General features: G+C 36.6%; 1 protein-coding gene and 1 non-coding gene across 4 annotated transcripts; both read left to right on the forward strand.

Moving 5' to 3' along the window:
• Positions 1-430: 430 nt before the first annotated feature.
• Positions 431-96,429, forward strand: ZNRF2 (zinc and ring finger 2). 3 transcript variants are annotated; one of them, XM_045564230.1, is made up of 5 exons: positions 431-1,613; positions 57,397-57,492; positions 84,929-85,034; positions 91,336-91,415; positions 94,488-94,570. In XM_045564230.1, exons 1-4 carry the CDS (start codon positions 1,154-1,156, stop codon positions 91,391-91,393), a joined length of 720 nt encoding a protein of 239 aa, XP_045420186.1. In that variant the 5' UTR covers positions 431-1,153; the 3' UTR covers positions 91,394-91,415; positions 94,488-94,570. The 3 variants fall into 3 exon arrangements, with proteins under 3 accessions (XP_045420186.1, XP_045420185.1, XP_045420184.1); XM_045564229.1 differs by having other exon boundaries at positions 94,469-94,556; XM_045564228.1 differs by lacking the exon at positions 91,336-91,415 and having other exon boundaries at positions 94,469-96,429.
• Positions 90,655-90,793, forward strand: LOC123647885. The gene has a single exon (XR_006738414.1). It is a non-coding gene; the product is annotated as a small Cajal body-specific RNA 21 (non-coding RNA).
• Positions 96,430-136,401: the final 39,972 nt, after the last annotated feature.

Here is a 136,401-nt window from a genome sequence, read left to right on the forward strand (position 1 = left end):
GTAACACCAACGAGGAGGGGAACACCCACTGACACCAAATGGCTCTGGACACCTCCCCACCAGGAAAAGCAAAAGGGGACACACGCTCTTCTCCAGCGTCTGCTAGCCACGTGCGGGAGGAGGGGCCGCCTTCTGGTTGGCGCCCCGAGGGGCTCCGTCCCTCCAATCGGCGTAGGCCCCGCCATGGGGGCGGGGGCACGCTCCGGGGAAGGGGGCGGGGCCGTCGACCTGTCCATCACTGAGTCCGCGGGTGGCAGCACCTACCACCCCGCCGTACCTTGGCGAGGCGGGGCCCAGGCCGGCAGGCCGCGGCCGGAGGAGGCGGGGCCAGGTCCGCGCGAGCCAATCCGCCGGGCGGCGCGAGGGGGCGGGGGCGGGGTCGCCGCGCGCGACCCAAACACACAGGCCCAGGCGCACCCTGGAGCCGTGCTGCTCCGCGGCCTTCCGGTGCGAGGGCCGGGGAACCTCCTCTTCTCGTAGGCACCCCCTCCTCCGTCGCCCAGATTCCCCTGCCCCTCCCTCACAGGGACAGCGAGGCGACGGTTGCCGGGAAGCGCGCGCCGCCCCTCCCTCCCCTTGTCCGTCCTCCCCTCACGCGCCACCCGTTTTTCCTCTTTCTCCGTTAATAACAGCTGGGTGGCTGGGGGCGGGGGGAAGGTGGCCCCAGCGGAGTCTGGGCGGGCGCCTCCCACTCACCCGCGAGCCGCCGTGGGAGCTAGAGGATGGCGGCGGTAGCGGCGGCCGCCCGGGAGGAGGCGGTGCCGAGGCCCCGGGCGCAGAGCGCCGCGGCGGAGAGCGGCAGCGGCCCGTCGTCGGGCACCAGAACCGAAACCAGCGGCAGCCGCACAGCCACCTGAGCCGCCCCTTGCCGCCGGAGCCAGCGAGCCGCGCCCGCGGCTGGGCCCTCTTTCCTCTCCGCCTCTCCTCGTCTCTCGCGCCCCCGTCAGGCCGCCGGCCTTTCCCGCCGCCCCCGAGAAGAAGAGCGCGCCGGGCGCCGACCGCCCCTCGGGGCGCCTGGCGGCGGCCCTGGACGTACGGGGGCCTTTCTGGGCCGGCCGCGGCGCCTCGACCCTGCCCTTTCGCTCCTGCGCTCGCTCCCGCCCTCCCCGCGCTCGGAGCGCTGCGCGCGGGCCCGGCCCGGGGCAGGGCGGACATGGGCGCCAAGCAGAGCGGCCCGGCCGCTGCTAACGGCCGCACCCGCGCGTATTCGGGCTCCGATCTACCTTCCAGCAGCAGCGGAGGGGCCAACGGGACCGCAGGCGGCGGTGGCGGGGCTCGGGCCGCGGCCGCTGGGAGGTTTCCGGCTCAGGTGCCGGGCGCGCACCAGCCCAGCGCCTCCGGCGGCGCCGCGGCGGCCTCGGCGGCCCCGGCGGCCCCGCGCAGCCGCTCCCTCGGCGGGGCCGTGGGGAGCGTGGCGTCCGGTGCCCGCGCCGCGCAGTCCTCCTTCAACATCCCTAACAGCAGCAGCGGCCCGTACGGCTCGCAGGACTCGGTGCACAGCAGTCCCGAGGACGGCGGCGGCAGCAGGGACCGGCCGGCGGGCGGGGGCCCCAGCGGGCCGCGCCTGGTGATCGGCTCCTTACCAGCTCACCTCTCGCCGCACATGTTTGGAGGTACGGTCCCCTCCCCGCGCGCCGGGCCCTCTCGCCTGCCTCCCGTGGTGGCACGTGGGCCGCGGCCGCCGCTTATTTTTACCCTCTCTCCTTTTCTCCTTCAGCTGGGGCGCCGGGGGGTTGCCGCCCGGCCCGCGCCGGGTCCCACTCCTGGGAGGAAAATCTGCACTAAACCCCTGCGGTGCCGCCACGGCTTAGACGTAGAGTTTTTGTTTTTAAACACTGTGAGCACCTTCAGCTCAGTAGCAGCTCCCCGGTATAGAAAGACCCGTTTTTTTCCAATGAGGTGACTGGAGCAAATGTTGTTTTAAAACAAATCGACGAAACAGCCCTTGTGGTGTGGCTTTTAGTAGCAGGAAGTCAGGAGGAGACCCGTTGCTAAATGTAGTTCTCTCTGGGAACTCGAGTGGTGAGAGCAATTGTTAAAGGCCAAAAGTCCAAGGGTCTCAGATGAACATTTGAATATTTGAAAAAGGAGGGCGTTATCATCTCCTTTGCACTTACGTTTAATATAGAGGTGTCATCTGGTAAGTCTGTGTCCGTAGTCCCACTTACTACGTACACTTTAATTGGATGAATGCGTTAATGAAAAGTGTGTTTTTAACTCCAGTAAACTATTTTAGATCATAGTTAATGTGAGACGTTAATTTGAACATGGCGTTTAAAAAAATTGAAAACATTTTCTCGAGAGAAACTAACAGTTATTACAGTTCTGCCTACAAGGTGCACTAATTGGCTAGATTCTTTTGAAGAGCAGTGTTGACCAGAGTTCAGGAAAAGTCACTTGTAAAAAAGGGAAATTTTTTATAACAAAATGGTCTGCTTTTATGTAGAAACAGGAAGGGTGTGCTTGTTCTGAGGAAAGTGAATTCTGCCTCTCCAATTAAGTTTTACGCTGATCTCCTTTATTGCAAAACAGTTAATAGTAAATGAATCAAGACCACCTTCCCCCCTTTAGGAAAAGAAACAAAAGTGTAGAAGGTAAACATTCTCATATCATTGCATTATGTATCTGATATTGGAAAAATTGACAGTTGAACACAGATGTGCAGTGAAAACATCCCCTCCATTTTTGTGCCCCCTTTACTCGTATATTGATAAATGTAAGAATTTTGAGTAGGGATTTGGTAAAGTGGAATATTTGGTAGTGTAATTTGTTTTGTTCAGTGTTATCAGCATTCATGCTAGCAAAAATTAAAAATAGGAATGTCATGTTTATGTTTTCCCGTTTTTTAAAATAATCCTTTGCACATTCAGGTGTAACAGTTCTTGACTTTTAATGAGCTACCTTATTTTAAAGTAATCTTTGCTACGTGAGTAAAAATATTCTTGCTTCCTAAAATTGGGCCATCTTTTAAAAATCATTTGTTTTGAGAAAAAGAACTATTGGTGTCCTTACTATGATTTAATCACAACTAACACATAAAGGTGCTGTAGTCACCACATCCAGGAATTTAAAAAAGGCAGTTTCTTGAGAATTGGAGATTAGAGCGAGAATAAAGGGTCAACTGGGTTTTAAAAATACCTTTTTAAAGTGAATATTTGAAAAATATGTTTTGATAACTGCTAAATGCAAATTTAGCAAAGTTTGCTAAAGAAGGGGGAATAGGAAAAGGCTTGACAAGTTAATATTTAATATACTGATTACTGTTTTTATTCATTTTTTTAAGGGATGACAAAAATTATGTTCGTGTGGGTTTATTTTGTTACAGTGAATACCTTCCGTTCAGAGTAAGGGACAAACAGTTGACACCTGTGCTATTAATTCATAGTAAATGAGCAAATGGAAAAGACCTAATTGCTTATTTATCTTTTTTCTTATCTAAGTTCCTAGATTTGTGCACTCAATATTGTTCTTTTAATGCTCTTAGAGTTAGGATGACTGAAGCCGAGTAGCAGGACAGTTACACTGTCTGGGGGACTTGTGGTAGCCTTTCTCAACCAAGTTTCTGGAGACAATTGAACTCTCACATCCTAGGTCATCTATCATGTGCAATGAACTTTTATGTCCAGTGCAGAACAGTTCTAGTTATGTTCTAGTTCTTTCTTGGAACATTTGTGAAAACAATCACTCAGATTAATTTTCTGTGTTCCATGATTCAATGAGGGGACCTTATTGAGAAAGGCTGTAAAGGATCAGAGAAATTACCTGTTTTTATTATATTATGTGATCAGATAAAAGTGCCATGACCCTAAATCCTTACTGAGACATGGAGATGGAATACACTTATGTAAAAACCCATCTTTCTAGTGCCTTACTGAGATTTTTATCTATATTTCAGTAGATGGGTTCATTAGGAAGGTAATAGAAGCATGTTTATCGTTATGGTGAGGTTTACAGAGCTAGATGATGAATCTTAGTTTAAAAATTAGAATTGACTCTACTTCACGTTGACTTAATTTTTTAGTATGTATTTTGGCGTTAATGTGTTTGTTCAGTTACAAATTGTACAAATGTTTGGGCATATATAAAGTCACTCTATCTGAAAACAGGAAAGGATTATTTATGAATTAATGGAAAATTCTTACTGTAATTTTGTAAAACTGTTTTGTTTATATTACGTCTTCTAATATACTGAGATTCAAAATTATTCTCTTGTGAGCTGTCATGTAATTTATAGAAAGTGAAAACTTAAACAGCACCACTTTTCCACTTTTTTTTTTTTTTTTACACTTAGGAGTCTAGCGAGTCAAAATGTTAATAGTTCCCTTATAATGAATTGCCAGATTGATCGAGGAGGTTTCTGCATTGGTTTTATGTATTGCTCTAATTTAGATATATATTTAATTCTGTCTAGAAAACTGGAAGAAAGGTGCCTAATGCAGATATTTTAGTTTTCAGAAATTTCCTAGAACTGAGTTGCTGGACATCAAAATATGATTATAATCTATACAGGAGTTTTTAGGTGAAGTAGATCTTTCCTGTTTTTGTTATTTTCATACTGGTGAGTAATAACGTTAAAGTGAACAGAAGCCTTGTCTTGACTACTGCTAATACTGTCTATCACCTTTCTTTAAGGGTATAGTCTAATATTGTAAAAAAGCTTGATGATGCCTTAGGATTTGCTTGGCTTTATTTTATGTCTATGTTTTTTTCTATCAAGTTTCTAACATTTATAAAAGCAATTAATATGGATGGTAAAAGAGACTTTACTGATGTAGCAAGGGTAGATGAAGTGAATTGGACTATAAAAATATACCACTGAATGGAGATTATTTCTGGAGAAATCATGAGGACTTTTACAATGTATCTATGAGTTTGGAAGTGAAAATGTAGAATGATTTAATTTAAGACAACCAGTGGTACTGGGTTGCTTTTGGCCTCTTAACTGTCATGAACTTGTTTAGGTGTGGTTTGCTCATGAGTATTTCAGTAGTCTGATTGTAATTCAAGTGCCTCCTGCTACTTATGAAACATGTTTCCCCATAGGAAGGAGTTTAGGTTATCTCTAAAAACTGAATATGTTAAATAAGACCTGTATTTCTAAGAATTATTATTTCTTTTAATTTTTAAGACAGATAAGAGTTTTTATGGTATTAGGTTATCTCTATTAACCATTATTGAATTATTCTCAATCATTACTTTTAACCAGTAACAAGTGCCAAAATGTTTGAATTTGGGATATTGTAGTTAATCCTTGTCCTTTTTCCAAATGTTCTTTTGTTCAGTTGAAGACCTTTATCATTTATGGGGAGTGGCAGAAGAGAAATGTCTGCTATTTTTCTAAGAAAAATGACCCTTCTAATTACCACCCTTGCCACCCCTGAAAAAATAAGAATTTTCGTTCATGCTTCTCACTTGTAATCCCATATATCTTTATACGCTATAGGAGATGCCTTATGTTGTATGCTTTGCTATACTGAAGTATGCCCTCTTTCATCGAAGTTTCTGCTTTGGGAATTTTTGGAAAGTATTCTTGACAGCAAGGTGCAATGTGGGCTGGAGGCAGGAGTGGTATGAGTTGCACAGGGCATCATCTGATCCTGAGAGCAGCATGACCTGAGTACCTGGTACTTTGATGCTGTGCTGGCTGCCATAATGCCTGAGGGAGTAAAAGCTCTGTTGTCCTACTAACAGAAAGTGTCTCCAGCAAGTCCTCTACTCTTCTCTAATTTGATTGCTTTGCCTGGTGACCAATTCTTATTTTTGATTACCAATATCATTAATTAGATATCAATGTTTTAATATTTATTATTCATTTTGTGTTTGTAAGGAGAATTGCCTTAATGTTATACTTATTACATATATTAGGTCTATGTAAAATTGGTAAATGGGTTAAAAGAGAAGTATAGGAACTGCTTTATGTAGAAAACTACTTTCTAAGTTTTACCGTATGTAAATACTCCTAAGAACTATTGTTTATTTGAAATGTTAGTCTGTGTTTTAATTTTGCATGTACTTGACTGGTTCCACATTTAAATGTTTGAGAAATTAGGGGGAACACAGCCCTTTTTGTCAACAGAGGGTTCAGAAATACCTTAGGTTCTGATTGTGTTCATTTTCTATACTGCTTATTAACAAATTACTACCAATTTAGCTGCTTAAAGCAACACACATTATCTCACGGTTTCTGTGAGTCAAGAGACTTGGCACAGCTTAGCTGTTAGCTGGGTCTTCTGCAAGATGGCAATCAAGGTGTTGGTTAGGGCTGGATTGTTATGTAGAGACTCAAATGGGGAAGGGTTTGTCCCCAAACTTTCTCAGGTTATTGGCAGAATTCATTTCCTTATGGTGGTTAGGTTTATAGCAGCTTGTTTCTTCAAAGCCAGCAAAGGAGAGAGAGAGACTATCAAGGTGGGCTGGCACTACATTCTTATGTAATCATGATGTAATCACATATAGTCTAATGCCTTTGCTGCATTTCATTGTTAGAAGCAGTCATAGGTCCAGCTCACATTCAGGAGGAGGGAATTATGTAAAGATTTAAAGACCAGGAAGTGGGAATCAAGACTAGTCACCACATTGAATCTGTCTGCCACATGGATTATGGATTTAAAAAAAATGATTTCAGAATATTACAGGGGTATAAACATTTTGGTTATATGTATTGCTTTTGAACAGTTTGAGTCAATGTTATAAGTGTGCCCATAACCCAGATAGTGTGCATTGTACCCATTAGGTGTGAATTTACCCAACCTCTTCTCCCTCCTAGATTATAGATTTAGATTGACCAGCTAAACATGTAACTTTTAACTTTTTTTAAAACTCATTTTTCATTTACTTTATAAAAGTTGTAATAATGCATATGAACCGAGCTCCTTTTAGGGGCTGGGCATTGTAGGTGTCAAGGGTACACACTTGGTGCTTCTTCCTGCTCTTGCTCAATTCTGTTGAACTTGAGAGATGGACATGTGATTATTATACAGTGTAACAAGTTTCATAATAGAACTATTAACAAAATGCTTAGTGAAGTGTCTTTATCTAGGATAAAGAATGCTTCACAGAGGAAGGTAACGTTTGAACTGTGTTTGGAAGGATTTAGAAGTTTTATGAAGGGAGGGCACTACAGACTAAAGAAAAATCCATAGGGCATACTGGAAAGTTAAATATGTCTGGACTGTAGGAATGATGAGAACATGAAGCTACCAAAATAGAAAATTGGCCCAGTTGAAGGATTTTATAGTGCTATAAGTTTGTCTTATCCAACTAACCTTGAAAACAGGGTGATGATATAATCAGGCCACTGGGCACCATTACAATCATAGTTTTTACATGGATGGTGACCTTGTCTAGTGGGGCAGGGCTCAGCCTTAAAGCTATGTGCAACAACCTTGAGCAGGATTAAATTCTTCAGGAGGGGAGTAGGGTAACAGGAAGATAAGCTAGGACTCTTTTAGCATATAATTGGTGGAGGATGCCTAAATTGAAATCACCGCATTGGTGAAGAAGAGGAAAAGTTGGATTTGATTGAGCTTTCCAGAGTAGAACTGATAAAATTGAGAACCTGGGCACATAGTGATGTGTTTAACAATATTAAAGATGAAAGGAACAGGTTTTAGGAAATGATAATGAGTTCTTTTAGGCTTGTTAAATTTTGAGTGGCTATAGAATTTCCATCTAGATAGAAGTATCCTTTAAGCAGTTGGAAATATGAGTCTCTAATTCAGGATATTACAAAAAACTGAGAAATCATCAATTTGTAGATTATAAGTGAATTCAAACAGTATAGAAGGTGTCCTAAGGGATGAATATAAATTGAGGAGGAACAAAGATGAAATCCAGGGGAGGAAGTATTTTAAGAGACAGGCAAAGGAAGAAGCCAACAATTAGAATTGAACTGTAAGGAAAAGAAGTTGTTTAAAACATTTTTTAATTATAAAAATAATATGTGTTCATTAGGGAAAACTAACATACAGAAAAGCATGTATAAGAAATTGCAAGTCACTTATAATTTTATCAGAAATAACCAGAATAAAATGTTGATGCCTATTATTTTCATATATATAATGTATTTGTTTCAGGTATAAAATTTTGGAATATTCATTTTATGTATATAAAACCTTTCTAATTTCCTAGTATAAGATTTTAAAGCTACAAATTTTCCTCCAAGAAATGCTTTAGCTGAATTCCACAGGTTTGAAGTGTTTTTGTTAAAATTCAGTGAAAAAAAAATCTGTTAATTTCCCTTGTGATTTCTTCTTGATCCATGGTTACATGTTCTTTGATAACATGCTCTTTCCACACTTCATCAGTTTCTAACATCACATTAAAATTTTTTATAACATTTTTAATTTCCTAGTATTCCAAAATTCACTCAACAAATATTTACTCCCTGGCGCTATTCTAGGGATACAACAGTGAGAAGCTCCTGCTTTTAGGGGCCTTTTATTCTATTTGGGAGAGACAATAAACAAACAAGTAAAATATATAGGGTGTTAAGTGTAATGGAGAAAAATGGAGTGGAAAGGCCAGTAGAGGTGATGGTGTGGAGACTTATCCAAGGTTTCTGTTTTATTAATAATTAGAGTTTTAAGGATGACCTCACTGACAAGGTGGCATTCAAGGAGAGAGTGAGGGAGCAAACCATAAGGATCTCTAGGGAAAAAGCATATTCAGGCACAGGGAACATTAACTGTAAAGGCTCTGAGGTTATGAGTGTAGCTGTGTGCTCTGGAAACAGCTGTCTAACCAGGGTAGTTGGAGTATGGAGGGCATTAGAAGTTGAGAGCAGAGAGTAATGCGGGGTGTGTGAGGGTTAGGGGCAGAATCATAAAATACCTTGTAACCATTGACCTGTGTGTTTTGGCTTTTGTTTTAAAGAGAGTTGTGGAGACATTGGAACATTTTTGAGCAGAGGATTGACATAACCCGACTTGATTTTTAAAGGATTACTCTGATTTTGAAAGGATTACTATGTGAGAGTAAACTCTAGAGGACAAGAGTCAGCAAGAAGGCATAAATCCAGGCAAAAGATAAACTTTTGGACTAGAGTGGTAGCACTAGAAGTGGTCAGAGGTGTCCAGATTCTGGATATCTAGTTTTTGAAGATAGAGCCAACTGGATTAGATGTGGAGGTGTGAGAGAAAATGAAGAGTTTAGGATTTATTTGGTGATTCCTTATGGTTGAGCATTTAGTTTGTTTGCATTTTGCTGTTAGTGTACATACTATTACTGTCAACACCCTGGTAAGCAATGTTTTACGTTTCTCCAGTTCTTAAAAATTTATCAGACATGGGATGGCTATAACCAAAGTCATGCATTTGTTCAAGGTATTTGATCTTTATTGTCAAATTGCCTGTTTAGAAAGGGCAGCTTCTTCTAGCAAGTGTATAACTGTGTAACTTTGTAACTATGTAAATCTTTTCCCTCCCCCCCCATAAAAATTCAAGTGAAGTTTTTGGTATTTATAAGTACAGATTGGTAAATAGATTATGAGTAACATCATCTATCAGAGTCATGATTTCATTCAGTGCTTTTTTTTTTTTTATTTCAGCTTATTATGGGGGTACAAAAGCTCAGGTTATATATATTGTCCATGTCCCGCCCATCCCCCTGAGTCAGAGCCTTTTTTTTGTTTTGTTTTGTTTTTTTGAGACAGAGTCTCACTCTGTTGCCTGGGCTAGAGTGCCATGGCATCAGCCTAGCTCACAGCAACCTCAATCTCCTGGGCTCAAGCAGTCCTCCTGCCTCAGCCTCCCTAGTAGCTAGGACTACAGGCATGCGCCACCATGCCCGGCTAATTTTTTCTATATATATTTTTAGCTGTCCATATAATTTCTTTCTATTTTTTTTAGTAGAGACGGGGTCTTGCTCTTGCTCAGGCTGGTCTTGAACTCCTGAGCTCGAACAACCCACCCGCCTCGGCCTCCCAGAGTGCTAGGATTACAGGTGTGAGCCACCATGCCCGGCCTGCTTTTTTTTTAACAATAAAGAAACATAGTATATCAGAATAATAAGTATATTCAATCATTTGAATTTTGTAAGTTCTGACCGTGTGGTATATCCTAATTTTTGCTTGAATTGTGATTAGTCTGTAATAGCTCATTAATTTTTCCCATTTTATACATGTGAGCTGAGGGAAAAAAAGAACGAAAAAAACCATATATAGCTAATATGTGTTATTATGTGTAATTTGGTTTGAACAATAAATCCTATTCTTGTTGATTTTTATTGTTCTACAGTTATCTCTATTATTTTCTTTCTGATTTTGTAAAGTTAGTTTTGTTCTTTCTCTTAGTTCATTTATTTTTTCATTTATTATGTTTTAGTGATAAAAACATTTAAGGTTATGATTACTTCTTAACCTTTAGTACATATAGTCTAAAACATACTTTTAGATATTTAGTATTTCTATTGTCATTGACTACACTTTTTTCTTTTTAAGTCAGTTCTATGGTGGAATAATCTTGTTAACTACATTTTAATATTTTCTTTTACTTGAAAGTTAAAGTATAGCTTTAACATTTTTAGGTAGATTTATTGTTCTTACTACCCTTTTGTTATTTCTGGTGTTAACTAGAAATACTGCATTGTCATCAAAGAATCTTAAGATTCTTTCAGTTTTAAATGATAGAAACACAACTCAAAATAGCATTAAGTCGAAAAACATTTGTCTCAAATTATTGAAGAGGATCCCAAGGTTACTTCTAGAATTGAAGGAACAGGTGCAGGAACCAAGGCCCCTGGAGGTGAAATATAGCAGTTCTATGTGTGTGTTTGCGTGTGTGCACATAAACACATAACAGGCAACCTAATCTCCTTTTACTTCCCACTTAGTTTTATCCTCTTCTATGTTGTCAACCGAAAATAATCAAAAAGGTCAGATTCTAGTTTAAAGAGAGTTTGTTCAAGGTTGAGGACTGCAGCCTGGGACACACTTCCAAGTTGTCTTGGGGAGTGCGCCAGAGAACGAGAGGCTCAAGTTTTTAAAGAAAAAAAGGATGACTCAAGACGGCGTGATTACAAAAATTGTTCCTCAGGAATTCTCATTGGTTTACAGAAATAACATTGGTTAGTGATTGGCTATATACATTGCTGAACTATAGGGTGTATGGCATTTTATGGTTACTTGGTGCCAGTTAGTCTAAAGCCCTGCATAGCAAGTGGCTTCAAGAGGTAATTATTTAGCTCAAAGGGGAGTAAGATGTGACTGCTGTTACATTTTAAATGCTTTTCTGGGCCTGATAATTTAAAGGAGCTGGCATTCCTGAGATAAAAGGTTTTTCTTTCTCATTTGAATATAGCCCTTCTTTAAGCTCATGGCCTACAGGCTTGCCGTACTTCCCAGCACATGTGATTTTACAGGCCTAAAGGGAGTACTTCCTTCTGCCTCCAGCAGAAAGGACTCTGATGAGCTCAATTCAAGTCCTGTGCCTATCCATAAATCAATCGCAGAAGCAAAGGAGGTTGGATGCTGTCTATGCTGTCAAAATATATTTGATAACTACATTATTATGTCTACGTCCAGGCTTTATTTTGTTACAGGGAAGAGTTTGTGTCTTCAAGTCAGGCTTCTTGGATTGAGTCCATCTTCTCTGTGTGAATTTAAGCAAGTTACTTAGCACCTCTGTACCTCGGTTTTCTCATCACTAAAATCAGTATAAAAATAATACCTGCTTTTATGGTATTGTGAGGGTTAAAGTAATTCACGTAAGGTCCTTCATACCTTCAACGTTTGAACTTATTATGAAAGTGAAAACATCCAAGATTCATGCCCACTTCCCATTCTCGCCCTTTACAAGAAGACCATGTGCTTAACTCTGGTACCACATTCCTTTCTCTTCCCAACTTCTTAGATTTTGCAAAAAATCCAACATTTTAGTTTATGTCACTGTTATTTTTGTATGTGTCTCCTATCTTCAAAATTCTCCCCTGAACATTTGAATTAACCTTTGTGGCACATTTATTGTGCCAGACACATGGTTAAAAACTCTGTAAATATTGAATATTCTCCAAAATATATTTGGTAACTGCATTATTATGTTTTAAAATAAGGTCATTGATTACCAAAATTATTGTATTTAAATCATACTTTAAAACTTACTGCTTTAGAAAGAAGCAATATGCTATGTTTTTATTTGCATAAAGTAAATATATGTAAATTGAATTTTTGGACCAAAGAAAATAGGTATAATGTGGATTATACAAATGGAGACAATCATAAAATTGCCTTAGAAATAAAATTATGCTGTGCATATAGCTCTTTTATAACCATGTGAATGTGCTACAAAACATTCTTTATCAGTCTGAATATGTTTTGTGGGTGGTTGGAGCTGATTGGAAGGATGGTTGGTAAGAAGATAAGGCAAGTCAGTCTTTTTGTTAAGTGTGTGCTGCTTTTCTAAGGCAGAATCTGAAAAACTTAGTATTTTTATAGTTGTTGTTTGACTGACTACATCTCAGGCAACCTCAATGACATTGCATTTAATAAAGTAATTTACTACTGGTGCTTTCACACTCCCTGGTCTGAGAGTGCTGAGGTCTTGATTTGGAATTCTCCAGATTTCCTGTCTGTCATAGCACTTCTTCATAAACAGCACATCTGGTCACCTTGAAATCTCAGTTCCTTAGTAATTCCTCTTGTCCACTCTTTCTGTAATATCTTGCCATATGCAGAGTTCTTTGAAGGATTACCATTAGTTTCTTTAAGAAAAACCCACTAAACTAAAATTAAGACAATACTATAGGCCACTGTAAGTGTCTATAAATATTGAACTAGTACTCTTATTAGTAATTTATATGTTAGGACAGTGATTTCATAAGCACTATCTCCTTTGAGTCTCATGTCATAAAAAGTAGGTAGAGTAGATAATTTCCTGAGCTGTTATTTAGTGCTCTCTTCGGCAGCACATGTATTAAAACTGAGCTGTTACTTGGAGATGGGACTAAGAAGTTAGATGAACTACTTGAATTTGTATTTTAAATGTTACTTATTCTGTATTTTGGTTTTAAAGTGTATGGAACCTAATTATGTTTCTTTTAGTAATTCAGAATCTTGTTCACAGTTGGCTGCTTTTCTTTTCCTGCACAATTTTATGTTTTCTTTTTTGTGTTTTAAAAATTTTAGATTGTTTTTCAAAACTGTTTAGTTTTTTAAAAAATTTGTTTAGTTTCATAACCCTCCCTCATTTGTATAAATCTCCTCTCAGTTTGTTCATACACATAAGGTATTCTCTGAATTTTATTTGCTTGTTAAAGTCTCCTCTGGGGCCCTCTTGACCTCCCTATTCTGAATTGGTTATTGAGTGTGCCCTCTCTCTTCCTCATCCTGGAGATTCCATTTGCCTCCATCTTAAGTTTCATCTCCTATTTCCTTGATGTCATGTCTTATCTTTCTTGATATCCTCCATTGTTTTTGGTGGGACACAGTCACCTGTGTCCTACTGAGAAAGAATGTGTGTAAAGTAAAAATTTTTTGAGACTTCTGTGTCTTCTAAATGTTTTATTTTTGCCCTTACTCTGATTGATACTTTGACTTGATACAGAATTCTAGGTTGGAAATTATTTCCCCTCAGAATTTTAGATGTGTTGCTCTGTTGCCTTCTGGCTTCTAGTGTTGCTGTTGAGCAAAGGGATATCATTCCAGTTTTTGATCTTTTGTATGAAAATTTCATTATTACATTTCTTCGGAGGGTCTGTTTGCATTCATTGTGCAGTATATTTGGTAGGCCCTTTCAATCTACTACTTTCATTTTGGGTGGTCTTTTCAAATTGTTTCTGTGATTATTTCTTTTACCATTTTCTCTTTGGTTATTTAGATGTTAGACACCTAGAGTGATCCTTTGCTTTTTTCCTTTTCTGTTTTTTAATCTCTTTGCTTTTTGTTCTTTTGTTGGGGGATTTTTTTTTCAATGTTGTCTTAGGTTGATTTTTATTTCTATAATTTTTATTTTTAAATAAATTTTGTATGTTTTTTAATTTCTAAAGTCTTTAAAAATTGAGGTTTTTTTCATATATTCCATTTTTGTGGGTATAACATCTTTTTCTAAGAAATATTACTGATAGGTATTTATGTATGCTTATATTTGTGTATATATGTTTGTATACGCTGTTTTCTCCTTCTTGATTACTCAGTTTCTTCCCAGTTGCTTTTTCTCTGTTTGTCTTCAGTCTCTTGTTAGGTATTTTCCTTAAATGTTTCATGATCTTTGGCTGACTATTCACACTTTAAAGTAGAACACTAAAAAGCTGATTGGAAGCTCTGTGCATGTAGTGTCATCTGTCTGGGCCCCTTTCTTAGGAATATTAAATTATTGTCTTTTCTTTTGGGCTAGTCATATTTTCCAGAAATGACTTTTCTTGCCTAGAAGACATAATTTTTTTATGCCGGTGTTCTAGGAGCAGAGTGAGAAGAAGGTTGGGAGTCTTAATACTCAATATGATACTTTGATTTAATCTTAGTATTCAGTATCAACACAGTACCTCTGCCCTCAGCTATTCCTGCTGTCCCCAAGTCCAGAAACTTTTTGCTTTCCAAATAGCAAATTTCCAGTTTAGTAATGTGAGGGTTGGAGTTGCTTAGCTGCTGGAAGTCAGGGAGAACAACTGGGGAGATCTAACAGCTTCTTTCTTTTTTTAGGCCTGCCTTCACCCCTGCTTCCAGGGGTATCTTGTGCCTGCCAATTCTTGTGCCTGGTGTAAATCAGGTTGCTTCTCTGCTTTCCTGCAATGAAAATTATCACTCATTTATTTTCTTTCCAAAGTCTAAAGATAATGCTTTTTTAATTATTGATCCATTTATAGGCTTATTCCCTTTAAAAAATTACGTTATCATTTTAGTAGGGTGGTTTGGACTGAGCAAAAACTGATAAATGTGTACAACTAGTCATCTTTAGAAGTCCTCTTTTTTACATTGCAGAAGAAATTGGAATCCATTCCTATAAAATTCAGATGATGCAGATAAAAGTCAGTTTCAATCCTCTTCTGGTGTGAACATATTCAGCTACTCATCTTTAACTGGAAGTTCCCTATTTTAAAATTGCAGTAGAAATAAGAATCTACTGCTATAAAATTCCAAAAATTTAGATGAAATGAAAGTTACTGTCTATCCTCTGGTGATCCCATTCTCTTCCCTGATGTAACTATTATCATTTTTTGTATGTATACTTTCTAACTTTTTAATTCATTTACATATTTATAAGTACATAGAAAAAAAGTACTTTGACTTTGTATGTGATTTTGCAGTGGAGGCTGTTATTGGTAAGAAGGTGGTTATACTGCATTTTTCTAAAACCTTCTTTTTCTCTTTAGTACGTATTTAGGGGATTTTTCTGTGAGAGAGCATATAAATGCAACTCTTCTTTCTACATGCTGTATATTTATTGTTCCATGATACATATGTACCACAGTTTACTTAGCCATTCTTCTATTAGTAAACATTTAGAATGTTTCCACTTTTCTACTTTCCCAATGTTATAGTAAACGTCTTTTATGAATATGTCTTTGTACATATGTACAAATTTTTCTAGGGTGGATAGTATTCTGACACTAACAAGTATACGACAATATAATTCTGGCATTAACCACCTGGAATTAGTATCAGATTGCACAGGTTTAAGGGTACCATCCTAAGAAGGCTGTCTTCATTTCACATACCAGCCACACTTCAGAGGTCCCCAAGCCACCTGCATTTCTGCCCACCTGATCACAAATTTGGGGGAATCCCAGGACCCCTCAGGTTTTGTAATTCAATAGACTGACTCACAGAAGTCAGGAAAACACTATACTGATGATTACTATTGTTTAGTTTTATTATAAAGGATATAGATCATGACCAGCCAATTGAAGAAACACAGTATGAGGTCCGGGAGGATCCTGAATGCAGAGCTTTTCTGCACTCTCCCTGTGGAATCAGTCTGTGGCTCCCTCTTGGCACATCTGTGTGTACACATACCAGGAAGCTCCTCCAAGCCTAGGTGTTCAGACTTTTTGCTTGGATTTCATTATGTAGGTATGATTGATGGAAAATTGGCCAATTAATTTAACTCAATTTCCAGCCCACCTCTCGCGAGAGATTGGGTTGGCTCAAAGCTCCAACCCCCTCTAATCACATGGTTGGTCTTTTTTTGGTGACTAATTCCCATTCTGACTTGTCTCCTTAAAGTGTGATCCAAAGGACTCATGAATAATGATGATACCCCTATCACTTGTGAAATTCCAAGGGGTTTAGGAAGCTCTGTGCCAGGAATGAGACAAATTTTTTTTTTTTTTTTTTTTTTTGAGACAGAGTCTCACTCTGTTGCCCGGGCTAGAGTGCTGTGGCGTGAGGCCAGTTCATAGCAACCTCAAACTCCTGGGCTTAAGCAATCCTCCTGCCGCAGCCTCCCAAGTAGCTGGGACTACAGGCATGTGGCACCATGCCCGGCTAATTTTTTGTATATATTTTTAGCTGTCCAGTTCATTTCTTTCTATTTTTCAGTAGAGACGGGGTCTCCCTCTTGCTCAGGCTAATCTCGAACTCCTGACCTCAAGTGATCCTCCTGCCTCAGCCTCCCGGAGTGCTAGGATTACAGGATTGAGCCGCCTTGCCCGGCCGAAACAAATTATTATACAACAGATACCTAGAAGTAAAATTTTCTGGTTGAATGGTACACTTTAATTTTTAATAGATATTGAAAACTCCCTTTCCAAAGGCATACTAATTTATACTGTACCGACAGTACAATTTCCTTGAACTTTGCTGTTACTGTTATTTTTATTAGATACTATTCTATTCTTTTTCATTTATTTGCATGAAAAATATTTATTTACATTTCCTGATTGCTAGTGTAAGTGAGCATTGTCCCATGTGTTTATTATTAGCCATGTATATATCTTTTTTGAATTCTCTATTGATTAGATTTGTCTATTTTATGTTTATCCATTTTATATTGATTTGTAGTTCATTATATATTTTACATATTAGTCTTTGGTGTTTATATGTTTTAAATGTTTCCTCCCATTTATTTTGTCAATTCTAATGATAGAGGGCTATAAATTAAAATATTTATAAGTCTATTGCTTCCTATAAATCGAAAAGAAAAGGCCTTCATTGTCAAGATATTTTGTGATTTTTAGCTAGCTCAGATATATTGAATTTCATAGGGATTTAAATTATATAGGCCCCATCTATCTCCTCATTTTTTAAAACATTTGAACTCCTTAAGAGTAACAAAGAGTAGGAAGAAGAGAATATTTATTGTGACAGTATAATGGGATAAGTCTAAAGGTAATAACTATTAATAACTTCAAAAAAATTCTGTAGATGCTATTTATCCAGATCATTCCTATTCTCTTTTATTAAAAGTGATTCAGAATTGACCATAATATAAATGACATAATTCTATAAATATTAAATTCCCTATTACAATAATTTATTAAATATACTATCTGTGCACTTTTTACTTTACTTTAAGAAGTTTTTATAAATTGCTATTGGTGTATTCTGTACTTTGTTCTGTATGGAATATAGAAGTATGTAGTAAAAGACTTAGTTTTTTTTTTTTTTTGGAGACAGTCTCGCTTTGTTGCCCGGGCTAGAGTGAGTGCCGTGGCGTCAGCTTAGCTCACAGTAGCCTCAAACTCCTGGGCTTAAGCAATCCTCCTGCGTCAGCCTCCCGAGTAGCTGGGACTACAGGCATGCGCCACCATGCCCAGCTAATTTTTTCTATATATATTTTTAGTTGGCCAGATAATTTCTTTCTATTTTTTAGTAGAGACAGACTCTTGCTCTTGCTCAGGCTGGTCTCGAACTCCTGACCTTGAGCCATCCAGCCGCCTTGGCCTCCCAGAGTGCTAGGATTACAGGTGTGAGCCACGGCGCCCGGCAAAAGACTTAGTTCTTACCATTTAAAATTTTATCAGTTTGTAAGAGATTTTTCTGTGCTGGGTTTTTTTGGTATAAAACTTTCAGAAATATGTATTAAAATTAACTTCAATAAATATTAATGAAGCTTTGTTTCTAGAACTCTTAGTTGTATTAATATATATTTGAATATATTTTAATATGCCAGCATGAATGTTATCTTGCTTATATTTATCTAATGGATATTACTAGCTCACATCTGTAGATACTTTATGGTTTATAAAAGCATATTGACATACCCTTAATTATATCTTCAGATAACACTTTGCAAGAGGCAAAGAACATGATTTCCCCATTTTATAAATGAGAAAACTGAGGCTCTGAGATATTAAGATATTTGGCATTTAAGTATTAATAATATAACTCATAATGGCTCTCAATCCAGTGCTTTTTTCATTTCACATGAGTATTAGTTTCTTACTGATGCTGTAACAAATTACCTCAAATGTAGTGGTGGTAATTTATTATCTTATAGTACTCAAGGTCAGAAGTCCAGAATGAGTCTCACTGGGCTAAAATCAAGGTGCTGGTAGGCTGCTTCTGGAAACTCTAGGAGAGAGCCTGTTTTCTTGCCTTTTCCAGCGTCTGGAGGCTACCCACATTTCTTGGCTTATGGCCCCTTCCTCCATTTTCAAAGTCAGCAACTGCTGTGTGTCTGTTTTGACTCTTCTGCCAGACTTTTCCACATTTTAAGAACACTTGTGATTACATTGGACCTACCCAGATAATCAGCAATCTTCCCTATTTTAAGAGTAGCTGATTTAGCAAATTTTATTCCATTTGCCACCTTAATTCCCCTTTGCCATGTAACCTAACGTGGTTCCAGGGATTAGGATATATGAGGTCTGTCCAGAAACTATCTGACCATGTAATATGAAAAATGCAGACATTTATCAAAAAGATGCAAGACATAAGAAACGTTGTATGTAGGACAATAATGCCTCAGTCTGTTTCAAAGTAGGCACCTTGGGACCTCACACAGTTCTCCCAGTGTCTCTTCCACCATTCAAACACTGCAAAATCCTGTGTTCAAGTCGCTATGAGCTACCTTGTATTTTCCTGGATCTCATCAAGGGTCTGAAATCTCTTCCCTTTCAAAGGTGATTTTAGTTTTGGGAAAAGCCAGAAGTCTCAGGGCACCAAATCTGGGCAGTAGGGGGAGCTGAGTTACCTGGACGATCTGACATTTTACAAAAAACTCTGCATGAGAAGTGATGCATGGGCAGGCTCATTGTGATGAAGCTGCCAATCACCAGTTGCCCATAGCTGTGGCCATTTTTGTCGCATTGCATCTCTCAACTGACGAAGAACAATAAACGTATGTACCGTGTGACCATCGCATTCAAAATGACTGACTAAATCAACAAATCTCTAGTACCCCTTATTAATTGTTTGGCCTAGAGGAGCATAATTGTGATGGACAACACCTTCCTAATCAAAAACATAGTTAACATGGTCTTGATCTTGCTGCATCTTTGCTGCACCTTCTTCGGGCCTGGAGAACCAGGCGACTTCCATTGGGATGGCTCGGCCTTTGTTTCCAGATCATAGCTGTAGACCCATGATTCAACTCCAGTTATGACCTCCTTGAATTCTGATTCATCAGTAGTGTTTTGAAGGAAGTCATTAGCAAATGCAGCACGATGTTCCTTCTGCTGTGGTAGCAGAAGCCATGGAACTCATTTTGCCACAGCACGTTTCATGCCAAGATACTGCATCAAAATCTTGGATACACTAGTTTTAGAATCCTCACATCAGCTTCTAGTTCTTGAACAGTCAGTCACTGATCTCTGTTGATTGCAGCCTGTAAATGTTCAACATTCTCAGGTGTTCTGCTTGTTGCAGGCCTTCTAGAATGTGGATCACTTTCAACAGATTCTTGACCATCTTTGAAGCATTTGTGCCACACTTTTATTTGCGCTGCATTCATTGCATCATCCCTGAAAGCCTTCTGAATCATCCCAGTAGTTTCCATGGAGGAATGTTTAAGCTTAACGCAAAATTTGATGCAGATTTGTTGATTTACTCCATCATTTTGAATGTGATGGTCACACAGTACACACGCTCACTCAACAGTATCGAGTACCCTACTGACTAGTACAGTGAAGTCGCCATTGTTCGTGCATGTACATTCCAGTCCACTCTCCTTGGCTGCCAGGTTACACTGATGTGCAAACTGTTCTTGTTATGTTAACAATGGCTGGATACTTTCCAGACAGACCTCATAGACATCTTTGGAAGGCCATTCTGCCTACCATACTGTGATAACTCTGGAATATCTTTATTGTGTAAAGAAAATGCCTTGTTTTTGGTTACATAGTGAATTACCAGGAGAGAAAAAAAAAATGGTTGAGATTAAACTATAAAAAAAGACAGTATGAGCAAAATTTAATGAGCCATTAGCTGTTATACCTGAAAGAAAGTTATGAGTTCTTCATCTAAAAGATGGTTAAATGAGTATTTTTTAGATCTTCTGTGAAACATAATATAAATGAGTAGACTTGTGGAATTGGAAAAAAAACATGCAGTGATCATCTGATTTAGTTTCTAACTTGAATGCTAAAAAGACTTGTCTGTTATTTTTACTCATACTGGGTAAAATACTAAAATTGTGTCTAGTTACAGAAAGGTTTTTAGGGTATAGTTAGAAGATCCCTGAAGAGTCCATGGGGGAACTTCAGGTGATCTATAAAGATTTTGAAATTGTATACAAAATTTTGTATGTTTTATCTTAATTTTTCTGGAGGAATAATCTATAGTTTTCATCAGATTCTCAAAGTGAATCTATGATCAAATAGATTAAGAACCATAGATCTAATAATTTTTTTCATGTCTAATTAAGTTCTTATTTTGGGGGGTATAGTTCTCTGATGTTTTTGTATAGCTTTTTATTACTTAGACATTTATATAACAAAATATTAAGCTGCTATATATGCTAGGTGATCATAATAGTGACTATAATAGACATGGAACCTATCTTCATGGAAGTTGGTAATTGTCATGTTCTTCTTGTAATTTTTTTTAACTATTCTAATATTTTTTTCCTGAGCCTTCTCTAATTTTATCTTCATTGGGCACTGACCTGTTTGTGGGAAGGAAACAGCTACTTTTTTCCTTTTTTAAATTAAGGATTAATTTGCATACAGTGGAATGCACAGATCTTAAGTATAGGGTTTGAAGAGTTTTGGCAAATACATGAACTGTATAACCAACATACTATCAAAGTAGAGAATATTTTCAGTTCCCCAGAGTTCTCTCATGCTCTTTTCTAGTCATTTCTGCCTTAGTTTTACGAAGCTGATTAATATTACGTATTGTGTCACTTTAGACTAGTTTTGCCTTTTGTTGAACTTCATATAAACAGTCATACAACATGTACTTTCATGTCAAGAGTTTGGATCATTGTAAAGAGCAGTTAGAAATGGGAGTCATTGGAAAGGTTAATGAAATTCTTTCTTGCCACTTCCCTTCCCCCTGCTTTATCCCGTTTACTCTACTCTCCACTCCCCATGCTAATTACTGTACACTAATACTGTACTGTAATTTGTGGGCCCTAAAACTAAGAATACCCAAAGTGTTTAATGATGGATATACTAGGCTTCAGTATGTAGATATTTCTAATAAAAGGCGACCTTAATTAAAATTCAATGCTTCCTGTTTTGTCTATTCTTTAATTTTAAATTATCTGATTACCCACATTTTTGGATGATATTAAATGTTTTAGATAGGATTCTTCACTATAGCAAAGTGGGATATGGGATATAGTGGATTTGCAAATTTTAAATTCTCAGGAAAAGGACAAAGTTCAGGGAACTATTTTTAGTATCAGTGTTTCCAAGTATGGGAGAAATTACACTTGTTCAAGGAATGTAGAGAAGTGGTTGAATAAAGATCCATGAGTTGGAAATTTATTATGTTTTTTGGTTTAGTCTAAATTTTTTTTAAAAATTAGGTAGACAGTGGCTAGATACAGGTTTTTTTTCTGTCTATATGTTTATTACTTTCATTTATAAGTCCAGGAAATATAAATGAATCAAACATTATGTTACATTTTGTGTACAATTTAACTGTAGTCTAAAATAACATTTGGGGCTAAAAGAAACTGCCTTATGCAAGAAGAACCAGAAAAGGGAGTTCTTATGGCTCTTCTGACAGACAGAATGTACTGAGTCTTAAATGTGAACTCTATGTTCACCAAAGATGAGGCCGGAGGAAAAGAAGGAACTGCTGCTCTGTTCTTACAGCTTTCCTTATCAAGCTGCCTGATTGAGGAAGGTAACTGGGATGGCAGAACCTCAGTCTGGATTCCTTTAGTATCTATGGGGAAGAGAGTGTCTTTTAAAAACTAGGGAAGAGACTTGGCTAAAATTCCCAAAGCAATCTGGGGCATGGCTAGCCACATTCACTTTTGTTATATTAAGCATTTTGAGAAAAGGCACTGGGCATGGCAAGAAAAATTTTACTTTGAGGTCAAACTAGCTTTATGACCTTCATCTTTCATTTTCTTGGGCTTCAGTTTCCAAGATAGACTATAGAATAATGAGGCTTTTTTTTTTTAAACCATGTCCATGTCTTAGACTTGAATATACTAGTGCAGGTAAAATCTCTTTGTAACAATCTCTAAGAAGGTAATTAAACGTATAATATAAGAAGAAACAATTAGATCAGCAGCCTAGAGAAGTGTCCTCTTGTAGGCTAGTACGCTAAAAGGAGTCATAATGATACTTGTAGAAAGGAGCATGCTGCTACTTGTTCAGAGAAGGAGGTAGTTTCACTCCCCCCCCCCCCCCAGGGGTGGTGAACTAGTTAGGTCAGCTTCAGTCCTTGGTTTTCTGAAAGCAGTTTTCATTTGTTTGGGAATCAGAAGCTCTAGAGGAATTTGAGAAATCTGACATGCTTTTACTCCACAGAAAATTGAGGTCTGTTAGGGACCAAATGGGGACCACCTATTGACATTTTTGCTTTTGCTATGTGTCCACATAATGTCAGAAAGACTTTTTATATTTTAAAATTACTATTATATGTAGCAAGGAGTAGAGAAAAATGTTCCTTATTCTATATATGAATATGTGATAGTGGACTTCTACAAGCAAAAACAGCTCATGGTTTAGATATTCTTTTGTGTTTTAGCTGGCTTTAAAATTTAGTATGGAGAAAACTTGAAATGTTCCCTATTTATTATACATAGTCTTTATATAGGATTTTTCTTTGTTAGTTATTCATTTAGTCAAAAAGTATTCCATGCTTGCTGCAATAGGTTAGGTAGGCTTTCTGGTACTGGGAATGGAAAGGTGAAAAAAGCCTTTTGTTTTTAAGAAATGTATAGTCTAGTGGCTATCTACTGTAGCCTTGGAAACAAATGATTACAGTATAAAAGATAAAAGTGGTTTGGCTTTGTTTTGGTAATTTTGTTACCAAATTAGTGTATATATGTGAACGTAAAAAAGAAGGTAATATCCATACAGTAAAAATCGGTTTTCTCTGGCTAGTAGACATACTGCTGTTCTATTCATATGTATTGCTATATATTTTCTATAGTAATACATAGAGTTCTATAAACAGAAATGAACTGGTAGTGATATTATCATCTTTCCTACTCTTAACTGCTATAATATTACTCCCATACTACCCCTACTGATGCTTTCAGAGCTCAAATTCAGTCTCAGCCTATCTGACTCCAGGTGTGTGCCCTTACCTGCAAGGCCTCAGGGAACAAATTCTACTCTGGACAACATAATTGAAAGTTCATCCCGTAGAACACTGTCTCATAAAATTTTCCTGGAAGGAAAGATTCTGTAGCCAAGCAAATTTGTAACCTGTTAAAGTCCTGCAATAAAATCTGGTTAATTCATTTTAATTCAGTATTTTCCCAAATTGATTTTACAGTAACTTGATCCTTTTTTTTCCATTAATCTTTTATTGATGTTCTATGGTCCTCAAACTTTGGTAGGCCTGAGAATCACCTAGAGCACTAGACTCCACTCCCAGAGTTTCTGATTCAGTAGATTTGGATGAGGAATGAGAAATTGCATTTCTAACTACTTTCCAGGTATTGCTGATGCTTACTCACCTTGTGCTCCCTTTCTTATGTGTGTTCCAGTTCCATTTTGCCTTCAGGTATAAGCTCATGGAACTCTTATGATAGACTATAATGTTAGTGTTTTCCTGCTGAAAGAATGTATCTTAAAAATTTGGTATAATTGTGTTTATCATGAAAAGAGTATCCAAGGGGGATTTGGATTAACTACATTACTTAGGGTAGCATTACAGTTGGCCCTCAGTATCCAGGGTTCCAATTCACAGATTCAACTAACCAAGGATGGAAAATATTTGGGAAAAAATAACAACAAAATGAAAATAATATAAATAAAAACCAATACAGTATAACAACTATTTGCATAGCATTTACATTGTATTAGGTATTATAAGTAATCTAGAGATGATTTAAAGTATACTGGAGGATGTGCACAGGTTACATGTAAGTTCTGTGCCATTTTACATAAGGGACTTGAGCATCCAAGGATTTCATTATCTGTGGGGTGGAGGTGGAGTGGGTTGGGGGAGGGGTGTCCTGGAAACAATCTCCCAAGGATAGTGAGTGCTGACTGTATTTCCCTTGTGTTATCAGTGGGTTTTTTTGCTATTCTTGTGAGATTCAGTTTAGTTGTCTATAAATAGAAATGATTAAACCTACCTACAAAAGGTTATGATAAGGATTAAAAAATATAATATATATGCTAAAGTGTCTAGTAAGGGGCCTGACACATTCCGAGTGCTCACTACCTTACTAATTAAAATATAGACTCTGGACCAATGGTATTATTAGGACCTTATTAGAAATGCACAATCTCGGGTCCCACCTCAGACTTACTGAAACGTAATCTGCCTTTTTAAAGTGCCTAGGTGATTTATATGCATGAGAAGCACTGATACAGCAATGGAAAATGCTACCTACCCTAGTGCAGTATATAACTTATTCTCCACTTTATAAACTGACTACCCAGGGCTGCTTCTGTATAGATGTTACCAATGGAATATTACCTGTTCTAGAGTCCAGAAATACTTTGACAATATCTTCCTTGGTGTTTCCTGACTATAAAATAATGTATGGTATTGTTAAATCTGAAATAACATGTGGAAGTATGATGAAAATAAAAATTACCTGAAAATCTACTCCCTATGATAAATACCACTAATATTTTGGTATACTCTTCAGTGCATCTCTTTATACATGTTTATGTATGCGCACACAATTTTTTTGGCTTCTCATTTTTATCCCTCATACTTCCACCTGCCAGGCACACTAAGTTGGTATTTATCCACTGGACCTTTGTGCTATACATGAATATAATAATATGCAAACATACATAGGGATTTTGTGGTCATTGTTTTACAAAATTGGGATTATGTTATAGATACTTGTCTGTATCTTGCTTTTCTTACTTAAAACATTGTGAAAATTCTTCAAGTAGTAACCTTCACATTCTTTTTAATGGCAAAATGATATTTCATGGTAAAGATGTTGGACCATTTGTTGAACTGTTTTTACTGATGATCAATTTTTGCTACTATAAACAAATAAAAATCGGTGATTATGTATTCTTTGTGGATCAGTGCCATTATCTCTGTAGGATAAATTAGCCAGAAGGGGATTTCTGGGTTGAATGAAGGGCAGTTTTAAAAATTATTTTTTGTTGTGAAATATATTTTATATACAGACTAATATATAAAACATATATATCTTAAAGACTAATAAAGTGAATCTTCATGTACCACTACCCGTGCTAAGAAATATAACATTTGTGATTTTTTAGAATCTCGTTTTGTGCCCTTTTATTGTATTCTCCCGTATTCTTCCTGCTCCCATGATAACCACAATTTTCCTTATGTTTCTTTATGGTTTTACCACTCAGTTATGCACACCTAAACAGTAAACATCCTCAAACAATAGGCTTGGTTTTAAATGTTACATAAATGTAGTGATTCTAAATATATGACATTATTTGTACATTTCATTCATGTTATCTATTGCTATAGCTTATTCATTTTTGTTATATTCCATTGAATGAATATATTACAGTTTACTATTGATGGAATTTGAATTGTTTCCAGTTTTTGCCTTATAAACAATGCTGCCAGGAACATTTGTATACTTGACTCCTGGTGCACATGTGACTCTTGGTCCACATGTGCACCATTTACAATAGTTTGAATTGCTCTTTAAGTATGACTTTTTTTAACCACAAAAATAATTTTTTAAAATTACCTCTTCGCACCATTTTAAGTTGACGTGTAACATTTTTTATCATAAAGTTTCAATATTGCAAAGGATGTAATTTCAGGAATATTGAAAATTGAAAATACTGATACTTTAAAAATAACTCAAAATACCTTTTTTTTTTTTTTTTAAGAGGCAGGGTCTTGCTCTGTTGCCCAGGCTGGAGTACAGTAGTGTGATCATAGCTCACTGCAGCCTTGAACTCCTGGGCATAAGCGATTCTCTTGTCAGCCTCCTGAGTAGCTGGGACTATAGGTGCACACCACGATGCCTGGCTAATTTAAAAAAAATTTTTTTTGTAGAGACGGAGTCTTGCAATGTTTCCCAGGATGGTCTCAAACTCCTTGGCTCAAGCAATGCTCCCACCTTGGCCTCCCAAAGTGCTGGGATTATAGGTGTGAGCCTCAAAGTACTTTTAAGTGTACCCAATAGAATATAAAAAAATATATAAATGGTATGGATAAAATTTTATGTATCTTAAATATACTTTAATTAAAACTTTTATATTGTCATCAGTTTCTAGGTATTAAACATTTATTACAGCTTTTAATAATATAAAATTGATAAAAAAACTGAAATTATTTAAACTTTAGTATATATTTAACATAAAAAGTAGAATTTTATTGGAAATGTATTTCTTAATGAGATGGACTTAGGGATGGGGTGGTATTTTAGGGTGCTTCGATTAAAATAAATGTCAAATACTTCCTTTGGTGCCAGGAGATTTTTATATCATTGTACAGTGCATGAGAATAAGATTCGGAATGGGTGAGAGGTATGACTTGCTTTTATAAAGTGGGCAAATGTGAAATGGGAGATGGAAAAGGAGAACCTACATCATTTCACTTTAGTATGAGGAAAGATACATATGGAAATTGGGATCTGAAAACTGGTATCTTTAAAATTGGTGCCTTGGAAAGTCTCTGGGTCTCTTCAGTTTTTGAGACAGCTGCCCTAGGTAAGAGAGGAATTGCATGGTAGGCAGATCTTCACTTTATTGGATAGTGCCAAACTGTTTCCTGAAGTGATTATACTGATTACATGCCCAGTAGCAGTGAATAAATAGTCCAGTTATTCCATATCCTCATTTCCTAAATCTGTAAGACTTTCTGATTTTTCCCAGTTTGGTGGGAAAGAAATGGTATTTCACTATAATAATTTTCTTTTCCATGATGCCGATTTATTGTCCATAAATGTTTCTTTTAATCAAGTGTCTATGTCTTTTGCTTATTTTTCTATTGAATTTGTATTTTTCTTAGTGATTCATAGAAGTTTTTCGTATATTCTGTACCTTCCTTTTTTGTTAGTTATGTAATTTTCAAATCTTTTCTCTGAGTTTAATGCTTATTTTTTTTCCACTTAACAAGGAAAAATATACACAAAGATAGAGAAAATAGTATAATAAACCCTCATCACTCACATTCAACATTTATCAAGATTTTTTACATACTTATATTATCTATCTTTATTGCCTCTATTTTCCCAAAACTTTTTTTGATTGTTTTAAATTTCAGAATATTAAGAGAGTACAAATGTTGTTGTTACATGGATACCTTTTTTAATGCTTAAGTCTGGGCTTTTAGTTTGCCCATCACCTGAATAGTGTTCTTTCCTGAAATAATTTAAAGCAAATCCCAAACATGTTATTTCTAATGGAGACTTTTGATGAATAATCATTTATTTAATGTCATATTTGTCATTCTTTTCCTATTTTTAAACTCTTCTCCAGGGTCTTAAAGTTGTTCTTCAGTAACTGATGAAAGCACTGTAGTTTTGTCTTTTGTGTTAAGACTCTACTCCTCCTGGAATTGACTTTTGTATATAATGTAAGGTAGGGGTCTGGTTTTTTTTTTTCCATATGGATACTCATTTGTCCCAGCACTATTTTTGAACCTCTGATCTGCAGTGCCACCTTATTATAAAATAAATGTTTGTTTTTTCCAGAAGCCTTGGGTACTCATCCTTCTTTATCAGTGGTCCTGGGAAAGTGTGGTCCCAGACCAGCAGTCTGAGCATTACCTGGGAACTGGTTAAACAGATTATTGGACCCACCCAGACCTACTAAAAAGTTGAAGGTAGAGAAGGGCATCAGCAGTGTGTTTTAATACCCTCCAGGTGATTCTGATGCATGCTAAAATGTGGGAGTATCAGTGAAGTAGTTTTGGAGTACCTAGGAATTACGAATTCAGACTGCAAAAGCAGCAGGAACTCTGATTCTAAATTGTCGGTTGTGATTTTTCTACTCCTTCTCCTACCCGGTATCAACACTGAATAGACTTTCCTTGAAATTGCCTGGGTGGTGATGGTAAGAGGAGGAGGGTTATTTCTAGTTTTCCCTAACTGTGAAGTCATAGTCCTTTGAGGACATCCTAGCTCAAGACAGAGCCTACTTCTGTTGTTCACTTTATCTCTCTGGCTTTCAAGGCTGTTCTCATTTTCAGGCCTCAGAATTTATAGCTTTCTTGCCAGCTCATTAATGTTTTTAAGATTTTTTTTAAAAATCCTAGATTTTGAGTTGTTTCTGTTAGGAGGGCAGGTCCAGGTACCTATTCCACTGTATTTTTGGAACAACATATTCCTGTTATTCAATAGATTTTGCCAGATTGCTTTCCAGGGAAATGCAAACTAAAGTAGTAACGTGATAGCACTTTATGCCTGTCAGATTGGCAGAAAATAAAGTAATAACATGCTATTGCAAGTGATGCGGGTTGTAAGTGATACTGGTGTAAATGCAGATTGTTCTGGTCTTTTAGGAAACTTAAAAATATGCTTATCAGGCAAAAACTGTCATGATGTCAAGGGAATAGGTAGAGGAAAGTATATTTCCAGCAAATGCACCTGTCCATTGCTTTCGTTTTTCTGTACTATGACCAGGGAAAAATATGAATGGATGTTACCAGTCTATAATATTTAGGGCCACGGGTTGGGTATTGCTTGACTGAACAGCAAGGACTTAGAAGACATTTGATATAGGCTTAGGAGAAATCATTGAGAGAGCTGATTGATGAAAATGTTATGACTTGCGTCCTTGCTAATCCACCAAAAAGTTACAGGAAAATGAGGGAAATGAACAAAAGGCTGGGGTAAGTTAAAAAGGGAACTATGTGCCAGTGGTATGCTGGAAGCAGCTCTTCCCAGTGTTGATAAATTTTCAGAACTTTGACAAGCCAGTTGTTAAATATAACCATCAATAAAATTAAATTATATTAATATAAACTTACATTTAAAACAAAGGTAATAAATACTGAAAACTCATCACATCCCAGTTATTTTATTACATTTTACTGTTATCTGTGTTCTTGAGGTTATTGACATCTAGTGTATCTGTGTGATAGCAATACTATATATCAATGCACTATTGCACATCTCTTCCCTATTCTGTGTCCAGTGATGACTCTTTGAAATTGGACATGGAGATTATTTATACCCTGGAAATCAGTAAATACTATAAATCAGGATTTTTTTCCTCTTGGAGAGCAGTTGTTTATAAAACATCTACTAGAAAACCACTGGGTATAACATTTTGCTGTTTTAGATACTGATTGTCTTTTATCACTGTAAATATACTTGTTTTCTGAAGTTTTTGGGCAGTCTAGTCTTATATAAAGCTTTAATTGTTCTTAGGAATATGGGTAACTATACTAGTTTGCTCAGATGTTTTTAAAATTATCTTAAGCTTAAAGGAAAGATGTGCCTGTTTTTATTTAGCTTTTACTTGTATGTAGAAAGTATTTTTGCAGATTTGTTCTCCTAGTCTTTTAAAACTTTATCATTTAAAGGTATCCTTGAAAAATCTTTCTTTATAACAAAAAACCCACCCACAGTTTATCTTTCTTGTAAGCCATTAAAGTTTCATTTCTTGAATTCATTGTAGCAAGGAGGAATGTACTTTGTCATTCTTTTTAACATGGACATGTTTTTGTGTGTCTGTGATTTAATTCTTACAGCAGTGTCATAGATGAGGTTGACCAGTTGTGCCAAGAAACTGTTTTTGTGAGATCCAAGTGTTGTTTAATTGTTTCCTACTTGTATGTTAGTTTATGTTCTGGTACTTTAGAAAATCAGTGAATTGGAAAATTTTCCATAAATTTGTGATTGTTGTTAACATTTATCTGTCATATATATTTCCAGCACTTGACAGCAATGAAAATAAGATTGAAAGATTGAAAATATTATTCTAACTTTCTTATCATTTATTACTATTTGTATAATAGAGTGATTTAGATTTTTGGATCTGTACCACCAAATGTTGGGCCTTTGTGACTTTGGCCCAATTATTTAAACTCTGTAAGCTGCTCTTTCCACTATATTCAAGTTATAGTAATAATAGTTACCTACCCCATATAGTGTTTTCAAAGATTAGATGAGGTAACAGCATTTAGCAAAGTGTTTCGCTTAAAGTAAAGTGCTCTTTGTAAAGAACGAGCTAACATTCTTATTATCAAAATAATAAATTCTGCTATCTAGTAGTTGCCTTACATGGTGAGTGTGAAAACTAATAGTAAGTAAAGGATTATGTAAAATACTTAAAGCTATTGAAACCAAGTCAGGAGAAATAAAATTCAGTCTTTTATGGCATATTAAATGTATGTGAGTAAAGTGGATTAAGTAGTGCTACCTTTCATTTGCTCAGGATAATTTTTAGGTATCAACCATACCAGCAAATAATAAAACCATTTATTTTGTTCACTGAAATGCTATAAACAGCTACTTTAGTTGTACGCGCGCATGCGTGCACACACACGCACATGCATACATACGTACACATTATGGATAAACATAGATGATTTTCCTAAAATACTGGGTAATCCAATTGCTATAGAATAGCACTTGTTAATAAAAGGATTCTTGATTCCTTTAGTAATTTAAGTTGCACATTGACCTACCTGTTGGCCATATTTAAAATTACAAATTTTACCTTCCCAAGTCTGCTCTTTGGAATAGCTGTTAAGTAGCTCTATGTCACAATAATAAGCAAAACAGGAATGAGAGACAGAAAGGAGCATTGCTAATCCACCTCTCAATACTACTAGAAAGTTGGCTGCCTACCCTCATATTTTGTATTTGTTTGCTATTTTATTCTGGGTGCTTAGATTTGATATTGTCTTGCCACTTTGTATCCTTAGTATTGATTGGGTTTTCCCTCTTTTTTCTACTCTGCTACCTCTATTCCTTCTGGAACCAGTAGTTTAATGGTAAGTATTTAAATAAGATTTACAAAGTTTTTCACCTAGTGAGGATTTTTTTTACCCTCACTTTATCTTGGCGAAAACTTTGTAGATTCCAGATGGTCTTTGTGGTTTCCCAGGTTTTCATTGTTGCCTTGTGTGTAGACTGATAAGACATTAGTTTTGAGGTACTCCTGTCCTTGCATGCTGTGTCAGATGGCATCCACTGTTTGTGTGTGTTTCATAGTAATGTTTTTCTTGGAGCTTGCACTCTCCTTTCTCTCTTCTTTCTGCCTTTTTTATTTTATTTTATTTTATTGTATTTGGAGGGGAAATTGGGATGTGAAGGAGAAAAGTCGTCTTTCTTACATCTGCTCTACTTTTATTTTTCCTGCAGCATTTGGAATCTTTCCAGATTTTGCCAGCTAGATCTCTGTAAGATGTTTGTTCTGTGTACATTAAAAGCATAATTACTAGTATCTTTAAGCAGAATTATAGATTGAGTTGAAGTCCATTAAATGATACTATTTTTATCCATTGACTTTTAACTCTGTTAAATTTTCTATCACATTCTGTGTTATTTCTTGTTTCAAATTTTAAGATAATTGAGCCTTTTAAGTGTTTTAAAAGGTAGAAATATGGTTTTAGGATTTTTCATAGCAATATCTGTTATGCAGTTGCTGCAAGACTATTTAATGAAATTTGTATGTACTACTGAGCCTGATATTTCATTCTTTAAACTTAGATTACAAAATGTAATTTAATTGATTAAAACAGTGAAGCTAGGGCTGGGTGTGGTGGCTCATGCCTGTACTCCTAGCACTTTGGGAGGCTGAGGTGGGAGGATCACTTAAAGTCAGGAGTTTGAGAACAACCTGAGCAAGAGCGAGACCCCGTCTTTACGAAAAATGGAAAAATTAGCCAGGCGTGGTGGCTTATGCCTGTAGTCCCAGCTACTTGGGAGGCAGAGACAGGAGGATTGTTTGAGCCCAGAAGTTAAAGGTTGCAGTGAGCTATGAGGAGTGCACTGCACTCCAGCACTGCACTGAGTGAGAACCTATCTTAAGAAAAAAAAAGTATGAGGCTAGATTTAGAGTAATTAAAACTTAAATAGTAAACTTTGGGAAGCCAGTTTCATAAAATTCTACCACCAAAGAAAATGTCTTAAATTTTTTTGTGTAAAGTAGACATAAGAAAAATGTGTAAAACAGAGGAGTACAGTTACAAAATGAACTCAATGCAGCTGTCACTTATGTAGAAAAGTATAATGTTGTCAACACTCCAGAAACCTTCCCCTGTGTCTTCCTGATTGTAAACCCTTTTTTTCCTCTTAGAGAAATCATAATCTTTACTTTTATGATAATTATGTCTTTGCTATCCTTTGTTCATCATTTATATATGCATTTCTAAAGAATTTGTTTAATTTTGCCAGCTTGATATAAGTGGAATCATACTCTTATTTTGGGTCTTGCTTCTTTTCCCCCAGTATTATGTTTGTTAAATTCATTTGTGTGTAGCTATGGTTAATTTTCATCGCTCTGTAGTACATAGTATTCCATTTTGTGCATATACCAGAATTTATTTAACCATTCCATTGTGGGTATTTGTTTCTGTTTTGCTATTATGAACACTGCTGCTATGAATATTTTGTTAACATGTGTTCTGGTGAACATGTGCATAGGTTTCTTTAGGACAGTATTATTTAAAGTGTGGTCCTTGGACCAGCACCGTTAGTGTTGTCACCTGTGTGAGCTTCTTAGAAATGCAAATTGATGGGCCCCACTCCCAGTCAGAATGTCAGGGAATGGGGTCCAGGAAACTGAAACAAGGTCAGCAGATGAATCTTTTTTTTTTTTTTTTTTTTTTGGAGACAGAGTGTTGCTTTGTTGCCTTGGCTAGGGTGAGTGCCGTGGTGTCAGCCTAGCTCACAGCAACCTCAAACTCCTGGGCTTAAGCGATCCTACTGCCTCAGCCTCCTGAGTAGCTGGGACTACAGGCATGTGCCACCATGGCCGGCTAATTTTTTCTATATATATTTTAGTTGGCCAGATAATTTCTTTCTATTTTTAGTAGAGACGGGGTCTCGCTGTTGCTCAGGCTGGTCTCGAACTGCTGACCTCGAGCGATGCACCGGCCTCGGCCTCCCAGAGTGCTAGGATTACAGGCATGAGCCACCTCGCCTGGCCCAGATGAATCTTAAGTACGTTAAAATTTGAGAACCACTGCTCTGGGATATATACCTAGAAGAGGAATGCCTTCAGCTTAATTGTGTTAGACAGTTTTGCACTGTGGTTATATCAGTTTTTACTTACACCGGTGGTGTTTGGGAGTTCATATTTCTCTACCTCCTCTGTAAAAATTAGTATTGTCAAAATTTTAATTTTTTAAATTAGAATTTGAGTAAATTTTGAATTCACTTTTAACTACAATTGAATTTTCAGATTTACTGAAATAATTGACTTCTTAAATTTCCTAAGGACTTCATGGAAATAGTAGAAAAATTTCCAATGTACTCAGAAGTGGAGAGAAATAGTACAGTGAACTAAAAAACTTTATATCTCTATCATCCACATTCAGTAATTCATTACATTTTTCCATATTTGCTTCATCTCTCTCTTCTCTCTGAATTAAGACAAGTCCCTGATATCATGTCCTTTCACTTCTATATACTTAAATGTGCATATCTAAAATATGTACCATTTTCTTTACGTGATGGGAATGTCTTTATTACTGACTTTTTATTTTAAAAAGTTAGAATAGCATCATATTAAAAAATTCTAAAATAATGTCAAGACAATATGCAAGGTGTTATTTGGATATTGTGAGTGGGAGGTTTTGAATTATAGTCTTTAAACATTCTCTGAACTCTTCTAATATATTCAGTTAAATAATCATATTGAATATTTTCTGTTTCACCAATCGAATCAGAAATTTAGGTTTCTTAAAATGGTTGTTTAACCCAGGATTTGCTTTTAGGGATAAGAAAGTGTTTAGGGTGCTCAGAAATTTATTACTTCTCTGATAAAACTCAGCATGTATGATGATGATATCCTAGTTAATGACTAGAGTAGACAGCTGAAAGATGTTCTCACTTTTTATTCTTAGGAGAAACTCTTTGGAAGTCCAGATATATAATCTTTCACATCTGCCACTGGCTTGCTGTTGAGTTGTGCTGAGTTCAGTACCCTGAATCAGCACATCCCCATGTAAACTTCCAGTAGAATTAAGAGCACAGTCAATGTTTTTTAATGAAATAAGCAGTATTTTTTGAGTGGGTCTACTATGTGGGTCATTGTTGGGTAAAAATGAAAGTATAGGAAACTTTCAGGGTAGATGGGAAGACAAAAATTAAACACTAATATTATATTATTAAGCAGTACAGAAAGGTGCTCAGTAATTTTTGGTTGTTTTTACATTATATTGATGAATTAAGTCACGCTGATCAGGGAACTACAGATATGTAGTATGTAATATATAAAAATTTTTATGTAACATCAAAAACTATAAAAATAAATGTGGATTAGGGATTGGAAGAGAAATGAGACTGGAGTTGTAAGGGAACAGATAATACGAGGCTTTGTATAAATAAAAAGTTTGTGTGTGTATGTATTTTAAATGGGAGTGATAAGATCAGATTTGCGTTTTGAAGATAACCTATAAGAACAGTTTGGGGGATGGGGAGAGCAAGAGCAGATGTGTATACAGGCTACTACAGTAGTCTGGGAAAAAATAATAAGAGCTAGATTTAGGAAGGTGGTGGATGTCTAGAGAAGTGGTTGAATTTGACAGCTACTCACTCAGCGGGTAAAATCTACCAGTCTGGTAATGGCTTTGAGAACAAACAGGTGTGGCTGTAGGGAAGCAGTGATAATACTGGCTTAACTGGAACATCATCTTTATTCCTTAACCGTTTGGTAGACTAAACTTTTTGATCAAGTTTATTGATAGCTTACAAATAGAGTTTTTGTCATAACCAAACTTTTTAAAAGGGGTTCTCCTAGTTTCCCCCTATGAAAAAAATATTCAGACATTTTGAACAATTTTTAATGACTTACTCCAGTAGTCAGCAAACTTCCAGTAAAGGGCCAGATAGTAAGTATTTTATTTAGCCTTTGCAGACCTTCTGATCTCTGTCCTCTTTTTTTGTAGTCATAGACAATCTATAAATGAATGTGCATGGCTGTGTTCCAATAAAACTTGTATCAGTGGGTACTGAAATTTGAACTTTCTATAATTTTCATGTACCACAAAATTTTCTTTTAAAATTATTTTCAGCCATTAAAAAATGTAAAAAAAAGCCATGACTGGAAGGCTGTACAGAAACAGGTGGTAGGCCACATTTGGCCTGTAGACGCATAGTTTACCAACTGCAGAATTACCCCCAGTGTAATTTCTTTACAAGAAACTTTTAGGATAAATAGTAAACCGTCTGTGAGATGTTAATTCCTTTCATTCCTAAAGAGTCATTCCTTTCATTCCTACTTATGCTGTATTTGATTTTTCCATTTGTGAGTTTGGAAGACCAAAGAGGCAAGAATACTCTTAAAAACAAGGAATACCAGCAGACCCAATATAGCTAGGGGAATATTTAATGCAAAATGAATTCCCTAAAGAACAGAATCTTTAGAAGGTAATTAACACATACCAGTGAAAGTAGTTTCCATAGGTCAGCCCCTAGGGAAAGAAAGTTAGTAACTTTTGTCAGACTAAATACAAATGTGTTAAGAAAGTAGAGTTTGGTTCTAGTGTAGTAGTGAGCTTGACTCATACTTGGGAGCTGGCATGCCTTCACCTAAACTTCAAAACCCTTGTAGAACCAGCCCTTCAATTCTAAATCAATTTTTGACATGATAACTCATAAGGATTAAATTATGCATTGTTTTAGGAAATACTGGCAACATTCAGTTGGATTATTTGAGTATAAACAGTAGTGGGTAAAATTTTGTCTATGTAAATAATAATGATTACAGTCAGTTACTCAACTGCTTCAATTAAAATTTGATTTTAATTGTGATACTAAGCTAATATAATATATTTTTAGCTTTCATGGTTATCTGTCATGGTGACTAAAAAAATCAAATTATTGACAGTAACAAAAAATACTTTTAACCAAATATATTTAAGATTTTAAAGTCCTAATTGCCAAAAGTGCACTTAAAAAATCCTATAAAATTTTGTTAGGTATGTTTGCATTTGATTAGGTATCTAAAAAACAGTTATTTGCTAAAGAAGGTAGTGTTTATGAGAAATAGATTATCTAAACGTACACACATTTGTGAATTTTATTGTTAAGAAATCTGCATCTACAACATCAAAACCAAATTACTTTTAGTGGAAAACAACAGAATTTAAATAGTATTTTAAAAAATGCTATTCTGGTTATTATGTAAATGATAATTTCTTGTTTTATTCATTAGTTACTTTTGTCCTCTTTTCTTGCACTTCAAGTTAGTACATTGATAATATGGGAGAGAGTGGGCTTACTCATGTAAATGTAAAATACAACTAGAATGGCATCAATATATTTTAAATTTAATTCTAAAAACTTACAAAATGTAAATGCTTTGTGTAATGTGTGCCTGTGCCTATGTATTACCTGTGGCCCAATATTTTTTCTTTCTACCTTCTTTAAAAATTTTAACTAAAATATTTCTTCTTTCTCTTTTTTGGACAGTATAGAGTACAGCGAGGAGGGAAATGCAACTGTAGAAAAAGGGATGTATTAGGTTAGTAAGCATGGAATGTCCGATTTCCTTAAGAACTAAGTTTGACAGTTGATGTCTCTGACATTTCACTTTGAAACTTCTTTTTTTTAAATTTTTTATTGTGAGGATATATCCTCATTCTTTCAAATGCACGTTTTGGCTTATGATTCTCTTTCAAATTTATTTTTATAGCAATTTTTGTGACACCATGGATAAGTCAAAAATTCCTGTTGTTTTTGAATATGAGTTCCATTGTGGATCCAATGCAGTGCAGATAGCTCAAAATAATCAGCGAAGTATTTAGGAAGGATGTGGCTAATGAACGCCCAATATGTCAGTGGTTTGAGAAGTTACATTTTGGTGATTTTAATCTTGAAAATAAGCCACGTGGGTGACCTGAGACCAAGGTAGATAATGATGAGCTGAAAGCTGTAGTGGAAGTGAATCCATCTCAACTTATGTGTGAATTAGCAGCAAGGTTCGACATTACTATTCCAACAATATTGGACCATTTGAAACAAATGGGCAAGGTAAAGAAGATGGATAGATGGGTACCTCATGAATTAAACAAGCATGAGGAGAGAAATTGTCCGAAGCTTGCCTTTCTTTGCTATCACGACATAAAGGCGAGCCATTTCTATACCATGTTGTTATGTGCGATGAAAAATGGATTCTTTTTGACAATCTCAAGCATTCAACACAATGGTTGGATAAAGTGCTGAAACACAGTCCAAGCATTCGGCACAGTGGTTGAATAAAGTTAAAGTGCCGAAACCGAATATTCATCAAAAAAGGCTAATGGTGTCTGTTTGGTGGTCCAGTGCTGGTATCCTCCACTACAACTTTATGAAACCTGGTCAGTTGATTACAGCGGATGTCTACGGCAGCCAGTTGGATGAAATGATGAGGATACTTGCAATTAAACAGCCAAGATTTGTCAATAGAGACAGGCCAATCCTTTTGCAAGATGACATGTTGCAAAAAAAAAAAAAAAAAAACGCTGCTCAAACTATATAAGCTGGACTTGGAAACTCTCTGACATCCACTGTATTCACCAAACCTTGCCCCGACTGACTACCACTTCTTCCAGGCTTTGGACCACTTCTTGCAAGGAAAAATATTCAATTCTCAACAAGCTGTAGAAAATGCCTTTCACAATTTCATCTCCACTCGCTCTCCAGACTTCCTCACTGCTGGCATAATAGCAAGCTACGGTTAAGATGGCAAGGCTGCTTCTATAGTTTAGGCAAATAGTTTGGTTAATTGTACTGCTTCTTGTTTGAGATTCAATAAACTAAACTTTTGATTCGAAAATAGACATTTCATATTTAATGACCTAAATATTATCTGTATTCTCACCTGTGTCTTCCTATTTTTTCGTCCATCTTCTAATAGCTTTGCTTTAGCCAGTAGATCAGCCCCTTGTACTTCCTCTTGCTCTTTAAGCCTTCCCAGTTGGATCTTAACTTTTGGGTGATTTTGCTTCTTTAAGTAGCTATGCTTGGGGAATCTTTATCTCTAATTCCATGTGATTGAATGGAATCATTAAAGATTTTAAAATTTAGTTGATCAGGATGAGTGATAAAAGATTATCTGCTTTAGAAGCAGTATACACTAAAAATTTTAGCATTTGATTAAAAAGACCTCTAAGAATGTAATGTGCAGGTTCCCATATCATTTCATGCTCTTTATAAAAGCGTATATTTTAGTTGGGGAGCATCTATACTATGATTATTTGTCAGAAGAATGTGTGCCCCATTTTGTTGCCTTCTCAGACCTCCTATTCTCCTAAGTGGACCATTAAACCATTTAAACGTATGTTTTATCTAAAATAGCAACAGAAAGGCACCAGATATTTTACCAAGTTACTTACTAGTCCAGATTAAGTAAGTAACAAAGCTTGGAATTTCTGTCTCTTCGACCCTGTGGTCTCCTCTCCCACCTTCTCCTACTTGCTGGAATTTTTTTTTGCCTTTGATTTAGGTTACATACTGGTAGTTGATAGCATAGTAAATTTCTGTTGTGTGTGCATGTTCATGTGTGTGTGAAAGAGAGAAAGAGAAACATAGTGAGCCATGCTATAAAAATGTCATTTAGACCTGCAGTCCCCAACCCCTGGGCTACAGACAGGTACTGGGCTGTGGCCTGTTAGGAACTGGGCTGCACAGCAGGAAGTGAGCGGGAGAGTGAGGGAAGCTTCATCTGTATTTACGGCTGCTCCTCATCACTCACATAGCCACCTGACTCCCCTGCGCCTGCCTCGGTCCATGGAAAAATTGTCTTCCATGAAACCAGTCCCTGGTGCCAGAAAGGTTGGGGACCACTGATGAGACCATATGTTCTCACTTACAAGTGGGAGCTAAGCTACGGGGGTATGCATAGTCATACAGAGTGACTTAATGGACATTGGAGACTCGGAGTGGGGTATGGGATGAAAAATAACTTACTGTGTACAACGTACACTATTCAAGTGATAGGGATATTAAAAGCCTAGACTTCTCTATTGTGCAATTCATCCATGTAACAAAAAAAACCACTTGTATCTCCTGTTAACTAAAATAATAAGTGACTGAAAATGAGAAAGTCACATTCAGTTGAGGTTTATTAAGCCAAGACTTTAAGGATGTACCTGGGAAAAAAGCACAGCCCGGAAAGTATTTGTTGTGGACCGGACTCCCTGTAGAAGACGTTGTAGATTTCAAATTTAAAGGAAAAAAGGGGATGCATAGGAAAAAGGGGGAGGGGTGGAGGAGATGAGCAGTGAGGCAGTTGATGGTATTCTTCTGAACTTCTGTTTGGTGCCCAGTAAATCTGCGTAAGATGAACATTCAAAATGAGTAAGAACAAAGAACAAGGACAAGTGGTTTGAGGAAAAGGAAAGAGAAGTTTATTAATTTGGCAGCAAATGTGGAGGGCAGAGGACTAGTGTCTCAAAAGAACACCATCCTGACTTTAAGCAGAAATACAGGGCTTTTTAAGGGGGTAGGGGGGAATTTTGGTGGTTGGGCTCAGGTCTGTGTGACCAGTGTCACATGTCCTGGCTTCAGGCTGTTGTTCAACTACAGTCGGTGGTTCAGGTGGACCTTATCTCTCCAGTGAAAACTGTCTCATGATCTCATGACCTTTGTCTGGATAATTCTGTAAAGCTATCTCCTATGTTTAAGATGCTAGAAAACAAGCATCAAAGAACCTTTTCCTGCCCCTTTGGTTACTGGCCTCCAACAAGTATGTAAGTTTTAATTCCCAAAAAGGGTGGGGGTTTTAAAGAGACAAATCATAAAAACATTTTGTGCTTTTTTCAGATCTTTACCTCTCTTATAGGCTGGGGCATGGTGGCTCATGCATGTAATCCTAGCACTTTGGGAGTCCACTTTGTTTTTTCTATGCAAAAAAATAGAAAAATTAGCCAGGGATGGTAGTGGATGCCTATAGTCCCACCTACTCAGGAGGAGCACTTGAGCCCAGGAGTTTGAGGCTGCATTGAGCTGTGATGACACCACTGTACTCTAGCCTGGGCAACAGAGTGAGACCCTGTCTCAAAAACAGAACAAAGCCACCCCTCGCAAAAGGGGGTAGAGGAAGAGGTCAGTGTTGTGATTTTATTGGGGTGCAAAGAGGAGTGATCATATCTTCCTTGATTTGCATCTGTGGAGATAAACTTGTAATGGACATTTAAGAGTTCATTCAGGCTGCAGTCCTAGGGTTTTAATTGACATGCACTTATTTACAGGGGCTGTATATTTTGAAGGTTTTTTTTTCTTTTAAGGGCTGAAGGAAATAAATATTTTAACTGAAATACATTTCTTTGTCATATTTTGAGATGGCTGTGGACAAACAGGAGTGTGCTGTAAGGCTGTCTAGGTAGGGGAGGCTAGAGTAGAGATTTGCATTTGTAGAAAATCTCAGTTAAATGCTCCCAGACCTTGCCTATTTGATCTGGGACAAGTCTGCAGAGAGTCTGGCACCCTTAAAGGTCTGAATAAAAATATTTCCCTGAGGGCTGTTCTGGTTCTGAAGTTTATCTGCATGACAAGACCGCCTTGCCAGTCAGGCTTTCTTTCTCTTTCCCATATCCAGTCCAAAGAGAAAAATCCTGTTAATAGCCATTTTCTAAGCTCCTTTATTTATTAAAAGAGGACCCCCGTACCTCATTGGAGAGAGGATGGCAGTGCCTGTGTGACTCAGTTCTCAGGCTCGGTTCTTTCTTTTAGCATAATGAATTTTGGGGTCCTGAGACTTTTATTTTTCCTTTACATCCCCAAATCTATTTAAATAAAATAAAAAGTCATTTAGCTGTTTAGAGCTATCTTTGTTCATTTGAGCACTAAGGAGAAAATTGTGAAGAGAATAATAAACCACACTTTATCTTCAAATTTGGTCAAGAAGAAGAATATATTAGAGGTAGGACATTGTTCATTCAATAAATATTTATTGAGTACTCCACTTTGACATAGTTCTGTAAAGTAAATAGCTACCTTGATGTGAAACATGAAGAAAATATGTTTTTAAATCATTCTTTTTTAGTTCAGCAAAATTATTTAAAATATTTTGTCTTTATTTGAAAGTCCTAAAGCTGTTTGATTGATAGTTTCATTAAGACTATAACTGCACCTGTAGCTCTTGAATAAATTTTAAGTCTAATGAATTTGTTACCTGGTTACTACACATTAAAAGCAGTGATTCTGTTTTCACTTATATTTTAAAAAGACAAGAATTTCAGTAAAATTCAAGCGAACCTTTAGCAAATAGTTTTTAGAATAGCTAAAACATGGTAAGGTGACAAATATAAATATGATAGGAATAATATGTATGTCTTATAATATGATTGGAATTATATGTATACCTTACAAAAAGAACCAAAAATGAAGCAGTTGGTAAACAATTATAAGCCATGTGGGCTATACCCAAATTGATACTCTGGTTCTGGAGCTCATTATTATTAATCTTTCATTATGTATTTTCTGCAACTGAAGGTAATTGGATATGTGTATGTTTAGAAGCAAATATTTTTGGCTATTGAGCATAAGTGAGAATTTTATCTGTGTTGGTACAGATTTTTCATAGTGTTTTGCTTTAAGCCTGTAAGTGTAAACGGTAACTATAGTGGTTACAATTCGTTGCAATGGTTATTCTGGAATCCATAGTTGCTTATTTTTTTTTCTCTTCAGAAGACCTCTACAATATAGTCTTAAGACCATGGCAAAACTAACATATGGCTCGTATGTTATGGTCCCACAGACTAGTGGACATTATACATTTTGAGTAGTATCTTGGATGAGAAGCTGTGGCTCAAAGGTGCCTTTCTCATCTATCTAGTTTGTGAATTCCCAGAGCAAATGCCATTACTCCACCCTTCCCCCTGCTCCACCCCCCAACTGAAAGAAAATTTCCAGTGCAGAGTCTGTTGCCCTATTTATGAAAATAAACAAATAGACTCTAACTACTGTTGAAGCTCATGCTCAGTTCCAGAAGTGCCTTGCATATGTAGTCAAGTTCTAAAATTGCCCCCAAAGAATGCAGAGACTAAGTTACCCTTGGCACTGAAGCATCTTCCTCACGTTCTGTAGTGAGCTTGTTTCACATTAGTGAAGAGTAAAAACTACTTAACCTCCCTGTGTCTATCTTTTGGTCATTCTGTACTCTCATCTAGTACCCTCCTTGCTCAGTGGTGATGTGTGGCCATTTTGAGGTTCCCTAGGGGCAGAAGATGTTGAGTATATTAGATTTTACAAAGCCCACTGATCCCTAGGTCCTTGTTTTATTATTGGCATACTCTCTCATGTTATAAATTAAGGACACTTTGTATTGCCACATGGATTTTATTTTGTTTTTTGTGGGAGTTGACTACCATAGTTGAAGTTGGCTTTTCTAACACTCTAAATAGCCATTTGATTCTTCAGTTCCCCTTCTGCAGCTGTTTGGTAACAGCAGTCACATTTGTATCCTATTTGACATTCATCTGTAAGATTGATTTAATTTCTTAATTCATTCAAACAAATTCAAAGGAGAAATTCTTACTTGTTTTCCCAGGGAAATACCCATGTTGCTCAAGATGACCTTTATAGTCAAGCTGTAATTTTCATTATCAGAATTATTTTCTATACATTTTATGGGGGTCATGCAAATTAAAGTGACAGGGAAGCATTTTCTGTCAGTTGTGGCCCATCATTAAAATCTTTTATAGTTATTCTAGTCTATTAGATTTGTAGGTTATATATATTTAAAATAATCTTGACAATAAAAAAGCCAAATTATAGGATTAGAAATAAAGCTAAAGGGATATTTTTGGGAGTAGGGTAAGGGAGGTTAACAAAGTTGACAGAAAATTGATTGATAGGCTAGAAGACAGTAAGAGGGTATGAATAATAAATAAGAAAAGCAAAAAGGAGGCATCTTTGCAGTGTTATTTGTAAGATTGTGAATGTGCCAAAGACAGAAATGTATGCATGCTTTTCTTGCATTTCATGACTTACGCAGTGCTGTAAAATGTTTTCAGTGGAGGGAGAATTATTGGATCTCAAATATTTAATCTCTCTGAGTTTTTGAATAGCTTTCCAAATATGGGAAGTACATTTGTTAAGATGTCCAGAATTTGATCACAGTGTGGATTTAGATTTATTCATGGTACCTGGTATTATTAATCCTAGCCATTCATTTGTTGATTTTTGCCACTATTCATAAGGATTATCTCTTGAAAACTATCTCAAAATATACCCTTCCCTCTGATGGTTGCAATGTTATAACATTTTTATGTATAAGGTATTGTAAAGTGTTAGTTTAATTGGTTATGAATGCATATGAGAGGTCTGGTAAAGAGACGAATGGGCTGCAGAGTGTAATGAAAAGAATCCTAGTTCCCGCGCTACTGCTGACTAGTTTTATGACTTGGCAAGCATTTTTACATCACTGAGTTTTCTTATCTGTGAAAGAAGATTAGAGTAGCTGCTCCCTTAGGGGTCCATTCACATTCTCAAAAAGCTGAGTCTAAATGTTGTGGGAGTAATTACAGTGAACATGGAGAAGTAGCTCTTTTTGGACAATGAGGGCATCATCAGTTGCATAATATAAAGCATTTAAAAATGTCTGATCTCATAGGTTGGTTGTTTTTTTTTTTTTTTTTTGGTCAGGGGCAAAGGGAAAAGAAATTACATGTTTTCAACTATAAAGACACTTTCAGGGCATATTTAAAGAAACTTTGTTAAGACATTTAATGAGTCATTTCAGCAGGCCAATATCTATTAATAACATTAGAGAAACCCCACTTCTTTGGATAGCCTTTCATTCATTCAAATATTTGAGTGACTATTGTGTGTCATAATAGGCAGACTATTGGTTTGGGACTACAAAAAAATAAATTAGATCATAATTTTCATTTAAAATTACTTTATTTCCTTTTACTATTCTCATCAGCAATAGTAGTTCTAAAAAGAAAATATATGAAAAAAGAATAAAGTAAAAGAATTGTCACAAATGCATAGATAGTAAAAAATAATGATTTTCTCTAGTGGACTGAAAATATGGTCCTGACATAAACTAATCTTTTCAAGAATGTCTGTTATGCAAATTGATGTATACCGATGTTAGTTTTGTAGGTTCGTCAAGGATTGCTTTGGATGATTGATTAGAAAATTAGGTATTTAGGCATTTAGTCTGGTAAAGTACTTACTGAACAGGGTTAAAATGTATTCTGCTATATTGTGTTGTTAGAACATTTGCTATTCTGCCATTTTAATTTTGTTAGGGATATTTCTGTCCCTTGTTAAGTAGCAGTCATTTTTAAACAGTATAGATTTCACTTAGGTATTTCCTCTTTGGCCTCTTGAGCATCTTTTCCCATATAGGAGAAAATAACTGCAGCTGATCCTAACTATAGTAACCTACATCTGATCCTACCTGTAGTTATAAGTTAGTTAACTTGCATTTTCTGGCGAAGTTTTTTGTAACATAATTCTGTATTTGCCAAACTCTGGAATAGATCCTACTGGCCCATAAAATAAGTCTTCTCTTTTTAGGCTCCAGACCTTTTGCTATGCATTATGTATTATATAGTGTAAAACATCTCTGCTTATAGAAGTTGATTTATTACCTCTCTTTTTATTGGCATATTTAAAACAATTATACCTTTAAACTGAATTTTTTTAAAAAATGCAGTGCCTTTTTTCAAGCAATGCTTAGAGCTTTACTAATTGCAGTTATAATCACCAGTAATTAGAATTCCCTACTCTGCTTTTAATTGTGCCAGTCTTGCTCTATAGAACTCAGGCCAACTATATAATTCATTTATGTATCCATTTAAATACTGTGTTGAATATAAGTCTAGCTGAATGCTTGGAGAGAGTGTTTGAGTAGAATATGTAGCAGAGTAATATACAATTTCTGCCCCACAGATATTATCAAATTTGGGAGATAAGATCTACACAGAAATATTGTAGATGAGATATTAAATGAGTATTACCAATAAAAAGAATATAGTAGGACAGAGGACATTCTGGCTTTCAGTTCTCTTAGAAGATTTCATTGAGATAGTGAAACTAGATCTGGGCTTAAAGGGATGGGAGTAGATTTTTAATAAAATAAGAAAAACAAAACATTGGTTTAATTGGGAGTGAAGGCATAGAGGTGTAATGGGTACGTTCTATTCAAGGACAATAATTATTAATAAACGGCTATACCAAATTTAGGATAATAGTGGGAAAAGCCTAGTAGAGGGAATGATGGGCTGTGTGTGTGCATGCACGTGGGCGCACAGTAATATAAAAGTGTCAAAAGCCAAGTTGCTGTGACAGAAAGCTGGAATGCTTAGGAATCAAAAGAGCTGAGTTCTGGCAATTTTGATTTCTTTTTGCTTAGATCTATATTCTCTTCAAGCAAGCAGTTTAAAGCAAGAGAGTCCGTAGGCTCCTTATGCTTAATATTTTTTAGTTCCATTATTGCAGGTAAGAAATGACAGCTACTGTTTTGTATTATCTGTTGTAGCAGATGGTGGTTACTTGCTGTAACCTCTTATCATTGATTCATTCCATTGATTGTCATATACAGTGCATGTTTACCTAGGGAAGATTAAGTATATTGATCATTTCATTCTAGAAATTACTTAAGTTAGCCAATAAAATTACCTAATTGAGATCAGATGGAATAGAGCTTTGTTTTAGGGATAGTGTAAAGGAATAGTTTTGATTTGGGGGAAATTTGTTGGACTCCCAGCTTTGGGTAGAGAGAACATTGATGACCAGTGAGGATAATAGGAAGTTGGTTGATGACATTTGGAGGAGGGGTAGAAAATTTGGATTGTTATAAAGGTTAAAATAGAAGAGTCCAAAAGTCTGACTTCTGTTCTCTCCCCACAGCACCCAGTATAATGTAGTTCCTGGCTGTCCGTCTTTTCTTTCTCTCTGGACTCGCTAGTGGTTGAGAGGATAGCTTCTCCAGTGTGACTTTTTCTGGTGTCTTTGTTTATAGCTATGAGGAGCTCTCATATCTAAGCAAGTTGCATTTAGATGACTTGTTTGCAGTTGTAGATTGATATGTAAATTTCATAACAGGGCCTGGTACTTTCATCTTCTATCATCCCAACAGATTCTGACTGATTGGAGCAATTTTTCCACCACCAAAAAACCAAAAAAATCTCATCTTTATTTTTCCTGTGAATAGCTATATTCACCAGACTCAGGTTTAGGATCAATCCCTTTTTGTTTGTAGTTGGTTGCTAGGAGGAAACAATGTACAAATACTGAATAAAAGTAGGGTTGAGCCACTGGAAATATAAAGAAGAATCTTTTTGCCTTAGTCATCAACAGTGGAAAATCACTTGGTATTCACATTTACAGGTGCTGATGGTATTTATTTTACTACGTAAAGTAACTTTGATATAGCAGTATGTGTCATTGAGTCAAAGAATGTCATTTTAAAACTACTGTTGTGAGAGTTTACAAAGAATAAGTAACTTGTCTGAAAATTGAAAAGGGGAAAATTTTCATAAATGGTAGCCACTGTTTACTGATACCTACTATGCTGCAGGTACTTTATATACATTGTAATATTTAATCCTCACCAGATTGCTGATGTATAAGTAGTATTATCAATATTTTACAGGGAAAAGGTCAGGCCTAGAGGACATAAATGCCTTCCCCAGGTCACATAGCTTATATGTAGTGGAACTGGGATTTGTACCCAGGTCTTTTGGGCTTCAAATTCCATATTTTCACTACACTATTAAGGCTAATAAGGAGATAGATATATAAATAAGTACAGTGCTACGCTGTGTTACAGTATTGGAAGTATTGTCAAAGTACAAAAGAGATACAAAGGGATGGTCAATGATTAAATCTGCTTTGGGGTGGAGCATTTAGAGAAAGATTCTTGGAGACACTTAGCAGGATTTTGGTGACAATCTAAAGTTCCTTAGGGTAGAAGTGTAAATATGAAGAAGAGAGGGAATAATGGCATTGTTTCATTATCTCTGTACATGTTTTTTCCTCGGTTTAAAAAGAGCAGGATGATCTGGCTTATTTCTAATGTTCATTTTCTTCCTCATAGTCTCCCTTGGCCTTTTATACACCAGCATGAGCCTGCTATTCCCTTCCCAGCTTTTGTTAGTTCAATCATTTTCACAATGTTGGCATTTATAATATTTATATACTGTATTGTAGAGATAATTCATTGTAGTTGTTTACATTTATTTCTGCAATTAAATAGAATCATGGATGTGTGGGCTACCCGTGTGTATGTATTTATTTATATATTTTTTTAACCACAGCTTGTCCATTCCTGAATTATTGGTTTTGATTCATCTCTTGGTTGTGTCCTGAGTGTTTGAATGTTTAAGGGTATCAATTTCTTGAGTCCCAATATATTTTACCTGTAAGAGTTCTGAAGACTTCCCCACAGTGTCTCCCAAGTAATACCTGTATGTTATATATATATATAGATCTAGCTCTCTATAGAGGGAGAAGGAAAAAAATTGGGACTTCCTCTAACCTCTCTCCTATGAGGGATATGTCCTTATTTTAGTGGACTTCTTGCCGTAGAAGTCTCTTGAGAGAGCACATAGAAGGAAGATAGTTTTTGATGCCTTGCCTATCTGCAAAAAAATGTATTTATCAAACGTGTGAATATGTGGTCATTAGGGTACATAGTCTAAGTAAAATAAGTTTTCTTTCAGAATTTTGAACTTATTGCTTTATCTGTCCTCTAGCTTCATGTGTTGCTGTTGAGAAGATCAGTGCCATTCTGATTCTGAAGCAGTTGAACCTAGACTCTCCAAAAATACTAGTATCATGGAAGACAAAAAAATAAAATCTAGGATATTATTCTAGATATTTTACTCTGATTTTTTTTCTGTTTGAAAACTTTTAGGTTTTGTTTTTTATCTCTAATCTCTGTTATTTCTTGTAATGTACCTTGGTATGGTTATTTGTTTTCATTTGTTTCATTTATATTCTTTCAGTCCATATGCTCATGACCTTCAGTTTGGGAAAATATGTTATGTCTTTGAAAGTTTCTTCCTCTTTCCTCAATTCTGTGTTTATGGTTGGTTGGATGTTAGACACCTAGATTGATCTGATTTTATTATCTGCCTCTGATCTGACTTTGCTTCTACTTTCTGAGAGCTTGAAAAAGCTGTGTAGAGTAATGGTTAAGGACTTAAGCTGTGGAGCCGGAAGCCCTGTTTGAATTCTGGTGTTGCCAGTTTCTAGCTGTGTGACCTTATACCAGTTACCCTTTCTGTTTTCATCTGTAAAATATTAGTACCTATATCAAAGGATATAGGGATAAATGAGTTAATTCAACCAAAATGCTTAGATAATTTCCTGGTACATAGTAAAATTTAATTGTTATTATTATCATTTGGCATCCTTATTACCTCAAGTTAATATTCCAACTGTCTATTTGAATTTTTCTATCAAATTTTTAATTTTCAAGAGCTTTCTTTTGGTTCTTATTATTTTATAGCCCCTTTTTCTTATTTCATGGGTGTGATAGCATCTTGAATTATTGGGATAATTGAGGAAATTTGGAAAAAGCCTGTAACATAAAAGAGGGAAACTGAAACAAATAAGTAGAAACAAAATAAATAAATATATTTTTAAAACCTCAAATAGGCGGGGCGCGGTGGCTCACACCTGTAATCCTAGCACTCTGGGAGGCCGAGGCGGGTAGATCGCTCGAGGTCAGGAGTTCGAGACCAGCCTGAGCAAGAGTGAGACCCCGTCTCTACTAAAAAAATAGAAAGAAATTATCTGGCCAACTAAAAATATATATATACAAAAAATTAGCCGGGCATGGTGGCACATGCCTGTAGTCCCAGCTACTGGGGAGGCTGAGGCAGTAGGATCGCTTAAGCCCAGGAGTCTGAGGTTGCTGTGAGCTAGGCTGACGCCACGGCACTCACTCTAGCCCGGGCAACAGAGCGAGACTCTGTCTCAAAAAAAAAAACAAACCTCAAATAAATAGAAATCTTATTAATAATTATAAGAATGAGGGGTAGGGATTGGCAATGTTGAAGTTTTCTTCTGTTAACCTACATTGACTTCTATCATCGTTCCTGTGGTCTATTTATTTGTTTTGATGTTTGTCTTATATATTAGAGGCTTTTTCCCCAAATTTCTGTATAATTAGGTAACATGTCAGTGCATCACATCAGGGAGTACATGATGTCAGTTTGCCCTTTTGTTGGTGATATTAAGTTTGAACTTTGGTGTAAGGTGGTCAACCTTAAACCAGCCTTTTCCACTGTAAAAGTACCTTTGTCTCTTAATTAGGTGATCTTGGGTTAATACTTTCGGAATGTGTAATTATACATACATACTTTGCATTATTTTAAAATTTAACATATTATAATTTACTATGTCATTATTTACTTTGATTCTCAGTGCAAATTTGGCAAGGAGGAGACCTTTCAAGCTGGCTTCTGTGCCTTTTTGTATGTCCATATTAGTTTTTGAGCACTTATTTAGCCTGGCAGCGAGGTGGAAAACCTTTTCATGTTGGAAAGCTGCATTAATTTAGCTGTAATCAAATAAGGCTGCATTCAATAAACTTCAGTTAGATATCCTTAAAAATGTACATTATTTTGTAAAAATCTGACTACTATCTACTTAATAATTTCAAAAAATGAAAAGTATTTGTTAATTTTAGAGTTAACCTTTTAATGAGTTTGTTGTGTCTACTTTTTGTTGGAAAGCATTTGAATATTTGGTTGCAGCTTGGAGCTCCACAGTTTCAGTTGATCTTCTAGATGGATATCAAGACCTTAAGGGGGTCTTGATTTGGGTTAGGTAGAAGAATGTAGAGTCACAGCAATAAGTTGTGTTGAAAAGAAAGCATTTTGGGAGTATGTTGCCATAGGTGTGGGTATTCTGCATTTTTCCATATTTCAATTGGATCTTTCTTAGCATCAAACAATGATTTTAAAATGTCATCCATTAATCGCTTAATCATTTCCATCTGTAGTTCTTTAGGTGCCTTGGTGATACCAACTAGGTGAGGCTGAAATGCTAATTTGAGGGATGTCCTGATTCTCAAAGTTAGTGAAACTTTCATTGTATTCTCCAATTCATAGGTCTACAACAGCTATGTATTCTTCAGATGATCCGAACACATTGTCCTGTTCATCAGTGACCTTTGCTAACCGGGGGGAAATGTTCAGCCAAAATTTTCTTTTGAAGAATTGTTTTGAAAAAAGATAGCTTTTTCCGAAATGCATGGAGTTTTTGCCACACACCGTATGAAGACTTAGTTTTACCTTGCAAAGAAATATTGTTTTGATTTGACATGATATCACACAGAAATGCTGAATTCCTGTAGAAATCTTCTTTCAGTAATTGACATTGCTGATTCTGTTGTTCATAAAATTTAATTGTCTGTTCTCACAGAGATAAAATTTTGGCTAACACCTGTACTTGCGATAGCCAATGCACTTTAGAATGATACAGCAAATCCACACTGAATACCCCATTGTTCAACTTTAGCATGTTATGAAACTAACGATGCCTTGTTGCATTTGCAGGAATATAGTTAACAATACTTATAACTTGTTGCAAAGTGTCACTTAAAACAGTAGCTTTAGCACAGAGATTTTGCTGATGGAAAATACATCAGCATCTGTATCTGTTAATATAATACCTTTTTTATCTGTGCAATAAACCCTTCATGGTTTCCTGTCATGGAAGGTGTACCATCTGTACATACTCTCACTAAATTTACCAAATTCAGTCCAACTTGATGACATTTATCTTGAAATTTGTTGAAGGTATCTGTTGCCCTTATTCTTCTGTTCACATGAGTGCCCAAAGTAAGTAACTCTTCTGTTATGACCCAAATGAAATATAAAACCTACACCAAGTCAGTAGTATCAGTTGATTCATCCAGAGAGATTCAATAATACATATTTTCCTTTTGAAGTATTGCATGAAGTTCTGTTATGTTGAAGGCTAATTCATGCTCCCAATCAGTTATGGTTCTCCTTGAAAGAGGCAGTTGTTTGTACTTTGAAATGTTATCAGAGTCTAAGCATCCTACAACTTCAACAATGCATTCTTTCACAATTTCTGTGTCACTGAATGGCTTCCCTTTTTTCCCCCCAAGTATATAAGCTGCTGTATAAGTTGCTTCACTGGCGTTATTTCCAGGTCTTATTGCTACTTGAAAAAATTGTCTTTGCTTTTGCTTTCCATCTTTTAATTTGTGCAATACAACCTTTCATGCCTCTCCCTCTAATTTAAAATATTTGTGGTCCTTATGAATGTTATAATGCTGATGAGCTTTGAATTTCTTTAATGTTGATGTTGCAGTATCACAGAGCAAGCAAATGATCTTATTTTTAGCAGAAACAAGATAATATTGCAATTCCCAATCCTCATTAAAAAACTTTTTTTCCTTCAGCATTCTCTTGGTCTTCTTTGACATGATGGACTGTTAAGCAGACAGAATTAAAAAATACTGTTGAGCTGTGCAACTATTCACAAGTGCTACTTCAGACAGAAACACAGTGCACCGTTGTCAAAAGCTGATAACAGACGTGTACTCGACCCCCATAGACTCTCGCCAACCAGCCTCATGCGGTAGTGGTGCCAGTCAGGCAGGGGAAGTTAGAACTAAATCATGAGTGTATCATCTGTCAGTTTAGCCCCTATGGCTTATTAATGTTCTCATTGTGTCAGTCTGGGAGGGTTATTTCATTGAAACATTTTATTTTTTGGTATTCTAAATATATTCATTTTTAAAATAAAAATATAAAAGACAAAAATGTATTAATAAAACAGGATTTGTTCTGTAAAATTTGGATTCAGTCAAAAGGCTTCACTTAAGGACCTAGAAGGCCACATGTGGCCTTAAGGCCTCAGGTTCTTCACCCCTGGTCTGGCACAAGAAGGTATTCTAGGCTCATTTTGTACTTACCCTGTCCCAGACCTAGAACCAGCCATTTCTCCAAGGAGCTCTGGTTTGTTTTTTGGGGGGAAAAATACTTAGAAACCTAAGATCTGGGAGCTGGGTCTGCTTCTGGCTCCTGGGGTGTCATTGCTTCTAGGTCCTTTTGGCGGACAGAGCTAAGAAGTACGTGTGTATTTTTCTTTGTGATTACCTATTTGATATGTAATTAGGTTCATTTATTTCTATTTAAATTTAGGTAGAGATTTTCTGCTAATCCTTGGTTTGTTTTTATTTTTGAATATGTAAATCATTAACATCATTCAGAAGTTAAATAGTTTATTAAAAGGTACACGCATGAGTACCATCTTTTACCTGTCTTTCATCACATTGTCACCACCTGTAGATAACGTGTGTAAACCCTAGTTTGAAGTTTATCCTTCCTGTTTTTCTTTGTGCAGATGTACACATACACATGCATTCCTGTTTACTCTTCTTTGCACAGTAGCTAGCATAGCATATGCATTCCTTTGAACCTTGCTTTTTTTCCACTTAATATATCCTGGAAATCACTCAATGTCAGCTCATAGAGATCTTCCTCATGTCTTTTTTACAGCTGCGTAGTACATCCATCATGTGGATGCACCATGGTTTATTTGCCAAATCTCTGTGATCACTTAAATTGTTTTGAATTCAAACAATTCAAATAGTGCCATGGTAAATTAATGTGCATGTATATTTTGTATTGTTGGGGACATACCTTCAGTGCACATTCCCAGAACTGGATCAGAAGAGATAAGTACATATGTAGTCTGTAGTCTGGATAGATATTGACAAATTACCCTTTCATAGAGATTGTACAATTTTGTAGTCCTACCATCAGTATATGAAAGTATCTGTCCACAGCCTCATCGACAGAGTGTGTTGTCAGCTTTTTTTTTTTTGAGACAGAGTCTCACTCTGTTTCCCGAGCTGGAGTGCCGTGGCATCAGCCTAGCTCACAGCAACCTCAAACTCCTGGGCCTAAGTGATCCTCCTGCCTCAGCCTCCCAAGTGGCTGGGACTACAGGCACAAGGCACCATACTCAGCTAATTTTTTGTTTCTATTTTTAGTTGCTTGGCTAATTTTTTTCTATTTTTAGTAGAGATGGTCTTGCTCTTGCTGGAATCTCGCTCTTGATCAAGCTGGTCTCGAACTCCTGAGCTCAAGCAATCCTGCCTCAGCTTCCCAGAGTGCTAGGATTATAGGCAAGAACCATCACGCCCAACCTGTTGTCAAGCTTTGAATTTTTGCCAATCTAGGATGAGAAATGGTTATCTCCCTGTAAAGACAAAGCGGAACCTAAGGAGAGAACAGTCTGTACAAGCACCACCTGGATTTCTAGTTACATACAGTGAATTAAAGATGTATTTCTCTTTCCTCCCTCTTATACCTGCTGAAATGAGAGTAAGGAAATGTAAATAACTTAAGAAAGTGATTCTTTTATTCAAACACAGCAGTTTTTTATTTATTTAAGGGGCATATGCATCTTTTTTTTTTCCTGGTGAAATGTCTGTTTAGAACTTTTGTCTGTTTTTCTTACAGTATTTGACTTTATTTTCCTCAATTTTGAGAGTTCTTTATACAGATAGTCCAGGACTTACAATGGTTTGACTTGTGGTTTTCCAACTTTATGATAGTGCAAAAACAATATGAAAGTAGAAACTATACTTCAAATTTTGAACTTTGATCTTTTCCTGATCTAACAATGTACACTACGATAATCTCATGGTGCAGGGCCAAATCATCTTACACAAAGCCTATTTTATAACAAAGTGTTGAATATCTCATGTAATTTATTGAATACTGTATTGAAAGTGTTCTGAGCGTGTTTAAGGTAGGCTAGGGCTAGGCTATGATGTTCCATAGGTTAGATGTAATAAATGCATTTTCAATTTAGGATATTTTCAACTTAATGTTGTAAGTTGAGGAACATCTATATATTAAGGATATTGTCCTTTTGTTTTTGACACATACTGCAAATATTTTAAATTTATCATTTGTCTTTTGAATTTGCTTCTGGAGTGTTTTACCGTAACAAATTTTTTCTTTTATTGCATGATGCTTAAGAGAGGCCCTAAAAAGCTGATTGGAAGCTTTATGGGCAAGGCTAGGGCATATTAATAGGCAAGGATTTTGGTGTTTCATTCTGTGGAACCTTTTGATTTAAGAGAAGAATCTACCAATTTCTTAATGGGTATAGACGAGGGGCCTTTTTCAGTATATAGATCTTTATGTATTCCTCTGTTTTCTTCTTCTGCCCATTTCTGTGCCTGGTGTCCTCAATTCTGAATATTCTTTGGTTCTTTTCTTTTTTCCACAGTAAACCCCCATTCTGCTTTCGTAGGAGTATGGTAGGTGCTTGGCTGTATGTCATAGATTGGGGACCTGGGGATCTGTTCCCCTCCCCTGCTCCCCTTTTACAGACATAGTCTTGCTCTGTTACCCAGGCACAATTATAGCTCACTGTAACTTCAGTCCTGGGCTCAGGTGATCTTCCTACCTCAGCTTCAGGCACCTGCCTCAGGCACTACAGGCACCTGTGACCACACCCAGCTAATTTTTTTTTTTTTTTTTGGTAGAGACAGAATCTCGCTATGTTGCCCAGGCTGGTCTTGAATTCATAGCTTCAGGTGGTCCTCTCACTCCAGCCTCTCAAAGTGCTGGGATTATAGGTGTGAACCACTGTGCCTGGCCGGATCTGTTTTTTATTCAGTCTTTCAGTCAATCTAGATTTTAGCCTCATGTATCACCATTGTCTTAGGAAGTAATGGAGCTACAGATTCCTGAGTCCTTTGGGAATTATGTAATGAGAATTGGCTACCTTCTGCAGGCACTTAGGATGTCTGTTTTCTCAGTCCTATTAATTCCTTCATCTGTATTTTTATATCTCATTTGCTGCTGATTCCTCTCATGTTCTTCTTTAAACCATTTTTATTTACTTTTATTTATTTTCATTTCAGTAGGTTTTGGGAGGGGAGGGAGACACATGGGCTTAATTCACTATATTTAACTAGAAATCCAGGTGGTTCTTTGTACATGATGTTTATCTCCTTAGGCTCTATTTTGTGGGTGGTTGGATGGCTCTCAGTGAGGCTTTTTAGGTTCACAATGTTGCACTTTTGTTTGTTGATTTAGGATTTGTTTGCCAGTGCTCAGATGATTCTGATCAGTAGCTGCAAAACTGGTTGCCTCTTGTCCTTTTATGCCTTGTTTAACTTCAGGGAAGCAAGTTTTTAAAATTTCAAGCAAAGGATTTGTTAGTTGGTCCTTGAAATCTGAATGCTGCTTTAAGGTCTCTCTGTCTTCTCACTAGTTAGTTTCACTGTATTTGATGCAATCTTGTGTTTGGTTATTACGTGGTTTTATAGTTTTATTTTAGATGAATCCTCTTTGGGTTTTTTTTTCTTTTTATTTCAGTGGTTTTCAAGAAGTTGAAGTAAATATACCTTCATCCCTTTCTTTTAAAATACATAGTAATACAGTTTGAAAAACAGTGTTCAAAATCATCTATTTCATTTAGGAAATTGAATATCTGTATGAGTAGCCATGCCAACACCTTTTTCCCAATCCTGTGCATGAGGTGTGATTCTAGTCTGACTCATTTTTTTGCAGTGAGTTTCATGTCATGGTGAAGGGAGGACAGTTCCTATAAGAACACACACACATGTGCTAGAACTAGAGATCTGGCAGAATGTTTCTTTCACCATCTGTCTCATTGTCTCTCACAGTGCTGCTGCTTCTGTCTACACTTCTGCTCCAGGACTTCCATGTGGCCCACTTCCTGTGCTTGCCTATAGTTTCTGTTCTCTCATAAGTTCAGCTTACACCTGAGCCGTCTTGGACACTCCAATCTCTCTCTTACCTACATTTGACCATTCCGCTTCAGCTTTTTTCCTGCTTGCCAATGTAGTCTCTCACTATTTCTTAATCATATTTCCAAGAAGAAAAAGGATAGGCCCAGCCCATCTTTTGATCCACTTCTGATTTGTCCCTGGCCAAACAATAAATTGACTGTCTGGGATCAGGTGTCCTGACAGCTTAGGGATGTGGTGGGGGGTGAGGAGGGAGCAGTGGGGCAGCCTGGAAACATAGTATTCATGTATGTAATGGCTGTATAATGACTGCCTAAGCAGCAAGGAACCAGGGGTGGGACAGTTCACCTTGGTAAGTGAGGGAGGGCAGGGTAGAGCTGAATAAATAAAATATTCTCTTCTTCAGTATGCCAGTTTATTTTTAATGAGTACTTTAGACAAATACTTAGCAGTGCAGATTGAAAATTGTAGGAAACTAGCAGACTTATAAGTGTCAAAATTGACTGCAAATACCTGTCCTGATTCAATGCTATTTTCTGTTTGCATTATGACTTTAGTAGTATAATGTGACAGAAAGACCATTAAACTAGAAGTCAAGACTCTCAGATTGTAGTCTTGTTTTTGCTGTTCTGAAAGGCTTCACATTCCTCGTCAGATAAACTTTTAAAAGATTGATGGGGTAGAATAGTTTCTAAGGTACTGTCTAGCTGTAAAACCTTGTGACTCAAAGTGTACTGTACCAAGCTGGGAAAGGTAATTTCCACAAGCATGGTCAGGTTACAAAACTGTAACATGAAATCATAAGTATAGGTTAATATAAAAAATTAGAGAGAAACAAGAGAATAACTGGACCACATTAGAAGTAAATGCAGGAGTTTTGTAGTGGGCCACACCCTCCTCATTTGAACTTGTTTTATTTGAAGATGAATGATTGTCATAAACTGATGTAAGTCAGATATTATAGTCAGAAACTCTTTTCCCAACTTGAGTTTCACATAAATAGTGCAGTGCATTACTGTAAGTGTAATACTGAAGTTTGAAATGTTTTTGATTGTTCACACTTTTTAAAAACCACAGTGGGGTATTCAGAATAGTTAAGTAACTTAGGTTTCTTTTACTTTTTAGGATTTAAGTGCCCTGTATGCTCAAAATTTGTACCCTCAGATGAAATGGATTTGCATCTCGTGATGTGTTTAACAAAGCCAAGAATAACCTATAATGGTAAGTCCAATGCTTTAAAATAATATTTAAAATTAGATTTACCTTACATTTTATGAATCTCATGTTTCAAGTAAAATCTAAAAGGCAGGGAAGGACCTTGTTTTCTCTCTTTACTAAAGCAGTGGTTCTCAAAGTTTTTGATTTGTGGAACTCTTTTCAGTTTTAAAAAATTATTGAGGACTTCAGAGAGTTTTTGTTTATGTGGGTTATATCTGTCAATATCATTAGAAATTAAAACTGAGATTTAATTTATTTTTAATTTATTAATCCATTTAAACAATATATAATTATGTTGACATAATTTTTAAATGAAAAAAAGTAAATTTTCTAAGACAAAATATTTAGTGACAAGAGTAACATGGCCTATATTTTTGTAAACTCTTTAATATCTGGCTTGATGACAAAGAATTCTCACATCTGCTTCTGCCTTCAATTTGTTGTGATATGGCACATCATATGTCCTCTGGAAAACTCTATCGTTACTCTGGAGAGAATGGGAGTGAAAAAGGCAATGTCCTGGTGTTGTTATGAAAATCATTTTTACCTTGTTAAACTAAAGGGATCTCAAAGACTCCCCCACTTTCCCTACTCTACAAGATTCTTTGGACCACACCTTGAGAACTGCTGCATTGAAATAAAATGTTTCAGGTCAGGCTTCAGTAAAAAGTAATGTTCATCATGGCCATTTTCAAAAGTAAGCATGCATGGTTGTAACTGCAACTTTTCTTTTTGTTTAAGAGTATATGGTAAATAAAAGGTACATATTTAGGAGAAGAGAAGATAAAAATTTATTTAATAAGTATAGTAAATAGATGGCTAATGAGAGAAAAGAAAGGCATGAAGAGAGACCAGAACTCCACCTATGCTACGCATATCTGTCTCTGTCCTTCCTTCCATAGACAAAAAATTTCAGTGTGTAAGCCCTGAAGCTAACTGATATTTTAGTTTGTTCTGGTGCTTTAGGCTGTGCCATTCTTCCCTGATCAAAATCTCTGCATAACATGTTCAAGAACATAGGAGAGATTTTCAATGTAGTCTTGGCAAACTTTGGAATAGACTTGGGGGGAAAAAATCAAATAGTTCTGTCCTGACTAATAAATTGAATAAAATAAAGGAAAAATGAGAAGTTTTTTTCAAAATATTACAAATAGTAAAGCAAACTTCCCAAGTTTAAGAGAAATTTCAGATTTTTTAGTTGTATATTTTGTTTAAAATAAAGTGAATAGGAAAAGTACCAGTTAGCAGTAAACAGTGTAGCTTATTGCAACAAGTATCTTTTGAGCACCTGTTACATATTAGGCACTATGTTAGGGACCAGGGATATAGCAATAATAAACAGAGATACAGCTTATAGCCTACTAATAGTCACTGAGCTAAGATTTATTGATTGAATAAAGGTATTGCATGAAAAACATAGTAAATGTAGTAGCATTTTGTTAACTTAATCTGAAATTTCTCCTCTGTTAACAATTGTTAGGAGGGGTAGAATTCAACACTGAAATGAGCATGTTACTTTGGACAGCTTTTTGTAAATTCTTCTAGAAACTAATCTCTCCCTCTCTTTCTCTCTAAGAAGGTAATGTTTCAGCCACACTATTACAGTAATGACAATAGAACATTTTTTCCCATTCATTTGCCAATGAATATGTGAAAGTGGCTTTTAGCAATTACTTTGAATGGTACATGTACCTGTTGATTATATCCTAACCTTTCTGCATCATGAAATTGAATTGGCTATTTTGCATAATCTAGTTAAAGTTCAGTTACTTAAGAAATAAAAGGTGGTCTTATTCAGGTTCAAAATTTAAGGCTAAAAGTGTTTGGGCTTGTTTCTCATACTTGCTTCATTATCTTATCATTACACTCCATAATTATTTATGTTTAATACAAGTGTCTTTAAAATAAGTATCCTTAAATGTTAAGCCTCTGGCCCTGAATTTTAAAAGCACAAATATATTTCCTTTGACCATATAATAATATATTTATACATAATGATGAATGTTGGCATTCTGTACATTTATTTTTTGTGTAATATATCTAGAATACAGTCTTACTGTATATTGTAATATTTGACAGTTTTTAATTTCCTGATTTAAACTTTTCAAGTCATTAAACTTTTCTGCTAGATCACTTGTTCAGTGTCTTAAAGAATCAATATATAACCTTTTGCTTGGGGATACTGTAAACTAAAGATTCAAGTTTTAAATATTTGACTGTATTGCAATTCAGAAATTAGTAACCTTCATGGAAAAAGTAAATAAAGTTGCAGCCATTCTTTAAGCAGCTGACCTGAATCTTTAAAAATTTTCAAATATATATCAACTGTGTAAACATTCACAGCAAGAAGCAAAAACAACATCTTCATAAAGATCATATACAGTTTTTGAAGTTTTAAAACTAGCCTTTGGACAGTGGCCAAATATGGGTAGACAAAGAAGAAAGAAGCTTTGACTAGACTGATTTGGAGGGTTACAGAGAGGTGGCAGATTGGCAGTGTGTTTTCATATTATAGGCTAGGGGAATTCGAACAGACAGAACTCCCCAAAACATCTATCACAGGTGATGAGTTTGTATGAAAATTGACCTGTTTAATGTCTAAATTATTATGAAATTTAGAACAAGGTGAAGTTAGAGAATCTCTGAATCTTTTTAGTCCCCAGGACTCCTCACAATTTTATATATGAATTCCTAAATGTTGATTCCATAAAGAGAGACATATCAGATAGATTGGGCCTCTAAATGGTGTTAATGCTCAGGCAAGAAAAATTTTTTTAGCATAGAGCTTATTAACTTAACACCTTTTTGTAGCCTTTCCCAAAGTAGCTAGATCTGAGATTTTAAAATGTATTTGTTAAGTGAGTATTAATTTAACTATCTATAAACATTCACAGGTAGCAAGGAGAATAACTGGGCTTGTTTTTCAGGCTGGATAGACTTATAGATAAACTCCCCAATAGGATAAGTTCCAGAAATAAATTGGTAATTTGGAGTTTCAAATTCATTCTCACAGAGATGATATTTTAAATATTGATTTGGTTTTCAGACTAGCCCACAACAATTTTCTTATTTTTTTTTAAATCCATAATATATCTGAACACCCAAATTCTAATAACTGAAGAAGAAAATTGGTTGGCTAGGTAGAAGATCTCAGGGCTTAGGCAGCTGGCTCAGCAGAGGTTCAGGTAGAAGGCCCAGGGAAGTCATGGCAGGGAAGAATTCCTGATGACATGGGTGGTGTCATCTATTGCAGATCTATTTTGGCAGAATGAAAAAATTTCATAATGCCACAGTGAGTGTTCATCAACATAGAATTGCCTTTAAGTCAAGGACTGCCTGATTCATACACTTTTCCCTCTTTCATGGGCTTCACTGTTTAGTTTGTGGACCTAGTAATTCCTTGTATAGTGCATGAACCTAATATACATTTTATGAGTATAGAGTCTCTGTACATTTCCTTGTTCTTTATCTTCTAAACTGTTTCAGAACAAACCAAAAAAAATGAATTAAATATTATTAGCAAATCTTTAGTCTTTTTATTTTTAATTTTTGTATTAAAATGTATTATAAATATTATATATACATAATCATACATATTTATGGGGTACATGTGAACATACAGTGTGTAATGATCAAATCAGGGCAATTGGGATATCCATCACCTCAAGCATTTATCATTTCTTTGTGTTAGGAACATTCCAGTTCCACTCTTCTAGTTATTTTGAAATATACAATAAATTATTTTTAACTATAGTCACCCTATTGTACTGTTGAATACTAGATCTTATTCTAACTGTATTTTTGTACGCATTAGCCAACCTCTCCTTATCCTCCTCTCCCCACTACCCTTCTCAGCTTCTGGTAACGATCATGCTCTCTAGCTCCATGAGATCAGCTTTTTTTTTTTTTTTTTTTTTTAGCACCCACATATAAATAAGCACATGCAATATTTGTCTTTCTGTGCCTGGCTTATTTCACTTAATATAATGTCCTCTAGTTACATCCATGTTGTTGCAAATGATAGGATTTCATTCTTTTTTATGCCTGAATAATGTTCCATTGTGTATATGTACCACATTTTCTTCATTCATGCATTGATGGACACTTAGGTTTATTCCATTTTTGGCTATTGCAAATACTGCTGCAGTAAAAGAGAGTGCAAATATCTCTTAGATATACTGATTTCCTTTCATTTTTATATATACTCAGCAGTGGTATTTCTGGATCATATATGGTAGTTCTCTTTTTAGTTTTTTTGAGGAACCACCATACGTTCTCCATAGTGGCTTTACTAATTTACACTCTCAGGGGTTCCCCTTTCTCCACATACTGGCCAGCATCTGTTGTTGCCTGTCTTTTAACTGGAGTGAAATGATATCTCATTGTGGTTTCGATTTAGCAAATTCTTGGTCTTGATTGTATTGATCTTGAAACTACACTGGATCATAGTATGTTTGATGTCATGTAAAGTTCGGTTTTTACTTTAGATTTCTGTGATTAAAGGCAATAAGATTTATTTATATTTAAGAAATCTTTGTTTTATTTGTAGTTGGTACTGTGTGTGTGCTTGTGTACCTAGAAGATGTGCAACTTGAAACAAAGTTGTCTTCTGAGTATTAAACTATATGCTCATGTAGTGCAAAGCAGAGCTGTTCAAAATCATCTGAAAGAAAAGACCAACTCTGGACAGAGTGAGATGTAACTATTACTCTGTTAAACATATTTAAAGAAAGCTTGAGTCAATTGGCAGGCAACTTGTTCTGCAATAAAAGTGAGGAAAAAGGATCCCAATTTCTATGCTGTCCATTGGAGAATTTATCTTGTCAAGGTCACCCAAATATTGCACATGAGATTATATCTGGCAGTTAGCACGCCTTGTTTCCAATGTGCATATGCAGCCTTCTAATGATCTGGATTCCCATATAGCGTATTTGCCAGAGAGAGCATATTTTTTCCCTCTGTAGATATAATACGACCTTCCAGGCAGTTGAGGTTACTCATTTTAAGTTATAATCTTGCTTTCTGCCTTATATACTGCATTTTCCTAGTTTTAAGATTTCTCCACACACATTTATTTTAGTCTTTCTGAACTTCGCATGTCTCTTATAATTGAAGTATAAAAAGAGAGAGAAAGAAAACTTGCCAACCTCCAAGCAGAATTTTAAATAAGAAGGTATAAGTTATTGCCTGAGTATGTGTGAAATTTGCCTTCTATGGCAGATTTCTGTGGTTGAGTTTTAACTTAAATGTGAATCCCTAATTGTAGTTTTAAGTGACTTCATAAAGATTACATTATGAGGTAGCATTGAAGTGAAGAATTATTTTTTACACTACAAATTGTCGTCCATGTTGTGAAATTAAAGGCAATAGAAAGTGTCAAATCCCTGGTACTATATTATAGAAACCTCACAGCAGATGATATCCCAGAATAGCTTAGCAGAAACAAAAGAAAAACTATTCCTAAACCCACATGGGATTCCGATAGAAAAATGCAGTCTTTATTAAAGGTGGACTTTAGATGAAAAATGACAAATATATAAGCAGTGAGAGTACATATGATTAGAATTATTACCCCAAGAACTTTAAAAATGACTATAAATATGTTTATTTTCAAATCATTAAAATTATAACAGGATGAACAGGGAACAAGGAAAAAAATAGGACACTGTGAATAAAGAACAGGAAGGTTTAAAAAAGATTCAAACTCTATAGACATTAGTCACTGAAATTTCTGACGAATAGGTAGGTAAAGCAGCAGATTAGGTAGAGCTGCAAAGAGAATTAGTGAAAATAAGTCTGAGGGAATTATGCAGAATGTAACAGAGACAGAAGGAGGGAAAATAAGAAAGAGAGGTACATGGCACAGAGCCTGGAAACAGAGCATCCACCATACATATAGTAATCTCAGAAAAAGAGATGGAATTGGGGAAAGACAATATTTGAAGGGAAACAGCAGAGAACCTTCTAGAATTGCAGAAAGCTAGAATTCTGAGATTCAAGGAGCACAATGATCCTGACTGACGTAAATAAAAATAAATCCATACCTAATCCATAAACCATAAAACCATAAACCAAATACCAAACAAAAAGAGAAAAATGTTAATGTAACCCCAAAAGTAATAATTTACCCTGTTCCATTATGTTAACATTTCTAAAATGCTTTTTTTTTTGTGGAGTAATTTGAAATTTAGCAGATGTTTATTAAAATAATGGATCAGAAATGATCATATAACAAACTTTATCATAGTTACAGTGTCATCCAGTTACCAAAATTGTAAGCTCACTTTACATGGCACTAAATTAAATTTGACTGCCCTTTTGTAAACACATAACTACCCAAAAGTAGCATCAATTTGTGTTTAAGATGTTAGAAAGTATGGCAGTACTTGTAACAAAATACAAACTTGGAATTTAGCTTGTTGAGTTAAGATTCCAATTCTGTCACTTAATACCAGTGTAATTTTGGTCTTGGTTTTTTTCTCCTATAAAAAATGGGACTAGAAATAGTACCTATCTTCATAGAGTTATTGTGAGAATCAAATGAGAAATCACATGTAGTTCTTCACAGATAATGAATGCTAAGTAAACAAGACCTGTTGTTATTACGAAGCAGTATTACCTTTAACTTTGAGAGGTAAACATATAGTAAGTGCCCTATTATCTAACATGTTAACAAATCTAAAATTCTTCTTTTGAAATTTTATTTTAAAATCTCATGGTGGTTTAAACTCAGAAGTCTAAAAGTCTTGCATGACATTACTAGTTCTATAATATATAAGGGTGTAGAGGGTAGGAAGATAATTAGAAAACTACTTGCTATCACGCAACAATTGTATTCCTACTTTTTATAAGCAACATGGTGGCCTACATAAATCTATAATCTAAATTTTAAATTTGATGACAGGCAGATTACTTACTAGATATTCTAGCAGAAATTAATCTTTGAGGAAGCATAGACCCTTTCATATTCTGTATAGAAATACAAATGCTGTAAAAGTGCATGGATAAATGTGTTTATGTTGAGATAAATTCTTTCTTTATGGCTTATTTAAAAGAAAATGCATAGGAGAGAAATTAAAATAAAAATATTTAGTTCAGTGAGGAAGTTCTGATCTCTAAGGCATGAAGTAGATTTCTGACTTCATTAATAACATTTGAGAAGGAGGATGACTTCTGTTTCCTATATTTACTGATTCCTAATTTGTCTCATTATTTCATAGATCTTTTTAAAAACCCTGCCATTTTGGGGGGTTCTCCTTTTCCTTCTATCACTTTCATAAGGTTGATTTTGTATCACTCCAACATTCCAAGAAAGCTTGCTTGAGTTTAACAAGAAATCAGAAGAAAAAACAAAACACAGAGTACAAGAGACTAAGTAAAACATAGCTGTCCTTAAATAGGAAAAGCTTTTTTCCCCTGGTCACAATTGTTATTTTGGTTAAGGTGGTGTATTGATAAAATCTCATTTTAAAGGAATTCTAGTACAAATATTAATAAAATGCATTTCCACATTTATTTCGTTTTTGTGTTTCCTCTGTTAAGGAGCAAAGGTAGGACTCAGCCCACGTCTGTCAACAGTTTTACCTTTTCACAAAATTAGTTTGTATATTTGTATGCAGTAAAGATAAATTAATCTTTATTTAGACATTTAACTTAGACCTAAAAGGATGAGGAAGATTCGGAGAGAAAGGGAGGGCATGTTTAAAAGTAACTAGGCAGGTATAGTTGGGAGTAACAATGATAAAAAAGGATTGAAGGTGAAAAGCTAAATTAGGGCTGTATAATGAAGTTCCTTTATAAATTATTTAGAACTTGGGAAATTAATCTTGCATTAATATGCAGAAATTTTTGTAAGGAAAAGAATTTCTTTAAACACCAGTTTGGAAGGTGGTTCAATATTTTACATGTGCAGGGTCTGGGTGATGTATTGGGAGGAGAAAGAGACAAATGTCAGAGGCATTATAAAGAAAGGGTGAGCTGTGTTTACTGATTGCTGCAAGTGACTTGAGGCTGGGCAGTGGACTCAATCCAGGGATAAAAAGATTATAAGAGAGTACCTGTCTGCTCTAAACAATATGCTAGGGTGTTGGTCTTTGCAAAATGTGAACATTATAAAATGTGATTTTTTAGGATTTTTCCAAAAGGGGGAAGTAAAGATATTACAAAGGATTACTGAATGTTTTATTGAGTTCAAGAAAGATTTTAGAGAGGATTATTAAAGAAATGGCTGGTGAATATTTTTTCAGCAACCATTTATTACTTGCATAAAACTAAGGTGCCCTCCCACCCCCTTGAGTCACCTTTGCCCTGAAAATCCATAGTACTGGCCCTGGATTTGCCTCAGAGATGGCCTTGAGACAGATCTTCCCAGCCACTGAGTGGTTTGGTTTCAGGGAGGGCAGTATTAACACAGTGGCTTTGCTTTTCTGGGGAATTATTTTTAACTCTCAACATTTTAAGTGTATTAAGGTAACATAATAAAAATAATAAAGGAAAGATATTCTATCTAGTCCCATTTTTTTGCCATCTAAATATTTACACTATATTTATGATTTGCTTGATTTCCTCTATTTTCCAGTAGACTGATTTTGGGATTTCCAGACTTCTTGACCTCTCAACACCTTCTAGATCATTTTTACTGTGTCTCCTTTTATCTTAATTCCTTTAAACTCTACTCCTCAGCATTCCCCTCAATTCCTAGGCTTTTCTTTGTAATGCTTTTTGGTATGAGGCGTCTTTATATAACTGAAAAATCTTTGACATCAATACCCAGATCCCGAGTTCTAAATATCATGCTCTTGTTAAAGGAATCAGGCTCCTTGCAGAAATGGCTGATTCTAGGGCTGGGGCAGAGAAAATCAAGATGAGCCTGGAGTACCTTGTAGTGTCTGAAAGCAAGGAAATGATCAAAAAACCAAACCATGAGGCCATGTCAAAGGGACACAGGAGCCACGCTGAAAGAGCTTTCCAGTGGCCAAAGCTGGAACAGTTTGAACAACAAAATTAATATAGCATGGTATTGGATTATAACCCAAAGTGTAAAATAAATATATCCAAGTCCATACTAAAAAAAAAATAACTGAATGAATGAATGAATAAATAAATAAAATCTATAAAGAAGAGTAAAAGTTTAACCTGGACACTTACTCCTAAGAGGCAAACCATACATTTCTTTGCATTTTTTTTTTAAATTATAACATTCTCATTTGTTGGGACATAAAAGAATTTTCTCCCCAAATTTTCTAATGTGCCACATGTGCTCTCTGATTTTAAGTAGCCCCAGGACACACTAAAACATACTGTATGTGGTACATGTATAATTTAAAACACATAATCTTAGTTTATTATTAACATTGAAATAGTGGATGAAAAGGATTTGGGGAAATGAGAGTTCCTATTGTTAGCACCAGAAACAAAAGGTTTAATTTTCTCTTCTGCAGGTTTTAGAGGGAAAATGTGAGTGAGTTAATTTTATTAGGCTTTATATTGTGGAATTCTCATAGCAAGGACTTATGAAATCTTAGTTTGTAATTTCAGATATTTTATGTTTATTACTATACAGAGTATGCATGAGTGAATATAAAGTATAGCTTATTATTCATTAACATGAGGCTCAACTGGACTATGCGTTTTACCCTTTATTAAATCAGAGAAAGATGTAGGCTGTATTTTTTGCTCAGTACTGTTTTTTTAGAGTTTTAGTCTTCCTATGAAGGAACATGGTTTGTCTCTACATGTGTTTGAGCAGAGATAGAGAGAACCTATACTTTAGTGTTAAGTTTATTTCTAGTATTCTATGGTTTTGTTACTTTTAAGAATGGCATTTGTTTTCACCATGAGAACTTCAAACCAGTTTTGCTGATATGAAAGAGAAGCTATTTGTTTTAGGTGAGACCTTGGATTTTCTGGATATATAACTGTCATCTGCAAATGAAGATAATATTTTTAAGTGTTTATGCATGTTTTGTTTCTTTGTCTTTCTGCATTAGTTTGAAGCTTACAAACAGTATAGAGTAGTAGTGGTGCCAGTGGGCATGTCTGCTTGTTCATGTGTGTTTAGTGTTTCGCTGTTTAATAGATGGTTGCTTTGAATTTTAGTAAATCATCATTATTGTGTATATGTCATTTTCTCATATTCCTGTTTTCCTTAAAGTAAAACAGCTGAATTTTATTAAATGCTTTTTCCCCCGTTTTAACTTGTTAATTGATATTTCTAATGTTTTAGTTGAATTGTATCGATTTCTAAGGTTGCTGGATTTAACTCTGATCATGAGGTATTATTCTTTTAAAACATTACAGCCAAGGTTATGCATAGCTAAAGGTTATGCTAATAAAATGAATTGGAAAGCTTCCCATCTTTTCTCTGAAATGATTTGAATAACTCAGAAAATACTGTTCTTTTCATAGTAGATACAACTCAACTATAAAACCATCTACCTTTTTAAAGGTAGACCCTTAACAGTCTTTCATTAGTGTATTTTGTTTTACTACTTCCTAAGTCAATTTTGGGAATTTGTATTTTGCTAGAAGATAATCCTTTTCCTCTAAATTTCCTAATTAATTGCCATAGTATTGCACATAACATTTTCTTACAAAATGTTAATCTTCTAAATATCTTTCATTGTATTTTTTTCATTCTAATGGTGTGTATTTTTGTTTTTGTAGTTTCGTACCTTAGGCTAGCTAAAATATTTAATTGATATTTCAGGTAAGCTACTTTAAAATTCTACTAAAATTTATTAGTACCAAGTACTAACTAAAGCTATTTAGTTTATTTCTTTTCAGTCTTTCAATTTTAAAAATTAAAATATTTTAGAAATAGAAATGTTTCCCTTATAATAGCTTTAGTTTACCTAAGGTTTTAATATGAAATGTTCTTTTGTTAATTTCTAAATGATTTCTCATTTAATTTTTAATTTCCTCTTTGGGTCAGAGATTAATTAGAAAACATGTTTCATAATTGCAAAGAGATGTATAATGGGAAGTCATTTTGATCTTGATATTAGAGAAAGCTGCCCATACTTCTCTCAGTTTTTGAAATTTTTTGGTGTTTCTTTGTGGCCAAGTACATTGAGTTCTGTAAATTATGAATATAAGAGAACTATATATGTTTTCTGTAGAGTGAAAAAATCTTAGTTTTTAAAGAAGACATGTATATGTGTGTATGTATTAGAAAAATACAGTGTGTGTGTGTGTGTATACACATATATATGTACTTCCAACCAATTGAGTTTGGTTGTATTATTGAAATATTCTGTATTATTGCTTGTGTTTGGTCTACATAGTCTGACAAATTTAGGAAGAAATTTGTTACAGTATCTTCACTGTGACTGTGGTTTTTTTCATTTTTCTCATGTTTAAAGTCTCTTAGGTTGTTTCGGTGATATTTCCCTTGCAGCGGTTTTTTTTTCTGGTTTGCTATGTTATTTGCACAAATATTTGTGATTTATTTTCTTTTTGGATTGAATCTTTTTATGTTATAAAGTATTCATCTCTATCCCATGTAAGGCTTTTAAGGCTTTTAGCCTTATCTTCTGTTTTACTGAATATGGTTTTGACTTACGCATGTTAAAAACTGAATGGTCTGAGATTTTACCCTACTTGCAAGCTAACAAGTTAGCCTGCCACAGTTTCATGGATTCCAGGAGAAGACATAAGACCTTGCATCAGAATCAAAGAACTTTTTTTACTGATAGCAATAACAATAGCCAGAATACCAGTATTTTTTTGTGTCAGTCCCTTAAGCCCCCATTCCCACATGATGCTGCGAAGAGGGCCAGGTGACATCTGCACACTCAGCGAGTTATATGACAGAAGAGGAACCCTGAGCTTAGGGAAACTGAATCTTTTATCTTGGAAAGTAGGCGTGTCTCTCCTTTTGCTCTGGGGGGGTGTCTCTGTCTCTGTCTTCCAAGGCTGTTCTTTATACAGACATCCTTGAAAAGGGAGTCCAGAATTTGCAGAAACATGAGAGAGACCCGGAGAGAATTGTCTCCCCAGAGACAGTTCTTTTTATTTACATTTGCCTATCTTTGCTCCTTTCTTTTTTTTTTTAAATTAATTTTAATTTTATTTTTGAACAGGTAATATGTTTGCATAGTTCCAAAGCAAAGAGATACGAAGGATATCTAGTGAAGTCCCCCTTTTACCTCAGTCACCTTTTCCAGAGGTAGCCAATACTACCAGTTTCTTGTGACACTTGCAGACATTTAATGCATATGCAAACAAAGATACATATGTTCTTCCCACACACACGTGTGCTCTACACAATTCTGAACCTTGAGTTTTTTCCATAATACATGCTGGCAGTTATTCTAAATGAGCTTCATCATTCTTTACAATTGCCTTATATTTCATAGGTGGATAAACGACAGATGGATGAACCATAGGTAGATAAACCTACCTTGTATGTGGATGGATTTTTAAATTGTTGCTGATATTTTGTATGTGTATGAGTATGTCTGTGGGTTGTAATCCTTTTGAAGCCTTGGTTAGTCAGGAGTATGTACATTTGTATTTCTGATAATTATTTGCCAGATTCCTATCCAAAGATGCTGTGCCCATTTTAATTCCCACCTGCAGTATGAGAGTGCTGATTCATATCCTAACCAACAAAATGCATATCACATTTTTTGATCTTTGTAAATCTGATTAATAAAAAGGTATATTTATATGATTTTGGTGTTAATTTTTTTGTTTTCATCAGAATGGAAATTTTTCATGTGTTCTCCTTATTTGAAATACAGTCTTAATCATACATCACTTTCTCATAGGTGTGTGAGTCTATTTGGGGTCTCTGCTTTTTCTCTTCCATTGATGTGATCATTTAGTCCTATTTCAGTGTCAGACTGTTCTAGTTAAGGTAGCTTTTATACTGTGTCCTAATATCCAGGCATCTGCTCTTCCCTCAGTTTTCTGGCCATTGATGCTTGATTATTTTCTCTGTGAACTTTAGAATTATCTTGTCTAATTTTAAAATAAAAATATCGTGGTTTTTAAATAAAGGTCACATTCAGTTTATAGGCTACTGGTGGGAAATTAACATATTTGGTATTGGGTCTTCCTATCTAAGAATATGGTTTACCTTTCCATTTGTTAAATTTTTCTTTTGTTTCTAACCTTACTAGGGTCTTAAGGTTTCTTTTAGAGCATTAGACACATCTTATGTAGTTTATTCCCAGATATTTTATCCTTTTTATAGTTCTTCTAACAGATTATTTATGTGTTTGATGGCCTTTGATTTCTCTTATTAATAATGTGCCTAACCTTTCATTTGGTAATAGCTTTTTATTGTCTTTGATTTTCCAAGTATACAATTGTATCATCTACAAATAGCAATCATTTTAGCTTCTATTTTCCAGTTTTTATACTGTGAATTTCTTTTACTTGATGGTTTCTAGAACAGTGTTAAATTAAGGTGATAGTAGTTGACCTTCTTGGCTCATTTTTCACTTCATTGGAAACACTCCAATGTTTTACCATTAGTATAATGCTGGAATGTATTAGGATTTTTGAAAAATGAGGCTGGATGAGTTTTGAGGATAATCTTTTTTGTTTTAGAATCAGTGTTATTGTTTTAGAAAAAATAATTTAGAGACTTCCCTTTTTTAACTTTTGGAGCTATATAAATAATGTTGAAGTCATTTAGTATGGTTCTCTAGAAGTGTCTGGGCCTCATGCATTTTTGAAGGATTGCTCTTAGACAGCTATCTCTTTCTTCTGTGGAAATTTATTAATATCTCTTTGAAAGATTTCTGTTTTCAGTCTGTTTTGCTTATCAATATTTCTTAGAAAATTACCTATTTCATTGTCGCATACTGTTGAACAAAGTAGTGTCTAATGGATTCTTTATTTTCTGCCATAATGTGATTATTTCCTCAGTTTGTTCTTAATTTGTGTATTTTTGTTGGCACTCCCCCCATACCTTTTTTATTGTTAGCTAATGATCTATTTTGATTGTTGTTTTTCTTTTCTTAGCTTCCTTTGGGTATATCATTTTTCTGTTTCCTAATTCACTGAATTAAGCTTTTCTTTATATTATTTATTTCTTCTGTTTTCCTTAGGTATGCTTTTCCTGAGTTTATTGTGTTGGGGGTATTCATTTATTCTCTTATTTTTCAGCATGAGTATGCAAGGCTATGAGTTTTTCTCTGAAAATGCTTTAGCTCTGTCCCATAGGTTCTGATAAGTAGTGTTTTTATTATTGTTACTTTTTTTTAGATGCAGTAGTTTGTATTTTGGGGATATCTTTAACTCAAAAGTTATTTATGAGTGTCTTTAAATATTCAGATGTTAGAGACTTTTCCCCCTGGTTTTGCTAGTTGTTTTCTAGTTTTGTACATTGTGATCAGAGGATGTTGCCTGTACTATTTCTGTATTCTTAAAATTTATTATGATTTTCTTTGTGGTTTAATACAAGTTTATTTTTGGTGAATGTTTCATATTCATGTTCAATTTAAAAGGTCTTTAATATTCATTATTATTGGTTTGCTTGATCTCTTGCACTAAGAAGAATTAGTCTACTACTACTGTTTCTTTTTCTCTTTTTGTATATACTTTTTTGCTTTATGAATGTTGATGCTGTTATTTGTGTATAAATATTCATAACTATTATAACAGGTGCAAATTGCATTTTTTAGTGTTATAAAAGCTCCTCTGTCTCCTTTAATTCCTTTTGCCCCGTGCTCAACCTTGTCTGATATTAAGATTGTACTTCATTCCTTCTTTTAATTTGTATTTGCCTGATAAATGTTTTCTCTTTTTATTTTCATTCTCTGAATCTTTTTCTTTCAGAGATGCTTTTTGTAAATAGCACAGGGTTAGATTTCATTTGGAATCCAGTCCCATCTTTATTTCTTTTCTTTTACTCTGTTGGTTTAGCCCATTTACATTTCTTAGTATGGTTAGTTTTAATTGTCATTATATTAATACTTTCTGGTTTTATAGATTTTTTAAAAAAGATTTCACTAAGTGGCCAGCTTTTCCTTTTTTTGTTCCTTTTAATTATAAACAACTGGGTTTTTTTTGTGATTACTTTTTTTATAACTTTATGCAGTGCTCTTAATCTTGTTTTTAGACACTGTTCTTTCTTTCCATGAGCAATGATGAAATTGGTGTATTTCCTATTTCTCCCTTTCCTTTCTCTGTATCCTAATTTTAATTATTACATTGTTTTAATGTTTACTTTTATATTCTTAATTTTTTATACTTCTATTTCATTTGTCAGCTTTAAGTGATACTTTTGACACCCAATTATTAAAGACAAGAAAACAGCTAAACTTAAATCACTTTCTGCTCTATCTACCCTCGCCTTTTTAAACTTTTGTTAGATATATACTTTACACATTATCTAATCAGAGTTTCCACTTTTATTTTAATCTTAAATAGATTGAGTTCTCACTGCCATTCCTTTTGTTTTAGTTTTCCCAGGCATCTCTTGGTTAGCTGAAGTTTATCCTCATATAAATCCTTTGAGAGAGGCTCATGGGAAATAGTTCCCTAGACTTCTTGGGTGTTTAACATAGACTACTTGTCCATGTTTTGTTGTTATTGTTGTTTTCATTGTTTTTGAATAACACTTTGGGTATTAAATCTTTGGGTTATACCTTTTTAACTTGAGGATATCATAAGCATTCTTCCAGTCTCATAAGTGTAAAATGTTACTGTGGAGTAGTATGAGACCAGTCTGATTTCTCCTCCTTTTAAAATTGACTTAATCTTTTTTGCCAGGGTGCCCAAAGAACTCTATATTTTATGAACAATATCTACTAGGACGTATTTGAAATAGTGTTGATTTTTCTGGGTCAGTGTTTTTCTAGCACTCAGTGTACCCCTTTAAATATATAGATCTAGATCTACTTCTATTTCTATAATATTTTCTTGAATTTTATTTTTGACTACAGATAGGTATTGTTGGATTTCCTTTTCTTATATGCTGTGAATAACACTTTTTTCTAATTCTTAACTCTTAGTCCCCAGTTTATTTTTCTTGTTTTTCTCATTTCCATCCCCCCATGTCCCTGTGATTGCAGTAATATTTTTTCTTTCTTGTGCTCCTTCTAGTTTCACCTTCATTTTTGTAGTAGTTTTTCTTTCACTTCAAGTTTCATCCTTATATCTGAACTCTTACATCTTTGCATGTACTTTTAGACCATTACTTTCCTATTTTTTTTTAGTATTCATGGGAAATAAGTTGATTTGTTGAGGCTGCATAGTGAACATATATATGTGTTACACCTTCAACATGTACACATTTATAACTGGTAAATTTGGTGTTGTTCCTTCTCTTATTTTTTCACTTTAATACTTTACTTTGTTCTTCCCAGCCTTTTCTGAATTGAGCAAGTTGTTTTCACCTTCCTCCAAGTGAATTCACAACTTCTCCTGTGCATCTTTTTTTCTTTTGCTGGTTACCTTACTTTAATATATATCTTTAAACATATATTTCTCTTTCATTCTATCAAAATGAGGGATTTTCTCTTACCTCTTCCACTTGGTATACTTGTTCACTTCCCTCTTCTCCACTCCCCACAGCTTCTCTTTCTAAGTCTTAGATAATATGAGATAATTTAGACTTTACATTCTACATTAAGTTTCTGTTAACAGAATATTAATTTTGTTTTAGAAACCCCTCTGACAATTCCAGACACAGTATTATCTATTTAGATTTAAATTTCACTTATGTATGTTTCCTTGCTCGTTGTTGTTTTTTATACTCTTTATTTTTCTCTTCCTGTATATTGAGATCTTCATTCTTATTTTAATTTTCTTTTGTTCGGAATACGCCTATGGGTAATTTCCTTAGAAAGCCTTCATGGGCAGTATACTTTCTGAGCTATTAGATGCCCAAAATATTTTTCATTTGCTTTCACATGTGAATACTATCTTAGTTGAATATAGAATTTGTTAATTTCAGTGTGTTTTTTCCTTTAAATCTAAAATTGTTCTACTTTCTAATTCCCAGTATTATAGATGAGAAATCTGGCTTAGTCTCATTATTTTTTCATTGTAATTACCTACTCTTTCCAGTTAGAAGTTTGTAGCATGATTTCTATTTTTGAACATCAGAAATTTTTCTGTTTTCCTCCAGGGTTCATCTATTTAAGTGTTTTTCCACCCTACTCCCATTTCTAATTAATCCTGCTTAAGACTCCATGAGCCCTTTCAGTCTAAAACTCAAGTCTTACTCAGCCTAGGGCTTATTTTCTAATATTTGTTTGATTATTATTTCTTTCTGTTCCTTTTTCTCTTCCTATGACTGGCTAATTTCAGTATTAGAGATTTGTACTCTGTGTTGTGTTTTTATTCATGAATTGTCTTTTCTTGGAGTTACTTACAGGATACTTACTCTATGCCACTAATTTAGTTTTCTTCAGTGACCTTTCATTTTTCCTTCCTCTGAAATAATAAATTGAAAAATTGTGTTTTTTAAAAGTTCTAGTATCTTTTACTGTTGAAGTATTGTTGTCATTTTTGTCCCCTTTGCCCCTTCCTGTCTTCCTTACTTCATTTATTCTGCCCTATAGGAGGTGCCTATTTAAATTTTTTGGCATGATGTGCCCCCTCATCCACATTACTGTGTGTACTTAGCTAGCTAATGATTTTTCTCAATTACATAATGTTAGGAGTTGTAGAATCTCTCAACACTTACGCAGGTCATACTGTTGTCTTTTTTCTCAGTAGAGAAAAAGAGAATGCAAGATATTACTCTCTTGTGAGCCTAGTGGTCAGTAGCTTGGCACACGAAGATTTTTTATTTGAGACTGTTCTTAGGTGCAGGGAGAGTTCTTATCCTCAGCCCAACTCTGTGGCTTCTTTCCAGTCCTTTCAGTGTCAGGGAGAGCAGCCTTTTTCCCTGTTCTAGTGGATTTACTCAGGTACTGCTCACTGCCTGGGTAGTTAATTTAAGAATTAGTTGACTTTGACCAAGACCAGTGAAGAAAAATAAACCTCTTTCCAAATCAATGTGTTTTTCACTGTCTCCTTAGAACAATTACAAAGGAAAAAATAATTTTTTTATACTTGCACTTTCTTGATTTTTCACATGGTAACATAACCTGAGTTTTCAGGTGATTCTAGATTTAGATTCTCCAGGATCCAGCAATTAGTCACAGTTATTTTAGTAGTTTAGTAGCCAGGCAAAGGGGGATCAAGAAAGAACTCTCAGTTGTTCATGTTACGTAACTGCTAATGTCAGAGCTACTGGTTCTTGGCTTCTTGTTTTTTTCCCAGACACATTTGAATTTCACACTTTGACTTATTATCTTGAGTGGGCATTTTTATTATCTTTACTATGCATACATATTTTTAATACTTTACCCATACATACTAATAAACATAAAAGCATTTATTGGCAACTTGGCATATATTCAGTGCTTTTTGGTTGATTGGCTGATATGAACTTCCTGGATAAAGAAATCAATGTACTTAAAAATTAAAAAAAAAAAATAGATCTGACCTCAGCTGAGTCACCAAGGCTACAAAAAGTCAAAGTGCCCACCCAAGTCATTGGCAACACCACCACCAAGGCTTTTGGATATTTTCTCTGTCCATTGGCTGTTTACTCATTGCTTGGTGTTTTCCCTAGCCTTCTGAGATCTGGTGCTTCATTAGTTGTTCAAGAAATATTTATCAGGCACTTACTGTGTGCAAAACACTATGCTAACATGTTGGGTTAAGCAAAACCTACAGGGTCTCCTGCCCACATAGAATTTACCTTGTTTCTTTAACACTGAGGTTGCAAACATTGGCTACATCTGACTCACAGGCATGCTTTATTTGGCTTGAATAGTATCAAATGTTTTTTGAGTCACTATTTGGAAATTAGAAAATTCACTTAAAAACCTAAATTTTCAGCTGCTTTAAATGTGTAATCTGAACCCAATTGGACTTCGTTTGCACATAGCATTCTGCTCTAGTAGCAACTGCCCCTTTAAATAGGACATGTACCAGTTTGCCTCCATTCCCTGAAAATCCCTAAAACCAAAGCCAAATTCAATGGGCATTTATTGTTACAATTATGCTCTTTTTTCTTATAAAATAGTTAAGAAGATGAACTACATCTTTAGGCATTTGAGTTTGTATCCCTTGTGAAATATTTATCAGTAATCCTGTTAATTATCTCACAGCCTCTAGAAGAAGAAAAAGAGCCTATACTTTAGCTTCAACAAAGGCAGTAGACAGGACATGCACATTGTAATACTCCTTTCCAAATTCATTTTCACAAAATGATGTATGGAATCCTAGTTTATAAATCTGATGATAGTTCTCGTGTAACATATACTATGTATTGCATGCTGTAATACTGTTTGAATTGACATTTTTCCATTTTCTTCAATACTACTGTAGTAAAATTTTGTTTATATTCAATAATATTTAGTTAATGCCTTTTAAGTATTTTCACATTTATTAGCTTTATTTTTAATCATCAGTGTTAAAACCGTGTGAGATGTAAGTATTATGACATGCAGTTTATTTGAAGAAAATGAGGCTCAAAGAGGTTTGTGACTTGTCCAATGTTCAAGCCTGTTCTTTTTCCATGAGACTGCCTTCATTTGCATTATCTTATTAGATCTTCACCACAATCCAAAGAGACAGGTCAAGCAGGTTTTGTCATTATTACCACTTCAGATTGCAGAAAACAAACTCAAAGAATACTTTCTTGCCAGTAATCACATAGGTAGATTCCGAACATATCTGCTCTGTGCCAGGTATAATGCTAGACATTTTAGAGGTATTATTTAATTCTTACCACTATCCTATGAGGGTGGGCACTGTTATCCCTATTATATTTCTAAATAAATTGTAAGAGTTGGAATTTGAACCTAGAACAGTCTATAAGTTACACTTGTGGGGTTTTTTTTTTATTTGCTACAACATATTACCCAGATTTTATGACTCCTTTTTTATTGCTGTTATTAGCCTACATACATTGTGATTCAATACATTCATCTAATTTTAAATATATATAATACTAAAATTAAGATTGAAAATCAGATGAGGGTTTTTTGTTGTTTTTTTTTTTCGGGACTATTGTTTTTTTTTTTCTTTGTAGTGATTCAAGACAAATGAACTTAAAATGTTAGTTCTAAATATAGTTTCTTCTATTCTTGTATGTATTCAGCAGTTTCAAAATATTTTTTTTTCTTCAATTCATGTGGACAACTAATTTAGGAAAATATTTGTTTAGGGTTTAGCAAATCAGTGTAATTGTTTTCAGGTTTTAGTGTTGTTTTGTAACAGGGAGGGTTCACAGGAAAATTATCTTATAGTTTGATTTGATGATTGGGAAATATTGTAATCTAATAATTTCATAGGTGACTTGTATGACTACTTGCAGCTTTTAGGTTCTTAATTTTATGAAATACTTAATCCTGAATTAGCTTTTTAAAGGCAAGATAGGAGCAAAAATGCCCAAGAAAGCTGAGTCTAAGTTGGAGTTAATATATCATTCATATATTGTAGCTATTAGAGTTTATAGGTTGGGTTCCATGTTATTTTAGCTACATTCTCTAGAGAATGTGCCAAATGCCAATTTCCAGAATATTCCTAAGTGTACAAACTTTTTTAAAAAGTCATCGGAAGAGTCATAAATTCTATCTCCTTTGGAGAATTAGTCTTAATTTTACATTAATTTTCTAACAATGCAGATAAAGGGTAGCTATGTATTTAATAATCAATTCTTACTTAAACTAGAGAAGAATTGATAAAGTAATGGTCAGTGGCATTTAGGCAGAGAATTCAATAATTTCTAGTTGAATCAGAAGGATAAGGTTCTAAAAAGGGTAAAAGCTGACCAGGAATGTTAAGTTTTAGACAGATTAATAAATGTTATTCCCATGTTTTTATTAATATGTTTATCTTACATTGAAAATGGCAACTTTCCTTTGTTAAATGTCATTTCTAAACCCCCTTATATTTGAGTACAGTAATAACTCATGGGTCTGTCATCTAAAATATTAATGTTAACTTCTTTTAAACCCATTAGAGATAATTTAATATGTGCAAGTATTTATTATTAAACCTGGTGAGCCCCAACTTTTTATTCTTTGAGTAATTGCTTCTTACTAATGTTGTAAATTTTTTTAATTCTTGATTTTTCTAGGGATTATTTCACATTTCAGCTGCTTTTGTTTTCTACTGCTATCATTGAGGGTTCAAGAACAAAAAATAAATCTTCAGGTAAAATGCCTGATCCATAATAGTGCTTGGCATTGTATTTTGCTGAAAATATCACATACCTGTTTGGATGCTTGATCTGAAAATAAAGTTGTGATGATTATGAAATTTTCGCATGGAGTTTTTTTGGCTGCCTCTAACAAATTCAGTCTTATTTGTTGGTTTGGTGTTTTGGGTTTTTTTTTTTTTAAGAATTTTGGCTGTTTGCTTTTTTTTTTCATGTTGTCTTGATCTGCAATAACTATATGGATATGTGCTTGGACCTGCTAAATATTTTGATTTTGCATATTTGGCTGCTTGAATTTTAAGTAATTTCTTTGGACAACGCAAATTTTAAGAGCTTGAGAGGCTATAAGTGAAATACCAATTAACAGAAGTTTGTAACTAGTTTATAAATGTATATTCATTATCTACTATATATTTTAAGGTTTCATATTTTACCAACATTAAATTAAAAATTCAGTTTCTCAGTTGCACTGGCCACATTTTAAGTGCTATTTTCAGGCCATATATGGCTAGTGGTGACAGTCGTGGACAGCACAGATAAAAGACTTTCTTTCATCACAGAAAGTTCTGTTAGACAGGGCTGTTTAAAACTGTGTAAGCAGTACAGTGTAAGCTCATTTCTGATACCAGTTTTCATAATGATTTAATAACTTTGTGACTAGTACTAAGAATACTGCCTCTAAATATGTAGCCATCCCCAGCTTGAGTATTTAAAACTTAAAGTTGTCTAAAATGGTTCATTTGCTTTGGTACTTACGCTACTTTAAAGTGAAATTGTTTCTCATAGCAAAATTCATGAAGTAGGAAAAAGGCCAAGGACTTAGCCTAAATTTGAATCCTGACCCCAGGACTTACTAGTTTAATAACTTCTGGTAAGTTACTTTACTTCTTTGAGCCTCAGTTTCCTTATGTGTAAAATGGAGGTAACAATAGTTGCCTCATAGGATTAATGTACGACTTAAATATGTCTAAAAGCACATAACAAAGGGGACATTTGTAATGCTTTTAAAATATGAAATGAAGCCAAAACGTTTATAAATTAATTAGGCAGTGTCTTTTGCATGGAGTTTTTCCAAGCCTGGCAGTTATAATAGGTGCCAAAAAATGGCTAGATCAGGAGTATCCTATAGAAGTTCCTGGTTGTCTTGGGGTTATTTGATGGCATTATATAAGTTTGAAACAACTAGAATGCAAGGATGGGGAGAAAAAGAAATTGGAAGATGACCACTTTTGTTTTTGGAGAGGTGCATACAATATTTCCTGATTAAAAAAACTAATATTTTGTATAGTGTTTTTATAACATACGAAGTTTTTTGTCCACATAATTCTTTAAAATTTCATCTCTATAATATTCTGAGTACCTTTGGTGTACTAATATTAAAGAAGAGTAAAAGGAGACTTGAGGTTGACTAACATTTTTGAGGTTATGTAGCTAATAGAATGGGAATTCATATGAAGTTTAAATCTTAGCTTTCTTCTTCAGCATGTCTTTTCTTTGATAGCAGTTGTGTTCCTGAGGCAGGTGTATATTTCAGAATCTCTAGGAATAGAACTCAGATACATATACCTTTTTTTTCTGTATTGAGAATGCACCCCCATAAGTGATTCTGTCTGTTGTCCACCTCTGGTTAAAAATCATTGCTGTTTTCTAGTCTTTTAACTGTTCTTTTCCTATATTAGTATATCTAAATTAATGTATGGATCATATGAGTAAAACAAAGAGACTGGTAAGCAATGGCACTGATTTAACTTTTACTACTCCATATGTTTAGGTAGGAGATCAGCAACATGTATTAAAAAGCAACACAACTTTAGTTCCCTATTTGCAATCTCATACATCTCCATTGATCATCATTGGTGAAGGAGGATTCTAGACTAGCCAACTGTGGTAGTTAAATCTGTTAGTGTTCCCTTCTCTGCTTCTCTAATACCAGTTTTGTCTAGTTAGTATTCTGCCCCAAGGTATTTCACACCTTAAGTGTTAACTTCTTAGTGCCTGTGGATTGTATCTTCATAAATATTGTCAATTGGTTGACTAAAGGTTTTTAATAATCTTTTCCCAACTGTCTTGAAGATGTTTCAGTGTCCTGGATTTAGTAGTGTTTCCAGGCTCTATTTAACTATGACTACATCACATTACTAACAATTCTTTCACATTTATAAAACTTAGTTCCCCTTGTGAAGGCAAAAGCTCAAAAGTTTTCTTTGAATGAAAGTATCATAGTAGGGGTGAGAGAGAGGAATATTTTAGCAAATCCCCAGGTAAGCAAAAATTAATCACATTGCACAGTGAATTCAAAATTTTCAAAACTGAAAATGTTTTCCAACATTCAAAGACAGGTTCTATTGGCAACAAGACTTTAAAATTTGAAAATTAAGCATTTGCTAGTTGAAGCAGTAGCCATGAGGTTTTACAGTAAGAGTAAACTGCCTTCTGACTCAAGAATTGGTTATCAAAATGCAGTTGAGCAGTGGCTACAATATGTCAACATTAGCTTTTAATTTTCTGAGCAGAAATAATTTTATTATAAACTATTTACAGTGGATATTGGGCTGCGTCTGCATCGAAATCAGTGTATTTGGGATTTTTTTTTACATAGGTGTACCTTTCTTTTTTTTTTTTTTTTTTTTTTTTATTTCAGCTCATCATGGGGGTACATAAGTTTAGGTTATATACATTTTCCATGTCCCACCCATCCCCCCGAGACAGAGTCCCAAGCGCGTCCGTTCTCATTCTCCAGACAGTGCGCCTGGCACTCATCATGTAGTCATACCTCCATCCCCTCCCCCCCCCCCACCTCCCCAGGTCTGCACCTTCAAGCATGACCATTCCCCAGAGGGTGTGCAACGCACTCATCATGTAGGCATACGCCCATCCCCTCCCCCCACCCCCCATCCCAGTCTGATATCCAATTGGTATCCTTCCCTGATGTACATTTAGGTGATGATCAGGGAAACCAGTTTTCTGGTGAGTACATGTGATGCTTGTTTTTCCATTCTTTGGATACTTCACTTAGTATAATGGGTTCCAGCTCTCTCCAGGAGAACCAAAGAGATGTCGTATCATCGTTATTTCTTATAGCTGAGTAAGGTGTACCTTTCTTGATATAGGAAATACAGTTTTGAAGGGTAGCTCTGATTTTTTTTCATTACTAGGTTTTAAGGGAATTTATGACTAAAGTGACTACCTTTATTTTTTTTTCTTTTCTTTTTTTTTTTTTTTTTTTTTGAGACAGTCTCACTCTTTGCCCAGGTTAGAGTGCCATGGCGTCAGCCTAGCTCACAGCAACCTCAAACTCCTGGTCTCAAGCAATCCTCCTGCCTCAGTCTCCCGAGTAGCTGGGACTACAGGCATGCGTCACCATGCCTGGCTAATTTTTTTTTCTATATATATTTTTAGTTGTCCCTATAATTTCTTTCTATTTTTTTAGTAGAGACGGGGTCTCGCTCTTGCTCTGGCTAGTCTCAAACTCCTGAGCTCAAACGATCCACCCGCCTTGGCCTCCCAGAGTGCTAGGATTACAGGCATGAGCCACCGTGCCCAGCCAAAGTGACTGACTTTAATACAGCATTCTGAATTAAACTAAAAAGATTTTTTAAACTTAGTACCTGCAAAGCATATGAGGGATAATTCTTGCCCCTGTCAATTTTAAAATAGCATTATATTCTTAAAATATATATCATTTTGTTAATTATGGGCAGATTGGATTTGCCTTTGTTGTATTATAAATTTTCTTGTAAATAAGGTAAAACTGAGACCTTTTAAAATATTAAAATTATTTTCATCTCAAAGACTTTATTTTTTAAATTTTCTCTCTCTCTCTTTTTAACCTAAGTTAGAGACCTCTATATAATAGAACAGTGGCAGGTTTTTCGTTTTGTTTTTCCCCTCAGACTTTAAAAAATCTGTTGCAATAAAGAAATGAGACCTAACATAGGTTAATGTAAAAGTGTTGCAAGACAGTTATTTTTTCTGTCAACAATGTATTCAGAAGCCTGTACCTAGCAGATTTCTATTTATTTCCATTTGGTGTTGGTAATCATGGACTTATGTGGCAGAAATGTTTCTTTATATTAAAAGCTTTTTTATCTCATTTTCTTAATTTATGATAAATGATATTTGATGGTTCAGTTTTACTTAAATCTAGATGCATTACTAATATATTCCAAAAGATGGAAAATGTGATACCCTAGTCCATCATATACTTCTTTGTTGAACGTTACAGCTCTGAAAATGAGATGTGCTTTAAATTGATGTTATGTCATGGTTTAATGGAAGCATTTTTTTTCTTATTAGCTGGTATATAAAGCTAATGGTGCATCATTGATGGTCCTAGGTTTGATAAAAAGTGGTAGCTGATTTTTTTTGAAGTTTGTTATGGTACTTATATTCACATAATTCTTTTTTAAAATGTTGATATATCTGTGGTAAAAAAGAAAAATCTAAGTGGTAAGAATATACGATATTATTTGGAATTATAGTCCTTTACTAAGATTTTTTTTTTTTCAGTGTTTCCTTCAGATCCTTTTCTTTTTGTTCTCACTGCTATCATCCTAGCTAGGTGCTTTGCATTAAACTGGTTCCCTATTCTGAATCTTCTCTTGAAAGATACCAAAACAATAAGAGAAAAATGGAGATCAAAAAGAGAAAAGGCTTTGGGGTATGGGGTGGGGTGGGGCTGGGGTAGTGGGTGGGACCTCCAGGTTCAAGATCAAAATAATGAGGAAAGGAAACTTGAGGGAAGTGGTAATAAACAATACTTTCTGTTTATCCAGCTTTGCTTGTCCAGAAATCTTTTCCTGCCTAGGCCTCTGATTGTAATATATTAGCTTGTGAGCTACCCAGTAGTTAGGTAAAATCACTCCTGACACATTTTCTAGATTCAGCCAGTATAAACCCTTCTTGTTGAGGCCTTTCCTCATTCTGCAGAAATTGCCCTGTAATCTCCTCCAGCCTTCTGAGTAAATCTGCTGATCTGCTGGTACCTTCTCTTTTGTAGACCATATAGCCCCCCCCCCATTTCCTCTTAATGCGCTGTCTCAAAATTAATAATTAAAGTGAGGAGCCACTTCTCATAGAATGAATTTTTCTATAAGGAACTGTAACACATATGTGCACAATTTGTTGGTTTTTACAGGAGGTGTGGGTGTATAAAAAAAATTTTTTTTTTTTTTTTTTTTTGAGACTGTCTCACTCTGTTAACCAGGCTGGAGTGCAGTGGCATCATCAGAGCTCATTGCATCCTCAAACTCCTGGGCTCAAGCGATCCTCCTGTCTCAGCCTCCCGAGTAGCTGGGACTACAGGCACTGGCCAATTTTTTTCTGTTTTTAATAGAGATTGGGGTCTCACTTTTGCTCAGGCGGGTCTCAAGCTCCTGACCTCAAGCAATCCTCCAGCCTCGGCCTCCCAGAGTGCTGGGATTACAGGCATGAGCCACCATGCCCGGCCTTAAATTAACCTTGCAACATAAAACATTAATTGACAGAAGTTTTTTTATTTTTTCAAAAGGAACTTTTGCTTTATAAAGGGGTTTACCCCTGGAATATTTTAACACTGCCAATATTTAACACCATAGAGTTTTTAAAATACCCTGCAGGTCCCTCTGGAAGCCACTCTAATTGCTGCCTAGAATAATAGGTTTGGCATTGTTATGGAAAAAGATTATGAAGAATTGCTACATCCATGTCTGAAATTCTCAAGTTTCCAAAAGTCTCTTTCAGAATCTACACAAAAGCTTTGATCTTCCTTTGCATTTTCTTGAGTTAAGCAGCCATTTAAAAGTCCCATATGCAGGATGATTTCTTGAACTATCCAATTTTGTTATTTTAGAATTTTAAAAATTATGGTAGTATTTTATTTTCCTATCTTTTCTGCCACATTATACTCTAAACTTTTTTGAACTATCTTGGGCACCAAACTAATATAGATTAATAGGAGAAGGAAAATGAATTCCACATAATAAATAACTGACTTACTGATAAGTTCTAGAGCAAAATCCTTTGCAGTTTGGGGAATTCTGTACTGTTTTTGCTTATTGTAATGCCTGAGTAACTTAGACGTGGAAATGCAAGACACTGTAAGTAAGGGTAAACATTATTCACTTGTTTATGAATAGTATTTCAGATACAGATGCTGAGTTTTATGTATTTCTGATAAGACAAGATATGCTACTCTTTATATATTAACATTCACATAATTCTTTTTCAATTTAATGCATAATTTTATTGTCCTGAATTGATTTTCTCTTTCTTCAGAGGATGTACTGAGTAAAGATGCTGGGGAATGTGCAATATGCCTTGAAGAATTGCAACAGGGAGATACCATAGCACGACTGCCTTGTCTATGCATATATCATAAAGGGTAAGTTTAGTTTCATGTTAACCAAGTTGATGTTAGAGTTTCAAACATTTCAAACATTGTAGTTGGGGCTGAAAAGGTTTCTTCTTAGTTGAAACAACCCTCCACCCCACCACACACACAGACACACACACACACACACTCTCTCTCTTAACAAAATAATGGCCTTTTTTCCCTGTTAGAACTAAGATTTGAAACCACATCTATTTGTATCCACAAGCCTACCATTTTTTAAACATTTACTATAACCCAGGTATTGTCCGTAGCTTCTTAAAATAGGTTGCCTCATGTAAGCCTTGTAACAACCTCATTTTACAATTTTAAGCTAAGGGACGGTAGGGAATTTTCCAAGGTTGCTTGGCTAGTAAATAGCAGAGCTGAGATTACAGTAGATTTGGAATCTGCATGACTCCCAAGCCTGTCTGGTTTCTTGTAAGGTCATCTTGTTTTCAGTGCAATACTTTAAAATTTTAGGTAAAAGAAAAACTACTTAATGTAACTACAAAAAAACCCCAGAAAACTATGACTTTCAAACCAATGAAAATGAGAGGGAATTGTACTGGGTGGAGGAAAACAGAGTAAATAACATAAAATGAGGTAAAAAATAAATCCAGATATATCAATAATTATAATAAATCTACATGAAATACACTCACCAGTTGAAAAACAGAATGAAAAGTTGGGATATGTTATTGATAAGCAACACACTTAAACATAAGGATATAGAGCAATATGAAAGTAAAAGGATAGAAAACTACATCCAGGCAAATACTAACAAAAAGAAAACTGATAAAGCTAAACTATAATAGTATTAGACAAAGTAAACTTTACAGCAAAAAGCGTTATTAGGGATAAATAGAGTCACTATATAAGATAAAAAAGTATATAAAATTCTATTTTTTGTATATCTAGTAACAATCTCACAATAAACTATAAAACTGTCAGAAGAAATTGACAAATCTATCATAATAATGGGAAATTTCAACACAACCTCTCACTGAGTCAAGCCGTACACACAAAAAGTGAATCAAAATCTGGAAAATGAGCAATATAGGTAATAAATTTGATCTAATGGATATGTATTTGTTTGCAATTAGGGGATACATGTTTTTTTCAAGCACACATGGAGTATTATAGAAATTGATCATGTCCCAGGCCATAAAGCAAGTTTCAGCAAACTACAAAGAATTGATACCATACGAACTGCTGTTCTCTGACTGTTAGATGTCAATAATAAAAAGATAAATAATCCTCACATATACTTCTAAGTAAGTCCTAGATCAAAAAGAATAATAGTGAAACTTAGAAAATACTCATAACTGAATAATAATGAAAAATTTTTGATGTGTACTTAGTGATTTTTGGAAAGTTTGTGTTAGAGTAGAAAGAAAGGCTGGAAATCAATAAGCCAAGTTTCTAACTTAAATTAGAAAAGTAACAGCAAAGGCCAGGTGCGGTGGCTCACGCCTGTAATCCTAGCACTCTGGGAGGCCAAGGTGGGAGGATCACTTGAAGTCAGGAGTTTGAGACCAGCCTGAGCAAGAGCAAGAACCTATAAGATTGAAAAACAATATATATATATAGTGTGTGTGTGTGCGTGTGTGTGTGTGTATATATATACTTACTACATTAATAAATCAAAGGAGAAAGACCATTAAATTAACTCAATAAATATGAGAAAGCTTCCAGTAAAATTCTATACTAACATATTAATGATTTTAAAGCAAAAGCTAAAAGAAACATTAGATAAATTATTAAAATTAATGAGTTCAGCAAGATTGCCAGATATGAGGTAAACATGGAAATCAGTTGCATTCGTATCCCAAAATCTGAATAAGAAAGAAGAAAATATAACTTTTTAAAAAACAGTAACATAATGACAACAGAAACTACAAAGGCTAGAGATATATTAGGAACAAATTCTACAAAAGATATACAAGACATTCAGAGAAAATTTTAAAATTTTATTGAAAGATATCATAGGTGATCTAAAGTAAATGTGGAGGTATACCACATTGTAGATAGGAAGACTCCATGTCATAAAGATGTAATTTTACCCCAAATTAATCTAGATAGTTAATACTAGCCCAATCAAATCTCAACTAGTTTTTTCCCATAACTTGACAAGTTGATTCTAAAAATATATATGGACCAAAGAAAGAGCAAAGGGCCAAGAACAGTCAAAACACTCATGAAGAAGAGCATTATATTGGCAGGACTTGTTTACACATTTATTATAAGACCATATTACTTAAGACAGTGTGGAAATGGGACAGGTAAGCCAATGCAACAGAATAGAGTTCATAAACATTCATGCCTATATGGAGAAACAGCATCGCATGGAGGTTAAAAGCATGGACACTGGAATCTGGACTCCCAAGATTTGAATCTCAGGCCCTCCACTAATTGGCTGTATGGATCTTGGCCAAGTTACTTAGTTTTTCTCTCTCTTTCGGTCTGCAAGATGAGATGATAATACCAATTTTATAGAGTTATGAGGGTTTAAATGAGTTTAATTTTGGAAAGTGATGACAGATAATAGAGGCTATATAAATGTTTGTTGGATAGAATGAATGAAAATTATTGATTTGCTAGAGATGGCCTTACAATGTAGTAGACAAAGAATGAACTGTTCAATAAATGGTACTGGAATCAATTGGTTATTGATATAGAAAAACATTTGAATCCCTGTCTTACATTTGAAGTAAACATCAATTCTAGGTCAACTGCATACCTGCCTATGAAAATCAAAATCTAAAGTGGTAAGGAAAGAATATAGGGAAATATTTTTGACCTTTTGGGAAGGAATTATTTTTTGTCTAAGCTAAACCTTTCCCCCCAATTGAAAAACTTAAAGATTGATAAATTTGGCTATATATTAAATTTAAAACTTATTTGTATCATGACACTGCAAAAAAAGCCAAAAACAAAACCTTAGATGGAGATTATTTTTCATGACAATAAAGGTTTGGTATCTGAAATAATAGTTTCCTTCAGTGATTGGCTATAATACAGTTAACTCATTGCATTTGGTAAATGAGAGAGTGAAGACAATATCAGTAACATGATCTGACTGGTTCATACATAATATTTCCCAGCACATTAATGTTTTTCTCCCTTGAGTTAACAGCAAGATGAAAGCATGTATGCTAACACAGCAAGCTGTGTAAGAATACAGTACTATAAGGATACCCCTCTCCCTATGTTCTTTCTGTTAGTTTAATTAGACCATGGCCTTTTTTTGTAGGTGCTTATTTCACAGTTCTCATGTTTTGTGTATTCATTGGCTTTTGTTTTCATAACCCAGCAGTCTCAATCCTTCTTTAATCCTTTCTGTGAAGCTAACTTCACCATTTTTAAAAAGCATATTTACTAGGAATAAATATGTTGCTCTGGTTATAAAATTGTGTTATTTGAGTGGTCTGCCTTTAAACTGATTTTCCCCCATAATCCCTGTTACTTTTAGTTTACAATTTTGTGGAAAGTAAAGTTTATCAAAAATGTGTATATTGGCCGGGCGTGGTGGCTCACGCCTGTAATCCTAGCACTCTAAGATGCCGAGGTGGATTGCTCAAGGTCAGGAGTTCGAGACCAGCCTGAACAAGAGCGAGACCCTGTCTCTACTAAAAAAAAAATAGAAAGAAATTATATGGCCAACTAAAAATCTATATAGAAAAAATTAGCCGGGCATAGTAGTGCATGCCTGTAGTCCCAGCTACTCGGGAGGCTGAGGCAGTAGGATCCCTTAAGCCGAGGAGTCTGAGGTTGCTGTGAGCTAGGCTGATGCCAGGGCACTCATTCTAGCCTGGGCAACAAAGTGAGACTCTGTCTCAAAAAAAAAAAAAAGTGTATATTGTATTATAGCTGAAATACAGATAATAGCTTCCTGCTAATTTATAAGGAAAAAACAAATCGAAATAGAAAATCTGGCAAAAATTGTTAACAGTCAATTCAGGAAAAAAAAAGAACCCCAGATAGCCAAAAAATGTACAAATATAGGTTGGTATACTTGGTGGATAACTCTGTAATAGCTATGTGTAGTACATATCCTAGAACTCAGTAATTTCACCTTTAGGTGAAACTCACCCCTAGAGAAATTTCACTTCTAGAGAAATTGTTGATCTTTTGCTCTAGGACGGTGTTGCAACCCAAAGTGCAGGTCTAGAAGAACATAAGGAGCTTGTGACAGAATATAAATTAGCACAATGCTTTATTCACTGAGAAAATCTTACTATGATTTAAATAAATAAATCAGTCAATAGTCAGTTGAACTGGTGTGATTAGTGACAAAATTAATTTATGTTCTGGGACTAGGTGAGGTGGCCTGATGCCTATAATTCGAGCACTTTGGAAGGCTGAGGTGGAAGGATTGCTTGAGGCCAAGGAGTTTGAGACCTGCCTGGGCAACATAGTGAGACCCCCGTCTCTGCAAAAAACAAAAACAAAAAAATTTATATTCTGATGCAAGCCCCTTATCTCAAAGAGTGTTCATAGCATCATTGAAATTTTCTATCAGTAAAAAAATGAATACATAAATTGTGGTATACTTATATAATGGAATACTATACACAATGAAAATGTCAGAATGAGAGTTGCTCATAATTGCAAATTTTAAACAAATTGAGTGACAAAAGCAAGTTAGAAAAAGCATAATACTATTTTGTGGTAGCATTTATATAAAAATTTAAACATGGGAACACTACTATATGTAGTTTTAGAATACAGACATACATAGTTATAGAGTAAGAAAATGCCTAAGAATGAAAAGCACCCAATTCAAGATAGTGATTTCCTGCTGGAGCTGGTAGAAGGAACTATAATATTTTAAATAACCAATGAAAATAGTTTAGAATGAAACATAAATGGATTGATAGCAGATTATATGTAAAGGGCCTGGGGATTTAAATGATTATTTCTCATGATGAGCCACATTTATATGGTTTTAAATTAAGAAGTACCCATTTTATTAATAGATCACACCTAGGTACTATTCAGATACACTGTGAATTAACACATCTGGAGTATTTTGTTTAGTTCTTAGTACTTCATTTTAAGAGGTATTCTGGTAGACCAGAGGACTCTAGAGCTAAGTGGGAGAGAACAGGCTGAAAACAATGTTATAAGCCTAACTGGGGATGTATTTAGAGAACAAAAGTCTTCAGAAATTTAGATATTGAAAGAACATGTTGATGAGGTACTTTACCTTTTTTCTTTTTAATTTCATCAGTCATTTTCACCTACCAAACCAACTTGTCAGGATATAAGAATGATAAATATTAATTTTGCCTTTCAGCATATCAGCCAAACCTTGTGGCTTTGTGGCATATGTCGCCAATGAAAATGTTGAACAGTTTGAATCCTGAACTTATTAACTGTTAGGCAAGTTACTTTACCTTTCAAGACCTTGATTTTATCATCTATTACAGCACTGTGACATAGAACTTTCTGCTGTGATGGAAATGTCCTATATCTGTACTATCCAGTAAAGAAGACTGAGCCATGTCACTGTTGAATACTTGAAATATGCCTGGTGTGACTGAGAAGGTGTATTGCAGGGTGGGATAGAGTTAAAATAAATATTCAATAATCACACATAAATATGGCCTTTTAAAATGTGATGAACTGGCTTGGTTTCCTGGGGGGTGGACTCAGCCTACTCCACCTCCCCTCAGCCAAGCCTAGAGTAGAGGGGCCAGGCATCCTCTCCCGGGGAAAGGCGTTTACGTAAGGAGCCTCGCCTGGGCTGTCCTAGCCTCACATTTACTTGGCCACGATAACCTGGCAAGTGGAGCTGGTGAAAAGGATGAAAAGTTAACTGATGAGAATTTAAAATTAAAAAATAAAAAAATAATAATAATAAAATGTGATGAAGTTTTGGCAAGGATTAAAATTTAAAAGCTGTTTTTTATTACATTGATGGGTAACACAAACAGGTTGACATATGCATAGATGGATAACTTTTAAAAAGAGAAATATCTATCTAAATTTGTCATTTAATTTTGAATATTGGTAAAGTGATAGTTCTATAGATGGTCTTTGGGGGATAGTTCTGTTTGAACTTTAAAGTACTTCACAGCATAATTTTGCAAAGATTTTTTTTCCTTAATGGCTTAGAATCATCAAAACAGGATAAACATATCCTTATCTTTTATTTTATTTGCCACATATAATCATTAAAAATATTGATTTTTTTTTTGCTGCAAGGATATATTAAAGTCAAGAAGTAAACATTTTTATTGTGGCTGTCATAACAAAAATAATTGAATGCAAGTATTTTAATTTTTCTGATTTTGTTCTTGTCTAGCTGCATAGATGAATGGTTTGAAGTAAATAGATCCTGCCCTGAGCACCCTTCAGATTAAGCATCAGATTCCTGTTTTATAGGTAATTCTCCCTTTTTGTTGTTTCAATTACTTATTAAACTCTTATCCTTAATTACACATTCTTAACCATTATTTTTATTCATTGTGGCATGTGCATGTATGTATAATATATGTATGTTTCAGACACTTTATTAGGCTACTGCATAGAAAACTCACATTTAAAAATACATTAACAACAATATGTTAAGTGCTACATTCTTGATATTGAAAATACTTTTGCTTATTTAATTTTAGTTTACTACTAAACAAAAGCCATAAAATACACATTATGACTTTATTTTCCCAGTGAGAAACCTGAGGGTCAGAGTAGTTAAGTTCCATGACTTTCAGAAGCAAGTTGTACCAAACTCATAAAGTTGTATATTTATATGTACAGCTTTTGTATGTCAGTCATACCTCAATAAAGAGGTTTAAGGAGGAAAAAAAAAAAACTCAGCAAGTTACATCAAGAGTCCAAGGTCATGCAGTTAGCCCATAGAATCAAATTATATATTCTTGTCCATAACTTCCCAGGTGCGTTCTTAGATAATATAATTCTGATCATTTAGCATTATTATGTGTCAGATATTGTTCTAAACATTTTACATCTATTAGCAACTCATCTAATTGTTACAACAATCCTTTGAGCGCAATACTATTACTATTCCTATTATACAGATGAAGAAATTAAGTATAGAAAGTTTACAAAACTTGATTTGTCAAGTCAAATAGCTAGTTTGTTGGTGGAGGTAAAATTTGAACCTAGGCATTCTGGCTCCAAGGACTGTTCTTAGCAATTTTGCTATTATTAGGTAGGAGCATTTTCTTTAAAGTTACATCATGGATTCATTCATTGAGTTTAATCATTCACTTTTGTATCCTTGGCGTGTAATAAAGTGCCTGTCTATGTAATAGGCAAAAAATAAAATCGAATTGAGTTTTAAGAATGAATAAAGAATTAGTTTTGCTCCACTGATTTAGCTTATTCATGGTTTTTTTTTAACATTATCTGAAAATGTTTAGTGAATTAAATGATACTTGGGTATTGCTTTTTTTCATATTTCATGAAGTATTATAAATTAAATGGCATCATTTAGCTTTAAAAAAAATAAAGGTTAACTTAATTGCTGTCTTCAAATATATGAAAAGCTTTTATGAAAAGACTTGCAGAAATGATGTAAGGTTGGATTGTTACATCAAGGCAAAACATTTTAGCTGATCCTGGAATTGTTTCAGAAGGAGTTAGAGCCTCTATGTTCAGAGACTCAAGACAGACAACGTGAAAGGCTGAGAATATTGAGAGATTTGAGGTAACTTAAAGCAGCCATAGCAACTGAAATGATAACTGCAATTGAGTGAAACCTCTGTCATATTAATAGTAGGGCTGTTCATGTGAAATGTGAAAGCCTTGGTAAAGTGTAGTAAAGTAAAAGACCATCAGCTTTTGAACCATCATACCTTAACACATTTAAAATATGAATTGAGGTAAGATTGCTGGGTAGAGAAGTGTAGTGATGAAGTGGTATTTTGAGATATGTGCACAAATGTGTTTATTTCACTATGGGAAAGGTTTTTTTTGAAAAGAAGAATGCTTTGGAATGTCTTTAGTATCACCTTATATCTGAGCCAATGAAGTGAAACTATGGTTAAAATTATAGAAGCATTTTAAGAGAAGTACTAAAAATCAGTGCTAATAAAATGAAATTTTAATCACAATATTTTACCTGCCAAAGCAATATGTCTCCTTCACCTGTAGGTAAAATTTGTCTCTTTAGAGTCTGTCTTAGTGAATTTGGGCTGCTGTAACAAAATACCTTAGACAGTTAATTTATGAATGACATACATTTATTGCTCACAGTTCTGGAGGCTGGAAAGTCCAAGATAAAGGTGCCATTATATTTAGTGTCGTTCCTCATTTATGGTGCCTTCTGTGTATGCTCACATGGCAGAAGGGACAACAAACTTCCTTAAGCCTCTTTTATGGGAACTCTAATCCCATTTATGAGGGCAGAGTCCTCATGACCATATCACCTCCCAGAGGTTCCACCTTTTAATACTCTTGCACTGGAGATTAGGTTTCAGCACACGAATTTGTGAAGGGAATACACCTTCAGACCACAGTAGAGTCAGTAACCTTTTCATATGGTATAAATTTTTTTCTTTTATCATCTGATCAGCTAAATTTTTCCTTTAGTGTCACAGTGAGCTTATGAGATATGTGGAACATGCATCTTATCTCATAGTCAGAATACCTATGTCTGTTGGTCTTAAATAGCATTTTCATTTCCTTGTATTACACATACGAATGTTCTCTCTATATATGTGTATGTGTGTGTATGGTGAGTTTGAAACTAGTTTACTATATGGAGCAAGTTGAACCCACAGAAATTTGAACCAATGGGTCTATCTGTATGGGCCTTAAAGAGTCATTTTTAAGAATTTATAGACATGGAATATCTCGATTCTTTCACAGTTTTCCTTCTGTCCTGACTTCTCTTATTTGTCAAATGATAAATTCTTTGTATACCTTAAACAGTCTTGGATTAAAAGCATATGGGTTTGAGGAGGATTCGGTGTTGTTAAAACATTAAAAAAAAAAAAAAAAAAGGCAATATGTAGCAACAAAGCCCAGCATTTCTGGGCTCATTCTTCAACTCATTCTTCAACATAAGAATTTAGTAATCAGCTCCAAACACAGATACATGAATATTTGAGGTTCTGATTAGTTAGGAAATAGTTCATTAGTTTTATTTTGGAGTTCTTAGTTATTTGGGGGAGATATTAAAAAATTAAGTATGTATGCATTCTTAACTTTGCTGTAGTCTTTGTTGTGGAAGGGAAATGACTTTGTGTTACGTATTTGATACATTTTTGTGACTATTTTGAGCTTTAATCGGTCCTTCTGTGTTTTGATCTGTTCTGCAACACACAGGTTTTATGAGTTTTTGGAATAGTAAGTAAGGGAATGAAAATTTATAGTTACTAAAGCAATATTCATGGCAAAATGGATGTTGTGTTTTGATTTGTTACTATTATGGGCCACTGCTGAAACTGAATTTATCTATTATTACACAGGTTTTCTTGTCTTTTCAAGATGCTTGAAAAACTGAGAGGACATGAAGACATGTCTCTGGAGAAACAAAAACGCGGGCATACTCAGCCAGAAATCTGAGTTTTGTGAGACTTGGTAATACAGAGATGGACAATCATATAGGAAGAAACGCCTGCTGCAGAGAGGACAGTTACCACAGAACTCAGTGTACCAAACATGCATATCAAGGACACACAGGGATTTTGAAAATGCTGCACATCCCTTATTAGTCATCTACATAGGTAATACTGATAAACGTTTTGTATTCAGACGCCAAAGTTAACTAATTCAAAAGTTGATTTACTTTTTATTAAGTTCTCTAGAGCTGTGCAACTAGTTCTGTTTTGATTTGTTTTGTCTTTCAGTTTGAGGTCTCTTTATTTTCCCCAACATAATGTTTCTGCATTCATCTGTTCTTAAATTGAAAAACCACATAATTTACTTCTTACAAACTAAAGTCTTAAATGTGAAACCAAGAAATGTAATGAAGCAGTAAAAACATTCTCTGAATGTAGACCATGATCTCAAGTTCTTCCGTTTTTTTTCTCCTAAGAGTAGAAAATAGACTTCTACATAGGAAAGCTAAAATATGGTAATATTTTAAATTAAAGGTTTAATATTATCAGAATGCAGTCCAAAGAATAAATCAAGTTACATAATTGCATTTTAATTAATTAAATGTAGATTTGTCTGCTGAATTGTAATTTATTAAATATATTGTTTCCTCTTAAAACTGCTCAACATTTAATCAGCAGTGAATCATCTTGCAGCTATGCAACTTTTGAAAAAATACAAATTACCAATTTTAAGTGTTGCCAGCTACAATAACTTTGTTTTAACGGGTATTTTTGTTCTTTTCACATAATTATTTTGTTGTGCTTTGCATCTCCAGTTAGTTTTCCCACATTTGGGTAGAATGTTTAGCAAGTTGTAAACTTAATAACTTTAGAAAAGGGTAAAATAAAATTTTTTGGAGTGGAACTTGGAATAATTTGAGGGAGATTTTATATACTTTTAAAAATCAGAATTTATTTGGGATGCCAGATTTATAGCAATTTGCATCTTTAATTTTCCAGAAAATCTGGAGGTTAGCATTTGATAAATGGTTTTTTTCAAAGCAAATATGAAGATTTTGTTAATTTATAATTTATTAATGTGTTATTACTGTAATTGAAAATGTTATATAGAGAGTTTTAAATCCAGTTTTGTGTAGAAAGAAATGTATTAAGCAAAATTATGTGAATAAATATTCCCACAAAATACATCTGAATGGTTAAAAATACTGGAAGAGAGCTGTGAGGGCTACAATAGTGAATGTCTTTTCTTTTTTTAAATATCAAAAAATACTGATAAGTAGATTTTGTCTTTTCAACATAGGGAAAATGTTATCAGTGAATATTTAGGTAGCGCACTTTACTTGGTATAATTGAAAGTTGCACAATACTGTTTCCTTTTTTGAAGCTTTCTTTAATGTATTTAAATTTTTTGCTTTTTTATTTAATGCTGCTACTGTTACTCTTATCTAAATTTTTTTCCCTACTCTATTGCTTCTGTTTCATATTTTTTAAAAGGGCAAGTACAGGAGCAACTGCTGCTACCCAGAAAAATTTGTGTATTATAAATGATTAAAAGAGTTTTTAATTGCTTTCTGTGTGATTCTAGATCAGATAACATTTTCTCTAAAGTTATGCTGTGAAATGCCTTTTGTTATGCTGCAATTTCTAAAAGAATCCAAAACCTCCATTGTGACAGCTGACAGCACAGTTTCATAGGTGCTTTTTAACCAGTTATGGAAAATATTCTTCCCTCAAGGGAAATATTAGAAAAAATTTTTCTATTAATATGAAATCTTAATTTGAATTTATTTTATTTCACATTTTCAATTTTGTAAGCTTTCATTCCCTCCTGCCCAACCCCCCTCAAGTAAAACTTCTTAGAATGTGAATAATTGATTTGTTTTCTATTATTGGTATATTGTGATAAGATTATTTTGTTGTCTTCCATTCTTAAAGGAAGAGATTTATTACAGCTGTGGTAATTAACTGTGTTCCTCTGGAAGTTGGTTTTCAATATAGTTTGCTTGTTAACTTTACTTTTTAAACTATATTGGCTTATGTTCATTCACCTTTTCTTCTTTATCCCGTACCATGCTCTCACAGCCCTGATAATTTCTCCCCTGTTTGTGTAAGGTTCTGTGCTGCAGCTGCTACAATAGAAGCTCCCGTGATTTTAAAGAAAGTTCAGTGTTTGGCCGTGTCAAGTGCTATTTGATTATTCTATTTGTCTAGAACAGTATTTACTTAAATCTCTTTATAGAAATCCCGTTTTTGTTAAAATTTACAAAAGTTGGCATTTTTACTTTAAATTCAGTCTCCATCAATGACTTCCTGAAAAGAACAATTTAGAAATTGAAAAAACAAAGTGTTTTTAAAGCCCAAATGCTCTAGTTTCTATTCAAAGTCAAGGTCATTATTCTGGAAAATATTATAAGTAATATTTTGTATAATGTCACTTATAATATTTGTGAATCTATATGCAAACACTGAATAGTATAAGTAGGACGTAAAATCACATTAGGTATTTAAACATTTAGCTAAAACTACTGATAAAAAAATATTATGGGAACATGATGAAGATCAAAAGCCTGGGTTATCAAGTTGGTTATAGCTTTCTAGAATCTTTGTAAATATTCATCTTCAAATAAGATCACAGTGCGTATATAGAGAGCAATATGTTCTGAAATTTCACTTTAGTGCCACTCTTTGTCCGTGATGGATTTATTGCCAATTTTGATTCCTCATTTTACTTTGATCTGGTTTTTTTTTTCATGCCAGAATGGTTAAGAGAAAGTAAAATTTTTCTGTTTTACTTTCTGCCAGAGAAATAGACTAAGCATAGTCTTAATATATGTTTTTCAGATCTGGTTACAAATCAGATTATAGGTTGTATTTTAAGAACAATGTTGTAATTGAAATAATGGTTTCTATAACTGATTTTTTGTGATAGGTAAACAACATTAAAAGGTCATGTTACATAATATATAGGTTTTGATTTCTTAGTGCAAGTCTTATATTTCTTTTATTAAATAAATGTTACACAATTACTTCAATTGTCATCCATGAGACATTTTACTATTACAGAACGTAGCCCCAAAATGACTGAGGAGATACCCTCAGTATATCTGCAGTATGTATTTAAAAGATTTTAGTTTGAATGAGTTAATAAAAAAGGCAGATTCCTTTTCAGAACTTGTTTGACTCAGCTGTATTTTTAAGTTTGGCTATAGTGAAGTTTAAGAGCAATCATTTGAATTAATTTCTTATAACAAGGTATAGGGGTATTCCTTTAAATGAAAAAGACTGTAAATCCCATGTAAATATTACCTTTATGTACTAACTTGGAGAGTAGAAGAGGGGAATTTTCCCAATAATAAGCTACATTTGAAAACAGCGTGAAACTCTGGGTTTTTTTAAATTCAAGAATAATTGAATTTATCATCTAGATGACCTCTGCACTATATGCATTGATAACAATATCCAAATCATCTTATTCTTTCACAGAGAAAGTTTCCATATAAATCAGATTGTTGGGAACTATGTAAAACTCTATTAGAGGTAAATGATGCTTATTAAATATGAGTAAGTTCGTTAGATGCTAGAAGTCTTCTAGTTCATCTGGGCCGTTTTCTTGCAATTTGATTTATCCTGAGGTGAACTCAGTATATATTTATCCTGAGGTGAACTCAGTATATATTGACAATGAGTGGTTAAATGTGAAGTACCCTTACTCAGTGTCCCTTGTTCTTCTGCAGATACTTGTACAGATACTTTCTTAGTTTAGAAAAAAATTCTAGCATGGTGATATTTTCTCTTTGGCCCATCCCCTTTTTTCCTGAAGTATATAACTTCTGATTTTTTTTTTTGGCTATGTTGTGAATAACAGTACTTAAATTATCTGTTTTACTGTCTAATTGTTTTTCTACCCAGGTCTTTTCATTCTGTAACTAAATTGCTGCTTGGTTTTCTTTAGAGGAAATTTGTACTTGGTATACCCCTAGTAATGACTCATATTCAGGAATAGCTGGTAAAACTTTTTTGGTAGTAATTTATTCAGACAATACTTTGAGTACCATATTCTGTGAATGCTGCACTTAGCTAAGAAATGGAATAGTCTTTTTCAATCACAGAATTCCTATATTAAATGGGAAATAAATGGTCTCCTAAGTCAGCTGATTCTCTGTGGAAAGTAAAAGGCATTGAAGAAAACCAGATATGTTATAATAATATTTAGTTTTAGTTGAAAATGCAATATTACTGTATTTAGGAGAGTTGGTTTATTTTCAGATATGTAAGCTATCATTAATTTTAGGTCAATGGCTAATAATAAGATAGATTTTGGTTGCTTGTTTATAGAGAGGCAAAGAACGGTATGTTATAAACTAACATCCCAGAAATAAATGAAAAAATTTTAAGTGAAACTACAGTATCTGTCAACCAATATTGTGTTTCTTAGTTCTGCCCTGACAGCGAGGCACCTGTCAGGACCCCTAGTCTTGGCACCAGAAACGACTGTTCTCCTATCACTAAATTCTTATGCCTTCCTGCTGATTTAGTAGGTTGAAATTGATAGGTACTGATGATTTATGTTTGATAAACTTAACACTTCTGCCTATATCCTGTTATCAGTAAACCTGGTGCCAGAATCTCAAAAAAGTTTCGTTATTAGTTCACAGCATTTTGAGTACCTGTGTGCATATGATACAGTTAGCAGACCCTATAGGGAAATAAAAAAATTTTGGAATTTGATGATGATCTTGATCTTTATTACACTAGTTCATTACATTTTATTTCTTTGTGATAACATTTATGTGGGTTTCATTGAAAATCATGGTAACAATAGATATTTACCTCTGTTGCTTTATTCATGGTCTCTATAACTCTTTCTGTAATACCTCTTAATTTCTTCTATTAGAAAGTATTTTCCTGTTAAATAAGGTATCAAAAGCATCAATCACAAGAAATAGAGAAAACCTAGTAGGAGTAACTTGTATTAGTATATTCTAAACTAAAATGGAACAATTCATTATTGATATTTTAATAGATAAATCTTTCAAATGATATTGCTAAATTATCCCGTCATTTAGAAATGGGGGGAAAAAAGTAGAATGCTTTCAAGGAAATTTGTCATATCTTCTCTTATATCTAGAATTGACAATATATTACAATAAAACTGAGAAATATCTGAATGCTGAAAAGTTACATGGATTACTTAATGTTATGGCTTCTTTATTTTTATATATCCATTCCCACAAAATTGAATCCAGAATTATTAGTTAAAATTCTGTAATAACTTAAGAAATGAATGTCTGTAGTAGTAATGGACAAAGAGGTCTTTCTTCATTACCTTGACTGTAAGTAAAGATGTACTCTGACATTTCTAATGTAAAACCTATATGTAAATTTTGTAACTGAAATATGACTGGAGAGCTGTTAAGTTTTGGGGAGGGATCTGCTAGTGTGTAATCAATAACTTTTTAAATTTAGGTTGTATTTAGTTACATTCCATTATGTTTCTAAAAGAAGAGTAATAAATTTTTTGAAGCACAGTTTTCATAATGTAAAAAGTATTGAGTTTTGTAGGGTAGTGGTTAGGAACATGGGTTCTGGAGACAGTCTTACCATCTCTGGACATTGGGCAAGATAAAAGCCTCACCTTTGTAAAAAGAGGTAATACTACTTTCTATAACAGGGTTGGTGTGAGGATTAAATGGTAAAGTACATGTATGTAAACACCAGGCACTAGTAAGCACTTAATGTTAGTGACCAATATAAACAATAAAGATACTTGTGCCCATTTATGAATAATTTTTGTTATTTCTAGACGTGAGGTGTAATAATAATATCTAAGACCTTAACTAATTTTTTTAAAGCAACTTAGGTGTAGTAGAGAAGATTGTGGGTTCTGATTTCCATTCTCACTAAAATCTAGTGACTTTACTATTTTAGCAACTATACATTAAGCACCACTTGATTCAGTAGATTGTTAGGGACCAAGAATATAGAAATGAAAGATAGCTGACTTCTAGGAACTTAATTTTTAGTGGGTAAAGCAAATAAGTAAACAAGCATATAATAGAGGTTAATAATAAAGGCTGTGAGACACATGCACAAGGTGTTGTGGAGGCACTAAGGAGACTTATTAAACTCAGACTAGGCTAGAGAATGGTTCAACTAAGTCTTTCCAAGCAAACAGATTGTAGCTCTAGGCGATACGAATGAAGAAACATGTGAAGTGGGAAGTTTGGGAAGGGTATTCCCAAGCAGAAAGCTTATAAAGATATGACAAAAGCATGGCACTCTTAGAGAGTTGCTATGTCTAGAGAGGTAAACAGATCACAAATCTTCTGGAGATGTGTGTGCCAAACTGTAATTGAAGGATTTTAAGCAGGAAAAAGACAATCACATTTATACTTAAGATTGGAGAGGGATGAGATTGGAGGCAGAGAGAACTGTTAGAAAATTTGTACTAATAAACTTAGGCAATGGCAATAGGGAAAGCAAGGATGGAAGAACTTAAAGATTTAGAGAGTAGAACTGACTCATCGTGGTAGTCATTGAGATATAAGGGATGAGAGAGAAGACAAGGACAACTTCTATTTGTAGTTTTTCCACGTAATAAAGGTTTGAGTCTCTGCCTGGGGAAAGCTGATTATTGCTAGAAGTATCTGTTGGAGAACCAGACGTAAAGAACACCAATTCTAAAATGAAGGAATTGGATCTTAAATGGGAGGCAGAGCCACACAGGAATAGTTAGCAAGTTGTGAGAATTCAGGGAGAGAGAGAGAGAGTGCGCGTGTGTGTGTATTTATCTCTGTCTTAGTTCATTTTCTGTTGCTATAACTGAATACTTGAGACTGGGTAATTTATAAAGAAAACGTATTTCTTATAATTCTAGAGGCTGAGAAGTCCAGGGTCTAGGGGCTGCATCTGGTGAGGGCCTTCTGGCTGGTGGGGACTCTCTGCAGAGTTCCTAGGCCGTGCAAAGCAGCACACGTTGAGGGGGCTCACGAGAGATGGACAGACTGGCTTTTGTAAGAGACCCCCTTTTATGATATCTAACTGGATCCTGTGATAACCCACTAATCCATTTATGAAGGCTTAGGCCTCATGGCCCAGTCACCTCTTAAAGGCCCCACTTCTTAATACTGTTACATTGGGGATTAAGTTTCAACATGAGTTTTAGAGGGGATAGATATTCAAACCATAGCAGTGCCTGTTAGGGTTCATGAGGTACGTAGACCCAAGCGTTGTGAACACTGTTTGGAGTCAGTATGTGCATGCTAAGTGGAGTACACTGAGCTAGTTTAACGTGTAGCTTGGTTAAGTTGGACCCCTCCTAGCGTCTCTCTCTTCCTTTAGCTCCAGCTGCCTATTGGAATGGGGCTATGCTTTCCCAGGTTTATTTAGTGAAATGCTGAGATGCATTCAGAAGCATTCTTGAGGTTTTCTCTTCAGTTCATTTGTCCCATGCTAATTGCATCATATGAGTTTTCTCAGATCTTCATAGCAAAAGTAAAGTTGCTGTTGGAATCAGAGTCTTGTTGAAGCAGACATACAGGAAAGACGGAGCCTGCTCTCCTGATGGATGCTGCTGAGATAGGTTGGGTGGGATAGGTGAGGGAGGACCAGAAGAGATTTATTACTGCTTAGAAGGCTATAGTTTGCCGCTGGCCCCATCATGATCTTTTTTTATTTAGCAAAGGATAGGAAATGGGGATGGGTAAACTTATATTTAATTTGTGGAGGAGCAGCAGAAACCTTGGGATATCCTCGTGGGTCAAGGAGACGGTTCTCCACATGGATTCTGTAAATTAATATAACATATCCATGGGAACACCCATTCAAGTTTTCACAGGTTTCTCCAGATTGGTTCAAAGGTTCTCCTTTAGATAACTTGAGACTTGTTAGACCAAGAATTCCTACAAAGCAAAGCTTGTGCAAATAGTAGAAACATACCACCTGAAAGGGATGTATCCTAAGATGTCAAAACCCCTGTATTTACAAATATCACCATGTGGTTTGAGAGTTGATTTCCAACATAAAGTGTGTAAAAATAATAATTTTTCTGCAGTACCTTAACGATGCTATAATTATAAAACAGAGTTTTTAAATCCTGCCATTTAGTGCCTTATTCCTGTAACATTTTCCATGAACTTTTGAATTCAGTGTTTATTAAGAGATTTAAAGATTATGTAACCAAAAAGTATCTTTCCAACTAAGTCAATTTGAGATTTTAATGCTTTCTAATTGGCTTGATCATTTTGTGGCCAGCTAACTAGTTAGGTAACTGAACATAGACTGTACAGTGTTAGCAATATAAATTTATATTTCAGAAAAATATCAAATAACTATATCATGAAGCTTTCAAGGTAATGTGTTAATACTTGAAATGTCATTAAATCTGTAAATGCTAAGGCTATTCATTATCCACATATTCAGATGTTATCCATCAAGAAAGCCAAATGGTATACAGTTCATCCATTGTTGGAATTCAAACATTACAAAGGCCAAAGGTATTTAAATATCCAAACTGATACCATCTTAGCATATTATCAATATAAAAAGTTTTTAAGTGATAAGTTACATTCTTGTTTTCAGTCTTTGAAATCTGGTGTGTATTCTATACTTACAGCATGTCTCTATTCAGAACTGGCCACATTTTAAGTGCTCAAAGTCATATGTGACCAGTAGCTACTGTGCGGGTCAGGTCAGGATGACTCTGGGAGATTTTTCCACTGCTGTCTACCCTTACCTGACTATTTCTGAAGGCCTTGTAATTCCATTTCCTAAAGACTCTTGGGGCTCTTTCAAAGTTGATTTAACTATTAATACTATGCATGAGCAGCACTTGTCCTATATTGTTACCAAATTGAGGCAATTTTTAAATGTTTTTTAATGAAAAGAGCCCGAAGTAAAAGGTTGAGAATCTAGTGAGTCCTCTTCATGTGTATTTACAGATAGTACTGGCTTTTATTGTCATTATAGTTTTTTGGTGAGGACACACAGGCTTTGAATAACTGCTCAGTTTTGTAGTTAGGAGTTGGTGTGTTTGTGAGGTTTGTAGCTAAATGATTAATAGGAATTGTGAGCAGTGCTGATGAGTAGCTGTAGTCAGATTTGTCCCCTGTGTTGAGTTCTGTGGAGGCATTTTCATGAGTTTTAGGCCTTCTGGCTGTAGTTGACTTCCCACCACATCCATGCTTAAACTGCTAAAGTTGTCCACCAGACACTTATCCAAAACACTGAGACTCTTCAAATCTAGCATGAGAGGCACCAGTAATCAAGTCTAAGCCATCTTCAGAATGATGCTCCCTAGTTTGCCTAGGGATTCTGTGCTCAGTGCCATGCTGGATGGAGTCAGCGGGTAGACGTTGGCAGGGAGTTTGTCTATAAAGTTGGCTACACGCTGGGAAGGTAGACGTTACCTCCTTCTGCTTTGGGATCCTCATGAGTCAGTGGCTCTTAACACTTAGCTAAACATTAGATCAATTCAGGAAGGAGGAAGAGAACACAGAGGCAGCTTGTTAAATATATTAAGGCCATGACCTCACCCAGAGATTCTGAGTTTATTGTTCTGTGTGATTCTGTTGTATAGGCAGTGTACAACCTATCTAGGGTTTTCTCCCATACTCCAAATTAGAGTGTCAACCCATGAAGAAGAAAGGGTGCCAAGGATGTCTCAGACCTGCCACTAAGCTCTAGCTGCATTACCTTTGCTTCTCTTTTCTGCTTGATCAAACTCTTGACTCTTTTTGGATGAGAAAACTGCTCTGACATCTTTATGCATTCTCCCAGTTTCATGGTTTATAGAATAAACTGCCTAATTCATCCAGGCTCTGATCCTTGATTTTCACAGTAAAGTTTGTGAATTCCTAAAAGCTCTTTCCACCTCCAGAACTTGGCTCTGACAAATCAAAAGCCCTTTGACTTTCAGACTCTTTTCTTTTTCTTTGGATTTAAAAAAAATCAACTTGAACATTTATGATTGAGCAATAATGTCTTTGTTTTATCCTTGTCATCTCTCTGTCCTGTAGCAGCAGCCACCCATGAGTCACTTAGTTGCCATAAGCAACCAGGAACACACGAAATTAAGTACCAAGAATGAAAAATGTAGCAGTTAATAATTCAGAAATAGTATTCTGTTATACTCATATCAATCACTAGAAAGCTACTGAGGCCTAAATGTGTAACTGTAGTCTGATTTTCATTTTTACAGTTATGTTGGTAATCTTCAGAAGTCTTCTCACCCTGAAAAAGAATGTGTAGGAGTTGTTTGAACTATAAATACAGAGTCAATGGAAGTGTTGGTTCATTCATTTAGCACATATTTATTGAACAGTTGATAGCTGTAAGATACTATTTGAGACACTGCATATACATAAATGAGGAAAAAAGATAGTTCCTGCCCTTATGGAGCTTATGGTTCAGTATCCCTAGCAGAAGGTTAGTAGTCAGTTATATATAGTACAACAAATATATAGATAACATGATGTTTGAAACCTAGTTCTCGGATAAGCATTTGTGTCAGATCTTACAAGGTGTAAGGTTATTGAAGTCATGGGAAAACCCTTTATTTGAATGTGCATCTGGTAATGGTTTTATACCTTCTGCCAGACCCTGATGTGTCAGTGCTGCTAACACAAAGGTGAAAGCAGATGAAGGTGAATGCAGGCACTAGCATTGTGGTAGAGCCAGCCAGACACAGATTTAACTTGTTTCCATTTTTAGAGGCCTGTTTCCTCAGTAAGAACGGTATTATATTTCTAATAAAATTTTTTCTTCACTACTTTTTAAAAGCATCTTTATTGCTATAATTTACATGCAACAAATAAATACCCATTATGAGTATACAATCTGATGAATTTGGACAGACATATACGTATGTGTAACTATCACCACAACCAAAATAGAAAACATTTTCATCACCTCTCAAAAGTTAACCTCAAGTCCCTTTACAGCCAGTTCCCATCTACCTTCAGCCCTAGGCAGCCATCAATCCTCTTTGTGTCACTGTAAATTAGATGAAATCATTCAGTATGTACATATTTGCTTAAGTCTCATTTCGCTAAACATAGTATCTGTGAGAAGCATCAGTGTTGCTTGAATCAGAAGTATTTCATTATATGAATATACTGTAGTTTATCATTTTCCTGTCGGTGGCCACCTGGGCTATTTCCAGTTTGGGGCTATTATGAACAAAGTGGCTATGAACATTTGTATATAAATCTTTGTGTGAACATGTGATTTCACTTCTATTCAATAAACATCTAGGGGTAAAATTGCTGAGTTGTATGGTATTTGTTTATAAGATACTGCCATACTGTTGTTCAAAGTGACTGTGCCATTTTACATTCCCACCAGCAATGTATGAGGGTTGCAATTCACCACATTATTGCCAACACTTGGTACTGTCAGTCTTTTTAATTTTGGCCATCTACTGGATATGTAGTCGTATCTCCTTGTGGTTTTAGTTCAAATTTAATCACTAATGACATTAAACATCTTTTTATGTATTCATTTGCCATTCCTGTATCTTCTTTGGTGAAAGGTCTGTTCAATTCTTTATCCCATTATTTTTAACAGCTTTATTGAGGTATGATTAACATACCATAAAATACACCCATGAAAAGTTTACAATTCAGTCATTTTTATTTTATTTACAGAGTTATGCAGTCTTCAGCATAATCTAATTTGGGATTTTCATCAACCTAAAGAAACCTCATACTAATTATCAATCACCCCCCATTTCTCCCTCCTCCACTCCCAGGCAACCACTAATTTTTTTGTTTCCATAGATTTGCCTTTACTGGATATTTCATATAAATGAAATCATACAGAATATAGCTTTTTGTATTTGGCTTCTTTCACCTAACATAATGTTTCTGAAGACCACTCATGTTAAGCATGTATTAGTAATTCTTTCCTTATTTTTGCTGAATGTTACTCTATTGTATAGATATACCACATTTGTTTATTCATTCACTAGTTGATGGAAATTTGGATTGTCTCCATTTTTTTGGCTTTTATGAATAATGCTTTTATTATTTTATCAATTATTTTCTGAATAATGAGCACTTGCTTTCAAGTCTTTGTGTGGACATATGTTTCATTTGTCTTGGGTAAGTACCTACACATGGAATTGCTGGGTCATATGCATGTAGCTTTGTGCACCCTCTTCACTCATTGCTCTCTCCCTTCCCCAGTTCTCTGTATTAAATTTCTGGTTATTCTGCCCATCTGTTGCTTGCTCTAACCAGTATCTCAGCCTACCTACAATGTTGGCCTTCCCTTTTTGTTTGAAATTGATATTGTTTCCAGCAGTACCCTTGCTGTGTGAGTTTTTCCCACATTCTGCTCCAAATCAATTGAGCGGCCTCTAGCAGGGAGACCACAGGCCTTCGCCACCTGCCCTGCCCTGGCAGAACTACGGTGCCACAGAACCTGGGACACTGGGAGAGGGGGAGATGGAAGCAGCCTCAGGCTATAAATCCGCAGACTCCACTGTTCTTACCGAGGTTCAGTAGGTTTTCTTAAGTATGTTTCTCAATTTGTTGCAAGCCTTTAGTCAATTTCCAAAGCTCTGAATGATCATTTGGACAGTTCCTCTGAGTTTTATCATTGCCTTTGGGGGAGAAAATTTGCCAGACTCCTTACCCCCAGATATTTGTAAAGGCTCACTGGGCTGCTCATTTTTAAATTAGGTTGTGTATCTTACTATTGAGTTTTAAGAGTTCTTTATTTGTTTTTCATACAAATCTTTTACTGTATATGTGATTTGCAAATACTTTCTCTGAGTCTATGACTTGCCTTTTCATTTTCATAATAGTGCCTTTGAAAAAGCAAAAGTTTGAAGTTGTGATGAAGTCAAATTTTTTAGTTTATTTTTTTCCTATTTTCTGCCTTTTTTGGTCCTAAGAAATTCTTGCCTAATACAAGGTCACAAAGGCTTTCTATAATTCGAGTTAATTATTGTCTGTTGTGAGGATAAGGGTTGAGGATCATGTTTATATAAGTATTGCTCTCCAGTTTATTCCAGATCGTTTGTTCAAATGAATATCTTTTCCCAATAGAATTAACTTGGCATCTTTGTTGAAAATCAAGTAACTTTGTATATGTAGGCCTGCTTCTAGACTCTATTCTGTTCTTCTCATCTATATGTCTATACTTATGCTAATGTCACACACTGTGTCTAAAGTTTGCTATCATTCTTTTTTTTTTTTTTGTAATTTTTAGCTGAGACATAATTCACATACCATAAAACTCACCATTTTGAGGTGTACAATTCAGTGTTTTTTTAGCATATTCACAAGGTTGTACAACCACCACCACTATCTAATTCCAGAACATTTACATCACTTTAAAAAGAAACCCTATCCCCTTTAGCAGTCACTCCCCATTTCCCCCTTCTTTGTCCCAGCAACCATGAACCTACTTTCTGTCCCTATGGGTCTGTCTATTCTGGGCATTTTATTAAATAGAATAACACAACACGTAGCCTTTGTGTCTGATTTCTTTCATTTAGCATGTTTTCAAGGTTCATCCATGTTATAACACGTATCAGTACTTCATTTCTTTTTATGGTTGAATAATCCATCATATGGATAAACCACATTTTGTTTATGGACATTTGGGTCGTTTCCATTCTTTGGCTCTTATGAATAATGCTACCATGAGGTCTTTTTGTGAACATGCTTTTGATTCCCTCAGGTATATACCTAGGAGTAGAATTGCTGGATCATATGGTAGCTCTGTCTTTAACTTTCTGAAAACTGCCAAACATTTTGGCTGCACCATTTTACGTTGCCAACAGCAATGTATGAGGCTTCCAGTTTCTCCATATCTTGTCTGTCTTTTTTAACTATGCTTATTGGCTGTGAGGTGTGTATCTCCTTTGATTTGCATTTCCATAATGATTAATTATGTTGAGCATCTTTTCATATGCTTATTGGCCATTTATATATCTCTTTGTATAAATGTCTATTCAAATATTTTGTCCATTTTAAAATTATTTGTTTTTCTGTTACAGAGTTTTAAGTCTTCTTTGTATGTTCTAGATACTAGACCCTTAGTAGATATGTGATTTGCAAATATTTTCTATCATCCTGTGGGTTGTCTTTTTACTTTTTTAATAGTGACCTTTGTAGCACAGAAGCTCTAATTTTAATGAAGTCAAATTATCTGATTTTTTTCTTTGGCTTCTTATGCTTTAGGTCTCATCTAATAAACCATTGCATAATCCATGGTCATGAAGGTTACACCTATATTTTCTTCTAAGAATTTTATTCTTAGAATTCTTTTGTTTTGAGATGGGGTCTCTGTCTCTCAGGCTGGAGTGCAGTGGTGTGATCATAGCTCACTGTAGCCTCAAACTTCTGGGCTCAAGCAGTCCTTCTGCCGCAGCCTCCCAAGTAGGTGGGACTACAGGTGCAGTCCACTGTCCTTGGCTAATTTTTAAATTTTTTGTAGAGACAGAGTCTTGCTATATTGCCCAGGCTGGTCTCAAACTGCTGGCCTTAAGCAGTCTTGCTGCCTCAGCCTCCCAAAGTGCAGGGATTACAGGCATGAGCCACCACACCTGGCCCTATTCTTAGAATTCTTCTATAGGCTTTTATTAATAAAAAGACTTTATATCTTAATATTTAGGTCTTTGATACATCTAGAGTTAATTTTTGTATATGGTATGAGGTGTAGGGGTCTAACTTTATTCTTTTGCATGAAGATATCCAGTTTTTCCAGCACCATTTGTTGAAAAAAGACTATTCTTTCCCCATGAACTATCTTGCCTCTCTTGTTGAAAATTAATTCACTATAATTGTGTAGATTTATATCTGGACTGTTCTTTTTATTCCATTGATCTGTGTCTATCCTTATACCAGTATGACACAGTCTTGATAACTATATCTTTGTAATATGTTTTGAGATTGGAAAGTGTTCTTGGCTTAAAAATATGATAAGTTTTCCATGGCATTTAACCTAAAGATTAGGTAATTCTAGTTTGTAAGTATTAATGTATGGCTTAGTCGGTTTTGTGTTGCTATAAAGGAATACCTGAGGCTGGGTAATTTATAAAGAAACGAGGTTTATCTGCCTCAGCGTTCTGCAGGCTGTACGAGAGGCACCAGCATCTGTTCCGGTCAGGGCCTCAGGCTGCTTCCACTCCTGGCAGAAGGTGAAGGGGAGCCCACGTGTGCAGAGGTCACATGGTGAGAGAGGAAGCAAGAGAAAGGGGGGAAGGTGCCCCACTCTTTCTAAAAAACAGCTCTCCCAGGATCTAATAGAGTGAGAATTCACTCACCTCAGAGGCAGGGCATTAACCTATTTAGGAGGTGTCCACCTTTATGGCCCAAACACCTCCCATTAGGTCCCTACCTCCAACATTGGGATCAAATTTCAACATGAGGTTTGGGGGAACAAACAAACGAGCAAAACCATAGCGATGTAGCTTTACATTTTTGCATATAGTAAATGATGGTGATAATATAATAACAGGTAAGACCTCAGTGGGGCATTATTTAGTAGGATTTGATCACAATCTTGGCTTTATAAAATTTTTCATAAATACTGTACTGTGCTTTCCCTTGTCTGGAAGAGAGAGAACTCAAACCGTGTTGAACGATATTTGCTGGTAAGTATTTAAACTGTTAGCTGACAAGGTCAGTACAGCTTAAAAAAAAGACTTTCTTTGGGACAGTTATAAAAGTAAATATGTAAGTAACTACAAACTCAAAAATAATACTATGTCATATCCCACTGTATATGAATAACCACTGTTAATATTTGGTGAATGTACTTTCACTTAATCTGTATAAACATGATTTTACGTAAATGCTATCATACCATACATGCTGTCTTTCAACCTGCACCCTCAAGAGAACATCATAAGTATCTTTATCATTAAATATGAATCTACTTCATTATTTGGATGATAGTATCATACCACTTTTGAACTGTACTATAATTTCATTAATAGTCTTTTATTATTGAAATTTTAACTCGTTTCCAGTTTATATTTTTATCAAAAGGACATGTAAGTTCAAGTTCCCCTGTACTTTAGGCAAAATTGAGTTTTGTTACTCTGTTTCTATCTGCTGTTCTGATAAGCAAAAATCAATTTTCATGCATTTGTTTTATTATGACTGTAGTTGAACATCTTTTCATTAGCATCCTGGTCATTTGTATTTCTTTGTGGATTACATGTTTATGAATATTGCCTGGGGTTTTTTAGAGGTTTAATTTTAAATATTTTTAAATGTTAAGACTATTAATCTTTAATATATGTTGCAAATGTGTTTTTCAGTTTGTCATTTGTCTTTGAATCTTACTTATGACAGTGTTTTTTCTTGGTGTTTTTGGTTTTTGTTTTGTTTTTGCTGTCTAAAATTTTTACCCTCTTATAAAAATAATCCCAATCTTTGCCTTTATGTTTTTATCTTTGTGGTCATGCTTAGAAGGATTTTACTTATCTCAAATTTATATACATTTTCACTTGTATTTTTTCCTAGTACTTTTACATATGGTTCATTTTTTAAACATATTTAAATATTTAATCCATCTATTATAACTTTCAAAAACTACAGAACTTTTTACTCTGCATGATAAATTCAGAAATAAGTGTCTTAGCAAATGGATTTTTGCTTTATTTTTGGAAAATCAACTACTTAAGCTTTGTAAGTCCCATTGACCAATACTGGAATAAGAATTAATAGTGAGTCTTTTTTTTTTTTTTTTGAGACAGAGTCTCACTCTGTTGCCCAGACTAGAGTGCCGTGGCATCAGCCTAACTCACAGCAACCTCAAAGTCCTGGGCTCAAGCAATCCTTCTGCCTCAGCCTCCCGAGTAGCTGGGACTACAGGCATGTGCCACCATGCCTGGCTATTTTTTTCTATATATTTTTAGTTGTCCAGCTAATTTCTTTTTATTTTTAGTAGAGACGGGGTCTCGCTCTTGCTCAGGCTGGTCTCGAACTCCTGAGCTCAAACAATCTGCCCGCCTTGGCCTCCCAGAGTACTAGGATTACAGGCATGAGCCACCACACTAGGCCGAGATACAATTTTTTATATATAATATTTATGCTTTTCTTCCAGATCTTTATTTGGCTACTTATTTCTCTGTTCATATCTCTGCATAAATGTCACTTCTTCAGAAAGGCCTTCTCTGCACCCAGAACCAGCATACGTGCCAAGGCCCCGGTGCTCTAGCCTAAGCCTAATGTTGTAAAATGGAGGACTTTAAGGAGTCTTGGGAGGGGTGAATCATGTGAATAATTTCTGGCCAAAAGGTAAACCGTGCTGATTTTAAATCATGCCCACAAATTCTTTGATATTTCTCCCATCATGAAGTAAAATCTCAATTTCACTCCTCTCGAGTATGGGTTGGCTCTAGTAACTTGTTTCTAACTAGTAGAATACATCAGAAGCGATGCTGTGTGCCTGCCAAGGCTTAGTTAGAAAAGACAATACAGCTTCTACCTGGCTTTCTCTCAGGAAACTTCTCCACGGAGCCAAGCTTCCGTGCTGTGAGAAAGCCCAGGCCATGTCCACTGCCAAACACGTGAGTGAGAAAGCACTCGAGACGGCTCCGGCCCCAGCCACCGTCTGGCTACAACCAGATGAGAGACCCTGAGCAAGAACCGCCTTGCTGAGTCCAGTCAACCCCCACAAGTGTGAGAGATGATAATACAGGATTATTGTTGTCATCCCACTGGGTTTGGGCTGGTTTGTTACACAGCACTTGACAACTAGAACAGAGACCTTTCCTAGAAACACTGGAGAACGCTACCAGGATGGTCCGGGGCCATCTCTGTGTTTGGCTACTCACTTCTAACCGCTGCCCATTCCGTGTGTGTTCTCCAAATCCCATTGACCACGAGTTCTCACCTACTAAAAGTTTCTTGTCTTTAGAGAATCCTTAAAGTTAAGTACATAGATTTACTGTCAAAAAGTATTCAAGCAAAGTTATGTAAGTGTTACAATGTTCAAGTAAGAGGAAAAATTGTACAAACTGAAACAGTACCTCAAGGCAGGTAACCCTGTTCTCTTCAAGCCCTTACTGAATGTCAGTAGTTCTTTCTAGAGACTTGTTAGCCACATATACGTCACTTAGTTCATATTCAGTCTTGATTATCATCATAGGAGCTGAAGTGGGCTGCATATAATTGTTTTGAGCTTAAGGTAAGCAAAGAAAAAGGCTATTTTAATTTATAGTTCTAATAATTCATCCTTTGGATGTTTTAGAATAAAATTTTTCCTACTGCAGAATCATGGATATTTGTTGCAGGAACTTTTGAAATTATAAGTAAAGCACAAAGGGGAAAACATCCTTCTTATTTTTCCTTTTCCTGTTTCTCCTGAGAGATTTTTTTCTCTCAATTTATTGGTATATCTTTCCAGACTCTTTTCTATGCCTATATTAAGTATATTCATGGGATAACATTATATCTGGTGTTCTAGAACCACTTTTCTCACATTCCATTTATCATTTTGTGCATTTGCATAGTATTCCATTTCATAGTTGTACCATAGTATTTTCAATGCCTGTGGTTGAATATTTCCTACAATATTTTAGTATTATAAATAATGCTTTAATGAACGTTCTTGTCTGAATTTGATGGATCGAGGAATAGTGGTCAAGTTATAAGCTAACAAGTGTAATGTCAAATCATGCTACTCCTCTGCTAAAAATCCCCCATGGCTTTCATCTTACTCAGAGGCAAAGCTAAGGTCTTCACCATGACCTAAAAGACCCTCCAACATCTGAGCGTGCGTGCCACTCCCACCTGTCTAGCTTATCTTCTCCTGCTCTCTCCCTTGTTCCCCTGAAGCTATTTCTAGAATATGCCAGGCAAGCTAGCCCGTACATCAGGGACACTTGTTCTTCCCTCTGCCTGTGACAATTCCTCCACGTATCCACAGGATTCCTCTTTCACTTCCTTTGTGGCTTTGGCCCCTCCTTAACTATCTACTACAAAATAAGAACATCTTACCAGTCCATCAGTCTGCCCTCACCTGTGCATTCCCTGTTTCCCCTGCTGTGCTGTACTCTTTTTTTCTGTAACACTGACCTGACAAATTTTATGTTTGTTTGTCACTCTTCTTCCAGAATATAAGTGCTGTGAAGTGAGAAACTTTGTTAGTTTTGATCACTATTATATCCATGGGATCTAAAACACTGCCAGGCACATAGTTGGCACTCACTAAGCTAATTAATAACAAGATTAACATAATGGGATTGTGGCAAGAAAGTAAGAATAGTATATGAGATACTATCTTTTTTAGATGGGAGATGTTGGACATTAGATTCTGTGAACCAAGAAGCAGAAATATAAAGTTATTATTTGGAGATATGGAGGTTATAACTATCAGAAGAATTAAAGACAGATCAGTGAGGATTATCAGTACCAGGAAATAGAATTGGGTGGAACTAGAGTGGGATATGAGGAAGTCCCTGGCCACTTTTTAGATAAAAGTCCATAACCAGGGAGGGAAATGGAATATTGGAACAAAAAGCTACCTATGCTGAGATGGCAGTTGCTGATACTGCAAACTCTTGTCTGCTATTTCTATGGCCTTGCTAAGCCAAAAGACATGTCAAAGCACAGAGCCCATCCAAGACAGGATGTTTGCAAGAGACCCTACCAACATGCAACTGGGTTAAAAAGGTGTAACATTCAGAAGGTAAGGAGGAATGAGATCTAGACCGAGCTCCCTCTTCCCAAACGTTGTGGTGAGCTGTGGCTGGCTACCTTGGTGTTGCTCTTAGAAGAGACAATTTCCCTGGAAGGTCTGCAGATCTGCTTTCCTGAAGATGAGCTTCTCAAGTATACATAGCTGGATGGGCCAAGGATTCTCAAAATCTGAATTTGGCAGAAGTACAGCAAGATCTCTCTGGAAGAGGGCTCATCTCAAGCTTTAGGAGACCTCCAATAAATACTTTTTCAAGGAAAATATGCAGCAAGCAATAAAGATTACAAATTGTACAAACAACCTGAATATGAATGAGAATCAGAAATCCCAGAAGCCCAGCTTCTTTCATTTAACATAATCATTTGAGATTTATCCATGTTGTATGTATCAGTAGTTTGATCTTTTAATTACTGAGTGGTAATCCATTGTATGAATGTACCATGGTTTGTTCATCTGTTTACTAGTTGAAGGGGATTTGGGTTGGTTCCAATTTTTAGTGATGATGATGAAAGCTGCTATTAACATTCACCTAGAAGTTTTTATGTGAATGGAAGATTTTGTTTCTCTTGAGTACACTTCTAGGAATGGGATTGCTGGTTGTTATGTAAGAAACTGTCAAGCAGTTTTTCAAAATGGCTGTACCACTTTGCATTCCCACCAACAATGTATGAAAATTGCAGGTGATTCACATCCTTGCCAGAATTTGGTATTGTCTGGGGTTTTGATGTTTTTACTGTTTTGTTTGTTTTGACTGGATATATAATGTATTTCATTGTGTTTTTCATTTCCATTTCCCAATCACAAATGATATTGAATATTTTTCCATATTGTCCTTTGCCATCCATATATATTCTTTAGTGAAGTGTCTGTTCAACTCTTGCACATTTTTTGAAAACTGAGTTGTATGGTTTCTTATTGAGTCTTGAGAATTCTTTTATATATTCTTGGTACAAATGCTTTATCAAAAATATGATTTGCAAATATTTTCTCCTACTCTGAGTCTTGTCATTTCATTTTCTTAACAATGTCTTTCAAAGAGAAGATGTTTTAAATTTTGATGGAAGTCCATTTTATCATTTTTTTCTTTTTTTGGATCATGCTTTTGTGTCAAATCTAAGAAATCTTTGGCTAACCCAAAGTTACAGAGATCTTCTCTCTTCTAGAGGAAAGGTGAGCAAACTTGTTCTGTAAAGGGCCAGACAGTAAATATTTTAGGTTTTGCAGGTCACAGGGTCTCTATTTTAGCATGAAAGCAGCCACCAACACTTGGCTAGGACCTCAAGTATCATATGATATATGATATGATATGAATAGCTGTATTAAACACCGAGAATCTTGCTTGGTCTTGAAATTAGAAGGAAAGCATTTGGTCTTTCACTGTTAAGTTTATGTTAGTTGTAGGATTTTTATAGGTGACCATGAGAAAATTTAGAAAGTTCCTTTGACTATTTGCTAAAAGGATTTATCATGAATGGATGTTGAATTTGATCAAATGCTTTTTCTCCATCAATTCAAATGATCATATGATTTTTCTTCTCTATTAAGCTGTTAGAATGAATTTCATTGATTTTTGACTGTTGATCCAATCTTTTATGTATTTCTGGATTCAATTTGCTAATATTTGGTTAAAGATATTTTACATATATGTCCATGAGGGACATGGTCTGTAGTTTTCTTGCAGTATCTTTGGTTTTGGTTTGTGAGTAGCGGAGGGCTCATTAAAAAGAGGTGGGAAGTGTTCCTTCTGCTTTTATTTTTTGAAAGTATTTGTATAGAATGCTATAAATTTTCCTCTATGCACTGCTTTAGCTGTATTCCACAAACTGTGATTGGAAAGAAGCAGTGCAGAGATGTTGGGCAGACTGTACTGGGAGTATAAGTAATATTGATCACAGTAATATGATCCAACTACTTGTCCCTTGAGGTGGGCAGATTTCCAAAGTGAAGGTAAATAGTTCTTACAAATTAGGCTAGAGAATCTGAAGAGAACCAACTGACCATTGCTAAAAGGACAGACTCAGTATTTGTTCCCACTCCTAGTAAGCTGTGCTGTAAAGATTTCAGCAGAAGTATTTTGTTGACTTGAGGTCAGGTTCCAAGTTTTAAAAGGCTGATGTTTGGGGCTAACAAATGTGAAGAAACTTCAAATATGAGAAGCGACTTACAGAAGATAATAAGCAGTCTGAGGTATTTGAAGTAACAACTGTTAAATTTTTATCAGTGAGGTGGTCAGGTGGGTGAAAATAATTAGATTTAGAGCAGGAGCTATGAAATGAGAAAACAAATTAGGATTTGCCTTTTCTTACGTGGCAGAGAAAGATGATGGGAGAATGAAAACATAACAGCAAGAAAATGTGAAAAGATTCTGCGAAGCCTCTAGGCGATTGCTAGGGGGCACCAAAGTATAATAACAAATAGAGATTAGCAGTAAGGCGAGAAAATAAGAAAAGCAGAGATACCAGAAAATTAATCTTATCCTGCCATGTTGTGAAGAGACTGTCTACTTTGTGCCACCATCTCTTCAATCTGAGTGTCTTGGGTTAGCTGTCTTCACCTGAAGATTATCTCAGCAGATTTTTAAGACTCAAAAGCTTAGGATCTCCTGAAAAGGTCCATTTCATCAAGATTCAAGGTTTTTTTCTATTATTAAATCATGTTCTAAAATTTCTCTGACGATTTCTCAGATTTTGTTATTTTAACCTACATTTGGAAAATGAAAAAGAGCTTTTTAAAATAGTTTTAAGTTAGTTAAAATTTGGAAATACCAAACAAAACTAATTATTTCTGTTCTACCTTTTTTGTAAAATGAAGGAGCAAGTCACAGGGTTACCCTGTAGCCATTCTAGGATACACAAAGAACATTTAGTTGTAAAATACACATTGGCAGTTTTATTATTTGCAAGTTGGAAAAGGCAAAATAAAGAAGAATTGACAGACAAAATATGAACATAAGTCTTGGATTTGGTTTTGATCAAGTCTAATTTATTGATATTTTTCTTTTATGGATCATGATCTTGGCATTGCGTAAGAACTCTGCCTAACCCTAGGTCATAAAGATTCTCTCCAATGTTGTCTTTTAAAAGATTTATGGTTTCACTCTTCACATGTGGTTCTGTGGTCCATTTTGAATTAATTTTTGTATAAGGTGTGACGTTTAAGTCAAGGTTCATTTTTGTGCCTAAGAATGTACAGTACTTTAACACTGTTCATTGAAAAAAACCACCCTTTTTCCTTTGAGTTGGTTTTGCCCTTTGTCAAAGTCTGTTTGCCATACTAGTGTGGGTCTTTTTCTGGGCAGTTTTCTGCTGCACTGACCTGTGTATCTGTCCCTCCACCAATACTGCATTGCCTTGATTCCTGTAACTATATAGGGTTAGAAAATTGAATAGTTTGGTTCCGCCAACTTTTCTTTCTTTCCTCTTTTTTCGTTTACATTTCCGTGTAAATGTTGAAAATAGTTTCTCTATATCTGTAAAAAATCCTTCTGAGATTTTGATTAAAATTGCAATGAGTCTATGGATCAATTTGGAGAGAACTGACATCTTCAATATGTTGAATCATCTTTCAATCAATCCATAAACACAGTTTGTTTCTCTCTTTAGGTATTTCAAAAATTTTTTGATCAGAGTCCTGTAGTTTTCTCCATACAAATCCTATACTTGGTTTGTTAGATTTGTACAGATGTATTTTATTCTTTTGGAGCAATTATAAAGGATTTTGTGTTTCTAATTTCAGCTTCAACATATTCATTGCTAATATATAGAAATACGATTGATTTTTTTTTTGTATGTGAACCAAAAATCAACTCTGCTAAATTCACTTATAAGTTCCCTTCTCTTCCGTTTCCTGGAAGAGATGCTGTAAAATTGCTGTTATTAATTATTTTAATGTTTGGTATAACTCAGCAGTGAAACTATCTGGTCCTATCAAAACATTTTAAACTGCTAATTCAATTTCTTTAGTAGTGTCAAAGAAAAAAAAAAAACCCAAACTCCGTAAAATAATTTAAAGAGGTTTATTCTGAGCTCAGTATGTGTGACCATGGCCCAAAGAGCCACACGCAAGAAGCCTTGAGCAAGTGAACTCACTGTGGTTGGGTTAGTTTGGTTTTATACATTTCAGGGACACAGGAATTACCCGTAAAGTCATAAATCAGTATGTGGAAGGCGTACATTGGTTCCGCCTAAAAAGGCAGGTCATCTTGAAGCAGAGTATTAGAGGTTAGAGGTGGGTTTAAAGATGCTTTGATTTGTAATTGGTTAAAGAAATGAAGCTTTGTTTAAAGGCTTGGGATGTTTGTAAGTTAAGATAATGGAATCTGTAAGCAGAGACAAACTACCAGACATACACCTGCAGGTATGGTTTAAACTTTGTCCTGTGTAGCCTTAGGCCTGTTAATGAGCTACAGAGGGCATCTCCAAGAAGGGACGGGGCATGACGAGGCATGTATGACCTCCTTTCTCATGGCTGGCAACTCAGGTTTAGGGTATTTCTGGGGTCCCCTTGGCCAAGAGTGGTCCATCCAGTCATGGGGCGGGGCTTAAGATTTTATTTTACTTCACAGTAGTTACGAGACTATTTGTGTTATCTATTTCATCTTGGGGGTGAGTCTTTTATAGTTTGTAGCTTTTGAGGAATTGGCCCATTTCATCTAAATTGTCAAATTTATGTGCACAGAGTTGTTTGTAGTATCTCCTTAACTATCCTATTAATGGCTGTTGGGTCTGTAGTGATAGCACCTTTTTCATTCTTGGTATTGGTAATTGGTGTCTTTCTTTCCTTCCTCTTCCCACCCCCTCCCCCCCTTACTTCTCCTCTCCCCACTTTCCTCCCCTCCCCTTCTTTTGTCAGCCTTGCTAGAGGCTTATCAGTTTTATTCATATTTTCAAAGAACAAGCTTTTGTTTTGATTTTTCTCTGTTGTTTTCCTGTTTTCAGTTTCACTGATTTTTTTACTCTTCATTATTTCCTTCCTCCTGTTTGCTTTGGGTTTATTTTGCTTTTCTAGTTTCTTGAGGTGGAAGCTTGTTATGGATTTGAGGTGTCTTTCTTTTCTAATATGAGCATTTTGTGCTGTAATGTTCTCTGTAAGTACTGCTTTAGTTGCATCCCAAACCTTTTTATATGTTATGTTTTGATTTTTATTTACTTCAATATATTTTTAAATTTCCTTTGAGACTTCCTCGTTGGCCACTGGATTATTTAGAGGAGTGTTGTTTAATTTCCAGTTGTTTCAAGATTTTCCTGGTATCTTTCTGTTATTTATTGATTTCTAGTTGGATTCCATTATGGGCAGATAATTTGGTTTTTGTGATTTTGTCACCGAAAGTTCAGCCCTTGTTCCTGAGGCTGCATTGGAAGAACGAGGACAGGTAGTTTGAGGAGAAAGAAAGGAGTTTATTAATTTGCTGGCAAGTGAGAAGGTTGGCAGGCTCGTGTCTCAAAGTACCAGCATCCTATTTCTGAGCACAAGTACAGAGTTTTTACAAGTTCTGATTAATCCCATAATCCCGTCTTTGGCTAAAACAATCTCGTGACCTCCACCAGGGGCAGTTCCCCCAAGCCATCTCCAGTGGCACAAAGAACAAAGACACTCCCCTGCCCCTCAGACCACTGGCCTGCGACAAGGATGTAGGTTTTAGTTCTCAAAAAGGGCAAGGGGGTTTTGAAGAGGCAGGAAACATTTTTACCCCTTTTCAGGCCATTCTCTCTATTACAATTTCAATTCTTGTAAATTTGTGAAGGTTTGTTCTATGACCCAGGGTCATCTGGTCTATCTTGGTAACTGTTTATTAGTTGTCAAGGCCATGTGTCCCTTGCTTAAGAGGCCTGGCTTAGAGATAACATACATCACTGCCCACATTCCATTGGCTAGCTACGGCCACACCTAACTGCACAGGAGGCTGAGAAATAGATTTTAGCTGTGTGCCCAGAAGGAAGTATGAATCAAGTGTAGTAATTATATAACACTCTCCTTTTTTTAATTTTTAAAAGATCTCCTCCCTTTATTCCCATTCCCAGTCCCATAGTCAATTAAATATACACCCTAGAGTATTTAATACCTGTCCTTCTGATCTACCTTTTATATATTTAATTATATTTTATACATCTTTGAAAAATACATTTCTTTGAATATTTTCTTAAAATGTATATAAATACTGTCTGTGTATATTTCTGATGATAATTTTTTCACTATATATTATGTTTTTGAGCTCTTTTTATGTTGCTGCATATAAATCTAATTCATCCCTCTGCTTCAAAATATTCCACTGCATTCATATTCATTCAACATTTTTATTTATCCATTCCCCCATGTACAAAAAGTCAAAAGCATTACTAATTTAATAATGTCATATTTATTCTTCCAATTATTTTTGCTGCATAAAAAAGCACCCCTTAGTGGCTTAGAATGACAATAGTCATTTATTTTAATGATAAATCTGCAGTTTGGGCTGGAATTGACAGTGACAGCTCATCTTTGCTCCTTGCAGTATCAGCTGGAGCTGGCAGTGACTCACCAGATAGGGGCTGGAGTCAACTGAAGGCTCACTCACATCTCGTGGTTGATATTGGCTGTCATTTGGGACCTCAGCTGGGGCTCTTTGCTGGAACACCTACACATAGCACGTCCACGTGGCTACTTGACTTCTTCAGTGTGGTGGTTGGGTTCCAAGAGCAGTTATCCCAAGAGAGCAAGTATATGACTTTCATGATCTTGTCTCACAAATCACATAGAGTCACTTCCACTGTGCCCCTGTTGGGCAAGGAGGATGTGGAGATCTTCCCAGGTTCCCAGGGAGAAGACAGAAGTTCACCACCTGATGGAAGGAGTGTCTATGTTATGTGGTTAGAAAAGCATGTGGAATTGGATATTGTGGTGCCCATCTTAGGAAAAGACAATTTGGCACATCTGTGAGAATTAAAAGTCTGATTTGTATATAACAATATGGTTTGAGTATTGAGGCTGATTAGCAAAGATATCTAATTGTAAAAGTTAAATTCCAAAACACTGTTTTTTGCCAAAGTACTAGATTGTGGCCAAGAAATTCTTGTTCCCTATATCCCTAGAGTTTTTTTTCCTAAGGTTATCAATACCTTTCCCCTTGGTCCTTATTTTTTATGTGATCAACATAACACGTCAGATCAACCGGTTCATAAAACATGATTACAAAACCTACGCACACCTTGAGTGTAATAAAGAGAAATAGAGGTTTTCCCCTTTAAAAAAATACATCTTTTTTTTTTTTTTTTTTTTGAGACAGGGTCTCACTCTGTCACCCAGGCTGGACTACAATGGTGTGATCATAGCTCACTACAGCTTCGAACTCCTGGGCTTGAGGGATCTTCTGGCCTCAGCCTCCTGAGTCGCTGGGATTAGAGTTGGGAGCCGTTGCACCTAGCTCTGGAAAATACATATTGTGAGAAAGAAATAGTAAATAGTTCTCAACCTTTCTTTTTTCTTATGCTGCTGGCCAGAAATCTCATATGTACTGGACATTCTGATTAGATACCTTCAATATACATGTAACTATTCTGAAAGCTTTTTGTCTCCATCATTAGACAAGAGATCTATATTTTTTGTAGTCCTTATGCCTTTTTCTTTGACTTTTCTCTCCTGAGACTGTGTTAAATATAATGGTATTTGAGGAAAACACTGCCAAAATAGCTCCTCTTTTCTTAAGGTGATGTGGTGTGAGAAGAATGGGAAAGGTGTTCTAGCCATCAGTGGGTCAAGAAAAGGTTGTAGTGAGTTCATCCAACCCTGTCAGGTCCTGGCTTCTATAAATCATTTTAGCCACTTCTCTCAAAATCCAGAGAGACAGTAGACAAATGGATGATAATACTTATCACTAGAACCCTTTTGTTGTTGAGACATAGTCTTGCTCTGTTGACCTGGCTAGAGTGCAGGGGCATCATCTTAGCTTGCTGCATCCTCAAACTCAGGGGCTCAAATGATCCTTCTTTCTCAGCTCCTGAGTAGCTGGGACTACAGGCATGCACCACCATGCCCAGCTAATTTTTTCTATTTGTGGTAGAGACAGGGTCTCGTGCTTGCTCAGGCTGGTCTCATGAACACAAGCAATCCTCCTACCTCAGCCTCCCAGAGTGCTAGGATTACAGGCATGAGCCACTGCGACCAGCCTGTTAATTATATAAAGTTTTCACCAATGCAGAAAATCATAGCTAAAAAATTGATGTAAGATAGGCCAACCCAGTTCATTCCTCTTTTTGAATCACTATGCCAAGATGAGATGAGTCTTGGGCTTTTGTTTTTCCTTATTGTTATTTTTTAATGGAAAATTTCAAATGTGTACAAAAGTAAAGAGAGTTGTAAAGTCATCCCTTAATATCCACAGGAGATTGGTTCTAGGACCCCTGTGGATACCAAAATCTGTGGATACTCGTCCCTTATATAAAATAGTATGATATTTGCGTATAACCTAGGCACATATTCCCATACACTTTAAATCATCTCTAGATTACTTATAATACCTAATACAATGTAAATGTTATGTAAATAGTTGTTAGACTGTGTTGTTTAGGGAATAATAAGAAAAATTCTGTATATGTTTGGTACAACTTTCATAGACCTAACTACATCTTTGATTGGAGGTTGGTTGAATCTGCAAATGCAGAATCAGAAGATACGAAGGGCTGACTGTACAGTGAAATCTCACATACCCATCCCTAACTTCAGCAAGTATTAATATCAACTCATGGCCAATCTTGTCATCTGCACCCTCTATCCCCAAATATATTTAAAATGTATTACTATAAAGCAAAACCCTGATGTCATTTCATCTATAAATACTTCAGTATGTATCTCCAAAAGAAAGGGACCCTATAGAAATACAACCGCAATACCATTGCCACACATTTAAAAATTGGCAATTGTGGAGGCTATTGAAACATGCAAAAGGTGTGTCTAAAACTGGAGAGGATGAAGCAAAGAATGTAAGTGGGCATATAACATGAGAAAGAAAAAAAGACTTTCAATCATCTCTGAAGTCCTGGAGGAGGTTCCAGTTCACAGGTCTTCCTGTGACGTTGAGATCCACCCCATATCTTATCCTTCTAATAAATTCCCTCCTTTTTCCTTTTTCGATTATACTGGTTTGAGTTGGACTTTGGTGATGTAAACTTGGAAGTCTCATGGCTAATACTATTGCTGTCTGGATAGCTTAATGTTGCCCTTTAGACTTCTCCTCATAGTCTTTGATTTGTTTTTCATACCATTCGATTTAGCAATGCTAATAACTACCATTTTTGAATACTTATGTATTTTTTTTTCTGTTGAATCACTTTAATGCGGTTAATGGCAAGTCTGTAAAAGGTTCAGGACAAATTTCTTTTTTCTTTTTTAATTATAAAACTAACAGCTGTTAGAATCCTTTTTTCTTTTTCCTTTTCTCAGCTACAAAATACTCTGGGGGAAATGCATTATAATTTAAAATATATATATTTCTAATCTCTAGCAAGTGTAGAGATGAAATTGCATTTAATGCTCACAACCACCGAATGAAAACAGTAATTTCCCTATCTTGTAGATGAAGAAATGAATGTCTACATGGACTAGGTAATTTTCTGGGGTTACACAGTTAATAAGTATGGAACTGAAATCCCACCCAGATCTTTCCAGCCCTCAGCCTGTGTTCCCACTATGCCATTCTGCAACTGGCAGGCATGATCTTTATTTCCTAAAATAGTGCAATTCTGTAGCATCAATCTGCTGTTCGTCAGCTGGTTCCTCATCTTCCTAGGCAGGGAACTGCTCCTTCGTTGCACTTAGGCTTGGTCATGTGATTGCCTTCTAGCCTATGGAATGTGGGTTGAAGAGAGATGTCCTGTTTCTTGGCTGGGCCCAATAAAATTCCCATTTGCTGTCTTCGTGCTGTCTATCGCTCCTGCTATCTGGTTGACAGTGCCTTGGAAACCACACGTGGAAGATGGCAAAGACTGACATCCTGAGTCCTGGCGTGATGGTATAGAACAGAGCCCCCTAACACCAATATGAAGACTCCTTGGACTGTTTATATGAGCAAGAGATAAACTTCTATTGTGTTAAGCCATTATATACTTAGGGGTCTATTTATTACAATAATTAACCTTCCTTGACTTTTATGTACTATTCTCATTATCCTTTGCTAGGTAAAAACTACTCCCAAAATTTAGTAGCTTAAAACCACAGTCTTAATTAACTCTGATTCCGTGGGTCAGAAATTTGGGCTCTTGCCTATACTTGTTCATGCAGCTACAAGCGGCAGGTGTGTCAGTTGGGACTAATTGGTCCAGCATGGCCTTACTCACATGTCTAGAGATAGGTGCTGGCTGCTGGCTGGACCATGTGCCTTCAGCAGGCTTGGCTGAGATGATTCACTTGGTGGTACAAGACCTCCCAGCAGCCAGAGAGCGTGAGCTTCAATCTGCAAGTACTTTTCAAGCCCCTGCTTGCACCGTGTTTGCCAATGTACCATGACCCATTGTGAGTCACGTGGGTAGAGGGAAACGTGATTTATTGGGGACCATTTACTGCAACAATCTACCATACATCTTACAGTACTAATGTACAAATTAGGCAGATCATTCTCATGTATACATCTTAGTCACATATCTGATAGTAGAGTCCAGCTATGAGTCTGTTTTCAATAACCCCTGAATCAGGTTCTAATATCAGTGTTGGGTATAGTAAAAATCTTACTGATTTTATGTTTTAATTGCTTTTCAGGTATATATATGAGGATAAAATATTTACCAATACATCATAAATTTAGATGAGTAGTATTGGCATTTAAAGAAATGAACCTTGGCCAGGCGCAGTGGTTCACGCCTATAATCCTAGCACTTGGGGAGACTGAGGCGGAAGGATTGCTTGAGCCCAGGAATTCGAGACCAGCCTGAGCAAGAGCAAGACCCTGTCTCTACAAAAAAAATAGAAAAATTAGCCAGACATGGTGGCATGCATCTGTAGTCCCAGCTACTAGGGGAGGGTGAGGCCAGAGGATCACTTGAGCCCAGGAGTTTGGGGTTGCTGTGACCTATGATGATGCCACTGCACTCTATCCTGAGCGACAGTGAGACTTTGTCTTAAAAACAAAAGGAAGAGAGGGAGGGAGGAAGGACAGGAGGAGGGAAGGCAGGAGCCTTATTCATTTCCTTAAACCGCTGAGTCTATTGTTTGAGTTACCTGATATGTAGTGGTGTTTCAGCCTATGGTCCAAACTAAGATGCCCACTTTGCCTGAGGTTTAATGGAGCCAACTTCTCAAGGCCTATTCGTAACCAAGATCCATACTATAACTAAAGCAACTCTTTAAAGGATTAGACTTTTATTTACCCTTATGTAGAGTAATTTGTAAATAAGTGAATGATTAAGGTATTAAATTCATTGCTTTCTCGCTTTCCTTTATTATGCCACACTGAATCACAGGCAAGAGCAGAATGCTCAGGGCAAAGCACTCTAGAATGCTTAACGCCCATGATGATGATGGTGATGACTTGAGATGCAGTTTAGTGGTTGGAGGCCTGAGTTCTGGAACCAGAATGCCCAGGTTCAAATCCTGTGGCTTTAGCTTATTATTTATATGACCTCACACAATTCAATTGCTCAATGCCCCAGGTTCCTCGTCTGTAATATGAAGGTAATTCCCACAAACATCCTCACAGCGTTGTGAGGATTAAGTGAGAGAAAATATCTAAGACCCCTAGATAAGAATCTAGCCCAGGTTATATTTTTGAAAGAGTCATATTGAGTTCCTTTTTTTTAATTACTCTTCAGTGGAGTCCTGGCCACACTGATCTTGCTTCCTATTTCTTAGCCTTCCGAACTGTCTTGGTTCCTGCCCATTTTCCATACTGGTCTGGGGTCTAGTCCCCAGTTGATTCATCCTGTAAATTCCCTCTCTTGCTTAAGCTCCCCAGAGAAGGATTCTGTTATTTGCAACCAGAAAAGTCACAGCTAATACGGCCACTGATGTTGCAGGTGGATGCGGCTGCCATCACTTTCTCCGCTGATTGAAGGCCCAGCCACAGAATGCTCAAAACAGCTCTTAGGACCTCTGCATTCGATGGCAGCATCCATGGGTCTGCAGTGGCCATTTCCCAGTCCTGCCCCTGAGCCACCATCACCTCTGCCTCAACTTCTTTCTGCAAGAGCATCCCACTGGTTGCCCCATGCCCCCCCACCCATCCTCCAAACCACAGCCAGAGCAGCCTGGTCCAAATGTGGAGCTAATGGCACATGTTCAGCTACTCTGCTGAACTCTTCCCGTGGCTTCCCATTACTCTTAAAGACCAAAATCCTTACACTTTTTTGACCATTAGTCACAATAAGAAACAGTTTATATTGAGACTCAGTATATTTTATATAAAAAAGTATCATAAGATATTTATCCTTTATTTTATTAACAAATACTTGTATGGCAGTTACTGTTTGCCATACACTGTTCTTAGTGTGCTACAAATAGTAACTCGTCCAATCCTGGGAAGAACCCACAAGGCATGTTCTTATGACCACATTAAACCTGAGGCCACTGGGGCACTGAAAAGTTCTCTTACCTGTTTCTCACTGCTGCTGTCTGGTAGACTCTGATATTCTATTCTGTTTTGTGTTTTAAAAGTAGAGATTGGGTGTGCACCAAATTGCTTTCACAGCATCCCAGCAGGTCACAACATACAGTTTAAGAAACACTGGCCTGTCTTGGAGCAGGCCCCTGCCTCGTACGTCCCGGCCGCACCAATACTGTGCTCCAGGCTCCTGGCAGCCCCAGCGCCTCTGCCCATGCCTTCACCTACTCACCTTCTCCTCTTCCTCCCCTCAAAGCACGTCCTTGATTCCGACGGAGATGAGTGCGCCTTATGATAGGCCCTCAAAGCCCTTGTACCTCTCCTTGAGCACTCATCATAGTTGCAATTTGACATTTATCCACCTGATGATTTGAACAGACATATCCGTCTTCCCCAGCAGACTGTAAGTGCTGCAAGGGCAGGGTCCCTGTATGTTTTCAGTTCACCAGTGAGAGAGGCAGTCTGCCACGAGTCCTGAGCATCCCTGCACATTCTTGCTGGGTACGTGAACAATGCTAGGCCCTGACCACTCTACCCAGGCTGTTTCTTGGCAGACATCCCTTAAGAGATAAAGAAATGTCTCCCTCCAGTACAGAGAGCAGACGTGTTACTGCTTGCTATAAAACATCAGGCTCCCCGAGCTCAGTGTTCTTCAGCTGCACTGCAAAGCCACTGTATGTAGCGTCCACCTGGGCGTCATCACACTGTCCCTGTGGGGCTAAGGGGCACAGAAGCTGATGCAAACACACTGGTGCTTATGTTGCCTGCTGTTCTGTGAATAATGAAGTCCTGTGCTTCTGATGCAGGAGGCTCGTGTCTTGGGGCAGCATCCACGAAACAGTAACCGTCTAACTAACTTGCAGGGTAGAAAGTCCCAGACAGGACATTGACCACTGTATTCCTAGCAGTGCCTGGAATAACATATATGTTCAGTATTTGTTTGCGAAATGATTGGCTAGGTGGTTGGATAGATGGGTAGGTGGACTTTCAGTTCTGCTTAAGGTGTTGCAGGACCAAACCTTTTTGGAAATGCCAACCAAGGTGTGGAATGGTTCTGGGATTTGGGGGAAGAGGATTGAGGAGACCTGAAGGTTAATATGACTTACAGTTTCCCCACATTTATGTGCCTAATTGGAGAGTGTTTGGATCCACCAGCTCCTCTTCTGATGTACTATCCAACACAGGCTCTCGTGAGACAGCTGCATTTTATCCTGAATTACTTGAATGGGTGTAATGTCCCAATACCTGGCTGAGCCCAGCAGTGACGCTCGGGGAAGGCTGATGTGGGAGGTAGGTAGCCTGGGTGGGCAGAGGCCTGGGTTCTATTTCAAAAGGAGAATTCTGCGCATTCCTTGGGTCTCTCGGATGGAGTACAAGGAGGGTGCGGGGCCGGGGCACCAGGAAGTGAGAAAGGGAAGTGGGACAACTGCAAAGGCAAAGTTGCCTTCCAGTTCTGCCCAAAAGCCTGGTGGCGGTAGTTGGGGCAACTTACGGACATTCATCTCCGCAGTGGCTGGGGCCAGAGGGCTGCAGACAACAGCTGTGCTGTCAGGAGGGGTTGTTCCCCTTTCACAAGTAGCATTTCTTTTTATAACATAAGCAAAGTGTTTGCACACAGATTAAAACTATCTTCAGAACAGAGAAAGAGTGAAAAGAGAATGAGAATGTTAAATTCATAACTAATGTGTGAAAGGTAAACAGCTGTTAGGACGACAGAGGGGTCCTTGGAGATGGCCAGGGTGAGAGGAACGGTCTAGGGCTTGACTGGAGCTTTCTCAACAGGGGCTTTGTCAGCCCTACAGAGGCAAAAATGGGTTCTTGGGAGACAAAAAGGAACTTAGATATGCAATGGTTTGTGGCCTTCCATTGGGCCGCAGTTGAACATAAACAGAAATACGGTTTGCCAGTTGTATTACAACTTCATGATGGGAGGGGACCAGGGAAAAATGTCTACAGAGTCTCCTGAGGGAGGCGATCGTGAGCAACACTGGACTAGGCGATGCGAATGGAAAGGTTTTGTTGACCCACGGGTCCTCCTGGGAAAACGAATCGGAAACCAGCAAGTACCTTGTCTCAGCAGAAGGAAGAGGATCTTACACATCCCCTAGTGAATGTCCAGTTGGAAATCCAAAAGTGGCAGTGGGCAGCCAGGATGTCCCCCACAGCTGCTCAGCGGGTGACGAGCTCACGGCCTCCATGAAACTTCAGTGCGCCCAGGATGCCGGCTGATGGCCTCAGGCACCCCAGGCCTGGAGAGGGCAGGAGGAGGGTGGCAGTGTGGGTGGAAGTCAGGACTCCAAGAATTAGCCCGCTCACCCCCTCCCCTCCCGCTCCATCCTCATCTCCTCTTCCCGTCTCCTCCCGGCTCCCAGTCATTTTTGCTGCAGGCAGGGGGGACAGTAGCAACATTAATGAGTGAGTGAAAAGAAGGCTAGAAACAGAGAACCACATGCTGACATCAAAGAAAGAAATAACCTTGAGTCATATGATTTTAGTGTGGAAAGCCAGATAATACACTCTACCATCTGTGAAATCAAATCAAAATGCAAAGCAGCTTTTGGCTTTTCTAATCCTTGCGTCTGGATATGACGCGTTCTCCTGGACATGCGGTTCCTTAACAAAATAAAAGCGAAGACAATTTCAGCTATAGGCAGTGGTTAGTTCTCATTCCACAAAATGGGTATTCGGCCTTGGAAATGGTTTTGGGTCTCTGGGCTTAAAAGACAGGACTTTGCTATCTGTTGGAAAACAGCAATGTTATTAATATTTTGGAGGGGCTCTCACTGTTAGGAACCAATCGTGCCAAGGAGCACTGTTTTATGAAGCCCGTGTTATGGATGGGAAACTTAGGAACAGAAAAGCTAAGTCACTTGCCCAAGGCCACACAGCTGCTGGGTAACACTGGGATTTGGACCCAGATCCTCAGTCCCCAGAGAACTTGGCACAGTACTGTTCTTCTAATGTGTCCTTAGCCAATTCTCTGCACTTATTGATGTCTTTGAACTTCTGGCTGAATAGGCTTAAGATAAACTTGCTTTTAACACAATGTACTTTGGTTTGAGTCTTACTTAAATAGAACAGTGTGCCAGTCACCAGACCCCGTGCACAGTTGAATCCTTGGGGCCACTTACACAATGGATTAATTCTTGGACACATGCTGCCCCCTTGTGATGAAAATCACTCAGCCACAACCTTCTCCGGCTCACTGGGATGTACCTACTTCTGTGGTTCAGTCCCACCGTTGGGGGATGGAGGATGTGTGGCCAGTGCCAGAGCTGTTGGCTCTTCAGAGCCAAGATGTCAGCTGCCATTCTCCGGTGCTCCTAGCCTACGACTCTTAGAAATGAGACTCATATTAAACCTAAGGTGTGAAATGATAAGAATTCTAGAAGAAAATGTTGGAAAAACTCTTATAGACATTGGCCTAGGCAAAGAACTTATGAACAAGATCCCAAAGGCAATCACAACAAAAACAAAAATAAATAAATGGGACCTGATCAAATTAGAAAGCTTCTGCACAGCCAAGGAAACTATCACGAGAGCACACAGACAACCTACAGAATGGGAGAAAATATCCACATGTTACACATCCAATAAAGGGCTGATAACTAGAATCTATATAGAACTCAGGAAAATCAGCACGAAAAATCAAACCACCCCATCAAAAAGTGAGCAAAGGACATGAGCAGAAACTTTTCAAAAGAAGATAGACTAACGAACATATGAAAAAATGCTCAACATCTCTAATCATCAGGGAAATGCAAATCAAAACCACAATGAGATATCACTTATCTCCAGTGAGAATGGCCTTTATCAAAAAGTCCCAAAACAATAAATGTTGGTGTGGTTGCAGAGAGATAGGAACACTCATACACTGCTGGTGGGACTGCAAACTAGTACAACCTCTGTGGAAAGCAATATGGAGCTACCTCAAAGAGATACAAGTAGAACTACCATTTGATCCAGCAATCTCATTACTGGGCATCTACCCAAAAGAACAAAAGACATTCTATTAAAAAGACATCTGCACTAGAATGTTTATAGCAGCGCAATTCACAATTGCAAAGATGTGGAAACAACCCAAGTGCCCATCAATACATGAGTGGATTAATAAAATGTGGTATATGTATACCATGGAGTTCTACTCAGCCACAAAAAACAATGGTGATCTAGCACCTCTTGTATTAGCCTGGATAGAGTTGGAGCTCATTCTACTAAGTGAAGTATCCCAAGAATGGAGAAACAAGCACCACATGTACTCACCATCAAATTGGTTCTAACTGATCAACACTTATATGCACATATAGTAATAACATTCACTGGGTGTCGGGCAGGTGGGAAGGGGGAGGAGGGGATGGGTGTATTCATACCCAGTGGGTGCGGTGCACACTGTCTGGGGGATGGACATGCTTGAAGCTCTGACTCAGGTGGGGCAAGAGCAATATACATAACCTACACATTTGTACCCTTGTAATTTGCTGAAATAAAAAAAAATAAAAGAAAAAAAGAACTTGAGGGTCATGCACAGGAAAAAAAAAAAGAAATGTGACTTCAGATTCCTGTAACTTTTAGCACCATGGGTATAGTAGAAATGATCAGGCTTCCCAAGGAAAGCCCCAAAACGCTAAAGAGACCCCATCTGCATCCTTGGGGGCAGAGTTCCATTTTGCTTAACTTGCCCTAGCGGATTGGAATCAGGTTTAATGGGCTTGGCAGAAAGGTCAGTTGCACGTTGAACTGAAGGTCACAAACCCATCAGAACAGAGGGAAAATAAAACCAGCAGAGGCCCGTGTCCCAGTTCCTGCTCTATTACAGCGTGTGACCGTGGGCAGGTCCCCTTTGCTCTCTGACACATTACCTCACTGGTAGAGTGAGGAGACCAAACCAAGGGAGCTCGAAATCTTAGACGTGGCCTGGTGTAACATTCTACCTTTGCCTACATCCCTTCCCTGAAGGGTTTTGCTTTTTCCTTTTTATTTTTTTCATTTTTATCCAAACCTGATTAATAAGATGCATATTCTTGTTACTAGTTTTCAGTTTCCTCATTCATGAAATAATTCCTACTTCACAGGGTTGTTGGGAGGAAGTAGTCTCTGTGTGGCCCAGTGTTAGTGGCTTTAGTCAGGCTGGGTATTTCGACAAAGCAAGGACACATACATACAGTTTTTAAGTCAAGGAGAACTGATTTTGAAAATTCTGACACCTGCATGCTACCGAGTGTCTTATTTGGTACCACTTCAATTGTGTGGATTTAGTCTTCCCTGCAGCTGGAGTTTGCTACCAGTGCCAGTCCTTAGAGGTGACACGTTTGTGTGTGGGCAGGGCCTGAACACGGTCTGGGGCGAGGGCTGGGGCAGGAGTTTTAGTCCTATTCAAAGGAGACACATCACATTGGTCTCTAACTTCCACTTGCTTCAAAACTTATTAACCCCTAACATAGGTTGAAAAAGAAAGAAAATTTCATAGCAAGGATCTTTGCCTTGACAATCCCATTCCAAAGACATAACTATAAAGAATTTTTGAACTGCACAGAAACATGGTCTGTAATAATCACCCACCACCGCCACTGCCAGCCTGGAAACTGACTGTCTAACCTGTCTGCAACATCATTGGGCAAACCTCAAATTTACAGAATACAAATGGTAATTATAAAGACTATGTAACATGGGAAAATGTTTGATTAAAAAACTGCCAACATCTGCTATGATTATAACTATGTAAAACAATGTCTCAAAGTAGGCAAAGCACAGATGACATATAAAAATTAAAATAGCTATGTTAGTATTGTATTATAAGCGTTATTTTAAATTTTCCCTTTAACATTGTGACATTACATTTATAGTAACAATAAATGTACTATATGACAGAGAAAAAAAAATCAAGGGCAAAAATTCAGATATTTTAATGTTTGTTAAATGGTCCAAAAAAGCACCCAACTCATCATGGGGAAAAAGCAGACATTTGTTAGCATCCTTGCCTTATTTCTTAGTTTACGATAGTTTTCAAGCGTTTGGATCTCCGATCACGGAGGCCCATACCGCCCAGTGCCTACCGTCTCTGCAAGTGTCCGGCTGGCCCTGGGCACAGTTCATTCCCGCTCAGGCTGAGGCAGCGGTGCCAGGACGGCCCCTGAGCCCGCAGCTCTGCCACAAGCCGCGTTCTTGCCCATCCGTGTGGGAACGTGAGTCTCGGCCTCCTCACATGCCAAAGTCCACTTGCATTAAAACGTTTCTCCGTGGACCTGGGTTCATGCTCATGGTTTTGCCTTTCAGCTCCAGAGCAGGGTTTTTGTAAGTGAGCAACTGGTTGCCGGAAACAGACTTGTGGCCACACCTGGAAGTGGACCAAAACGTCAGCGAGCCAGACGCTCCTTCCCGGTTCAGGGGCTGCAAGGAAACAGGCCCCCCAAGGCTCGCGGCCTGGCTCCGCTCGTTCTTGCGCAATGAAGACACGGGCGCCCACCTGTGTGCACTAAGCTGGCACTCACACGGTGGGCTCCTTGGTAACTATGTTTCTCACTGACAAAGCTAGGATGTTACAGGAAGCCTGATGTCCAATATTTTGGGGTTTTGCTTTGAGAATTTCCACTGCCATATTTGGCCTTATTGGAAAGGTCCCTAAGCCTAAGAGAAGTGAACAACCCTGGAGTTCCGCGGTGAGCAGCAATGAGAAACGCTGGGTTTGTAAAACTAGCACATACTGAGCAGGGACCCTGTGCCAGGCCCGGGGCCAACTATGTTCCATAACTTCTCATTTAATCCTCCAGATACCTTGTGACTCAGAGCTCTCAGATTCCCACTTTTCAAGGAGGAAATCAAGATCTGACCGTCTCAGACTGGCCCAAATCCGCGCAGCTAGGAACTGGCAGCCCGGACTCCACTGGGCTAATACCATGTGGCCTCGCAGTGACTTTACATGGCGTTTTTTATAAGTCTCAGATCAGCATGGATGTGATGTAAATGCATAGGTATGAAATACGGGGGCTGTGGTTTCTTTCCCCAAATCAGCCGAGTCGTCCTGCAGACTGAGAAGTCAGAGGTACTGTCGGAGGCCCGCACACTTTCTGTGGTCACGCGCTGCCCCTGTCAGCTCGGTGCTGCCTGCCACAGGCCACCGGGGCCCTCCGGCCACAGTGAGCAGCAAGGAGGGAGCGGACATCCAGCCCGGCCTGCAGGACCCACCACAGCACAGGGGTGAGGGCCTGAAATTGGGCCCACTTGGCCCGTCCTGGCCCCTAGACTCACCTGTGTGGATTCAGAGGCCAGACGGGGAGGCCCAGACGCTGCCTCGGCCTTTCCTTGTCCCGTGGTAGACAGAGAGGCCTGCGAAGGGTCAAACTGATGGCTCTGTGGCCACTTCCTCAGGCCTCCTCACAGCACACCGCCCCAGAGCCCCCCAGCGCGGTGCGTCAGGACGGGGTTCCGGAACAGTGTGCTCACCGGGCCGAGCCCCTTCAAAGCATCCCAGGCTCAGCCCGTCAGAAACAGTGTTTTCAATATTTACTAACAAGTGAGTTGGCGAGAGGACCAGTTGCCTGGTGATATCCCACCCCACCCCTCCGCCACCCAGCATCCATGGCGCCCACCGTGGTGGCGGGGGTCCGCCCGAGGTGCTGTCTGGCCCAGTTCCCAGCCAACTCCCCGAGTCCTGGCTCCTGGTCAGCCACCCTCCGACTGCTCAGGCGCAGGAAGAGACTCCCCTTTCTCAAGAGCAAGGGAGATACTACGGCACCGGTTTTTGAAGATAAAAAAATTTTTTTTAATAAGAGGCAAAGGAGAGAACAGCTTCCATGTGGATGCTGGAGCCACAGCGGCACGCCGTGCCTTGTCCCCCCGGGTGGCAGGTATTGACTGCTCCTCCCGAGGCAGGGTCCCCATGGTGTCCCGCCCTCCAGAAGAGATCAGCTACGTAGAGCCCACAGCGGAAGCTCGGCATTGTGACGGCGTCGCCCTTTCTCTCAGACCAGCCAAGAAGGCCCCCCTGACCCTGGTCAGCAGACGGTGAGGCTCCAGGACCAGGATAAAAAGCCCGTGATGAGTCCTTTTCTTGACACCACCTCCCCACGCTGTGCACCCCCCAGGATCCACAGCTGTGAAGTGGGGCCGATACGCTACGTGGGCAGGCACTGGGGAGGAGGGGATGGCTCACGTGTAACATTCTTGTCCAAGTGCCTTGTTCCAAGAAGCTTGGCACCAACTTTGCACCAGGTCTTCAACTCTTCGATGAAAACAGCAGCGACAAACTCACTCCTGCGGGTCTTAGGGCAGGCGTTTGCATGAGTGGAGGCTGGCCTCCTCTGTCCTCAAAGTCTTCTGCCCCTCGCTTCGGATAAAAGTAATTCTGGGTATGCGAGGAAGTCTCTCCACAGTGTATTTACAGCAACCACAACAGCTCTCGCTCCTTCTCTGCAAAATCGCGACAGCTGCTGAGGGAGTTGGCCAGAGCGTCTGCACAGGAGGTTGACAGTCCCCCTCAGCAGGCCCCGGGGAGATCCGACAGGAGGAGGCTGCACGCAGACTTGCTGCTCAGGACCTCGCTGGCGAAGACCCCAAGCACATGAAGGCAGCCTCTCAGAAACACACAAGCCGCTTCTCATCCTCAAAGACTTTGGCCTCCTCTGGCTTTATCAAGTTTCCATTTAGGCTGTTGAAAAGGAGGAAAACAAAGAGCACAAGTATGTTAGGGACTGTTGTCTACCCCTTCCCAAGTCACAATCATCACACCCGTGCACAGCCCATGACCCTGACACTGAGGAACACACCCGGTCCAGTCTTTCATATGAATATTCATCGTCTCCAGCCACCATCGCTCTAGTTACTGGGTCTCACTAAGGTCACCAACAGCCTCCATAAGCCTCAATTTAATGACATTTTTCAGGTCTTGTCTTTCTTGACCCCCACAGCATGTGGCTGTCCTGACATGTCCCTCCTTGAAGCACGACCTTCCCCTGGCTTGGCCACGTGCTCTCTGCTTTTTCTCCTGTCTCTGGGCACCCCACCTTGCATTCCTTCTCCACATGCACCTCCATGGGAGCGCTAACCTCGGATTCCCTCCAGGTTTGGGACAGGCCCTTTCCCCAAGGTGATCTCGTCAACATCACGGCCTTGTTTGTGTCAGTGGAGCCAGTCACCTCCTTGGCATCTCCACTTGGATGTCCCCACAGCACCTCAAAAGTCCCCACAGCTCCCCAGGGTTCCCTGGCTCAGTGAATGGTACCACTGTCATCCAGCTGAGCAAGTTAGTGGCCTGGGGTCAACAGCTCTCATTTCTGTCTTTGAAGGCAGAACTCACCATGGGACTTCAGACTTCAAGTTCTTTTCAGGCAGGAATGAGGTAGAAATAAATCTCCTAGACAGGTTCATTCTGGCTCCAGGCAGAGCTGCTCCCCAACCCTGGCTCCCCTGCAGGCTCGATCCCAGCCCCGACAGGGCCAACAAGGCCAGCACCTTCCCAGAGCCCAGTCCCGTGACGTCATGCACAGAGGAACATGCTCTGGCAGCTCCCAGAACAAGTCAGGAACTGAAGTGAAGACACCCTCGAGCCCGGCACCCAGGCCACCTGTCCTGTCTCTCTGCTTCTCCCCTCCACCCTGAAGCAGGTGTTTACACAGCC

The sequence above is a fragment of the Lemur catta genome, chromosome 11 (assembly GCF_020740605.2).
Source record: "Lemur catta isolate mLemCat1 chromosome 11, mLemCat1.pri, whole genome shotgun sequence".
NCBI lineage: Eukaryota > Metazoa > Chordata > Mammalia > Primates > Lemuridae > Lemur > Lemur catta.

What these genes read in the sequence shown, in the direction of transcription:
- ZNRF2 (XM_045564228.1), top strand. Translation starts at nt 1,154, where the DNA reads ATGGGCGCCAAGCAGAGCGGCCCGGCCGCTGCTAACGGCCGCACCCGC. An exon ending in GCCAAGAATAACCTATAATG is followed by an intron (nt 57,493 to 84,928) that starts GTAAGTCCAATG and finishes CTCTTTCTTCAG; the next exon opens with AGGATGTACTGAGTAAAGAT. An exon ending in CTATGCATATATCATAAAGG is followed by an intron (nt 85,035 to 94,468) that starts GTAAGTTTAGTT and finishes ATTATTACACAG; the next exon opens with GTTTTCTTGTCTTTTCAAGA.